This window comes from Pinus tabuliformis, chromosome 9 (genome assembly GCF_031772625.1).
Source record: "Pinus tabuliformis cultivar Carrire ecotype Pingquan chromosome 9, CPIR1, whole genome shotgun sequence".
Classification (NCBI taxonomy): Eukaryota; Viridiplantae; Streptophyta; class Pinopsida; order Pinales; family Pinaceae; genus Pinus; species Pinus tabuliformis.
The window spans coordinates 1,993,152,276-1,993,296,454 of NC_142307.1; the positions used below are offsets into that span (position 1 = coordinate 1,993,152,276).

Sequence of the window (144,179 nt, forward strand, 5' to 3'; positions counted from 1 at the left end):
TGGAAGTATGTTTCCTTCATGATTAGGAACAAAAGTGAAGGCCTTGGTGTTAATCATGATGTCCTATATGGTCATAGCTATAAGGATTTTTGTGTGTTCATCAATCTCACAGTTAGTCTAGTACTTTATAACACTTTTATTGGAGATAAAAAAACTATTTCTTATGTCATTGGTCTAATTTTCCTTATGGAAAACCGCGGTAGGGAAAGCTCTAGATGTTAGTTGTTGTAGCATCGGATGTGTTCTAGCCATAAAATTTGGTGGAGAGACTAGAATGCATGAGATCTCCAAAATTCAGAAATAGCTTCTGGAAATTCCACTTAGAGATTACTTAATTACATTATTAACCTATTTTTTAATGTTTCCTAAGTCTAAACTTAGAAAAATGGTTAATTAATCAAAATTAATTAAGTGAGGGTGAGAATAATCTAAAAAATCACATAGATCAATCCAGAGATGATCTGGGCCATTGATTAAGACTTAATCTTGGTTATTGGAGTCTCAACAAGAATATATAAGAAGGTATCAATGTGGTGATGGAAAATACATCAGAAGTTCGATTTCCTTGCCAAGATTGATTTCCAGAGAACAACAGCAATTGCCAAAGAGCTAGAGATTGAAGCAGAGACAATGATATGGAGGAAGTTTTCCAGATCCAAAAATGCAACAGTCGGTAGGCCAGTTTTTTCCATGGAGGCAGCCAGAGGACTATGCAGTTGCTTCAAAAAAACAATTTGATTTAGCTAGAGGAAAAATCGATTCAACGTCCAAACACCGAGAAAGTATTCCAAAGGCAAAGCATCAGTTTCCTCAACAGAGACAAGTAGAACATATTCATTAGAGGTAGTTTCGAGCTTAGACGTCCAAGGGTCTGCGCAAGCACTATGCAGAGGCTGATGCAGAGGGTTCAAGAGGATGAGTTTTCTAAAGGAAGGTTGTGTCAGGGTCACTTGTGGAAGAAGGGTAATTCCCTTATATAATTCTAGCCAGATTTTATTTTTGTTTGGATAGCCAGTTGGGAATCCATAAATTGTACTCAGCTTTCATTGTTGCATAATAATAAAGTCCTCATATGTTCTACTGGTTTTCTCAAGTTGGGTTTTTCTAGAAAAAAGTTGTCCAAAAATAATGGTATCATTTTTATTGTGTGTATCCTAGTATTTTCTCAGTTTCCAACATTGTTTTCTTCCGTAGTTTATTTGTGAAGGTTGTAGTGTAAATTATTTGGTATTTTCCATAGCATATAAATTGTTAAATTTAATTGGCAATTAGAAAAATAATTTCCAGTTGCTGCAATAGGATTTCAGATTTGAAATTTTCACATGGTATCCGAGTGTGAGTGATCAGTCGAGAAGCTCAAAAGTGAAAGAGAGAATTTTGTTGTTCAGTAGGAGCAGCAGGCTTAAATTCCTAGAGGAAACACAGTCCATTTATAGGCAGGCTGAGTTGCTTGGGGAAGCTCTATTTTTTAGTGCAGAGTCACAAAAAAAATTGACCTTCCAAGGGAGGTATTCCAACAGGCAGAGGGAGCAACAACAACCTAGTTTTTCGCTGAGTAGATTCCTTGGTTGGACATAGAGGGTTTTGTAGCAATAGAACCAGCATCAAGTGGAAGAGAAAATCAAACACAACAGAGGGAAAATTTCTCTCAGGGAACTTTTAGTTTTAGAAGTTCGATTTTCCATTGCAGATTGGCAATAGAAGCTAGCAGATTTGCGCATTCTAGAAGGGAGTGCAAGTAGCAAAGCATCAACCAAGCAAAGGGAAAGAGGGAGATTTTTGAGGTTTATTTCTCCAGTTTTGAGTTTCCAGCTTTTGCATCTCTACAGGGATGGTCATACGAGATTGCCAGAGGAGGTCGTGTGAGTTAGCCAGAATGCAGATCTGGGCAACAGATTGACTTCCAGTTATCAAAGACAGGTGCCAATGGAACTACAATTTGTCTAGTGGGAGCTGCAGAATGAAGAAGGATCTCAGCCAGGGACTAGGCCCAAAAGGAGATAGTGATGCACAAAATCAAAGAGGAGGAGGAGTATGAAACTCCAGTGTGTCGAATGGGTAGGGTCCAACGCATTTACAACAAGGAGATCAGTCAAATCAGTTCTGGATTGTTGCAATGGGACCAGGGAAAATTTTAAGAACCCCCCCTAAATTTATAAATATAATAAATGGGCGAATCTCCATGGTATATAAGAAAAATTGAAGGCGATTTTATCAATAATATAATATGTATATATAATTTTTTGGCGAATCTCTCACCAGGCATGGCGAATATTTTACTCAATTATAAAATCTTGTAAGATCTTGGCGAGCCTTTCACTAAATAATAAAACTTTGTAAAGTCCTAGTGAATCTTAGCATAGGCTACATGCTGGTTTAATTCCCCCATTTAAATAGGCTACATTCCAAGTGAATACCATGGGTCAATACCATGTGCCATTTTGGTGAATACCATGGGTCAATACCATGTGCCATTTTTATTTTTATTAATTCTAATATTAGGGTTAATAATGGTTTTTTGCATGGTATTAACCCATTTTTTGAGTGTTCGTAAATATAAGGTGACGTATGGAGTAAATATAAAAAAAATGTTTGATTTGTTTACCATACCTCTCGTTTATTTATATTTTTATTAATTTACCATACCTCTTTTACAAATATGGTATTTGGCCCATAGGATTCACTTAAATAAAACCTCTTTCTTGAGCCTTCATAAATAGAACGAGGGTTATGGACTAAATATAAAAAGAGGTTTTATTTATTTACAATACGTCTAGTTTATTTATATTTTTATTTATTTACCATACCTTTTGAGTAAGTATAAAAAGACGTTTTATTTATTTACCATACCTCCACTTTACTTATATTTATATTTGTTTACACCCTTACATGTATATAAGGTGACTTATGGAGTAAATATAAAAAATGTTTTATTTATTTACCATACCTCTCATTTATTTATATTTTTATTAATTTACCATACCTCTTTTATAAATATGGTATTTGGCCCACAGGATTCACTTAAATAAAACCTATTCTTAAAAATGGGCGAATGGATTCACTTAAATAAAACCTATTCTTGAAAATGGGCGAATGGAAGGTTGTAAGTCCTAATTTCAAGGGCTAAATTTACCTTTTTTACTCTCTCCCTTAAAATAAGGTGGGCTATTTGAGGTGATTTGTAAAAATATACTATGATACAAAATATTCGCCCACCAAAAATTTAAAACCCCTTAATTTCGCCAAAGGGCGAACATTCGCCCCTAAAATTATCCTTGAATGGGACCATCACCTTTGCTACAGGAGCCCACAGTATCATAGTAACAGGTTTAGTGTGAGCAGACGCAATTTTTCATTAGACAATAGCAAATTTAGTTGGGGTCAGTACCCGAGAGACAGTTGAAGAACTAGTTGCAGTGGCACAAGAAGTGTGAATTTCACAGTTGCAGTATGCAGGTACAGTTTTAGCCAGAAGGTTCCCAACGCAAAGCTTTGTAGTGCAAGAGGACAATGCGAGTTTCCAAGAGGGAGTAGAGATATTTCCCATAGGGAGATCGAGACTCAAAGGGAGTCTACTTTCAGAGGGAGCATCCCTATGAAACTAGTGCTTCAAGATCTGAGAGATCAGACTCATTATTGGAGTAGTTGCAACAACAGTGCAGAGGCAAAAGCAGCAGTATGAGTACATCAGAGTCCCAGAGTTGCAGAGGTTTGGGTAGGATCCTTGAGGTATCCTCCTCATTGATCATTACCTGGATACGAGGGGGCCACATTATTCGGTAGCAGGATGGATCAGTGGCAGATGATGCAGTCAATCCTAGAGTGACAGTTGTTGACTAGTAGCAGTCATATGTTGAGGAACGCAGTGCAGTGTTGACAGTGGAGCAAGTGGCTCAATGTAGAGTTGGCATCGGCACAGATTCTTTAGTGACAGTGCAGATGAATAGTAGCAGTTAGATACTCGGGGGACAGAGGCATCATACTAAACACAGATGATTCATTGTTTTGGATGTTTCTCAATTGCAGTTGTTACAATTGCTGCAACAATAGATGAGATGGAAATGCATTGTTGGCAGCAGTCTGGCAGTGTCAACAACAACACAAATGAAACATAGATTCAACTACAGAGTTGTGACAGATGAATCAGTGTTTCACTGTGGTTGGTGGGTAGCAGTGGCCAAACATCAGCAGCGTGACAGGAGGTGATACAGAGACAGGGTGTTGTGGCAGGATGTGCAACACCAAAGAGAACATAATCCTCACTAAGAGGGAGTGTTAGTTTTTGCAACATAGGATGTGTTCTATCCACGAAATTTGGTGGAGAGGTTAGAATGCATGAGATCTCCAAAACCCAGAAATCGTTTATGGAAATTCCACCTAGAGATTAATTAATTAGATTATTAACCTATTTTTTAATGTTTCATAAGTCTAAACTTAGGAAAACCAGTTAATTAATCATAATTAATTAAGTCAAGGTGAGAATAGTCTAGAATATCACACGGATCAATCAAGAGATAGTTTGAGCCATCGATTAAGATTTATTCTTGGTCGATGGAGTCCCAACATGGAGATATAAGAAGGGATTGACGTGGTGATGGAGAATACACCAGAAGTTTGATTTCCTTGGTAAATCGATTTCCAGAGAGCAACAACGGTTGTCAGAGAGCTAGAGATAGAAGCAGAGACAGTGAGGGGCAGAGCCAGTGATCCGGAGGAATTTTCCCATATCTGGAGAGGTATTATCAAGGAGATCAAGTTATTCCCAGTGAGGCAATGTAGAGAATTGTGTAGTTGCTTTAGAAGAGCAATTCAATTTAGTTGGAGAAAAAATCGATTCAACTTCCAGGGGTCGGGAAAGTCTTCCATAGGGATAGAGAATCAGCTTCCTTAGCAGAGACAAGCATAATGACTCCATCAGAGGAAGTTCCAGGCTTAGACATCCAAGGGTCTATGCAAGCACTATGCGGAGATTGACGCAAAGGATTCAGGAGGTCGAGTTTTCTTAAGGAAATTTGTGTCGAGGTTGCTTGTGGAAGAAGGGTAATTCTCTTACATAATTTTGGCTAGGTTTTCTTGTTGTTTGGATTTCCAGTTGGGCATCCATAGGTTGTACTTGGATTTCACTGCTACATAATATTAAAACCATCATTTGTTGCACCGATATTCCCAAGTTGGGATTTTCGGGGAAAATTGTCCAAAAATAACGGTATCATTTTTATTGTGCATTATTATTTTCTCAATTTCTAGCATTATTTTCTTCCGCGGTTTATTTGTGAAAGATTCAATGTGAATTATTTGGTATTTGTCATAGTAGATAAATTGCTAAATTAAATTAATAATTAGAAAAATTATTTCCAATTGTTGCAATAGGATTCCATATTTAAAATTTTCACAATAAATGTACATACTCTTTTGATTAATCAAAGGCTCAATAGCTTACTCCATATATATATATATATATAGATAAAGACTATTCTATTAAAAAAGATAAATATATTTACAGAGAGGATTAAACCTCTGAGGGGGCCGTAGCCTGCCCATCACCAAAGAGACTTATGCATATAGCAAACTTCAGTCCTTTTACATAATTGAGAGTTTTTGAAGCAAGAATTGAAGTAAGCTTGAGAGAAAAAAAACTAGATTGTCCTATAGTTGATCTATGTTTCAGAGGTAGCTGATCACTTACAGAAATACTATCTTTTAAAGCTGCTATTACAAAAAGATCCAAAACCAGGCTTCTGCACTGAAGACTGTAACAATTCATGCTGATATCAAAAAGAAGCCTGAGACATGCACAGATAGGACAAAAAAGAACCATGGAAGCATAACTTGAGTACCAAATATCAAAAGAGGGACTGTTGTCATGGCATTTTAAGCCAAAAGTCTTTAATCCTGCGGAGGAGAGCCTGTCGCGTCCACGTTTGCCTGGTTGGGGGAGCCAATCCAGGTCACCATTTCATTATCTTCAGATCCCATAATACTGCCATCTGGGGGAATAACTAGATTCAGAACGCTTCCAGAAAAGCGCACTGGTTCACAAGCAAGAATTTGCTCTTATGGAGAAGCTGGCTGGGGTTGAGGGGCTTCCTGAAGTCCATCCTCATTCTGCTTGAAATTGTCATTGAGGACTACTCCAGCCATCTCACCCTGAAATTCACTCGTATTCTGAGACTGAGACTGAGCCTTGGAGATTTCATCCGAGCTCGTAAGCTCATCTTCCTCCTCCGAGAAAATTACAGTGATAGTGGCAGAGATTAAAGGCTTGTTGAGCCTACTTCTGAACCTGAACCGGGTAGTTTGAAAGGAACTATTCAGAGAGGGTCGAGAATGATCAGAAGGCGGAGAGGATGGAGAGGCAGAGGCTAAAGGAGTGATGCTCTGAGGGGCAGAGCCACCACGACGCCGAGAAGTAAGTTCCATACACTCTGAACCCTCTAACTTAGATTATAATATTGACTGATATACTATTCTACTCTTGGTTGTAAACTACTCACAATTCAAATATTATTATTGGCATAATGGTTATATTTTTATTTGTGTACACTGTATTTTTAAAAATAATTAATTTAACTGTTTTATATAGTTATTCAAATTCAATGTATATGATAAAATAACTATTAAACACATAAGATAATTGTATTATAGCTTCTTTTCTCAAAAACCAATAAAAAAAACTATAATACAATTATCTCATGTGTTTAATAGTTATTTTATCATATACATTGAATTTGAATGGATCATAAATTTACTTTCAACAAAAAAAATTACCACGTTAAAATTCCAAATCAAGTAAAATTTCAAACATCTTTACTCTTTACTAAAGTCAATACCATTTCATAAAATAAAGTAAAAAGGTTAATTCAACACAAATAATCCAAAATTTTGCTCCAAAATATTTTAATGTCTTTTAATTAATATTTGTAAAATGAATATTTAAAAGGAAAATAGTATCCTATGGATATATTAAAATCTGTAAAGACATAAATATTTCCACATCAAAGTTATAATATTTGCAAATTTTGTTATCATGTTATGTAAAAAATATCATTAAATCCAATATTAATATTAATATATTATAAATTTAATAACTTATGATTAATATAATATTAAATTTAATACAATATTAAACTTGTCATATTATAATATATATATTAATATATCATGATATATTAATTCTAGATATATATGGGAGGGAAGAACAAAGATAGAGTGATAGAGGTGGAGAGATAGAGAGAGTGAGAGGAAGAAAGAGAAAGGGAGAGAGAGGAAGGACTTGAGAGACAAGAGGAGAGAGGGAAGGATAGAGAAATGGAGTTAGAAGGAAAGAGAGGGAGGGAAGAAGAATCGCATAGAGAGAGAATAGTGGAGAGAAAGAGAGACAAGGATGAGATGGGGAGAGAGAGTGCATATGTTTAAGGTGAGATAGAGAGATAAAGAAGGATAGACAAAGAGAAGAGGAGGAGAGAAGGAGACACACTGACAAAGTTGGAGGGCGCAGAGAGAGACAGAGGCAAAGACAAAGAGATGAGGGGGAGAGATGGAGGCGGGAGAGAGAAGAAGGGAGTTAATATTTCAGGGAGAGAAGGAGAGAGGAAAGGAGAGAAAGAGGGAGGTAAGAAGAAAGACAAATAGAGAGAGGGAGTGATAAGTGAGATAGAGAGAGAGGGAGAGAGGAGACCAGGAGGGAAGAGAGATAGAAGAGGGGAGAGAGGGAGAGAAGGGGAAGAGAGACAGAGAGGGAGAGGAAGAGGGAGGGAGGGATAAATAAATATGGAGAAAGAGTGTGTATGTTTTTGGGGCGATATAGAGAGACAAAAGAGAGACAGATATATAGACAGAAAGTGAAGAGAGGAAAGAAGAGAGAGGTAAATAAAGGGAGAGATAGATAGATATGGAGGGAGAAAGCATGCGTGTTTGGGGAGGTGGGGTGAGATAGAGAGACAAAGAAGGAGAGATGGAAGATATATAGATATAGATGGAGGGGGGAGAGAGAGAAGAAGAATTCTTGCACTAAATAAATTGATTTCAGTGTAAATGGTGATTTCTAATCCTATTTGGTTGCTTGCATTGAAGGAGATAATCTGAATGAGAGGGCAGAGGAGGAATGAAGAGAGAGAGAAGGATAGGAGTGAGAGAGGGAGAGAAGGGTAAGAGAGAGAGACACACACACACACAAGATGGAGGGGGGAGAAAGGGGGAGAGATAGAAGGGGAGAGGGAGAGAGACAATGACAGGGTTAGAGGGCAGAGAGAGAGAGAGAGAGAGAGAAATGGGGGGAAAGAGAGGGAGTTGGGAGTGTTAGGTCCCTATAATACAAGTGATCCCCCCATTACTATTGTAATTGTATCCCTTATTGTTATTATTGTGCTCCAATTGTACCCTTATTGTTATTATTGTGCTCCAATTGTCCCCATATTGTTATTATTGTGCCCCATAGAAGCCTGTTATTGTTATTGTTGTGCCTTTATATTATTATTGTTATGTCAGGTTTTGATTATATTGTGACCCATTAGACTTCTATATATAGAAAGGAAGTTTGTCATTTGTATCATCAAATAATTGTTCATTTGTGTAATTTCAGGGAGATTTCCCCCTCGAAGAGGCTACTTTTGAAGTGATTGATCTATATTTTCTTCTATTGTGTGAGTTGGTTACATAACATTTGCTATCAGAGCCTTTGGATTTTAGGGTTTCGCTACTCCAAAGAGGTCATCGTGGAATTTTCACTATAATTTTTTTTCTACGACATTTCAAAAGCTGAAATTAGAATCCATTTGAACCGAAATACCGATAAAGCTCAGGTTTGAATTTTAGATCTTTTCTCGTTATATTTTCAGAAATAGGATCCAAGGAAATTAGGGTTTTTGGAGGCACCTAAATTATATCGCAAACGTGTGACCTAGGGAAAATCGTCATAACTTTCTCTCTAAGCATCAGATTGAAAATTCTTAACAAGTTATAGAAAGAGGACGGCCTGGAATTCTCCGTGTATTGGTTTCAGGTCCTAAGGTCAAAACAGTGACACGTGGCACTTCATACAAATTCGCTCTATTGAACTAGTCTATAATCAGGTCATCGTGGGAGATTTGGCATAACACTTCCTTGGATAATCGAATCTTGATCAGACTTGCGAGGTTGGAAAGAGGAATCAGAGGGCTATTGCAAGATACAATTTCAGAGCTTGGAGATCCGAAATTACAAAGATACAACAAATTCAATATCGAGCTCCTACAAAGTGAAAAAATGTGTGTAGTTTTTTTTTTTTAATTTTACATAAGTTTCGCTTGAAAAATCAGTTTGAAGGAATTCAAAGGGCATAGTGAAGCATAATTATTATTAATTGATACCCCGAAGAAATAAAATGGAAACACCTAGTAAGCAACCTGAAATCTCTAGCATGACTCCTGAAGAAGAGGAAGAAATGTAACATGATATATCAAAATTACGAGACCAAGTGCAACAAAATTCACTCTCACAAGAAGTAACAGAAGCTAAAATGGATGGTTTAAATAAAGGCGTGGAAGCTAAGATGGATGGCGTGGAAGATAAGATGAATGACGTGGAAACTAAGATGGATGGTATAGAAGAAAAACTTAAAGGCAACATGAAATATTTGAAGACAGATTTGACAAAGTTGCCACAAGAAATGCTTACTAATGGCGAAAGGGTAGTAAAGGAAACTCATGATGAGAACAAAAGAAATGTTAATCATGATTTCATAGACTCTAATGTTGGATTGAAGACCCACCACGTTCCAAAGATCGATATGAGGAAGTTTGATGGCAATGATTCTATAACATGGATACTGCAGATGGAGCAATATTTCGATCTCCATAATGTGCAAATCACACAAAAGGTATGCATTGCAACTTTATATTTGGAACCAAATCAGTTTGTATGGTATCGATGGCTTTGCTCTTGTAAACAAAGTGTCACTTGGACAATTTTTATAGAATAAATGATAGCACATTATGAGGATACAAAAAGCAACACCTTTTTTAGTCAATTGATAAATCTCAAACAAAAGGGTTTAATGATGAAGCACGTTGACGACTTCCAAAAATTGAATATAAGGGTAAAATATATTCCATAGGAGCATAGAATTGATGTGTTCATAGTGACTTTAAATAATAACATCCAACATGAGCTTCGCCTTTGAGAACTTGATTCATTGGAGAAAGCATTCAAATTGGCAAGAAAAATGGAAAGCAAAATTATGGCAAGAAGGAAGCCTACCACTCACAACTATAAAGATGGAAGTGTTGTTGAACCTAGCCTTCCACAACTTGTAAGGTTGACACCACAAAAATTGGAAGAAAAAAGAGCAAAAGGGATTTGTTACAGTTGTGATAGAAAATACACTAAAGGTCATATGGGTGCTGAGAAGAAATTAGTTTACATAGATTGTGAAGAGGAAGAAGAAAATGAACAAGAAACGTAAAAAAAAATGATATACACCAGGAACAAACCATTGAGAAAGAAGAAATGAATCCGACCATATCTTGTAATGCATTGGCTGAAATTACCACCCCTCAAACTATCAAAAGAGAAGGACATATCAAGAAGAAAAAGGTAATAGTGTTGATTGATTAGGGCAGTACCCATAATTTTATTCATTGTAAGATAGCCAAGGAGATGAATTGCTTCATATATCAAGCACCAGAGTGTCAAGTGATGGTTCCAAGTGGAGGAACCATAAATTTCTCTGGAAAGTGCCATAATATCAAGTTATCCATGGGAGAATATGTATTGAATAGCCCAATGCTTTCCATTCCAATGGGTGGCGCTAATGTTGTACGGAGTCCAATGGCTATAATCCTTGGGTACAATAGCTTTTAATTTTCAAGAACTTTTCATGAAATTTTTTCCGGAAGGAAAGAAAGTTATATTAAGGGGTATCACAGGGAAACCGAGAAAGATAATCAGTGGTAACAGAATGAAAAAGCTTCGAAAGAAAGAAAAATGAGGCATAATTGCACAATTATGCTCGCTAGAGGTTCCCACATCGAAATCATCTATTTCTCCAGATCTCCAAAAATTCTTGAACAATAATTCCAATGTATTTGAGACTCCCAAAGGTATACCACCTATTCATGATCATGATCATGATATTCATTTGATTCCACGAAATGTTGCTCCAAACATCAGACCTTACACATATTCTTATGCCCAAAAGAGTGAAATTGAACGTATGCTTGCAGAAATGCTAAAGGCTGGTATATTTCAACCTAGTCAAAGTTCTTTCTCCACTCCAGTAGTATTGGTGCACAAGAAAGATGGATCATGGCGCATGTGTCCAAATTATAGGGAGCTCAACAAGCTCACTATAAAAGATAAATTTCTTATTCCTGTCATTGATGAATTATTGGATGAATTGCGTGGATCAATTTACTTCACCAAGTTGGATCATCATTCAAGGTATCATCAAATCATAATGAAGACCGAAGACATTCTGAACACAACATTTAGAACTCATGAGGGTCATTATGAATTTTTGGTCATGCCTTTTGGCCTTACCAATGCACTTTCTACATTTCAAGGTTTGATGAATTCCATTTTCAAACCCACCCTTAGAAAATTTGTGTAAGTATTTTTCGATGATATACTAACGTACAGCAAGCCTTGGAAGGATCATGTTCAACATGTTGACAGGGTGCTTAGGGTGCTCAAACTATTGGAGGAGAAACAATTATATGCAAAAAGCTCCAAATGTTTCTTTGGAGTATAGGAGGTGGAATATCTGGGTCATATTGTATCTCATGAAGGTGTTAAAGTAGACCCTAGCAAAATTAAAGCCATTAAGGAATGGAAAATCTCCACATCCATAAAGCATCTGCGAGGATTTTTCGGGTTGATAGGGGGTATTATCGCAAGTTTGTTAAGAATTATGGGAGAATAATAGCACCTCTAACAACATTATTGAAGAAAGATGCATTTTCATGGACTCCAGAAGCAACAAAGGCCTTTGAACATCTTAAAGAGACAATGTGTCAAGCATTGGTCTTAGTTATGCCAAACTTCACAAAAACCTTTATTGTGGAATGTGATGCCTCAGGAAATGGAATTGATGTCATTTTAACGCAAGAAGAAAGACCATTGCTTTCGAAAGTTGTCCAATCAAAAGAAAGTATTTATACAAACCTATTTATGATAAAGAAATGTTGGCAATACTACATGCACTTAAGAAATGGCAACCCTACCTAATGGGAAGACACTTCAAGGTAAAAACAGATCATGATAGTCTTCAATACTTTTTAGAACAAAGATTATTTTCAAAAGAGCAACAAAAATGGGTCACAAAGATGTTGGGTTATGACTTTGAAATCATCTACAAAAAGGAGAAGAAAAATGTTGCGGCAGATGCAGTCTCAAGAAAGGATGAGGATATGGAAGCATTGCTTTGTGCCATTTCTATTATCCAACCAGATTGGATAAACGAAGCAGTGGATGAATGGAAGAATGACAAAGAAGTGTGGGCATTCATTCAAAAGTTGCAACAAGATCCCAGTACATTTGATACATTTAGCTGGAAAAATGATTCGTTATGGTACAAAAATCTCTTATACATATGTAAGAATTCCCAACTCAAACAAAATATTCTTATGGAATTGCACCTCTCCCTTAGGAAGGCACTCCGGATTTTTAAAAACTTACCATAGGGTTAAGAAGGAATTTTTTGGGGATGGCCGTAAATCTGATATTCAAAAGTTTGTGGCAGAATGTTTGGTTTACCAACAAAATAAAGTTGAAATAATTAAAACCACAGGTCTATTACAATATTTATCCATTCCAAGCCAACATTGGAAGAAGGTTTCAATAGATTTTATCACAGGTTTACCCAAGTCCGAAGGAAAGAGTGTCATCATGGTGGTAATTGACAGACTTACCAAGTATGCACATTTTTGTGCATTATCTCATCCATTTAAAGCTAGTATAATTGCTACTGCATTTATGGAAACAATCAAAAGCTACATGGAAACCCAAAGATTATTGTAAGCGACAAAAATCTCATTTTCACTGGAAATTTTTGGACATAATTATTTTCTTGTCTTGGTACTCAATTAGCTCATAGATCATCTTATCATCCTCAATCTGATGGGAAAACTGAGATAGTAAACAAATGTTTGGAAGGATATCTTCGTTTCTTTGAGTCTGATAAACAAAACAATGGGTCAAATGTTGTCTCTGGCTGAATGGTGGTATAACACTTTCTTCCATACTGCAGCAAAAATGACCCCATTTATGGCACTTTATGGATATGATCCACCGTCCATCACATCATATTTAAGAGAAGATTATAAGGTTCAAGCAGTGGAAGATCACATCAAGCATCAACAACAAGTTCTCCAACTTTTAAAAGATAACCTCACTTCGGCGCAGAATAGAATGAAACAATAGGCAGATCAACATTGTAGCAAAAAAAGTTTTGATGTAAGTGACTGGGTATTCCTACGACTACAATCATATAAACAAATGTCCCTCAAGCAAGCTAAGAAGGATAATAAATTATCACCAAAGTATTATGGTTTGTACAAGGTGTTATAAAAGATTGGTACAAAATTGGAACTTCCTACAACTTCCCGAGTGCACCCAGTTTTCCATGTTTCATGCTTAAAGAAGGTTATAGGGGAGAAGCTCCCAGATCAAACAATATTGCCAAAACTTGACAAGGAAAGAAAAATCATATTGGAACCTAAAGCAGTGATAGAAACAAGAACTCGTCAGCTAAGATACTGATCAATTTCGGAGTATCTCATCAAGTGGAAAAACTTACCTGCTGAAGATTCCACATAGGAGAATGAGAATTTTATACAAAAGCATCCATAACTACTCAAGCATTGAAGACAACACTTTTTTTTTGGAGAGGGGCAGTTAAGTCCCTATAATACTAGTGATCCTCCATTACTATTGTCATTGTAGCCCTTATTATTATTATTGTGCCTCTATTGTCCCCATATTGTTATTATTGTGCCCCATAGAAACCCACTATTGTTATTGTTGTGCCCTTATATTATTATTATTATGTCGGCTTTGATTATATTGTGACCCTTTAAACTCATATATATAGAAAAGAGGTTTTGTCATTTGTATCATCAAAGAATTGTTCATTTGTGTAATGTAAAGGAGGTTTCCTCCTCAAAGAGGTTGATTTTGAAGTTGTTGATCTATCTCTTCTTTTATGTTGTGAGCTAGTTACATAACTTTTGGTATTAGAGCCTTTGGACTCTAGGGTTTCGCTGCTCCAAACAAGTCATCGTAACATTTTCGCTATAAAAATTTTTCTATGACGTTTCAGAAGCTGAAATTAAAACCCATTTTGTTAAGATTTGGTATGTTCTACGCTAGAGCAATTATTTCAATTTTCTTAGTTAGCTTTTCCAGATTAGCAATCACATCAACATTAAAGTAAACTGCAAATAGAACATAAACATAAAGTGCAGAAGACAAGCTAGGACAAGAGGACACAAGATGTGGCGTTAGCCAGGGATAAACCCCACAATGTGGGGAAACCCTTGATCAATTCTTCTTATATGTTCTTCAAAGTTTAGCAGAGAAAGTGAGAGAGAGTACATTTACAATAGAAGTCAACACTTTGACTTTTGATATCTGCAGAGATCAGTTGAAGACATTGCTTCAACTGATTCTCTAAAGTGACTCCTTCACCTATCTTAGTGTTGCATCTCGTCCATTCGCTGCACCTTACCATGTAGCACCATCATGTTGCGTCATGTATCATCATGATGTTCATGATCTCATACATCATGCTGCCCATACATCATACATCATGCTATTATCACAGTTGCATCATTGTTGCACCTTTACTTGTACCTTTGTTACTGTTGCATCTTCCAATGATGAGATCCATTGAGATCTTCATTGTGCTCTTTTCTTCTTTTATATAATGACAGTTTCATCATATAAACACTAGGATCAGCTAGTAGTAATACAAATCAACACACACATATATACACTGATATATATGTTAATACACATACCTTTTTCATTCATCTGAGATCATACCTTCATTCATAGCATCCGAGATCTGCTCCTTTGATCAAAATCTCAAACAAGGGTTTACTGTCAATAAAACTGCAGCTTATTGTCCATTTGAAGTCTTGTCTATCTGTGATTGAGCAAGAGAATGTCCGAGGCAGGTTTCCTTTGACTACATATAAAGGCTTGTCTCCATGACTGCGTAGAAGGTGACTTCCTGACAGCGTAGGAAGGTATCTCCATTACAGCGTGTAAATATTGTTGTGTATATATTGCCAATGTTGCATTGTATCTCCATTGCCTGTATATATATACTGCCATTGCTTGAGAGTATATATATCTTGTTGCGCCATTAATCTAGGATTGAGTGCATGTAACCGGTGGCACCTTTTGACTGCATATAACAGGTCTCCTTGCTGTGTTGAATGGCTCCATTTGACTACGTATAATTATCTCTATACCCTGTGTATAAGAGTTTGTAAGAACAGCGAAAGGTGTCACGATGAACAGCGTATGAAAAACGTATAAGTGAATCTCCATTGACTACATATGAGTGTCTCTTGTTTGCTGGGAAGATCATCCTCATAAGCCTACGGCGTACTGCGGCTAGGGCATCACTAGGCCAGTGTATATTCTTCGTGTGTCTCTCCTTTTCCAGTAACCCAAAGACATGGAGAGGAGATCACATATGAAGAGGATGTGTCAAATGACTTCAAGTCCTCTCCTATTATACTAAAACGTGGAGCATAAGAGGGGTAGTTGGGTCAGTAGCCGACCTTGACGAATTGTCCCATAATACAAATAAATTCATATCTCCATGAATACTTATCGGAATAGGATCATCTTTAGATCAATCCTACACCTCTCGATGAGAGGGATTCAAGAAAAATATCAGCTGCCATAAATAAGATGACCCACATGGAGTTTGGCCCTAGTTGCCAATTTAATACATTTGAGCAAAAATCTCGATGAAGCTCGGGTCTGAATTTTGAAACTTTTCTCACTATATTTTCGAAGATAGGGTCCAAGGAAATTAGGGTTTTTGTAGGTGAACTGATTACATAACAAGGAAAGAAAGGGAGAGAGACAACTTGAAAGAGAGCAGAAAGGGAGGGAAGAAAAAAGACATACAGAGAGAAAATTGGAGCAAGAGAGGGGGGAGTGAAAAGGAAGAGATGGAGAGAAAGTGTGTACGTTTGGGGGTGAGATAGAGAGACAAAGAAGGAGAGATGGAAGGGGGAGAGAGGGACAAAGATTTCTTACACTAAATGCATTGAATTCATGGTAGATGGTGATTCATAATCCTATTTGATTGTTTGCACTAGATGCATAAATTTCAGTGTAGATGTTGATTTCCAATGACATTTGGTTATTTGCACTAGATGCATTAATTTTAGTGTAGATGTTGATTTCTAGTCCTATTTAATTGCTTGCACTAAATACATTGATTTCAATGTAGATGTTGATTTCTAATTCTATTTGATTGCTTGCATTATATGCATTGATTTCAGTGTAGATGGTGATTTCTAATTCTATTTGATTGTTTGCACTAGATGCATTGGTTTCAATGTAGATGTTGATTTCTAGTCGTAGTTGATTGCTTGCACTAGATGCATTGATTTCAGTGTAGATGTTGATTTCTAATCGTATTTGATCATTTGCACTAAATGCATTGATTTTAGTGTAGATGTTGATTTCTAATCTTATTTGATTGCTTGCAATAAACACATTGATTTTAGTATAGATGTTGATTTCTAATCTTATTTTATTTCGTGTTAGATTCATTGATTTCAGCGTAGATGTTTTCTAATATTATTTGATTGTGTGCATTATATGCATTGATTTCAGTGTAGATGATGATTTCTGATTTGATGTAACACAATGTATGATGGTACATTAACTTAAAGTGATTGGATTAACAATGTGGATTGATTTTAGTGTAAGCACAAAAAATGATTGACAATATGCATTAGTTTTTGTGTTATTGTAATTCAACCTATTAATATTGGAGAGCAAGCGAGACAAGGTATGATGTTGACTACAATAGTTCGAGTTAAATAATTGAATGGTTTATGATCTCAACTATCATTTTCATATAATCGATATGAAAATATGGAAAAACTAACAAATAATGTAAATATTTCGTAAATCTGACCGCTTGTTAAAAAAATCAAAATTACATTATTACTTGACTTTTGCAAAACAAACTACAGATAAAAAAATCATCAAAATGTTTTGAAGGAAATAAATTATTTCAAAAATTAGCAATGAAACAAATGATTTCAAGAGTAATCTTAATGCCATAAATTATTAAAACTACTCTTCAAGATATATTTAGTAATACCAAGAGGAACATTATTAAGAGTTATTAATTGTCAAAAGTTAGTGATACCTAAAATTAAATGAAGTAAATGTGGAGTATCAATCCTCTTACAAATTATCGACAAGATCATCTCCCTTCTTCATCACCAACTAATTACTAACAGACAATTACATACACAGAGAAATATAAAACAACAATTATAACATTCACAAACATTACCATCCAAATCCAAAAACATAAACACAAAAACCACTAAGAATGATATAGTCATGTCAAACAAAGAAAACATAATGTAAATTTCATAATATGAAGTTTATCTCAAACATATAATAATAATAATCTAAAAATGTGTCATTGTTGCCCTCAACTAGAACCATCATAAATCCATCTTAACTCCAGATCTATCATGCACCGAGACGAGACGAATCAAATCCCTCGAGGTGCAAACCTTTCCTCAAATTCTACACTCCAAAAAGAAAGTTTGCACCTCGAGGGATTTGATCCCTCTCGGTACATGATAGATCCGGAGTTGGATGAATCTAGGCTGGTATAAAATATTTTAAATGATCAAAATGCAATAATGTGTACTCTTTTGTACATTTTCAAATGCTTGTCGAGAAAAAGAGATTAGGAGGCATATTAACTACTCTCCTCAATGACACTCACTAATTAATAGCGCAGTATTGTTTGTCCATTCAAAACATCTTACCATGAACCATGATTAAGCCATTGCTTTTCGTATGTAGTATCTAATAACATTGATGGATATTAGTCATATAAGCAATTCAAAATGCTATGATATATAGTTAAATAATAATAATAATAATAACAACAACAATAATAGCATACACCAAATTAGTGTCTCAAGACTGAAACCCCTTTCTGTGGGACAAAGGACCCCTCTCCACGCAACAACTTGACTACTAAAACCTATAGAGTTGTACCTAATTTACTCCTTCGAGTGAACTGATAGCATCATATATCTAAAAATTGTCATAACAATCTATAGCAATCCATAACCTACGATTGTCTAGGCTAGTCACTAAACTATCCGCGTTTCTCAGTTGCACTCGTTACAACTCCTTCCACCTCTAATATGCTTTAAAGTTCCGACATAACAAATAGTGGGGCTCATGCCAGGATTTTAGATTGTTAAATAGAGGTGGGATAAACCCGCCATCTTTCCAATACAAAACAAAGTGAGCCGTCAAACAATGTACATAACGCTGTTACACAAAATACATAAATATGATATTTCAGCTCACTTGTAACTGAGCAGATCTACTCTACCTTTACATGCGAAAACATGAAAATTTATTTACAATATTGGAATATTCTTGAGATTCCTTTCCCTAAAGTCTAAATTGGTGTTAATTCAAGTCCTTTATCTGAATTCACTATAATATGTTAGTGTCCGCTACTGAAGATTGAGAAGGCCTAGAGTTGCCTTCATTAAGGTACCTTTCAGCTAAGGCAGCATGCATCGCAGCACCAAGTGGGAGAACATTTTCATCAATGGTGAATAGAGAAGTGTGTGGTGCATGTATTGATCCACTTGTCTCGTCTTTCATTCCAAAGATAAAAAAGCCTGCAGGTATAACCTCGGTATAAAAAGCAAAGTCTTCTCCAGCCATGAGAGGAGTTATAATTTTTAGATTATGTGCACCAAATAGATCAGCTGCAACTTTGCAAACATGATCATGCATAATCTGGTCATTCACAGTTGGAGGAATAAATGGATACTCCTTTTCTAAGAATTCCACAGTTGCAGTGCACCTCTGAACAAGAGATTGACCTACAATAATCTGTAATAGTTTGACATGTCAGATCACATTTATGATTTCTCTCTAGTTAATAGAATGAAAAAAGACTTAGTAAAACAATCTTCAAAGAATGAACTTTAAAAATGAGAAAAATAGGAGCTTCTCCAGCCATTGAGAGTCAGCCCCATGTACATTTAAAGAAAATATTCCGGAAAGAAAACTGATTTAAAAATTAACAAATATTTGGTATGGAAATTTTGTTTGTACCTCCTCTATTCTTTGCTTAAGGTTATAAAAGCTCTCATTTGAGAAAGCACGAAAAGTGCCACTTATAGTAACCGAGTCTGGGATCACATTGAATGCATCACCTCCACGACTTGTAGTCACTGTTACCACCTATAAAATGGAAAAATAGGAAACAATTTACTAAAAGCCTCGAAACAATGTTACATTTGTATTAATAAGTATACCACATTCAAATTTCCAGTTTGTTGTTTATTCAAATCACCACATATAATCTAGAATTTACTGCATATATTAGGAACAACAAACAACTGCATATAAAATCTAAATTTTACTGCATATATTACGAACTACAGACAAGTTAGAGCACAATTTTTGACAAATTATGACAGATTTTGACATGTCGAGACACATCTACATGCATTTTTTTGGCGCATTGAGTGTTGGGACACACACATGTGGGAGAGTGTCCAACACGTGGAACATGCATTTGACACAAAACATATGTACCACACGTGTTGAATACATAAGACCAGTGTGTCCACAAATCAATGTCTGACACACATGCCCTATCCAACGCTTCATGTTGCTTAGGTTGCAAAAAAGTACTTAAAAGAAAGTTGCTCCCTTGAAAAACAGAGGGCACACAAATGCAGTAACCCTGATATATCTATATACACACACAATACTGTCATGGACCCTGATGTTCAATATTTCAGGGTTCGTAAAAATTTTCCTATGTACTGTAACTAAATTCAGAAGTCACAACCTTATCACTCGCATAAGTCACATGGAGCAACACTAACTTCAGATCCATGTCTTCATAGGCAATACAAGACACTTTGACAGCGATCATTGTTGCAGATTATAGAGTAGACACATAGAACACAAAGAACACTCAAGTCCTTTTGATGATCCATTAAAAGTTAAAACGAATCTCAAAGATTTAGCAATTCGCATATGGTTACCTTAGAACTACAGTTTTAGGTGCTTGAATTATAACTTAGCAGTGAGAATTTGCATCCAACTCCATCCCGTTTCATTTTTATCATGCTAAAATGTGGGCATAGTTAGTGAACTTATATCATTCTAAAGATATCAGAAAGCTGCTATAGCCTTAATACTAACAATCAGTTCCTATTGCTTAGAGTTTGTTTTGCATTGTTTTAACTTCTAACATAGTGAGAATTCGCATCCAACTCCATCCCGTTTTATTTTTATCATGCTAAAATGTGGCATAGTTAGCCAACTTATATCATTCTAAATATATCAGCAAGCTGCTATAGCCTCAATACTAACAATCAGTTCCTATTGCTTAGAGTTTGTTTTGCACTAACATTGTTTTAACTTTTAACTTCTAACATTGTTGTTATCGTCCTCTTTTATGTTTACAACATACTCATGCAATATGTCACTAGTATCTGTAATGTCCCAAATACAAATTTAGCATAAGATTGTTTATGCCGTTATTTCAATAAACAAATTTCTCAAAATGGACCATCAAATCAACAGAAAACTGTAAATATATAAACTGCAATCTCATAATAGGCAATAAACACATGTAGGAAATCTCAGTTTTATTTATATAAATATAAAACTGATTTTACCAAAATAGGAGAATAGCTGAGATGGGATCCTCCAAACTGGATCTAGCCAAACTGGATCCAACCTCTGAATATATCTGCTACAACACTGGATCTGGCCATTGAACTGCAACTGATAAATACCCCTGTGAACTCTAAATGAATTCACCAAGGGAAGAGATGGGTTCTCACCCACTCTCACTAAACACCCGAGGGTTTTCGTCTTGGAGCTACAACTAAAGTTGGGAACTCCCGGTTCTCCAAACCTCTCCATAAGAAAAGAAATGCTCACCTCAAGCATATCTCAAATGATCTTCTCCTCCTTTTAAAGACTCCATAGATAGATCTTCAAGCCTCTAGAAGCATCTTATTTTATTATTTTATTATTATTCTAAAAGCTCCTCTCTTGACTTTATCTTAAGTGACCTTTTAATTTTATTTTATTTCACTTAAGTCATTTTTGACCTTTTCTCCTTCAATTAATTTTTTTTCCCCTTTTAATTAAATGACTAATTAAAGTCATTTTTAATCTCGGAAAATGGTAAATCACCCACCATGCTATCTCCAACCACTAGAAGTCACTTCTCAACATCTCATCACGTAGATCTTCTCGTTCTGGTTCCAATGAGCTATTACAATGAGGTATTCCATCAAATATTCCTTCTGGAATGCCACCTCAATCGTAAATTAATTAAGTTAGGCCCGGTAATAACCCCGTTTTATGAAAGTTGTCGGAACCCGACAACACATGAGACAAGTTGTGCGGATGATGGCATATGCCAAGCGAAAGCCATCGGATCCCATAAAAATTCCTCAAAACTCCTCTGAAACCCCAGATGATATAATCCTGCTCCTACAACCTAGCCATCACGTACACTAGAAACCCATCCTAGCAGAGTATTATAGAGGAAAATAAAGATGGGGACATGAAAAATCCTTCTGCCCCAAGATTGCTTTGCCCTCAAGCAATCTGTACCTATCCATTGTAGAGGCACCTACAAACTAATACTAGGATCCCATATGGACCACTGAACCACATCATGCCTCCATGCAATCCAAACATAAATGGATTCCCCAATACATGGATCCCAATCCCACCATGGCCAATCATCATCCATGTCCCATGGCTCTAACTATGTCCTCACTCTGGCCATAGATGTTGCTCCACCAGTAGAATACCAACTCATCACCCCTCTCCAATCCAACCTCTAGCATAGGTCGAGGTCAACCCTAATCTGTTGATGTTGGGCCAGTGCTAATGGTATATCAATGAACTATTGATCCACATCTCACTGCCCACTGAAACATGCAATAACCCTCTCACCTAAGGGCCCCTACTGCACACTGCCCCTGAATAAAAATATCGCTCCATCAATAGGATACCAACTCATGATCTCCCGCCAATCCAATGCATGGACACGTGTATGGAACAAGCTTACTATGTTGATGCTAGTCCATGCTCAACCCATGCTGCTCTACCTGATCAATCAATAATATTTGTCTAAGAAATCCTACCCCTCTCTATAATGGGAAAAAGTGGGCAAGATGTATTGCAAACCCTATCTATGTACTCCTGGAGATGAATGTTGCCTTAGAGTACTGCAACTCTATTAGCTACATATGCATCCTTCTGCTCCTCACCAATGGTTGGTCCAAAAGATGGTTGTTCATCCTCCTCTATCATGGGCTCAACATGAACCTCCAATTGGCTCTCCACAAACGGCTCATCATGCATATTGTGCATATCATCCTCCTCAACTGACTCATGCTCCTCTATGTGCTCTCCATGTTGAATCACCAATCCCTCATCTCGCCAGTCTGCTCCCTAATCCTCTTCCCCTATGAAAACAATCTGTTGCTTATCAATCTCCTCTACCAAACATGGTTGCAACCCTGAGCTATTGTCAACAAACTCCCCATGACTGCTCATTCTCCTTAGAGGTATCCTCGTAAGAACCCATGGACTCAAGTTTAAAAGAAGAATCCTCATCCTAAAAGTCAGAAGGAACCTCCTAACCTACCTTTGCCATCCCCTTTGTGTCACTTATGCATGAGTGGTCGGGTCCCCAAGATTTCCTGCAGATGAAGCAAAGACCCTCCTCCTTAGATCATTCTTGTTGCATGCTCCACCAATCCTAAGCAAATCCTCCTTAGTCAATTTTCTTCTAAACAGTCTAATGTTTTGCTCAACCAACATTTCCGCTAGTTCATAAGTAGCAGGTGAGACCAATTGTTCCCTCCAAATGGCCAACAATCTAGACTACAACTCCCTGCAAATGGCATCATGACCTCCTGTTGACTACTCTGTGTCAACTACCCTATAGCAATACACATTTTTCAAAGCATTACATCATGTTCAAGCAGTTAAACATCCAGAGATCATCATCATCTTTCAGCATTTTTGTCAAAAATTGTAATCCAAATTCTGCAGCCCTGTATGGCCATTGTAAAAATTATTTTAGTATGACTATAAAGCCATGTAAAAACATCTAGGTAAGCCTTTGATTCTTCGCAAAGAGTTTCACTCTAGGGATTTTTTTACCCTCCACCAATTATTTGCGTTTTCTAACTTAAATAATTCGCAGATTTTTTCTCCCACACATACCCCAAAGCTAAAGTGGGGCTCGATGGTAAGGTCTTAGGCGTAGTCCTAGCGTTATCGAGACTATGTAAATTCTCATACTAGATCATCTGTCATGTGTCACAGAGTTTGGTTTTGTCTAAAGGTCATCCTTTAGTTATTAAAATTCCCCTTTTGTATGGGATGTCTTTAGTTATTTGATGTTAAAAAAGTGTTGTCTATAATTATTTTTGGTGGATGATTAATCCTAGACATCATTGCCTAAATATTTTTTAGACCCACTCTGAGGGTGAAAATGTGTTTAATCCCCTCTAGAGTCATTTAATTTATTTGCTGGCAAAAAATTACCTACAAAATGGTCAAAAAATTAAAATGAGAGAAAATAAAAATTCTCTCCAAATGGAAAAACGAATTTTCAGAGGAAATTGACTTTCTCAAGGAAGATTAAATTTGAAGGACTCATTTCCAAGGCAGAAAAATCCCACAAAGAATTTCTTGCACCAGAAGAAATAATTTCTCAAGGAAAATCGATTTTCTGGGTCCAAGTGGTTAAAAAAATGAGGGGATTTCGAGGAAAGCAATTAGAAAATATTTTTGAGGCTCTCTATCAAAGGAAAAGAATGGTTTTTTAAGAAAAATCAAACTTTTACACCATGGTGATTAATTGAAAGGAGATTTTTCAAGCTGAAAAAATTTGAAAAATTTGTTTTTTTGACCGGGATCAAAGCCTTCATCAAGGAATTCGAATTTTTCTTCAAGATCAAGGGACGAGATTAAATTTTGACATGGATCAAACATCAACTAGTTGTTATTCTCCAGGATCAAGTCAAATTTGTGCACTTCCTTGGACCTAACTGTTTTCCTCTTGGAGGGAGATCTACATCTCTCTTTTTTCTATAAATTGAGTCTAAGGCTCCTCATTGTGGACATCTTTCGATGGTGTAATTGGCTCTAGAAGCTCTGTAATTTTTTTTCTGGAATAATAAAGGAAATTTTTTTGGAGTTCATTGATGGTGGTGTTTCTCTCCTATATCTTATGGTATTTTTTTTTTGGATGCTATTCTTAATGCTCTACTGAATAATTTTTCAAGAGTTGTTATTTCTTTAGCCAATTGTGGAATAACTTATTGCACAAGTATCTTGCATTGGTTATTAGCATTAGAGAAACAAATTTAATTTGATTGATCTAGCATCTCTAGATCTTGAAAATTATTTTGCTATCTAATCTCTAGTGATCTAACATACTGATTTTAAGTGTGTAGAGATCTTTTTCATATCCAGATCTTCGGTGTGAGAGGAAGTCTTCAGTTGGACCAGCCAACTCCCAAGACATAAGATCTGAAAAACCTACTTTGATTGAATTTCCAAGACTTATCTAACGATTTGTTTTGCAGAGATCCAAGCTATGGCCCATCTCTAAAAAATTATTTCACCCATCTATTTCTATTTATTTGTGCATTAAATGAATAGATCTGCTAATTAGAGCTATAAATTATTGTAAAATTTTGTAGATAAATTATAAATAATTCTTCTCGCCCTTGTATATATTTTTCTTCTTTGTATATATAGCCATTTGGGGTTTCGAGTTTTGTTTTCCTCATGTGTCTGAATATAAATTATTGTAAAATTTTGTAGATAAATTATAAATAATTCTTCTTGCCCTTGTATATATTTTTCTTCTTTGTATATATAGCCATATGGGTTTCGAGTTATGTTTTCCTCATGTGTTTGAATATAAGCAGCGTAGGGTTTATAGTTTTATTTTGTTTGCAAGTCACTTCATCAAGGACTAAAGGGAGTTGAGTAGGAAGAGGGCTTCTAGCCCTCACCTAGCCTAGACAACTGGGGTCTTGTGCCCAACATCACATATTTTTGGAGGGTCATTGCGCCTTTGATATTTCTTCTTCAAGGCCGCAAGCCATAGAGGGCCTTCTAGCATCTCAAAAGAGGAGAATTTTAATATAAAATTTGGGTTTAGGCTTGTTAAAATTTTGTTGCATATCTTTAACCTAGTCACAAGCCTAATAGGCCTCGTTTCTCATTAATCTAACCCTCATTTGTTTTGCAGAGGCTGATCATTTGTTTGCAGGGTTTTCTCAAGGGTCTGGTGCCAAATTTGTGGCTCAAGAATTTTATTTCTTACTCTCCTAAGGAGTTGCAAGCCTATTACCCTTATATTTGCTAGGTCGCAAGGGTTTGGGGGACTTGTTCTCACATAGAATTCAATTTTTTTATGTAGGTGTTTTTGTTTAAGAAATTTGCAAATATTTTTTGTAATTTTTTCTGACTTGGGTTGGCTTTTGCAAGCATATAGAATATTTTTTTGGCTCAAGATCTGATTTGGTTGGCCGCTAGGATCTTTGGCCATTTTAGGCCTTGTCGCAGACATATTGAGGCTTATTTTCCCTAGCCGCAAGCCTAATAGGGCTTGGAACTTATTGCTTCTGATTTTACAACTAACCCTTGACATCTTGCAAGCCTATATTCACATCTTCAAGGGATTTTACCACTAATCTTTGGCTTGTGACTAGCCTTTTTGAAACTGACTGTTCGAAATCACCTTTGGAAGCTACCCACAGGGTTATTGAGGCCTCTCTTGGCCTAGCCACTGTTGAAAATGTAATTAGTGTCAGTGTTCATAATTATATTTAAAATGTGTATGTCAAAAGAAAAAAAAAAAAGAAATTTTATTATTAAATAAATTGACTTATTAAAGCATGGGTTTCATGCTTGGGTCAATTGTGTTTAGGTCAAAGTCTCTATTGAAGACTTCTAGGGTTTATGTCAAGTGTCCTTGTCCATGTCATAATGTAAAGAACTCTTCTTGGGATTTATGTCAAGAAAGAAAATTTATTTTATTGTGAAATAGGTCAATTAGGCCTCCTCCACCAAGTCAGCCTCAAGAAAGGACAAGTCGGCCTCAACAAGGGAATTCGACCTCACAAACTCACTATATATTGGAGCAACTCGACTCATTTGGAAGCACATCTCACACAAGTTCGAATTGTAGTAGCTGGGAGCAGAAAAAGTGTGAAGTTCAAGAAGGAAGCTACAATCGAAGCTTTTGGGTTTCTCTCTCTCTCCCATATGCAACGAAATTCTTAAGCTGCATCAACGCTGGAAACTGCATCGACTCTATGAAGCTACATTTAGGTTGAAGCTATGAAGCTGCATCGAAGTTGTGAAGCTGCTAGCCTGAAGCTACTAAAGTTGTTAAGATCAAAACTGCAGTCCTAAAGTTGGGCCGAAGTTCTAAAGTTGGGGGTCGAAATTTTGGGTTGAAGTTGCATTTGAGAAGCTGGCGCTTGGTAATTTTGGAAGAGATTATATATCAGAAGGAAGAGATGACTTGGTGGAGGAGGAAGGTCTTTTGTCTAGGATTTTGGTCTATATCGATTTGAATCTACTGAAAGAAGAGTTCTAACTGGGTTTTCCCCTATAAAGGGGTTTTAGCCCTGGCTGAGTTCCTACATCTAGTGTCCATGATCGTCATGTTTTTGCTTTGATGATTGTTTGTTGAAAAGAAGATAAAGGAAGAACATAAAGAAGCTAATAAGAACATAATAATATCACAAGTAATTATCAACATAAGAAAATATTTATGCCTTTCTAATTTTCTAACATGGTATCAGAGTTGAGGTAAAGAAGGAAAAACGCAGGGTGAAGATCTATTAAAGAAAAAGAGATCAAAGAAGGGCCATTAAAGAAAAATATCATATAAAGAGACAAGCCTATTATCTCCAGGAACTATGACAAACTCAATGAAGGGAGAAAACAAACTAGAAGGAGCCTCCAACAATAGGGCCTGGAAAAAGAGGATAGACCTCATTCTTGAAAAGAACAAAGTTTTGAATCTCGTTCAAGGAAAATCCAAGAAGCCTACAGATGAATCAAGTGATGCAAAGAAAGCAAAGTTTGAAGAAATCGAAATTATGGCTATGAACCTAATAGTGGATGGAGTTAAGGATAACCTAATTCCATACATATCCAACATAAATTCCGCTCAATAAATGTATCAATATATTCACAATCAAGAACAATGGTCAAATAGCAAGCCTCTAGAATAAACTAAGAATAGTTAAGATGACAAATGATGATATTGTTTCATCATATTTTATAAGGATATCAAGAATCAGAGATGAACTCCAAGCAATAGATAAAGTTGTCCCAAAAAGGAGCTCGTAATTACTGCCCTTCTAGGACTACCAAAATCTTGGAGTGCCTTTGCATCGATACTTAACAGTTGGAAGGATACTCCACATTTGAACAAATGTGGAATGCATGTAATCAAGAAGAAGCCAGAATATCGTTAGTAAACAAGAAGGAGGAAGAAGAAAACACCTCGAATGCCTATTCTGCTCATCACAAGAAGAAGGGAACCTTCAAGAAGTTCAAAGGACCAAAGAAGAAAGTGGACCTATCTAAGATTGATACAAAAGCCATTGTCCAGAGAATCCAAGAAATAAGAAGAAAGAGAGGGAACATGCGAATGTTGTTGATGAAGATCCACCTAAGAACATTAAGAGTGAAGAATTAGAAGTCAAGGACTTATACTACTAAGTCCTCTCTCTCTCACATAGCTCTCTTACTCTTTTATTTTTGTTTTCAATTGTTTTCCTTTATGTTTTGATTTCTAAAGTTTATAGGTCTAACATGTCTTGTTAGAAGATTTTTTATTTTTATAAAGTTATAGGTATCCCTCAAAAGGATTGGGTTAAGAGGGAACCTCCACCATTTTACCAAAAGATAAGTATTTTGTTATTGGTTCCATCTTTTCATGTTTGGTTTCCTCCTTACATCAAGACTTGTTTGTATTGTATACTAATAACCTTTCTCTTCATATTTTCCTTGGCTAGGAGAGTTTGTTGATTGCTCAAGGGTTATGGAGGAAACTTCAAAGGATAGATTTGAACCATGAAAGAAGTTCTATTCAAGCTCGTTAAGATTTGATGTCCTACAAGGATTGTTAAAGAACAACTCAAAGGTATGCCTTAGACTATAAACGTTGTTATAAGGTTCCCTTCATAAAAAGTTATGTTCATTCTATTTAAATTTGCTTTACATTACTGACATGGTTATGTCTAGGGTTTTGAATCACAAGGATCCTTGTTAGGGTGATTAATCATTAGATTGAATCTACCCTCATTATATTATCATTCTTGTGGAACCCAAAAAAGGTTCATTGTAAAACCCTAACCTAAGGGTATGTCAATGCTAATATTGAAACCCTAGTCTACTTAGCATTGCAGATGAAATCTAGAATTCCTATTCTTTTGCTATTTTGGAATTGTTATAGAAACCCTAGATCTTTAGGGTTTCATAATTTAGGGTTTATGAACTAAACATGTGTAATATCTATAGTAAGGTCCTATGAATGAATCCCTAGGTACTTGTTGTATGATCGAAACCCTAGCTTGATCAAAATTGTTATATGGCTAACTCTTAGGTATTGATGTTTGTAGATATCGGTGTGAATTGCTAGTGCATGAAATCCTAGATATGTATTTGCAAGTATGCTGACCTAATTATTGATGCTCATAAATTGTGAATTCTAGGGTTTGTAACGAAGCCCTAGTAATTGATATTCTAGGATATAATAATATTGTTTTCCGATATGATTTAGTTTTGGTGATAAAATCAGGGTTTGCAAACAAACCTTAGTAGTGTCTAACATTGTTGAAACCTTAGATGCATGATAGGATTGTTATTAATATCCAAGGCTTTGCATCTCAAAGTTGGAATCTAGGGTTTGCAGTAAATCATAATAGAGTCTGTCATATCTCTGAAAGTAATATTGAGGTCCTAGATAGAATAAGACTAATTTATTGATTGAGTTGCTTTATATTATAGTCAAAGGGTTTTTGACAATAACCCTAGCAAGAAGTATGTGTTTATTGTTAATCATGAACCTAACTAGGTGTTTTATGTCTAAAGTCTAATTGCTTCCATTATATTGACATGATTCTGATATAGTTAACTTCATGCTTTTTTATTTGGTTGTACTTGTTGTTTAAGTTGTACAGGTACATAATCTTCAAGATGTTGGAGATGTTCGTAAAATTGACTTGATAATATTGGTGAGCATGATAAAGGAATCTATGATGATAATTGCAATATTGTAAGAAGGAATGAAGCCATGATAAGTTCTTCGATGTTATATAAAAAGTAAGCATGGTTAGAAGAAAAGAGTACATCTCCCCAATTAAGAGGTAGGGCATATTATGATGGTCATGATGGATGCCTTCAAGAAAAACATCAGAAAATAAATGAAAGTACTACAATGTATTGAGGATGTCTCAATGTTGCTGAAGAAATGAAAGAAGAAAAGCTTTCGACTAGTTGCATATGAATAACTTGACATAAGTGGCATCAGGATGATTGAGGGCCCCAAAGGTTTGTGTTTACTTGTATATGTATATTTGAAAGTTTATTGTTGATTAGGTTAGTGTTTTAACAGGTAAATCTCTCCATGAAGAAGGATGAATACTTAGGAAGCATGCTTGGAAAAATGGATATATCTAGTTTATTAGGGAGAGATGAAGCATCTAATGGTGGACGCTTGGGAGGACATTTGGTCGGCCTATTTGTGTTTGATGTCTAGATCTCGAAGAGGGGGGGGTGGCGTTGGTCTTGGAGCTTTGACCTTGGATACGCACCTAGATCCTTGGGTTGATGGTTAGTTAGTAAGCCTAATGGTACCTAGACTGGATGAAAGCTTTAGTCCACTTAGTCCTACCCGAATAGATTACCCTGGTCAAGAATCTAGTTCGCAACACTGAGTGTCTAGAACTCTTCGTAGTTCATTTTGGACATCTTCCATGTACCTTTATAAATATAGGAAATTATAAATAACTCCCTAGTTAAAAGAGAGTGTTGAAGAATGTAACTAGTGTCGGTTTTCATAATTATATTTAAAATGTATTTGTCAAAAGAAATAAAAAGAAATTTTATTTTAAATAGATTGACTTATTAAAGCATGGGTTTCATGCTTGGGTCAATTGATTTTAGGTCAAAGTCTCCATTGAAGACTTCAAGGGTTTATGTCAAGTGTCCTTGTCCATGTCATAATGTAAAGAACCCTTCTTAGGATTTATTTGTTAAAAAAAAAATTATTTTATTGTGAAATATGTCTATTAGGCCTCCTCCACCAAGTTGGCTTCAACAAAGGACAAGTCGGCCTCAACAAGGGAATTCAACCTCACAAACTCACTATATATTGGACCAACTCGACTCATTTGGAAGCACATCTCACACAAGTTCAAATCGCAAGTAGCTGGGAGCAAAAAAAGTGTGGAGTTCAAGAAGGAAGTTGGAATCGATGTTTTGGGTCTCTCTCTCTCTGCCATATGCAACAAAATTTAGAAGTTGCATTGAAGCTGGGAAACAGCATCGAAGTTGTGAAGTTGCATCGAAGATGTGAAGCTGCATCAAAGTCAAAGTTGTGAAGCTGCATCGAAGTTGTGAAGTTGCATCAAGGCCGAAGTCGTGAAGTTGCTAGGTTGAAGCTACTGAAGTTGTTAAGATCGAAACTGCAATCCTAAAGTTGGGCCAAAGTTTTGAAGCTTAGGGTCGAAATTCTGGGTTGAAGCTACATTTGAGAAGAGCTAGCACTTGGTAAATTTAGAAGTCTAACATAAGGAAGAGATGACTTGGTTGAGGAGGAAGGTCTTTTGGTCTAGGCTTTTAGTCTATCTCAATTTGAATCCACTGAAGGAAGAGTTTTGACTGGGTTTTCCCCTATAAAGGGGTTTTAGCCCTGGCTGAGTGCCTACATCTGGTATCCATGATCTTCATGTTTTTGCTTTGATGATTGCTTGATGAAAAGAAGATAAAGGAAGAACATAATAATATCACAAGTAATTATCAAGACAAGAAAATATTTTTGCCTTTCTGATTTTCTAACAGCCGCAAGGCCTTTAGGGTTTGTTCCTTGCCTGTATGATTTAAGGACTAACACATTGTTGTTTGTGGGCTATTTCTCCATCGTTTGAAGGATTTCAAATTAGTTTTGTGGCTAGGGCTTTGGCCTTTGAGTTTTCTTTTTTGACATACCATCTTCTGAAGGGAAGCCACAGGCCTCGGAGGCCTATTTCCTCCTTGTTGTGAGCCTTAAGGAGGGTTGAAAACCTTTCAGGTCAGAAGGATATCCTTTTGAGGGTAATCACAATAAAGTTTAACAATCAGAGGCTTGAAAATAATTAAAATTCATCACACAAATTATCACAAAATTTGATCAAATTTTCTATCCTTTCTCCTTGCTTGGCCATGGGCTCTTTATGACCGATCTCTCTTGGCCGTGGGATTTTCTTGAGGTTTGTTGTAAGTATTTATCTCTGAAGTATATCATTCATTGCCTTTTTCTTTCTGCATTGACACTTGGTAGCTTGAGGAGCAGCCATTGGTAATTCAATTGCTTGTCTTCTTTGTGATCTCCTCAAGGTATTGGGAGGAGCCTCTTCTTCTTCTTCTTCTAGTCTAGACACTAACTCTTTGTTGCTCTCTAGTTAGATTAGAATCTCATTGCTTTAATTAGATCTACCCTTTGAGTTTCATCTTTCATTAATCATTGTTAGTGATCTCATCTATCATTAGTTATTTGTGCTTGTATTCATTCAATTATCACTTGTTCTAATTGCTATATCATATAAGTGAAGATCATCTTAACTAACACTATAAGTAAGGCATTTGATATTATTGTTATCGTTTCATTGAGTAATCCTAAATTGCTTCATTGGTTTATTATTGGAATCTTGTAACCTTGTGTTTTAAAGTGATATTTCATAACCATGGTTAGAAGTGGTATATATTTCTTAGTATCTTACATTGAAGCATATTGCCACTATTGTATCTCTTTGAAACTATCTAATCTCATCATCATTTGCATTAGCATTCTAGTTTAGTTTTGCATTCCTAAAAACTACCTCCAAGCATAAGCTTGGTTGAATAGAGAGATAGGACCACCTTCTTCATCCAATTTGCAAAGCTTGACCCCTGCTCAACGTTAAAATAAGTGACCTTGCAGTTCTCAAGTGGGCAATCCCTTGTAGGAAAGGAGGCACTTGAGTCATTAGAACTCTTGGGGAGGTATTGTTAATGAGGCCTTCGCCTCCTTCCCCAGCAGTTCTCTCTACAACCTTGTGTAAGACTTGCTTCAAAACAAATGAGGAGAAGGATCTCATCTAAACTAGGCATTTAGTTAAAAGAAACCAAGATCTTGCACTTCACATAGATAGGTCTTCCATTCTCTCATCATCATTGATCATTGGTAAACTATAATTGCAAGTTTTACATTATTGTTCTTGTCTCTTCAAGCTTATTGTATTTTCCTTGCAATTGTCCTTTAAAGTTTATAGCTCATATTTTCAATTATCTTGATTTGGTACTAACTCTTCTTGCAGCATTGCTTATCTAGTAGCTTGAAACATCATTTACTATTGTGCAGGTATTTTAGATCTATTCGAGCATTGTTATTAAGGCATTAATCTCTCATTATTTCTTCTCAAGTGTCATATTGATCTAATTGAATCTATCTATCTCACATTGCTCAATTTAATAATTTGACTTCATTTAATCTTAATTCAAGTTACCAAGAGAAGTGATTTCCTTGCCCTTAGATCTCCTAGAACTTGTTGCTCCAATAAGTTTCCCCTTTTCCATCCATCTTTAAGGACTAGCCCCTTTAGCCTGCCTAGGAGAGAGCTTAAACGGAGTGAGTAGGGAGCAGAGTGACAGAACCTACTTTGAGTGTTGCACCTCTAAAATTTACACTTGGTGAGATTGGGATTTTGCCCACATTGAGGTGTACATTTTAGGCGACAACACCTCCCATACATGAAGACAACATGGACTAAATATATGTTTTGGTTGTGTCAAGAATCAGGACGATGTTTCCTAATGCTAAATTGTTATTTTTAGGCAACAATGGTATGTTCTATGCTTTAGAGCAATTTTACTTCATTTTCTTTATTAGCCCAGTATCAAATCAACATGATAGTAAAACGCAGATAGAACATAAACATAAAAAAGTAGAAGACAAGCCAAGACAAGAGGACACAAGATGTGGCACCAGCCAAGGACAAACCCCTAAGTGGGGAAACCCTTGATCAAATGTTCTTTTATTCTTCAATAGTTCAGCAAAGAGAGATAGTACAATTTACAAATCTGATCATTTATAACAGCAGCAAAAGAGCTCTAACCAAAAAAGTCAACGTTGGTCAACAAGGCAAATTTGACGCTCAACGAATCAGTCAACTTCAGCCTCCAAAAAGCAAGATAAAACAGCCCTCAAAACAGTCAAATTCAGCCTAGTCAGAGTCTGGTCAAACAGCGCACCTGCGATCAGCCCTAGTTGCAATCAACGCTGGTCAACAATCAACGTTTAGCCTCGATTTATGTGCCCAAAAATGTGGCCTGCCCAAACAAAGATAGCCCTCACAAAAACACAGTCAAAGGAGGTAAATAAATACGGGTCAATGCTTGGTCAAACTATCCAGAAATTCGGTCTCCTAAAATTTCGCTCTCCTGAAATTTCGGCCTCCTGAAATTTTGCTCTCCTGAAATTTCGCTCTCCTGAAATTTCGGACGTGTGGAGAGAGAGAGAGGCCCAGAAATCCATACCCAATCAATGAGGAGAGAGAGAGAGAGAAGTGTGTAGATGAGTGTGTCCAAATGAGGCTAAGTCACCTTCGATTTATATGCAACATTGAGGATGAATAGAAGTCACTATTGGGCTTCTCAACCTACATAAGTTTGTTGGCCGACCTTGACAATTTGACCATAATCAAAATAAATTCATAACTTCATTTGTACATGTCAGAATTGGATGATCTTTAGATCAATCCTACACCTCTCGAAGAGAGGAATCTAAGAAAAAATATCAGCTGTCATAAATAAGATGACCCATGTGGAGTTTGGCCCTAGTTGCCAATTTTAACATTCCCTCTCAACTAGGGAGAACTCTATCTGCTAATCCATCTGCCAATCTGTACTATCTCTACCATTAATGCACTACTCTGCATTGTTTTGCTTCATTGAACTATGAAGAAGAAGAAGTGATCGAAACTGTATCATTACCATACCATTCTCTACTGACCCGAAGTCAGTCCCAATCAAAGGAGAGTGTGTCATACCACTCTTACTGACCCGAAGTCAGTTCCAATCAAAAGAGAGTGTCTCATACCACTCTTACTGACCCGAAGTTAGTTCCAATTGATCCCAGATCAATATCGGTCATCCTAGCATAGGGAGTACGATAGTACACGATGCGTCCATCAGTAGTACTATGGTCCCTATCCTCATTTCCCTACTCATTGGCCAAATGAGAGGTACTTCCCATGAGTCCCACATGGGTAGGATATCTCAGCAAGAGAAGGATGAACCACTCATCCTGCCTACATGTCGCCAAGGGGTATTGCAGGGGAAGGCTGAACCACTCATCCTGTACACAGCAAACCACTAGGGGAAGGTTGAACCACTCACCCTTTGGTTGCTCATCGCTCCAAGAAGTACCCCAAGCCCCCCGGAGCTCCCAGAGCTTAATGTCCATCTCATATAGGACCCTCATAAGAGGGTCTCACCACGACTCCAAGTCGTTCTCGAAAGGCCAAGGACTTAACCTTCCCCAGGGGCTTTGTCAAAATATCGGCGACCTGCTCATCAGTCTCAATATGATGGAGCCTTATTGCTCCTCGTTGTACCATATCCTGGATAAAGCGGTGCTTGATATCTATATGCTTGGAGCGATCATGAAACATGGGATTCTCTGATAATTGAATCCCACTCTGTTTGTTGCAGAGGATCACGGTGGTATCCAGCACAGCACATGTCCAAACAGATCACAGAGAGCTTCTTCAACGAGACAGCTTCACAGGAGGCCATACTAGCAGCTATGTATTCGGCCTCGACGATGCTCAAGGCAACCGATTTTTGCTTCCTGCTCATCCAGGATATCGAAGCAGAACCCAAAGAAAAACAACATCCAGAAGTGCTCTTGCGATCCACCACACTGTCAGCCCAATCAACATCAGAATAACCATGCAGTCTCACATCTCTAGCAGTGTATCTCAGTCCATGAGTGATTGTGCGTCGAAGATATCTCAGAAGATTCTTGACACCAATCCAATGTATTGTGAAAATTCCAGAATCTAACACATCAGAAACCCCAACTGCAATTACTGATTTAACATCTCCTACTTGTTCTTTGCATTAACAAGTTATTTAATTACATAAACATCCATGTAAACACTATTACAGCCTACACATACATACACATCACGAACTGAAATAAACTGAGACAATAACACAAGGGGCACCGTTATTTTTGGACAATTGTCCCTGGAAAAACCCAATTCGGGAAAACCAGTGCAGCATATAGAGGGTTTGTATTATTAAGCAGATTCTTGAATACAACTAGGGTGCCAGATATGGCTCACCCAACAAAGAAAAATACTAGCAGAAGTACCTTTATTCGGAGACAGATATTCCGACAAATTCAATAACTGGATGATCAAACCCCACAGTGACCCAGTTGTTCCCAGTGCGAAACAGTGATGGCTCCTCCAAGCTCTACGCTAGAACTGCGTCACTCCTCTAGGAGTTGTGTCACCCCAACAGTGAGCCTCCCTTGCTCAGAAAGTCGATTTTGTTGATCTGCTCCTTCTCTACCCCACAGAATCTTCCCAACGCTGCCTCTAAGGGCCTGCGACAACCTCTATGACTTCTGCGTCACCTGCGTCAACCTTCTGCGTTAGCCTTCTGCGGCCTCTGCGTCACCCTCTCAGGGACTGCACTGCTTCTCCCAGTGTTGTTCTGCCTCTCTGCGATGTATTCTTCATCCTCGGACTAAAGTTCCCTTGTCGAACTGCCCCTCACTGCAACTCAGATCACTAGCTCGATTTTCTTAGCAAACCTCGCCCCATAAAAATCGAACTCTTTGATCTCTTCAGTGTCTCTCCAACTAACCCTCAAGCCTCCTCTTATACTTTTCCTATTGATGAATCAACAATAGTGATCTAATTTCTAATCAACGACTAAGATTAAAACAGGCTTGATCCTCGTCACTTAGAACCTTCTCACCCATGTTCTTATTAATACACATTAATATTTTTATTTTCCTAAGTTTAGACTTAGGAACCCATTAAAAATATTAATTATTTTAATAACTCCTCATCCGGGTGGAATTTTTCCAAGCGATTTATGGGTTCTGGAGATCTCGTGTTCTAGGAGGCCTTTGAGCGCCTCAAGAGGGTCATGAGTAGTTGCCCTGTTTTAGCTTTGTCGGATTTCACGCCACCGTTTGTGCTGGAGTGTGATGCTTCTGGTGAGGGAGTTGGGGTTGTGTTGACACAAGGAGGCCATCCTATTGCATTTGAGAGCAGAAAATCGTTGCCCCACAAGCGATTGTACTTTGTTTATGACAAAAAGACATTGGTCGTGATGCATGCGCTAGCCAGGTTCAAAGAGTATCTGGTGGGCAACCGGTTCAAGGTGAAGACTGACCACAACAATCTTCAATTTTTCTTAGAGCAACAGTCATTGCAGGAGAGGCAGCAGAAATGGGTGAGCAAAATCCAGACCTATGACTTTGAGATTGAGTACGTCAAGGGAAAGCAGAACGTAGTGACAGATGCACTCTCTCAGAGGGCCGCGACATTATCTTTGATGGATATCACTCATGATTGGAAGGCTCAACTTTTGGTTGAGTATTCCAAGGATAGACATGGTTGTGAGATACTAGATGGCACACATGGGGACGACAAGTTCAGGGTGATGGATGATGTGATATATTATAAGGACCGAATGTACTTGGTGCCTGAATCCCAGCTCAAGGAGAAGATTATGCAAGCAGCTCATGATTCCCCTCTAGCAAAACACCCTGGGTTCCTTAAGACATATCGTGCCACCAGGGAGTGGTTCTCGTGGCGGGGACTTAAAGGGGATGCATTGAGACATGTACATGAGTGTGTCGTCTGTCAAAAGAATAAGGTGGAGTTATCACGTCCCACAGGATTACTTCAGTCGCTCCCCATTCCGGAGAGGAAGTGGGAGAGTGTGTCCATGGACTTCATCACGGGGCTCGTGGTTGTGCAAGGCGGGATTGTATCTATGTTGTGGTCAATCGATTGACCAAGTTCACTCATTTCTTTGCCATCCCATCAAGATCTCCAGCTTCTCAGGTGGCCGAGTTGTTCTTTAGGGACGTATTCCAGCTACATGGTCTCCCCAAGACCATCATTAGTGACAGGGACAGCCATTTCATGGGGGCTTTCTGGCAAGAGTTGTTCCGGTTGGTGGGGATCGAGCTTACACCCAGCACTAGCTATCACCCACAAACAGATGGACAGACCGAGATTGTGAACAAGTGGCTAGAAGGGTACCTACACAACTATGTGATGGGACAGAAAAGAGCCTGGGTGAGGTGGCTTCATCTGGGAGAGTTCTGCTACAACACCACTTATCACATGTTGATTGGTATGTCCCCTTTTTTAGCACTCAATGGATATGATGCACTTTGTTTTTCTAACATGATATTTGGAGATAGCAGGGCCCCAGGGGCAAGGGATTGTGTTCAAGAGAGCCAGGAGATTCTCCGAGCTCTCGAAGACAACTTACAAGTAGCCCAGAATCAGCAAAAGATGTATGCTGACAGACACAAGGTCGAGAGGCAGTTTGAGGTGGGGGACGTGGTCTACCTACGCTTGCAGCGTTACCGACAGTCTTCACTGAAGCAGAAAGGGGCAAAGAAGCTCAAGCCAAGCTTTTATGGGTCGTACAGGGTGGCCAGGGGAGTCGAGGAGGTAGCTCACAAGTTGGAGCTACCCACAGAGAATCAGATTCATAACATATTTCATGTCTCATGCTTGAAAAAGGCATTGGGACAGCAGGTTACAGCAACCACTGAGTTGCCTCCACTGGATGATGAGGAAAACTTAGTATTGACACCATAGACCATATTGGAGACACAAGAGAGGAGGTTGAGGAACCAGATCATCTGGGAGCACTTAGTCAAGTGGAAGGATTTGCCAGATGAGGATGCCACTTGGGAGAGTCAGCAGATTTTACAACATCTAGCATTATAGTTGCTTGGGGACAAGCAACATTTAGGAGGGGAGGACTATAATGTCCCTTCCTAAATATTTTTCTAAGGAAAATTACAATTTTGCCATTTCTTTCAATTTTGGGGGAAGAACTTAGGACAAGGGGGTCGAAATTAATTCCTTAGTGGAATGTGGGGGCCACTTTCCCATGAAATATGCACCCCTTGATGGAGAAATTCGAATGGCTGAGAGAGCTCGAATTGCATAGTGAAGGGGCCCACATGAAGGAAGGGAGCAACAAGTATAAATAAGAGGAAGACGACATCATTTAGGGCTTTTGATCATTTGACATCTAATTGTTACACTAGTTGTTTCGCTGAGTTACATAGTGTTGTTGAGTGTTGAGTTTTGGTAGCATAGGATGTGCTCTAACCTTAAAATTTGGAAGAGAGGCTAAGGCACATGAGATCTCCAAGACCCAGAAATCGTTTTGAGAAATTCCATCAGGGTGAGGAGTTATTAAAATAATTAATCTTTTTAATGGGTTCCTAAGTCTAAACTGTTGGCATTATGATACAGGTGTTGTCCTTGATGGCAACTCACTCAATGACAGATCATAGTGCAGCAGGTCAATAGCAAAGAATTAATGATCAGATTGCAAAGAATGAACAAAGAGAGGTATACGCAGGTTCACCTTGACAAAGGAGCGCATACATGCAGCTTAACAGACCAAAAGGAGCATATAACGTACACACGCACTTTCAAAGAAGGAAAAGCGTGTATATCTTGGAAAACTAAGTTTTGGTCCAAGCTATTTGGTCCATGGTATTTTGATCCATGGTATTGGTCTAAGGTATCTAGTCCAAGGTATTGACCCTAGGTATTTGATCCAAGGTATTGGTCCTAAGTGGTTTTGGTCCATGGTATTGAGAAAGGCTTAAAACTATATAAGGAGGAGAAAATCATTAGGCCAAGGGTGTGCAAGTATTGAATATCTAATGAAGTGTGAGATCCAGTATTCAGGTTATGGGTTTGAGATGCTTTGCTTGATTTGAACCAAGGATGCACCTATGTGGATGATGATGGATGATGGATCGAGATCTTAAGGCTTGGAATGTATTATTATTATGTGTTTTGATCATGGATAGACTAGATCTGAACACTGACGCATGTTTTATTCTGCAAATGTTATTATCTGGGTATGACTGAATTCTGAAATAGTTGTGAAGAGTTTAAGTTAGTATTTGCAGATAAGTATTCGGGTTCGCTTTGGTAAAAGCGCGTATACACGTTGGTTCGGCTCATCAGAGTAGCGTATACATTATGAAATATGATATCTGAATTTGCAGTTGGTTCTAGTGGTTGTTGCAAAGTTCTAGGTTTTGCTCTGTGTTCTGGTCATTGTGTTTTGATGACTGGCTTTAGTGATTCAGTTGTTGGGTGATTCAGGGATTGATGATTGAGTATTCAATGATTGGTTAATGCAATGGTTGTATTGCAATGGTGATTGATTTTGAGCTTCAATGTTGTTGATGGGTCCAGTATGAAAATTGGATCAAACGTGGCATTCAAATTATGGTGTCTTCCAGGAGTATCCAGTCTGAAAATTTATGAAACGTGGTCCCTGGAGGAAGAGAGAAGGTCGTAGCCTTCTATAGGTCGACGCCTACGTACTGCTAAACATATCGGCCAGTACAAGACCCAGGGGGTTGGAACTCCCTTCCAGTTGTAGCTGGAAAACGAGTGAAGGTTGCAGCCTTCAGTAGGCCGGCGCCTATGTACTAGTAAACAGATCGGCTAGTACAAGAGCTAGGGGGTTGTAGCTCCCTTCCATTATAAGCCGGAGAACGAGAGAAGGTTGTAGCCTTATGCAGGTGGGTGCATGTGTACTAGTATGAGTCTACACTAGTACAAGATTGTAAACAGGTTTTTCTTATATTAAAAATAAGACAGCAGCAGGTGGTTTTTGTCCCGCATTGGGTTTCCACCTTAAATCTTGGTGTTCATGTGTGTTTCTTATGTGTGATGATCTGTTCTGTTTTTGCTGCAGCTGGTTACTGTTTATATAGATAATGAAGTACCGATGCACTGATTAAAGATCAACATATGATGAATTAACTGAATCATAAGTTTGTTGGATATACGCTAGTTGCCTTAAATACAGTTGCGTGTACACGCAAGTTCCCTTCACTGAAGTAGCGTTTATGAATATGATTATTGAAACGAAAAAGTTATAGATTTGCTAATACTAATTCACCCCCCCTCTTAGTATTATTTCCAACATAAACTTAGGAAAACAAAAATATTAATGGGTATTAATAAAGATAAGGATGAGAAGCTTCTAAGAGACGAAGATCAAGTCTATTTTAATCTTAGTTGTTGATTAGGGACTTGATCGCTACTTCTAAGTCTCCATCTCGATATGCTGCTGGGACTAGTGCTTAAGGTGGATCAACTGGTCCAACTTCTTAATATACATATGAATCTACTGCTGGGTCAGAAACGACTACCTTCCCTGTTACAGGTGGTTCTCTAGCTACCTTAGCTTCTGGTTCAATAGATGCTTCTGGTTCATTGACTGGATGTTGTAGCTTGCCCCCAAAAGCATCTGAGATTACGCAACTGGAAACAAACGGCGATGGACGGATACGCAGTGATAGCTATAACCCATGACGATAATCAAAAACAGAAATGAAGAAAGTTCTCGGTCGTTGATTCATCAACAGGAAAAGTACAAGAGAAGACTTGAGAGTCATTTGGAGATACACCGGCAGATACTCAGTATCTCAAGGAAATTTGATTCTCAAGGAAGAGGAGATTGATTTCAGAGGGAGTTGCAAGGTGGAGGAAGATGAGGGCTTCAGCATCAGGCAGAGATCGAGGAGGAGGTGAAGCAGGGGCAGTGGAAGACAACGTAGAAAGAGAGATGCAGTCTAGAGAAGAGACATAGGGCCTACGGACGCTGATGCAGAGGGACGCAGAACCACTCGGAGCCACACTGGGTCAATCAAAGTGACATAGGGGTGACGCAGAAGTGGGAGCAGGGTCTCCAAAGTGTCAGATAGTCTTAGAGGTAAAGTCTCAGGTGTTTTCTTTCAGTTCTCTGAAAAAATCATTCCTTGTAAAAGCAATTGTTGCTGAAAATTAATAAAGCCCTCATCTGTTGCACCAATTTTCCCGCATTGGGTTTTTCCGGGGACAATTATCCAAAAATAATTGTGTCGATGTGATTGATTCTTGTGCATGTATTTTTCTCTTGGTAATTGTGTGATAACTGCAGTAGAATTTATTTTAATATTTGCTGAAGGAATTTCGTAAATAACTTATTGAAAATAATAAGTAGGTGAAATAAATCAGTTACTGCGATGATAGAATTTCAATTTAGAAATTTTCACATGATATCAGAGCAGAGATCCAACAACAGAAAAGGAAAATTGATTATGGGTCAAGAGCATGATGCAGAGGCATCCACTCAAAGGGACTCACGCAGATTTTCAGAAGGATGCACAAGGGACGAATATTCGATGTTAGCTTCCAGATTTGAAGAAGAAGCCACTTGCCTTGCAAGCTCTGCCTCCTCGGAGGCTTGGTACATAGACAGTGGAGCTTCCTAGCATATGACAGGAATCCAAGAATGTTTTTCAGATTATCAGGAAGAAAGAATGAATTTTCAGATCACCATGGGGAATAAGGCGAAGTGTACTCTAGTAGGAAGAGGTATCATAGTTTTTCAAACCGAAGCAGGAGAGCGACTTCGGGCAACCAATGCGCTACATGTGCCGGGATTGGGGATGAACTTATGTTAATTTTAGGTATGTTCTATGCTAGAGCAATTTATTTCAATTTTCACAGTCAGCTCAATATCATTTCCATATTAGCAATCACATCAGCATTAAAGTAAACTTCAGATAGAACATATATATAAATCGCAGAAGACAAGCCAAGACAAGAGGACACAAGATGTGGCGCTAGCCAGGGACAAACCCCAATGTGGGAAAACCCTTGATCAATTCTTCTTATATGTTCTTCAATAGTTCAGCAGAGATAGAGAGAGAGAGAGAGAGAGATAGTACATTTACAAATGAAGTCAACACTTTGACTTATCTAGATGAGAGCATAGATCATCTCTAAGAAGATGATACATGAGATCAGTTGAAGAAATGCTGCTTCAACTGATTCTCCAAGGTGACTCCTTCACCTATCATCGTGTTTCATCTCGTCATCATGTTGCACCTCACCGTGCTGCACCATGCTGCAACCATCATCACAATGGTGGACCTCGTGACTGTTGCACCTAATGTTGTATTGTTGTCCCATGTGTCATGGTTGAACCAAGTTGTCCATATTTGTTGTCCCATTGCTTGCTTGTTGTCCCTCGCATGCATGTTGTACCATTACATGCTTGGTGTACTTGCTGCTAAGTACCATACAGTTGTCCCAATGTTAGTTTGTTGTCCCTTGCATGCTGCTCTACCATTGCATGCTTGGTGTACTTGTTGCTAAGTACCATACAATTGCCCCAATGTTAGTTTGTTGTCCATTGCATGTTGTTGTACCAATGTGCTATACTTGCAACACCATGAACTTGCTATATCATACCACTGCACCTCACCATTGTGCTGCCCCTCATTATGCTATGATACACTTCATGACTATACCCATCATGCTGCAACATTCATCAACATGCTAGTGCAATATATCATCATCATTGTTGCTTCAATGTGTCATCATCATTGTTTTAGAGCTTCTCTGTTTGTTGCATTGCATGACTGGTTGGGGCATTCTAACAGCAATCCTAACAACCTTCAAAATGTGGCCAGAATAGCCCTCCACAACTGTTGTTGCCTTTCTAAGAGGGGAGGAAAGCCTTGGCTGCAATGCTCGGTTGTTCCAACCACTATTCCACCCTTCGGCCTCCTCTTAACTACTGCGGCTTGCTACAGCAAGCTGTCCCTTAGTTGTGGCAGCCCTTCTAAGGGATAATCCTTCACCTAACCACCCCAAAGCATTCCCCCTACGTCTCAACCTCAAGATATGGGTTGCGGCCCTGTTCAACAGCTCCTCAACCTCCTGGAATAGCTTCCTAACTCCTCATTCTCTTCTAGGCTGCTACGGCTAGGGTATATCCATACCATCCTTAGGACAACGTATGGGCTTTCTCCATAGGGCAGTGTAGGGCCTCTCCATAGGGCTGCGTTAGGGTCTGCTGTTAGGCCTCCTTCACCATGCTAGATCTCCTTTTCCTCCTGCGTCTAGGGCTTCTTCATTAGGGCAACGTAGAGCCTAGGCACTCCCTCTAGATTAGGGTATCTCTCCATCTGCTAAAACCCAAAGACAAGTAGAGAGGAAGAGATCCCAAGTGTGTGTTGAAATGATTTGAAGGCCACCTCTATTTATACTAAAACGTTGAGCACAAGTGAGGTTTATTTGGTTGTTGACCGACCTTGACGAATTGTCCCATAACACTAATAAATTCATATCTCCATGAATACTTATCGGAATTGGATGATCTTTAGATCAATCCTACACCTCTCGATGAGAGGGATCCAAGAAAAATATCAACCATATGTCCGACTGTACTATCTCTGCCATCAATGCCTTGCACTGCTCTGTTGAGCTTTGCTCTACTGAGCTCTGCTCTGCTCTTCTCTGCCGAGCTCTGCTCTGCTCTTCTCTGCCGAGCTCTGCTCTGCTCTTCTCTGTTGAGCTCTGCTCTACTAAGCTCTGCTCTGCTACGCTCTTCTCTACTCTGCTGAGCTCTGCTCTGCTAAGCTCTTCTCTGCTCTGCTGAACCATGAAGAAGAAGAATTGATCGAGAATGTCTCATACCATTCTCTATTGACCCGAAGTCAGTTTCATATGAGGAGAGTGTGTCATACCACTTTTACTAACCCGAAGTTAGTTTCATATGAGGAGAGTGTGTCATACCACTTTTACTAACCCGAAGTCAGTTTCATTGATCCCAGATCAATATCACAAGAGAGTGTCTCAAACCATTCATACTGATCCTAGATCAGTTTCATTGATCCCAGATCAATATCACAAGAGAGTCTCAAACCACTCATATTGATCCCATATCAGTTCATAGATCAATATCACAAGAGAGTGTCTCAAACCACTCATAATGATCTTAGATCAGTTTCATTAATCCCAGATCAATGGAGGTCATCCTAGCATAAGGAGTACGGTAGATACAACGATGGGTCCATCGATAGTACTACTAATGGTCCCTAACCCCATTTCCCTACTCATTGATCAGATGAGAGGTACTTCCCATGAGTCCCAAACTACATGGGTAGGATGCCTCGACAGGAGATCTAATCATCCTGTCCCAAAGTCGCCACGGGGTATCACAGGGGAAGGTTGAGCCATTCACCCTGTACATGACGCACCATTAGGGGAGGGTAAGTCGCCCTAAGGTTGTGTGTTGCTCCAGTAAGTACCCCAAGCCCTCCAAAGCTCCCAGAGCTCAATGCATGCAACATGCAGGACCCTTATAAGAAGGTCTTTTAACGACTCCAAATCGTTCGGGAAAGTCGAAGATTTGACCTTTCCCCAGGGCTTTGACAAAATGTCTGCGACTTGTATATCAATCTCAATGCGATGGAGCCGCCTCGCTCATCAATTTACCGTATCCCAGATAAGGTAGTATTTGATGTCTATCTGCTGGAGCAATCATCGAATACAAGGTTCCTCAACAATCAAATCCCTTCCTGGTTGTCACAGAGGATCACGGTGGTATTCATCATGTGTACAAACAACTCACTGAAGAGCTTCCACAACCAGGCAGCTTCATACAAGGTCATACTCATGGCCATGTATTCGGTCTCAGCGATGCTTATAGCAACCGACTTCTGCTTCCTACTCATCCATGATATCGAAGCAGAACCCAAAAAGAACCAGCACTGAGTAGTGCTCTAGTGATCCTCCACACTACCTACCCAATCAGCATTCGAATAATCATGCAACTTAATATTTCCGACAGTGCATCTCAATCCATGAGAGATTGTGCCCCAAAGATATCTCAAAAAATTCTTGGCACCAATCCAGTGAGGCTCAACCAAATATTAGCTCACCATGCTAACTGCAAAACATATATCCGAACGGAAGTTCACCAAGAACATCAATGCAAATGAGTTTATGAAACTCAGAGGCATTTCCCAAAAATGGTTCGGCATCACCACCGTATAACTTCTGAAAGTTAAGATCCTCGAGGTAGTCACAGGCTTGCAGTTTATCATTCCATATCTGGAATCCAACTCCCTCTTACTTCTGCAAGTGAGAGGATCTGCACTTGTCAGAAATAGGTCATTCTCAGAAGGTGCCGTATGAGAGGTCTATCATCCACAACCTTCAAACAATGGTTTGGATCAGCTTCACTCTTAGTGAATCTCAGCTTCATTTGACAGCTATCAATCCTCTCATATCAAACCCGGGGTGATTTGCTTCAAGTCATAGAGGGCTTTCTTCCACCTGCACACATGAGATTCCCAATCATGAACCTCAAACCTCCTCGGGTTGTTCCAAACCTGTGGACCTGCTAGATGAGGGGAATGGTCCCCTTGTGAGATTTTCCTTTGGTACATCTCAGACATGTACCTTCATGCTCCTTTTGAATTCAAGCATCACTGTCATCATTTGACTCACAGACCTCTGGTGCTATGTGTCAACTGACGTGCTCCCCAATGGACTTTCTGCAATTTGATACAAATTGCCAACCCTGAACCCACGAGTAAAAGCATCTTTGAAAATTCTATTTCCAAACACGTACCTTTCCATCAATGATTGCCACCCTGAAACCTTTGAATTCCATTGCCGAAATGGACACCAAGTTCTTCTTGTGATCGGGTACATAAAAGAGATTTTGTAAATGAATCGAGTTACCCTCATTCAATTGAGGGGTAACACCCTTTCTGGGATAGGTGGCATCGGCTCCAAGTATAATCCCGCGAATATTTCCATCTTCACCAAATTAGAGAGAGAGCACCCTTCTATCCAATGGAATGCCTTGAAGCACTACAATCAATAATTGGGAATCTTAAGGAGTGGGCCAATACAAGATAACACTTCTTTATCTTATCAGAAACAACATTTCATTCTTCATACCTGGGGTTCCTTGCTTTCTCTAAAGAGTCGGCCGTGTCCTTGATGACCTGCATTACCTTTCATTCCTCTGATCATTGAAGATGTCCCTGGAATGATTGTTATCATCATCAAGTGATGTGTCCCTGATCCAGGTGGGATGTTGGTGGCCGCCCACCTATCCCACTTGGACCCCCACAACTGTCACTTTCAGTTTTTCAATTTCCTTATTTGTAGCACAATTTAGTATTTTTAGTAGCTTTTCAAGTCCTGAACTTCCGGAGCCATTTTGAAGCCCTAAACGACGTTTTTTGGGAAATCTGGGAGCAACATGGGTCCATGGACCGATGTTGCTCTTCCCAAAGTTTTAGTTCTCAGATAGATCTTTCTAACGAGATAATGTACACATCAAACGGAGATCGTATGCCAAAGTTACGACCCCGGGAAGTTGATGTACCAATTTATCCAAACGGGGCCCACAATTTGGTGTTTCATCTTCTAGGGTTAGGCTTTTCAATGTTTAGGGCTTTCCATTGTTTCTCAACAATAAATAGGCCTTCGAGCCTCATTGCAACACAGTTCAGAGGCATGTAGCCGCCACATCTCTTCTCAGAGATAAGCTACCATCGCCCTAGCTGGTTTATTTCCATTTCTGTTTGAAAGCATATTTCAGCGTTTTACATTAATGAAATGAAGCATTATTTCTGCTGCATCTCTGTATTCATGGTTATTTCTATATTGTATTGTGTTCCTGCTTAAATCTAGATCAGTCCCTGCCAGTCAGACACTCCTTCGCATAATGGCCAAACTTATTTCAACCAAGGCATCTGCCTTTCCTTCCACCCTTAGATCTGGACTTCCCATAGAAGTGAGCTTCAGGTAGGCCATCAGAAACTTCCACTGCGCCATTCTGATAATATTCTCTATTTCGACTTCACCCTTGGTGAATTAGAAGAGGGATGAGGAATCCATTGATCCTTTTGTCCTTTCCCAACTGTCTTCGGTGATTGCTCCTTCACTCTTGCTTGGGCTTTGTCTTCACCTCACCTCTGATACCATGATAATTTTAGGTATGTTCTATGCTAGAGCAATTTATTTCAATTTTCACAGTTAGCTCAATATCTTTTCTAGATTAGCAATCACATTAGCATTAAAGTAAACTGCAGATAGAACATAAATATAAATCGCAAAAGACAAGCCAGGACAAGAGGACACAAGATGTGGCGCTAGCCAGGGACAAACCCCAATGTGGGGAAACCCTTGATCAATTCTTCTTAATGTCCTTCAATAGTTTAGCAGAGAGAGAGAGATAGTACATTTACAACTTAAGTCAACACTTTGACTTATCTAGATGAGAGCATAAATCATCTCTAAGAAGATGATACATGAGATCAATTGAAGACATGCTGCTTCAACTGATTATCCAAGGTGACTCCTTCACCTATCATCGTGCTGCATCTCGTCATCATGTTGCACCTCGTTGTGTTGCACCATGCTGCACCCATCATCACAATGCTGGACCTCATGACCACTGCACCTAATGCTATACTGATGTCCCATGTGTCATGGTTGAACCAAGTTGTTCATGTTTATTGTCCCATTGCTTGCTTGTTGTCCCTTGCATGCTTGATGTACCATTGCATGCTTGGTGTACTTGTTGCTAAGTACCATAAAGTTGTCCCAATGTTAGTTTGTTGTCCCTTGCATGTTGTTGTACCATTGCATGCTTCATGTACTTGCTGCGAAGTACCATACAGCTGTCCCAATGTTAGTTTGTTGTCCCTTGCATGTTGCTATACCAATGTGCTATACTTGCAGCACCATGAACTTGCAATATCATATTGTTGCACCTCACCATTGTGTTGCCCCTCATTATGCTATGATACGCTTCATCACTATACCCATCATGTTGCAACATTCATCAACATGTTGCTGCAATATATCATCATCATTGTTGCTTCAATGTGTCATCATCATTGTTTTGGAGCTTCTCTGTTTTCTGCATTGCATGTCTAGTTAGGGCATTCTAACAGCTGTCCTAACAGCCTTCAAAAAGTGGCCAGAATATCCCTCCACAACTGCGACTGCCTTTCTAAGAGGGGAGGAAAGCCTTGGCTGCAATGCTCAGTTGTTCCAACCCCTATTCCACCCTTCGGCCTCCTCTTATCTACTACGGCTTGCTACAACAAGTTGTCCCTTAGCTGCGGCAACCCTTCTAAGGGATATTCCTTTACCTAACCACCCCAAGGCATTCCCCTTGCCTCTCAAACTCAAGATATTGGTTGCAGCCCTCTTCAACAGCTCGTCGACCTCCTGGAATAGCCTCCTAACTCCTCGTTGTTCTCTTCTAGGCTGTTATGGCTAGGGTATATCCATACCATCTTTCGGACAGCGTATAGGCTTTCTCCATAGGGCAGCGTAGGGCCTCTCCATAGGGTTGCGATAGGGTCTGTTGTTAAGCCTCCTTCACCATGCTAGATCTCCCTTTCCTCCTGTGTCTAGGGCTTCTTCATTAGGGCAGCGTAGAGCCTAGGGCACTCCCTCTAGATTAGGGCAGCGTTATCCCTTAGGATCTCTCCTCCTACTAAAACCCAAAGACAAGTAGAGAGGAGGAGATCCCAAGTGTGTGTTGAAATGACTTGAAAGCCACCTCCATTTATACTAAAATGTTGAGCACAAGTGGGGTTTATTTGGTCGTTGGCCGACCTTGACGAATTGTCCCATAACACTAATAAATTCATATCTCGATGAATACTTATCGAAATCGAAAGATCTTTAGATCAATCTTACACCTCTAAATGAGAGGGATCCAAGAAAAATATCAACTACCATTAATAAGATGACCCACATGGAGTTTGGCCCTAGTTTCCAATTTAAACACTCCCTCTCAACTAGGGAGAACTCCATCCGTTGATCCATATGTCCGACTGTACTATCTCTGCCATCAATGCCTTGCACTGCTCTACTCTGCTATGCTCTGCTGAGCTCTGCTCTGCTAAGCTCTTCTCTGCTCTGCTGAGCTCTGCTCTGCTCAACCATGAAGAAGAAGAATTGATCGAGAATGTCTCATACCATTCTCTACTGACCCGAAGTCAGTTTCATATGAGGAGTGTGTGTCATACCACTCTTACTAACCCGAAGTCAGTTTCATTGATCCCAGATCAATATCACAAGAGAGTGTCTCAAACCATTCATACTGATCCCAGATTAGTTTCATTGATCCCAGATCAATGTCACAAGAGAGTGTCTCATACCACTCATATTGATCCCAGATCAGTTTAATAGATCAAATCACAAGAGAGTGTCTCAAACCACTCATACTGATCCCAGATCAATGGAGGTCATCCTAGCATAGGGAGTACGGTAGAGACAACGATGCGTCCATCGGTAGTATACTACTAATGGTCCCTAACCCCATTTCCCTACTCATTGATCAGATGAGAGGTACTTCCCATGAGTCCCAGACTGCATGGGTAGGATGCCTCAATAGGAGAACTAATCACCCTATCCCAAAGTCACCACGAGGTATCACAAGGGAAGGCTGAGCCATTCACCCTGTACACAGTGCACCATTAGGGGAGGGAGAGTCGCCCTAAGGTCATGTGTTGCTCCAGTAAGTACCCCAAGCCCCGTAGAGCTCCTAGAGCTCAATGCATGCAACATGAAGGACCCTTATAAGAAGGTCTCTCAACGACTCCAAGTCGTTTGGGAAAGTCGCAGATTTGACCTTTCCCCAGGGCTTTGACAAAATGTCTGCGACCTATACATCAGTCTCAATGCGATGGAGCCTCCTCGCTCATCGACTTACCAAATCCCAGATAAGATAGTATCTGATGTCTATCTGCTGGAGCAATCATCGAATACGGAATTCCTCAACAATCGAATTCCCCCCCTGGTTGTCACAGAGGATCACGGTGGTATTCATCATGTGTACAAACAGCTCACTGAAGAGCTTCCACAGCCAGGCAGCGTCATAGGAGGTCATACTCGTGGCTATGTATTCGATCTCGACGGTGCTTATAGCAACCGACTTCTGCGCCCTGCTCATGCATAATATCAAAGTAGAACCCAAAAAGAACCAGCACTGAGTAGTGCACTAGTGATCCTCCACACTGCCTACCGAGTGAGCATTCGAATAATCATGCAGTTTCATATTTCCAGCAATGTATCTCAATCCATGAGAGATTGTGCCTCGAAGATATCTTAGAAGATTTTTGGCAGTGATCCAGTGAGGCTCGACCAAATATGAGCTCACCATGCTAACTGCAAAACATATATCCAAATGGAAGTTCACCAAGAACATCAATGCAAATGAGTTTATGAAACTCAGAGGCATTTCCCAAATCTGGTTCGGCATCACCACCATATAACTTCTGAAAGTTAAGATCCTTGAGGTAGTCACGGGCTTGCAATTTATCATTCCATATCCAAAATCCAACTCCCTCTTACTTCTGCAATTGAGAGGGTCTGCACTTGTCAGAAACAGGTCGTTCTCAGAAGGTGTCGGTATGAGAGGTCTATCATCCACAACCTTCAAACAATGGTTTGGATCAACTTCACTCTTAGTGAATCTCAGCTTCATCTCACAGCTATCAATCCTCTCATATCAAACCCGGGGTGATTTGCTTCAAGCCATAGAGGGCTTTCTTCCACCTACACACATGAGATTCCCAATCATGAATCTCAAACCTCCTCGAGTTGTTCCAAACCTGTAGACCTGCTACATGAGGGGAATGGTCCCCTTGTGACATTTTCCTTCGGTACATCTCAGACATGTACCTTCATGCTCGTTTTGAATTCAGGCATCCCTGTCATCATCTGACTCACAGACCTTCGGTGATATGTGTCAACTGACATGGTCCCCAATGGACTTTCTGCAATTTGATACAAATTGCCAAACCCTAAACCCACGAGTAAAATCATCTTTGAAAATTCTATTTCCAAACACGTACCTTTCCATCAATGATTGCCACCCTGAAACCTTTGATTTCCATTGTCGAAATGGACACCAGGTTCTTCTTGCGATCGGGTACATAAAAGAGATTCTGTAAATGAATCGAGTTACCCTCATTCAATTGAGGAGTAACACCCTTTTCGAGATAGGTGGCATCGGCTGCGAAAGTATAATTCCACGAATGTTTCCATCTCTACCAAATTAGAGAGAGAGCACCCTTCTATCTGATGGAGTGCCTTGAAGCACTACAATCAATAACCCAGATTCCCAAAGAATCTGAAGGAGAGGGCCAATACAAGATAACACTTCTTTATCTTATCAGAAACAACATTTGATTCTTCATACCTGGGGTTCCTTGCTTTCTCTGAAGAGTCGGTCGTGTCCTTGATGACCTGCATTAACTGTCATTCCTCTGATCATTGAAGATGTCCCTGGAATGATTGTTATCATCATCAAGTGATGTGTCCCTGCCAGTCGGACACTCCTTCGCATAATGGCCGAACTTATTTCAACCAAGGCATCTGCCTTTCCTTCCACCCTTAGATCTGGACTTCCCATAGAAGTGATCTTTAGGTAGGCCATCAGAAACTTCCGCTGCGCCATTCTGATAATATTCTCTACTTCGACTTCACCCTTGGTGAATTAGAAGAGGGATGAGGAATCCATTGATCCTTTTGTCCTTTCCCAACTGTCTTCGGTGATTGCTCTTTCACTCTTGCTTGGGCTTTGTCTTCACCTCACCTCTAATACCATGTTAATTTTAGGTATGTTCTATGCTAGAGCAATTTATTTCAATTTTCACAGTTAGCTCAATATCTTTTCCAGATTAGCAATCATCAGAAACATCCGCTGCGCCATTCTGATAATATTCTCTACTTCGACTTCACCCTTGGTGAATTAGAAGAGGGATGAGGAATCCATTGATCCTTTTGTCCTTTCCCAACTGTCTTCGGTGATTGCTCTTTCACTCTTGCTTGGGCTTTGTCTTCACCTCACCTCTAATACCATGTTAATTTTAGGTATGTTCTATGCTAGAGCTATTTATTTCAATTTTCACAGTTAGCTCAATATCTTTTCCAGATTAGCAATCACATCATCATTAAAGTAAACTGCAGATAGAACATAAATATAAATTGCAGAAGACAAGCCAAGACAAGAGGACACAAGATGTGGCGCTAGCCAAGGACAAACCCCAATGTGGGGAAACCCTTGATCAATTCTTCTTATATGTTCTTCAATAGTTCAGCACAGAGAGAGAGAGAGATTGTACATTCACAACTGAAGTCAACACTTTGACTTATCTAGATGAGAGCATAGATCATCTCTAAGAAGATGATACATGAGATTAGTTGAAGACATGTTGCTTCAACTGATTCTCCAAGGTGACTCCTTCACCTATCATCGTGCTGCATCTCGTCATCACGATGTACCTCACCGTGCTGCACCCATCATCACAATGTTGGACCTCATGACTTTTGCACCTAATGTTGTACCGTTGTCCCATGCGTCATGGTTGAACCAAGTTGTCCATGTTTGTTGTCCCATTACTTGCATGTTGTCCCTTGCATGCTTGTTGTACCATTGCATGCTTGGTGTACTTGCTGCTAAGTACCATACAGCTGTCCCAATGTTAGTTTGTTGTCCCTTGCATGCTGTCGTACCATTGCATGCTTGGTGTACTTGTTGCTCAGTACCATACAACTGTCCCAGTGTTAGTTTGTTATCCCTTGCATGTTGTTGTACCAATGGCTATACTTGCAGCACCATGAACTTGCCATATCATACTGTTGCACCTCACCATTGTGTTGCCCCTCATTATGCTATGATACGCTTCATCACTATACCCATCATGCTGCAGCATTCATCAACATGCTACTGCAATATATCATCATCATTGTTGCTTCCATCATCATGCTCCTTCAATGTGTCATCATCACTGTTTTGGAGCTTCTCTGTTTGTTGCATTGCATGACTAGTTAGGGCATTCTAACAGCAGTCCTAACAACCTTCAAAATGTGGCTAGAATAGCCCTCCACAACTGTTTTTGCCTTTCTAAGAGGGGAGGAAAGCCTTGGTTGCAATGCTCGGCTATTCCAACCTTCGGCCTCCTCTTATCCACTGCGGCTTGCTATAACAAGTTGTCCCTTAGCTGCGGCAGCCCTTCTAAGGGATATTCCTTCACCTAACCACCCCAAAGCATTTCCCCCTGCCTCTCAACCTCAAGATATGGGTTGCGGCCCTCTTCAACAGCTCCTCGACCTCTTGGAATAGTCTCCTCACTGTTCTCTTCTAAGCTGCTACAGCTAGGGTATATCCGTACCATCCTTAGGACAGCGTATAGGCTTTCTCCATAGGGCAGCATAGGGCCTCTCCATAGGGTTGCGTTAGGGTTGTTGTTAGGCCTCCTTCACCGTGCTAGATCTCCCTTTCCTCCTGCGTCTAGGGCTTCTTTATTAGGGCAGCGTTATCCCTTAAGATCTCTCCTCCTACTAAAACCCAAAGACAAGTAGGGAGGAAGAAATCCCAAGTGTGTGTTGAAATGACTTGAAGGCCACCTCTATTTATACTAAAATGTTGAGCACAAGTGGGGTTTATTTGGTCGCTGGCCGACCTTGACGAATTGTCCCATAACAGTAATAAATTCATATCTCCATGAATACTTATCGGAATCGGATGATCTTTAAATCAATCCTACACCTCTCGATGAGAGGGATCCAAGAAAAATATTAGCTACCACTAATAAGATGACCCACATGGAGTTTGGCCCTAGTTGCCAATTTTAACCACTTACTTTTTGTATCTCAACTTCAAAACAAGGGCTATGACGTTTTCTTCATTAAGGAGAAAGTGTATGTCAAACACCCAAGTTGGAAAAAGAAGGCTCAGATTGGAATCAGAAGTAACAGGTTGTACAAGTTACAGCTAGAATCACCAATGGCACTGATAGGCTAATGGAGACAAAGACTTGATTGAGCTATGGCACAGAAGGATGGGACACTTCCACCATGGGGCTCTGAGAATTCTCAAGAAAACAGTATCAGGAGTTCCAGAACTAAGGACTGTATGAGATGATGTATGTAGAGGGTGCGCTCTGAACAAGTATGCCAAAGCTATGTTTTCCAGAAGTAACAATAGGGTGAAGAGTGTGCTAGGATTGATACACTCAGACATCTACAGACCGATGTCCACAAAATCTCTTAGTAGTGCCAAGTACTTCATCACCTTCATCGATGACCATTCCAGGAAGACTTGGATCTACTTTTTGAAAACCAAGGATGAGGTTTTCGATCGATTCAAAGAGTTTAAAGCTCTAGTGGAGAATCTGACAAGAAAGAGGATAAAAGTGTTGCACTCGGACAATGGTGGGGAGTATGTTGACAAGAACTTCACCGATTTTTGCGCTAAGGAAGGCATTAGAAGTGACTGGACAGCTCCCTACAATCCAGAGCAGAAAGGAAAAACGGGACTATTGTGGAAGCAGCTAGGGCAATGTTGTATGATCAGGATATGCCTAAATTCCTGTTGGGCAGAAGATTGCAGCACGACAGCTTATGTCCAGAGCAGGACTCCTTACAAGCATTGGGCAAAATCACTCAGGAGAAGGTCTTCACTGGGAAGACACCTGAAGTCAGTCATTTTAGGATATTTGGGAATTTAGCATATATCGTATACCCGAAGAGTAGAGAAAGAAATTAAACCAAACTGCTGAGAGAGGATATCTTGTGGGATATAGCAAGAATGCTAAGGCATACAGAGTCTATCTTCCAAGGAGTAGGAAGGTAGTAGTTCAGCGGGATGTAAAGTTCATGGAGGATAGAGCTTTCAGAAAATCTCGAGAAATGCCTTCCGAGGAGCAGTCGAAAGACGAGCCGTTGGTCAGACCACTTCAACCAGCAAAAACTGGTACCAGAAATCCTCCTAAAGACAAGGCTTCAGAACAGGAGGAATCTCAGGAAGAAGAGGAATTGATAGATGTACCTACTACCAGTGGAAGAATGAGCCGGGAACTCCCACAGATTCTACAGGATGCAAAAGACATCATTGGTGCACCCAGGAATAGTAAAAGGGAGCGAAGACAACCAGATAGATACTAAGCCTTAGTAGCTCAGGTTGGGGAACCTTTTAGTTTTCAGAAGTCCGTTCAGCATCAAGTATGGGTAGATGCTATGGTGGAAGAATACAGCGCTATAATGGTCAATGGTGTCTAGGAAGTGGTACCTAGGCCTCAGGACAAATCAATGGTGGGTTCGAGATGAATCTATAAGGTCAAATATGTTGCAGACGGCAGTGTGGAGAAATACAAAGCCAGGTTCGTGGCAAAGGGGTATGCTCAGAAGGAAGGGATAGACTACGAAGAAACCTTCACCCCAGTGGCCAAGTATACTTCTATTAGGACCATGATATCTCTTGCAGCATAGATGGGGTGGGAGATCCATCAAATGGATGTCAAGACGACATTCTTAAACAGGGTAATATAAGAGGAAGTATACATCGAACAACCAGAAGGTTTTGAGACACATGAGAAGAAATCTCATGTATGCAAATTAAAGAAAGCCTTGTATGGGCTGAAATAGGCACCTAGGGCATGGTACGGTCAAATTGATGACTACTTGCAGAAGATGGGGTTCGTCAAGAGTGACGCCGACCCAATGTTGTTAAAAGCGCGATCGGGATTTAATCAGCGCCGGGAAAAAAGCGGAAAAAATCGGCAAAAGCGGGAAAAAAGCGTTTGGCACAAAAATATTCATTTTTTTTCATTTTTTTCATTTTTTTTAATATCTAAACCATCTACAACATAAAATAAATACATTGACACATAAATATGATAAAAAAAACTAATAAATAAGATGTTTAATATCGTTTCTAGCGCTAAAATCACACATAACATTGAATCATGTCCTGAATAGTAAGTCCTGAGTCCCAACTCAGCCTCAAAATATCAACAAAAAATATGATAATGTATCTCATCATGTCATAATGTCATATACAATAAAATGGAAGTCTAAGACTCTAATCCTATTGATTTCCTCTGCCCCTCTTGCGAGAAAATGTCACTGCTTTCCCTTTCCCCCTAGATGAAGATGCTGGTGCCTGTGCTGGTGGAAATGGCAGTGGAGTCTGACGTGCTCTAGAAGCTGAAGAAGTAGAAGTAGCAGCTACTGTAGGTAGACGGAGACCACGTCCTCTACTGGTGGCAGTGGTAGCCCGGGTAGGCGGTGTCACCTCCTCCTCCTGCTCCTCCAACTCCTCCTCCTCCTGCTCCTGCTCCTGCTCTTGCTCCTCCTCCTCCTCCTCCTCCCCCTCCTCCTCCCCCTCATCCTGCACTAACCAATCATCAGTGGGATCCATGAGAGGCCTCTCGGTCTCAACCCTCCATTCAACAGTGGTGTCAATCCCATCCAATGAGATGGCATCCATATCAGGTGTCTTCTCTAGTTGCCTCACCCACAATCGAAGATTGTAGTAGACATAGACCATGTCATTAAGTCTATGGGACTCCAACCTGTACAAAGTTCATGAAATAATAATTAATAATTAATATTATAAAAAAAATATTGTTTAATGAATTCAAAAATTTATTTGGAAATTTGCAATATTTTAAATGTTTAAGTGTTAAGTTGTTAACCTATTGCGCTTCTTGTTGTGTATTTTTTCAAATACACTCCAATTGCGCTCACATCCCGAGGAGCTGCATGTTTGGCTGAGGATGCGTACGGCAAGCTTTTGCAAAAGGGGTACTCTGCCACCATACATCTTCCACCATGCGTCTACAACAAAATTACAAATAAAATTTTAAATAAACATAAGAAAAAAATGGAATTTGAAGAGACAATGAAATTTGAAACAAAGTTACAAAGTACAAACTAAAAAATACCTGGCATTTTAATCATCCTATCAGTGACAGCCATCTCAAAGCCAAATGTGCCACCTGACATCTTATATGTCTCAATTTGTTTAGAGATCTCTATACGTTGTTCTGGAGATCTCACCATCTTCTGGACACAGGTTAATAATCCATCCACGATCTCAGCATCAAAATCAAACCCACATGCATAAGAAAATGCAGGGTTCAGGAAAAGCCCAGCAGCATGAATGGGACGATGGAGTGTGTTGTTCCATCGCTCATCAATGACTTCCCATAGAAGGAGTTGTCTCTGAAACCCATCATCTCCCTTATCATCATAGTAGGACCGAATGGCTTCTTTGGCCCTGTCCATGGCTTCATACAAATAGCCCATTGCAGGCTTCTCACCATCAACCAACCGAAGAACCTTTACCAAAGGTTCAGTAACAGCGCACACCTCCTGCACTCCCGCCCAGAAGTCTTCCTGGTATGAAACTAGTCTGCACACGGCCTCTCCTTCTGGTTTGTGGCTCATTGACGAAGCACGCCACTCCTCTGAAAGAAACATTCTCTTCAAATCCCACATAGAATTCAAGAGGGATTGAAGAGATATGAAACTCGTCGCAAACCGTGTAATGGCGGGGCACACCAACTCTTTGTTGTTGGTGCATTTTCTCATCAAGCTAAGCACAGATGTGTGATTGTAAATAAATTTTGTGATGCTTTTTGATGAATCAACAATCTCTTTGACAAAGGGAATTTTCCCTATGTCCTCTAACATCAAATCAATACAATGGGCAGCACAAGGTGTCCAAAATAAAGTAGGATGCCTGTCCATAAGCATTCTACCAGCAACAACATAATTTGCAGCATTGTCCGTTATGACTTGGACAACATTTTCTGCACCCACCTCCAAAATAAACACATCCAGCAAATCACATAAAGTTCTTGCATCTTTGATTTGATGAGTTGCATCAGTAGATTTGATAAACATAGTCCCCTTGGGACAACTAACCAAGAAGTTTATAAGGGTTCTCCCCTTTTGGTCAGTCCAACCATCTGACATAACAGTGCATCCTGTTTGTGCCCATGATGCCCTAAAATCCTCCAATCTTTGGGTGCAGTCACGCTTTTCCTCTTGAAGAATCCGGCCTCTGAAATCATGAAGAGAAGGGATTTTGTACCCCGGGCCAACACTGGCAATAGCATCAACGGCAGGTTGGAAAAATGGATTATTCCTTACAATGCTGAAAGGAATATCACTCCAGAGGAGAAATTTTGCCATCAACCTATCAGCTTGTTCTTTTTCAGTTCTTTTTAGCATTGAACCGATAGTTGGTTGTGAACCAGGTGTGGTTCGAGGAACAAAAAATGATGATGCAGCTACCGGATTGACTGACGCTGCAGTAGAACCAGTGCCACTTGGCCCACTTCCTTCAGCTGACCTTTTTAGTTGCCTTTTGAGTTCTTCTTTGGCCTCTCTAGTGTGCTCTAATTCTCCCAATGCTCTCATGGCTCTTTGGATAATTTCAGGATTTGTATTTGTACAGGGCCCCACATCACGTCCAGGGATTTGTGCAAGGTGGAACTTCAACCTGTACACCCCCCCGAATATCTCCTTTCCACACAACTTGCAATTCAAGTTTTGTCTATCATTCGGAGCTTTAGGTTCACCATATTCCCAGAAAGGATCCAATTTCCTTGGCATGTTTGTTTTTGAATTTTGAATTTGCAAACCTATGGAAAAATAAGGATTAGGAAATAGGAATTTAGGATTACAAATTACAATTTAGCATTTACAAAATTACAAGTTAATTATTTCCAAAATCCCAATTTCCAAACCCAAGTTACCCAACCAAATGCCAAAAAACAATGAAAATTCAAAAAACATAAACAATGTTTAAAAAAAAATGAGAAAATAAAAATAAAAAATTGGTTCTCATAGTCATAACAAATTACCCATCCCAAATCAATGAAAAATTACAAAAAAATCTTTAAAAACAATGAAAAACAAAGTTTTTAAAGAAGCAAAACAAAAAAAAATTAATCTACATACCGTTTTTATGGACAAATTGGTGATCTTGTCTTGGATTTCTCCTAAAAACACTTGGATTCGCTCCCAAACTCGACGGAAACCCTTCAGCTCCTCTCCCTCAGCTCTTCTCCTCCTCCTCCGCGCGGCGACAGCATAATGACATAAAAAAAATTCGTTTTTGCCTATTAAAAGCCCGCTGCCCGCGCATCTGACGATTTTTTCGGAAAAAATCGCTATAAAAAAAATGCCGCGATTTTTTGGGATAAAAATCGCGATTTAAGCGGATTGGTGATAAAATCGCAATTTTTTCAAAAAATCGCGATTTTAACAACACTGCGCCGACCCTAATCTCTACTATCTAGTTGTAGAGAATGAGCCTCTAATCCTAGTGTTATATGTGGATGATCTCTTCCTAACAGGATCATCCAGGCTCATCAAAGACTGCAAGAAGAACCTAGCCACAGAATTCGACATGAAGGATTTCGGACAAATGCATTATTTTCTGGGGTTGGAACTCTAGCAGCAGAAGGATGAGATCTTCTTGGGACAAGAGAGATATGCTACAGAAATCTTGAAGAGATTCAGGATGTAAGATTGTAGACTGTTAATCTAGGTTGTCATTGATGTCAATATGGCAGTGTTTGTGATGGCAAATTCTTTAATACACGTGGTTGCCCATTGATGCCCATTTATCATAATATTGCTCATGGAGGATCCAAGGATTGAATACAGACATAATAGAAATAGTAGAACCGAGGAGGAAAGATATCAAAAGCCATCAGAAGAGAGAGAAAGAGTAAAGAGGAGAAGCCATCGTGAAGCCAAAAAGTGAGAGGAAGAGTTCATCGGAAGCCATCAAAGAAGCAGGTTACAGAGCAACAGAAGAAGGTTATCACATATACCCAAAGGTAAGTGCTATCAGAAGAACAAAGAGAAACAGCGATATCAGAGGAGTAAAGAAGAAAACATTGGAGGAGCCATATTGGAAGCATCGCATGTAATATATGCCCAAGAAGAACCGATAAGAAGAAAATAGCGGAGGAGCATAAACAGAGCTATCGGAGCAATGTATCGAAAGTCATAGGAGTGAAGAGAAACCATATGAGCGACAAGCCATGACATGTGGGGACCTCTATTAATGACGATTTCATAAAGTTACAATTGCGGGAGTCTTATGAAATTACGATTGCGATAAAGTGGTGGACCCAATGGGTTTATCCAAACAATTTAATATAATATCGCATCCAATAGGGGCAATCGGCCATCGGCTATGTTATGGGCACGACTTGTAAAAGACCTCCAGAAGTTGTGATTGCTATTAAAGGAATGACGTGGCACGTGAGACCTCCAATATGCGTATAACCTCTCTTATGATGCGATTTCCGTGAATAATTAATTATGTTGATGAAAGACTCTCCAATATATATTTTTAATATACAAGTCGGCCTCCCTCCAATAGACGTGTCCTTTGGTCATTGGTGAAACTCGTGAACTTGAAGAGACAGTGAAAGCCGAAGGAACAGTAGAAAGAAAGCCGAAGGTCGAGTGAGCGCAGAGGAAGCCGAAGATCAAGCGAGCGAAGAAGGAAGCCGAAAGGTCCAGCGAAAGAAGAAAGGAAGCCAAAGCGCGCGCGAAGAAGGAAGGCAAAAGGTCCAGCGAAAGAAGAATGAAGCCAAACGTCAAATATTCTGTTGACTGGGTTATTTATTAAAAAAATCGGACCTGTGTTTAGTAGTGATTTCAGATAACAGTTCAAAAGGATGTTTTGCGGATCTAGGAAGATTATCTGAGTATGAACAGGGCAGGGTTGTTTTTTAATTGAACGCACAATATGAAACTGCACCAGTCACTCCTCTGAAGAAGTCATTCTTGAAGCAGTTACTCCTGAAGCCTCACTCCCAAAGCAGTTACTGTGACAGTAAGAACAGAGGGTCGAAACGGAGTTGTTTTGAAAAGACATTGAGGCCTAGGGAAAATATCTTGTTGATAAGTATCAGCAGATCTTGAAGATCATGACGCATTGTTGAAATCATCATGAGGTAAACTTTGCAGACTCTACTGGGCAATGTGAAGAATTGTGAAGACTCCTTCATATGAAGACGGGTTGTCATTGATGTAGTAGTGAAGTTGTAGATTGACAAAACATAGTAAAGAAGATTTTGAGAGCAGTGTAATACAATCAAAACATCTCTTGACAAAGAAAAACTATAGGGTTGGAGCCCTTGGGGTTGGTGCCTCAGAATTGGAAGGATTGGTGTCCTTAGAGTTGGTGCTCCTAAATCCAAGGTTGGTGCTTTGACAAGACATGGTTGGTGCCCTGGAGGTTGGAGCCTCACAAAAAGTCCAAGTCGGTGCTTAGCAACAGGTTGGAACCTTATATATATTGTACCTGATTTATTGTAAAGATTATATTAATAAAAGCATTTATTACTATTGTTCATTTTTTGTTCTAAATATAAATGATTTAACTAGTAAAAATAACAATTGAAAAGAAAAACTGATTCACCCCCCCCCCCTCAGTATTTCCAACAATTGGTATCGGAGCCAGTACCTTCACTCAAAGCCTAACAGCTTGAAGGTTGATCATTAGAACACAAATGGCAGAGCCAAGGAAGAAAGTCTCCAATCCTCCTAAAGTTGTCTCCCTCAACCACCGAAATTGAAGTCAATCAATTTGTGATAGCTCCATTGTTCAATGGGAACTTTGATATATGGGAGTCAAGAATGAGCAATTTCTTAAAGACTCAAGGCATTGAAGTATGGGAATCAATAATTACTGATAGCATGATGAATGGAGAATCCAAGGAGTACAATGCAAAAGCGACGAAGGCAATCTTGAATGGGCTACCAGATTCTATAAAGAACAATTTAGGAAAATGTTCATCAGCGAAGGGTATATGGGACAAACTTCATGATCTTCACTCAAAAGGAGCGTTGACAATGATCTCTAGTCAAGAAAATGATGGAAAACAAGAAGAAAATCTAGACCCCATCAAGGAAGCTGAAGATAAGATTGATCACATCAAGGCTAAAGAAGACCTAGAAAATGAAGAGAATGAAAAAGACTATGAAGAAGATCTCCTCACTAAACTTATGGTTGCCATGGAAGAGATTATCAATTTGAAAAAGGAAAACGAGGAACTTAATAAGAAAGCACTAGCTGGTGACCAAGACCAAACAAGGAAGAAAGTTGACCTTGTCAAGCTTCAAGTACAAGAAAGGGATGAAGAGCTTGCCAAGCTTAAGAAGGAATTTCATCAAAGCAAAAGAAAGCATCATGAAGAAGTCATATCCATGACAAATCAATTAGATAAAGCAAAGAAACGGGAAGATACATTGTCAAGTCAACTTGAACAAACTTGAAGAAGAGATTGGTCAGTACAAGGTAGAGGTCTCCTCTCTCAAATCTCAACTACAAGAAGCAAGAAAGTTAGTAGAAGGAGTTGAGAAGACAATGGAAGCATTGGCAATCATAGAAGGACAAGTTGATGAGGCAGAAAAGGAGAGAAACACCATGATATGTCAACTAAAAGCAAAGGATGGAGAAATATTCAAACTAAAATCCGACCTCAACCTTCTCAAGGCCGAAACATGTAAAGCTACAAGAATCAAGGAAGAAATGGAGAGCAGTCTAGCAAAAGAAAATGAAGAAATATTCAAAATGAAGTCAGATATCATCTCCCTTAAAATAGAAGCAAATGAAGCTACTCGTATCAAGGAAGAAACTGAGAAACAACTTGCTAAGAAGAATAATGATTGTGAAAGATTGGAAGAAGAGATTGTCTCCCTCAGGAAAAAGGTTGAAGGGATGGACAAAATCTTGAAGAGCTCTCAAGCCTTGGATGACATGCTTAGCCATCAAAGATTCCCATTTGATAAATCAGGTCTTGGCTATGAAGGAGAATCCTCAAGCAAGAATGATAATGCTTCAAACAAAAAGGATGTGAGGAAGCCAGAAAGAAATGTTGATGCTCCTAGTTCCAACAAAGGCAAGGAGTAAGAGTCAAGGCAACAATGGAAGAAATCCCGCTCCAAGAAGACTTGCAGATGATGTCAAGAATACAAAAGGCGATGAATATTCTCAAGGAATCCCAAGGCAGAAAGGCTTCAGAAGTACATCAAAGAAACCTCCATCTCCCAGGTACCAAAGTTTATTTCTTGGCTATTGTTATTCTTGTACAAACTTTGGACACGTGGCAAAATATTGTAGGGCTTATCACAAAGATAGACATTATGGTCCCCGACAATCTCCGAGAAGCAATTCTGCAGGAAGAAATCATGAATTCTTATTCATGAACAATATAGAATGCTTCAAGTGTCATAACATTGGTCATATGGCACGTGAGTGTAACTTGACTTGGGCTCCTACACAAGCTAGAACCATGCAAAAGAAGAAAGTTACACAAGTATGGAGAAGGAAGCAAATACAATCTGAAAATCTCCTGAACTCTCTAGCCAACAACACATGTTGTTGACTTGATGAAGATATCCTTGATATTCCGAGTATTTGATGATGGGATTCTGCCAAAAGGAGACCATGCATACAGTTAGGGGGAGCTTGTTATTCTTGATCATTATTGCAGAAGCTATCCGTGGAAGGGTCCTTATGAAATCCTTGATGAGCTATATTAACAATCATTCTTTGATAAAGATCATTTCTCAGGAGCACTCCATTGAAGAACATGATCTCTTAACTATTCTTTGGACTGTTGTTGAAGATGTTTTCCACTTGATCACTAAGTAGAAATTGGAGCAGCAGAGAAGGTCATCTAATACTAGAGAAATAGGGAAAATAACTATGTTGTTGGTATTACAGATGTTAAATGTCTCGACTCAGGGATTTGATGTGAGAACAGGTAAATTATGGACACAAATAGAGGCAACCTCCAAACAAACAAATACATCTGGGAATGGAGCTTCAAGCAAGAGCAGTTGGCAGCATCTAACAAAACTGAAGCATTGCAAAAAGATGCCAATCAGTAAAAAGAATTTAAAAGACAATCACAGATTGGATATCAAAATTTGCTAGTGGAGATAACTTGCAGAGACTTTTACAAGAACACAAGGAAAATATGGCTCATCAAAAGGACTATAGAAAGGAGAATGTTGTGCAGTCAAATATAGCTCAGTAACTTAAGGAGAAGCACAGAGATACAAAGGAACTTGGATATGAAGAAAGATAGCAATTTCAGTGGCATCTTCTCCTGATTCAGAGTATAAAGACTCCTTAATTTTGACTGTGAAGACAACAAAATTCGGATTGCAGAAGCATAAAAACTTGGACTTGAACATTTGGTGTATGGCTATTTGGAGTCTATTTGGAAGCATTGAAATGGAGCATCTTTAAGCATTGTTGAAAGCATTATAAAGAAATTTTGAGACATGAAGAGGAGATAATGTGCTAGTTGATGATGAGGCAGCAATCCTTCTATCTTGAGTAAAAAGAAGAGCACCACGATAGGGGAGTAACATACCCATAAAAATATACTATTCATAAAGAACAGAAGCAGTTCGACAAGGGGAGTCCTTGTGCACTCCTTTGCCATTGATGTCAAAAGGGGGAGAGAAGAAGAATATTGCCATCAATGACAAAGGGGGAGATTGTTAATCTAGGTTGTCATTGATGTCAATATGGCAGTGTTTGTGATGGCAAATTCTTTAATACATGGGGTTGCCCATTGATGCCGATTTATCATAATACTACTCATGGAGGATCCAAGGATTGAATACAAACATAATAGAAACAATGGAACCAAGGAGGAAAGATATTAGAAGCCATCAGAAAAGAAAGAGAAAGAGTAAAGAGAAGAAGCCATCGTAAAGCCAAAAAGTGAGAGGAAGAGTTCATCGGAAGCCACCAAAGAAGCAGGTTACGGAGCAAAAGCAGGTTATCGCATACACCCAAAGGTAAGTGCTATCGGAAAAACAAAGAGCAACAGCGATATCAGAGGAGTAAAGAAGAAAACATTGGAGGAGCCATATTGGAAGTATCACTTGTAATATATGCCCAAGAAGAACCAATAGGAAGAAAACAGTGGAGGAGCATAAACAGAGCTATCAGAGCAGTGTATCGGAAGTCATAGGAGTGAAGAGAAACCATAGGAGCGACAAGCCATGGCGTGTGGGGACCTCTATTAATGAGGATTTTCATAAAGTTGCAATTGCGCGAATCTTATGAAATTACGATTGCGATAAAGTGGTGGACCCAACGGGTTTATCAAAACAGTTTAATATAATATTGCATCCAGTAGGGGCAATCGGCCATCAGCTATGTTATGGGCACGACTTGTAAAAGACCTCTGGAAGTTGCGATTGCGATTAAAGGAATGACGTGGCACTTGGGACCTCCAATATGGGTATAACCTCTCTTATGATGCGATTTCTGTGAATAATTAAGTCTGTGGATGAAAGACTCTCCGATATATATTTTTAATATATAAGTTGGCCTCCCTCGAATAGACGTGTCCTTTTGGTCATTGGTGAAACTCGTGAACTTGAAGAGACAGAGGAAGCCGAAGGAACAGTAGAAAGAAAGTCGAAGGTCGAGTGAGCGCAGAGGAAGTCGAAGACCAAGTGAGCGAAGAAGGAAGCCGAAAGGTCCAGCGGAAGAAGAAAGGAAGCCAAAGCGCGAACGAAGAAGGAAGCTGAAAGGTCCAGCAGAAGAAGAAGTAAGTCGAACGTCAAACATTCTGTTAACTGGGTTATTTATTGAAAAACTTAGACCTGTGTTTAATAGTGATTTCAGATAACAGTTCAAAAGGACGCTCTGCGGATCTAAGAAGATTATCTGAGTATGAACAGGGCAGGGTTGTTTTTTAATTGAATGCACAATATGAAACTGCGACAATCACTCCTCTGAAGAAGTCATTCTTGAAGCAGTTACTCCTGAAGCATCACTCCTGAAGCAGTTACTGTGACAATAAGAACAGAGGGTCGAAACAGAGTTGTTTTGAAAAGACATTGAAGCCTAGGGAAAATATCTTGTTGATGCATTGTTTAAATCATCATGAGGTAAACTTTGCAGACTCTGTTGGGCAATATGAAGAATTGTGAAGACTCCTTCATATGAAGACGGGTTGTCATTGATGTAGCAGTGAAGCTGTAGATTGACAAAACACAGTGAAGAAGATTTTGAGAGCATTGTAATACAATCAAAACATCTCTTAACAAAGAAAAACTATAGGGTCGGAGCCCTTGGGGTTGGTGCCTCAAAATTGGAAGGATTGGTGTCCTTGGAGTTGGTGCTCCTAAATCCAAGGTTGGTGCCTTGACAAGACAGGGTTGGTGCCCTAGAGGTTGGAGCCTCACAAAAAGTCCAAGTTGGTGCTTGGCAACAGGCTGGAACCTTATATATATCGTACCTGATTTATTGTAAAGATTATATTAATAAAAGCATTTATTCCTATTGTTCATTTTTTGCTCTAAATATAAATGATTTAACTGGTAAAAATAACAATTGAAAAGAAATATTGATTCACCCCCCCCAGTATTTCCAACATTATGGCTACTCCAATGATCACCAACTTGAAGAAGATTGATGCATCAGCAGATAAAGATGTTGATCCCACCTTGTACAGGCAACTCATAGGGTCCCTGATGTATCTAGTCAATACCAGGCCAGACATTTGTTACGTTGTCAACACCCTCAGTCAGTTCATGGTAGAACCTAAGAGGGTGCATTGGGCAGCAACGAAACATGTTCTCAGGTATATACAAGGAACAGTCGAGCATGGACTATTGTACACCAAAGGCAATGATATCAAGCTGAGTGGGTTCACTGACGCAGATTGTGTTGGAAGTTCAGTAGATCAGAAAAGTACAACTGGGTACTATTTCAACATTGGATCAGGAATGACATCCTAGTGCAGTAGGAAACAGAAATCCATGGCTTTGAGCTCAGCTGAAGCAAAATATATGGCAGCTAGCATAGCATTGTGCAAAGCCATATGGCTTAAGAGATTGCTTCTGAATCTATTCAGGAGAAGGATGGAAGCGATTAGGATCATGTGTGATAATTAGAGTTGCATCAAGCTCTCTGAGAATCCAGTATTTCATGACCGGTCGAAGCACATTGATATCAGGGGTCACTTTGTGAGAGACTGTGTCCAACGAGGGGCAGTACAGTTGAGGTACACTCCTACAGGAGAACAGGTGGAAGACATCCTCACCAGGGATCTAGGAAGAACAAAGTTTGTTCATTTTAGGGAGAAAATGGGGATGGTAAAGAATCCATTTCAATAATGGATAAGTATCAAAAGTTGTAGTACAGCAGTTAGCAATGGCAATGCTATGGGCAGCGTGATGTAGCAAATTGAGAGGGAACTACAGTACAGATGTAGCAGTGGTAGTGGCAGTGTCATGGGCAGTACTATAGGAAGCAGCAATGCAGATGATGTAAGGCAGCAGGCCAAGAATCAACATAGGTACCAGTGCAAAGGATCAGTGTGATGTTTCAGTGATAGAGCATTACTAGAGCACATTCCTCGCTAAGAGGGAGTGTTGATTTGTGGTGGCATCAGATGTGCCCTAACCTTTAAATTAGGAGGAGAGGCTAAGGCACATGAGATCTCCAAGACCCAGAAATCGTTTTGAGAAATTCCATCCATATGAGGAGTTATTAAAATAATTAATATTTTTAATGGGTTCCTAAGTCTAAACTTACGAAAATAAAAATATTAATGGGTATTAATAAAGATAAGGATGAGAAGCTTCTAAGAGACGAGGAACAAGTATGTTTTAATCTTAGCCGTTGATTAGGGACTTAATCTCGGTCATTGTTTCATCAACAGGAAAAGTATAAGAGAAGACTTTAGGGTCATTTGGAGATACACTAGCAGATACTTAGTATCTCAAGGAAATTTGATTCTCAAGGAAGAGGAGATCGATTTCAAAGGGAGTTGCAAGGTGGAGGAAGAGGAGGGCTTCAGCAGCAAGCGGAGTTCGAGGAGGAGGTGATGCAGCAATGGAAAACAGTGCAGAAAGAGAGACACAGTCCAAAGAAAAGACACAGGGCCTGGGCAGGCTGACGCAGAGGGCACAAAGCCACGATGGGTCAATCAGAGTGACGCACGTTGGGTCAATCAGAGTGACGCAGGGGTGACGCAAAAGTGGGAGCAGGGTCTCCAAAGTGTAAGATAGTCTCAGAGGGAAAGTCTCAGGTGTTTTCTTTCAGTTCTTTGTAAAAATCATTCCTTGTAAAAGCAATTGCTGCTGAAAATTAATAAAGCCCTCATCTGTTGCACTAGTTTTCCCGCATTGGGTTTTTTCCGGGGACAATTGTCCAAAAATAATTGTGTCAATGTGATTGATTCTTGTGCATGTATTTTTCTCTGGGTAATTGTGTGATAACTGCAGTAGAATTTATTTTAATATTTGTTGAAGGAATTTCGTAAATAACTTATTGAGAATAATAAGTAGGTGAAATAAATTAGTCGCTGCAGTGATAGAATTTTAGTTTAGAAATTTTCATATTGAGCACAAGAGTTTCCCGAGGAGGAATCTCAACCTCTCTTCAGTGGACTTCGAATGCTACCCTAGGAAGGCAACTTCATCCATCTTTGGAGTATGGGGAGAGATACCACGCAGATAGCACGAATTTTTGGCTCAATTGGGACACAGGGACGGAGCCATGCAGTTCATGGTGAAGTGTGGTATCGCAATAAGAAGCCATACTATTGCGGGGTAATTTCTTGACCAAATTTCAGGTAAGGGGAGAGGATTTTCAGGTGCAAAGGGTGTCTTTCACAATGGTAGATATTTTTGTGGTTGGGCCTACATCATCTCGCCCCAAGACTACATAGTCGTGTGGAGCTAATTGTGGGGAGGCTTGAGAGAAGGATTGAGGAGCTAGGTTTGTTTGGAATCTAATTGGAGGGAATATATGGAGAGTTCCTGGCCCTTTTGAGGAGCAGCAAACACAATATTTGTTACAAGTGACATTTTCTGGCAATGGAGAAGGGCCAAGCATTTGGGGGTCAATTTTGGAGCGTCAAAACTATAGGGCAAACCCTTTCTGGGTTTTTCTGGGTTTGGGGTTGTTAACACTTAGAAAGTTTCTCTTGGTTGTAGGAGAGAAATTCACAAGGTAACCTTTTCACTCTAACTTGTAGATTGAACGCTAGCCCCTTCAATCCACAGAGGGCTCTCTCTGACTTTTGCACTGTGGCTAGATCTTTAAATAGGTTGTGTTGATGTAGGGTTTGGCCGGGCCTGAAATCAATAGCTCATTGGGTGATGGAGTCAAATAGCTAGGGTTGAGATAGGTTTACCGAGATAACTAGTTGTTTAATCAAGATTGATAAAGGCAAGGTGGATAACAGATCCTAGACCTTTGTCATTTGTTGTAGATGGATGAAGAATAAGAAGAACAATCCACCAGTGTAGGGCATGCACCATGAATCCTATGGTGGCTTTAGAAGATTAGGATGGGAACCTTTGAAAACTTAACTTAGAGCATCAAAATAGAATGAATTCTGAATTAATTTACCTTTTCCAAACATTCAGAAGGAATGCATTTATTAGATTATTAAAGGAGAAAATGAAAAAATAGAGAGATACATACTAAAACCAACTATCGCATGGATCTTTATATCATCGTTTAGAATCCACTGACCTTGGCAAATGAAATGATTAAAGTATTCGACGCAAAGTGACAGTGACTATGTTTTTCAAAAAATGCAACCCTTTCTTCATATTCTTCACGCAATATATAGAAATTACAATAGAGTTCAACTCCTTGAAATATGGTTGCAATAATTACAAAATATTTACATAATCTTTGTGAGTTTAATTGACAAAAATTACAAAAACCTGATGCTCTGAGTTATTCGGATCACTAATCTAGTACATAATTCCTAGCCAAAACAGAGTACAATGCTGTTATACGCTCCTACTGCTAGTATCCTGGAAGAATAACAAGCTATCTGCTATAAGATAGGATATGGAATAATTTGTTGCTTTACAAGCTTGATCTCTGAAGCTAAACTCGTATTCCCTCCTTGTAGCCAACTGATGCATGAACTTGGAAATGATGCCAAAACTATGTAGTTTTTTGCCCTCTTTACTACTTGCTTTCCTCATGTTGACTCACACTCCTCAAGCCAAAAAATATCTGATATCTTACCAAAGTATAGTCAAAATAATTACTACTTGATAATTTAACCATGGTAAACCAAAATGTTAAATATATATTAGGGTTTGGTGCAACAAAATTAGGGTTTACTATAACAAAAATTAGGTTTATACTATACTCTACCCCTGGAGTCAATTAATCACTTCCCTATGTCCTCTGCAACTTGAGCAAGGATGTCCAACTTATCTTGACTCCTTGTCACCCTCCTGGTTAGCTTTTGTGAGCTTTTATCAGTTTTTAGGGTTTTGCCTTTGTTCTTCTCAACATACTCTGTTTTTCTATCTTTTCTTACTTTTTAAACCTGCTCTGTTTTTTCTTCTTCATGAAGGATGATGACTGCTTCTTTATCTTTAAGATTCATTCTGACTTTGAAGTTCAACCTCAGCTTGTTAGTAGGCCAAGTGTGAGGCCTCTTGCCCAAAACCCTAACTGTCTCGGCTTCCTCATCTTTTACTTTAATTTTTTGTTTACCCTTTTTGCTCTTTGAGATTTCCTGTTTTATTTCCTCCTTCCCTACTAAATTTCTCTGTTGGCTTCTTTGGCTTCTAGTCCTTCCTTCATAAACCTCAACCTCAACTTCTAGCATTTTCACACGGACCTCTTCATGTCTTTCAACCTGGGGCTGGATAGATTCTCTTTGGTCTCATGAGCTACAGCTTGACGAAAAGCTCTGCTTTAGCCTCTTTTTGATCTTCTAGGTACAGGTGGGTTTGGGTTCCTTTGTCTAATTTGCCTTAATTGTTCCACTTGCTTATTCAACTCATGGGTATATAAAATCTTAATAAGACTGTGATGACAAATATCATGAGCTTGTAATTCAGGTCTCTTCCTTGCCTTAGTGCACATTTTCAACAAATTTTGATGTAGGAAGTATGGCAAATTCATTTTCCTAAAACTTGCTAAGTGACAAAGAAACCTCATGTGGTATAGGTAAGCTTTGGAATACCTACCCTCACAAGTGAAGAAAAGTTGGACAGTTCTAAGTGCAGTAGCCCATTGAGGTTTCAGCTTGCTTTGGAGGACCCCTGCATCCCAATCTTGATTTTGGCAATCTTCTTTCAGGAAGAAATTCAAATCCACATTCAACAACCTCTACTTCTTGAACCACCTTTCACCTTATGTTGGCAAACTCATTGCTTCAACAATCGACTCCTTTGTGACAGGGAACTATAATGTCCCGATTCTAACTGTATTACCATCAAAAGAGAAGACAAAGTCATGGCACCTGTGAAACTGGATTCGCTGGAAATGGGCTACATGTCTGAATACCACGAATTGGACACGATTCAGTGGTGATTCGAATCCTAGAACGTGACACATCGTGTCCTAACATGACACGATCGAATCCCGCATGTGTCACGTTAGGACACAACATGTCACAATTTTGGGATTTGAATCCCAAAAAAGGGAAACCCGCGGGCATAAAAACGCGATGTTCTATCAGTCATTTATCATTTCTCTCTTTCAGTTTTGCATACATTGAATTGTGGGCAAGGAGCTAAGGGTTTGGAGCAAGGAGCTAAGGGTGTGGAGCATTCGGCAAGGAGATTCAAGCACCAAGTAAGTGCATTTCATCTCTATTTTTTTGCATTTCTATTACAGCAGTTTGTATATGAATTTTTTTTACAAATTTGTGCATGTTTTGTTTATTTTTTTTACAGTATTCATGGCTCAATCAAGGGCCGCAATTAGAGGGCAAAGGAAGGGGAAGAATGTCCCCATTGGAGATGCCCCTCCTCCCCCAATATCATCAGAGTCTACTGCAAGTAATGTTGAGGGAAGAGGAGGACCTAAAGACAGCATTGAGAAATATCCCTTGTGGAAATATGTCACAAGAGAGGATGGGACAAGCACCAAGGGAAAGGGAGGAGGCAATGTGCAAAGGAGATGCAACTTTTGCCACATTTCTTTCAAAAGCACATATTACCGTGTGAAAGGCCATTTGTTGGCTTTACCAGGTTGTGGAATTGGAGCTTGTAAAGTTGTTCCTTTACAAAAGAGTAAAGAAATGGAAAAGGAGTTCACTGTTGGTATGGAAAATGTGGCTGCAAAATCAAGAAAAACCAAGAACGAAGACCCCCTTCCATTTTTGAGGAAAGGCACCACCAAATTTCCATTTGAGAGTTTTATTGGGGGACAAGCAGCAAAAAGAAGAGCAATTTCACTTGGTACAATGGACAAGATTTTTCAAAAAGAGAAACGGGAAGAGCTTGATCTCACCATTGCCTTTTTTTTCTATCAAAACTTCATATCATTTAATGTTGCACACTCACCTCTATTTATTGAGATGTGTCGAGCACTAACTCACGGGTCTCCATCATTGTATGTGCCTCCTAGTTCAAAGAAGCTTAGAACCACATTGTTGACGAAGGCAAAAAAAGAGGTGCAAAAAATGCTTGAGCCTATTAAAGCATCATGGCCAACATCTAAGGTTAGCATTGTTTCTGATGGATGGACAGATCCAGCAGAACACCCAATCATCAACTTCATGGTGTCTTCCTTGAATGGTCCAGTTTTCTTGAAAGCAGTGGATAAACTTGGAGAATACAAGGATGCACAATTTATGGGCGAGTTATTTATTAAAGTTATTGAAGATGTAGGTGTTGATTCTTGTGTGCAAATCATTACAAATAATGCACCTGTTTGCAAGGTTGCTTACATGATTGTGGAAGCTAAATATCCACAAGTGTTTGGACACCTTGCATTTTCCATTCGTTGAACCTAGCACTAAAATCCATTGCTTCTAATGTGCTTTGGATTGGTAACATTATTGAGGATGCACGACATATCCGTAACTTTGTGCAAAATCATACAAATGCCCTCACTATCTACAAGGAGTACAACAAATCTATCATTGTTGAAGATCGCTGATACATTGTTTGCCTCTTCATTCATGATGTTGAAGATGTTGAGGGAGGTCAAGACCGCTCTTGGGGCCATGGTTATTTCTGAGTTTTGGTATTTTCGGAGAAAGACAAAGCAAGTAGCCTCTAAAAGAGTGAAGGACACAATGCTAGATGATGCTTGGTGGGAGAGGGTAGATCTAATTATTCAGATCATGGACCCTACCATTTCTTTGCTTCGGATTGCAGATACAGACAAACCCATCCAAGGAGAGGTTTATGAGGGATGGGATTCCATGATTGAGTCTGTGAGGAGCATTATTCTACAGAGTGAGTGCCTCGAGTATGAGACATCACCAAAGGCCTTTTGTGGTACTATACAAGATATTCTTGTCAGCATATGGAACAAGAATTGCACACCTTTACATTGTTTGGCTCACTCATTGAACCCAAAATACTACAGCCATGAGTGGCTGAATGGTGAACCTTCTCGCAGATTCCCTCCTCACATGGATGGTGAAATCTCACAGGGGAGGAAAGATGCATTCAGGCAGGTTTTTAAGGATAGAGCATTGCTTGATGAGGTGGAGGAGGTCTTTGCAAAGTTTTCCACTGGCACTGGGCGATTTACAGGATATGATGTGATTAGAGACAGGGGGCTAAGAAGCCCTATTCTTGGTGGGCAAATCATGGGCAACCAGCCCTCCTCTTCAGTAGTTAACCATGAGGCTCCTCTCTCAGGTGACTTCATCCTCTTGTTGCGAGAGGAATTGGAGCACATATGGGAATTTGTATAGTATGAAGAAGAGCAGGCTTGAGCAGTCCAGGGCAAAGACAATGGTGTATGTGCACACCAACCTTCGTCTTATTTACAGACAAAGGGCAGAGTGGTTGAGGGGAAAGACAAAGATGTGGGATGTATTTCCTAATGATATGGGTCTGGATAGAAGTGTTGAGTTGGCATTGGCCAACATGGACCTCAATGATCCGGTGCTAGAGCCTACTAGATTTGATGACGGTGATATTTTAGAGGGGTCACCCTCCACACCAGCAGATGCAAAGGCGACTATGAATAGAGGGGAGGAGGAGGATGCAGAGGAGAGCAGTAGTGAGTCTGGTGACCATGATGCTGAGGACATTGATGTTGATTCTGATGATGACTATGAGGATTGTTGACTCATAAGTCATGGGCTACCTATTGCCTTGAGGCTTGCATACTTGTAGTTGTTTTATATTTTCTATTTCTATTTGCCATTGGCATTGCACTACCTATGTAACACATTTTGATTTGATGACTTAATGAGAAAACTACAGTTTTCAATGTCTTTATCTTGCTATCTTGTAAGTTGTCTTTCATTTATGAATCATGATTTATGTGACAACTGACATGTATTTGAATTTTGTATGTACTATGTGTCAAGCCAGGCAGTAACTCCATAGGGCAGAAATAAATTGACTGTCTTATTCCATCAGGTAGGTCCTCATTATATACATGAGGGAGAGACTGTTCAGTTCGTCTCCCAATGACTGTTCATATTTCCTATTTATCTATTTACAATAATTCACCCAATCACAAGGATTAGGTGTCAACATTCCCCCCTTAATCTGAAGGGATGTTGGTGAGTCCAAGCATCATTCTGAATCGTTCAAGCTTTTCCCTTCCAAGCGCTTTGGTGAAGATGTCTGCAATTTGCTCATTTGTGGAACAATGACGGAGATGGATTGTTTTGGCCTCAACATGATGTCGAATCAGATGATATTTAGTATTGATGTGCTTCGTTCGATCATGAAACTTTGGGTTCTTGGCCAGCTTTATTGCAAGATATTATCAATCATGAGTGGAGTTGATTGTACTTGTTTTACCTGCAAATCTTCAAGAATTTTCCTGAGCCACACAATTTCTTTTGTTGCTTCAGCTGCTGCCACGTATTCTGCTTCTCTTGTGGAATCTGGTGGAACTGATTGTTTGCGTGATCTCTAGGAGACAGCTCCTGATCCAAGACTCATAGCATATCCTGAAGTAGATACCCCAGTTTCTTTCTCCATCGAAGTCTGAATCAGAGTATCCAATCAAGGTGAAGTCGTCCACCTGTGTATACTTGATTCCAAAGTCTCGAGTTCCCTTCAAGTACCTTAGAACTTTTTTTGCAGCAGACCAATGTCCCTCACAAGGCTTTTGCATAAACCTGGAGAGGATTCCAACAGCAAACAAAATGTCTGGTCTGGTAGTGGTTAGGTAGTTGAGACTTCCTACAAGCTGTCTATACTTTGTTGCATCCTCAAATTCTTTTCCTTCAATAGATGTGAGCTTTAAGTTTTGTTCCATTGGAGTAGTAAGGGGATTGCACTCTGTCATGCCAAACCTGTTCAACAGATCTCCAATGTATTTCTTTTGAGAAAGAAATATGGACTTTGGATGTTGGGTTACTTCAATGCCAAGATAGTAATGAACATAGCCCAAATCAGTCATTTCAAAACTTTTCCCCAATTCCTTCTTTATGGATGCAATGTAGCTTTCATTGTTCCCTGTCATCAAAAGATCATCTACATATACCACAAGATATACAACTATTTTGCCAACTTTCTTGACAAATAAAGTTGCATCATCAAGATCAAAATGTTTGAAATTGAGTTTCAGAAGATGCTCAGTTAGTTTTTCATACCAGGCTCGCGGTGCTTGTTTGAGGCCATACAAGGACTTCACAAGTTTGCATACTTTATGTTCATGTCCTTTCACAGCAAATCCTTGAGGCTGGGACATAAAAACATTCTCCTTTAGATCTCCATTCAAGAAAGCAGTTTTTACATCCATTTGATGGACTTTCCAACCGTTCTGAGCTGCTAGTGCAAAGAGTGTCCGGATGGTAGCCCATTTTGTTGTGGGGCCAAAAGTCTTCTCATAATCGACCCCTTCCTTCTGTGCAAAACCTTTTGCCACAAGCCTAGCTTTGTGCTTTTCAAGTGAGCCATCAGCTTTATACTTGTTCTTGTAGACCCACTTGCAACCAATTGGTTTGGTTCCTAATGGAGGATCAACCAGCTTCCAAGTGTCGTTCTTTATGAGAGCATCATACTCCTTTTGCATCGCTTCTTCCCATTCATCATGAGACGCAGCTTCTTTGAAGGAAGTTGGTTCAAAATCTATAGACAAGTTCAATTCACAATCATAAGAAACATCCATATCAACAGGTGAATTAGAGTCATCTACATCACCTCCATTTTGCCGGTTTGAATTTCTGGTTCTGTCTTTCCAACTTCATCAGGATGAACACTTTCAAGTGTCTTTGTCACCCACTTTGGGGGACCTTTTTTAGATGGACCAAGTTGCTCCGTTGATTGAGTTGGGGCCGAATCAAGATTGAGTCTCCCAATTCTATCAATCACATCACTTAAAGCATCATCCGTTGTTGGAGTTTCATGCGGGGGAGTGTTCTTAAGAAGAAGATGCCACATGTTGATCTAGTATAGGAATCCCCCCTTTAAGATGTGGAATCTGATTATCAAATTCTTGAAATGATTTTGTTTTTGCGAATCTATCCAAGCGATCAAGTTGCCGCTCAACAACATTGTCAGTTTTGGATGATTCAAGGAAAATTACATCTCTAGATACAACAAACTTCTTATTTACTTCATCATAGAGGCGGTATGCTTTGGAGGTGTTTGAATACCCCAGGAAGATACACTTACGACTTCTAGCACCAAGTTTGTTTCTATGTACCTTTGGTATCAAGGCATAGCAGGTGGAACCAAAAACCCTAAGATGTTTTACCGAAGGAACATGTCCATACCACATTTCATAAGGAGTCTTGTTTCTTATAGCATTAGATGGACATCTATTCTTTATATATGCAGCACATAGAACAGCATCAGCCCAAAACATTATCTTTACATTTTTGAAGAAAAGCATGGATCGTACCATATTTAAGATTGCCCTATTCATTCTTTCAGCTACACCATTCTGTTGGGGATTATAAGGCACAGTTGTTTGATGTTTGATCCCATGTTGGCGGAGATAGTTTTCAAATTCATTTGATGTGTATTCTTTTCCATTATCAGTGCGAATAGACCCAATATGAGATTGTGCATCATTTTCAATCCATTTATGAAAATTCTTGAATGTTTGAAAAGCATCAGATTTGTTCTTCAATAAATAAACCCAACACATTCTGGTGTAGTCATCAATAAATGTCATAATATATTTATTTCCATTTGCAGAAGGAACATGCATTGGACCACATAAATCTAAATGAATGAGTTCAAGCTTCCTATGTGCTCTTGAATGTGAATCATGAAAAAATTGTTTGCTATGCTTTCCTAGAATGCAAGCATCACATTGCTTAAGTTTCCTACGAATTGTAGGGAAACCAGCAACACCATTTTTCTTCAATAAGTGGAGACTGTCATAGTTCAAATGTCCAAATCTAGCATGCCATAATAAACTTGATGGAAGTGTACCTTCTTCATGATGAGAATTGTATGAGAAATGTTGTGCATAAGCAAAGGTTCCTTGCAATTTGAGAAGCCTTTCTTCTTCTATTCCCCTCATGACAAGTGAGTGGTCAGATGCTTTTCTTACCTCAAGCTTGCCATCAAACATATGAATGGAGTGACCTTGCTGGCGGATGTGGACCAAGGACAACAAGTTTCTTTTGAGTTGTGGGAGATATAGAAGATGATCCAGAAGAAAGTCTGGAAGACCAGGCAGTTTAAGCCTGATTGTGCCAAGCCTTGATGGCTTGATTTTTTATTGATCTGCAAAGTATACTGCTCCATCAACATTGTCAGTGAAATCTTCAAAAAAATCTTTTCTATGAGTCATGTGGCAGGTTGCTCCTGAATCAAGCAACCAATCATTTTTCCAAGAAGCAAGTGAAGCATTAAATAAATCTTCATTTACTCCAATATTACATTGTGCCACAACATAGTGAGCGGATTCAGGTGCTTTACCTTTGTCTGTATCATCAGTTTTACCTTTCTGTTGGTTTCTTTTCTGCTCAATTTTGTCCCATGGTAGCTTGCATGTAGAGGCATCATGTGATCCATTTCTTTTGCAACGAATGCAGTGCAAATCTGCCTTTTCTCCTTGAGAATGTCTGCCCCCCCTGCCTCTGAAATATCTTTCTCTTCCTCTTCGTCCACCTCTTCCTCTTGTAGAATCTTGAGCAGGATGCTTTTCTTTATGAGCAAGGCACACAGTGTCTTAAGAAGATTTGGGGGCTGTCTTCTTTCCAAAAGCTTTCTCTCTTTCAGCAAACTTTTTCACAAGAGAGTCAAAGGTTATATCTTTGAGATTTCCATTTGCTTGCAATGACTCAAGATAATTGGAGTAAGTAGGATAAAGTGCCTTGAGAAAAGCGATAAGAGGAATATCCAATTCAACCTTAGTGGATTTGATATCATGCATTATAGATTTTACTTCAAATGCAAGAGCAAGACGATCATTATTTTGCAGTTCAAGAGTGAAGAGTTTAATCATGAGTTGGACAACTTCAAGTGCAGAATGTGAGTCATAGAGTTCTTTCAGCTTTTGTAAGGCTTCAAAGGCAGTTGAATATGACGAAATATGGCGACTCACCTCTTCATTTACAGATGTTGCGATTAATGCATAAGCTTTGTTGTTCTTGTTTTCCCAAATGACGAGCTCTTTGTCTGAGGTAGGTTGTACTGGGTCATTGTCTCCTTCTCCGACACACACTCCTTTCCACAACTCATTGAAAATGAGGGTGTGTTTTATCATCTGGGACCATTCAGGATAGTTCTCCTTGCTAGTGAGAACTATTCCCACCATGGATATGATCGAATGCATTCTGTAAAAAAAAAAACTTCTGCTGATAGAAAAATACTTCTGCCAATATACAGTAAAATTGTACTCAAAAGGGCATTCTCAAAAGATTTCAAATCTCTTCCTCATATACCAATATGTACGTCAATACCTCACGCTACAACTTTATGCAACATATTTTCTCCAAACGTATTTTCTTCAAATGCCTCCAATGTTTGATATAAAAGCATCCAGCATTACATTCAAATATTACATATTACATATCACTTCAACATTTTAAATGCTCCAATGGTAATGTAATATACGCCCATTACATTCAAATATTAAATATTACATATCACTTCAACGTTTTAAATGCTCCAATGGTAATGTAATATACGCCCATTACATTAAAATATTACATATTAGATATCACTTCAATGTTTTAAATGGTAATGTAATATATGCCCATTACATTCAAATATTACATATTACATATCACTTCAACGTTTTTAATGCTCCAATGGTAATGTAATATACGCGAAGCACACGTTACCATACAATGAAGCACGCAGGCGTGATGATTTCCCATGGGAGAGGAGCAGCGGTGCGTGGTCTCTTAAGATCGTGCAGTGGCAGGGCTTCTTCCGTCGGGAGCTCGGCCTCTTTGGATGCGCCTTGTCTCGTTTAGCCACACAAAAGTCAATGAACAGCAATGGCATTCCTTCAAACGATCCCAGGTGCTGTCATGAGCTTCTGGCTCTTTCAAGACAGGAAAGCTACGCTTTGCAGTGATGGCGGTGGGCGTTTTGTGACATAGAAACCAATGCAATGCATATTCAATGCAACATCAACAACTGTCGGCGGTATACTCCACATTCACAGCTTCAAAACAGCGTATATATGTGACAGCGTTTCCGGAGCCAACGTATACGCTTTCAAAACAGCATGACAGCGTTTCAAAACAGCCATAGTACAAAGCAGCCAGAAACTCCTCCCATTCTCGCTGAAATCAAAACCTAAGACTGAGATCCCAAATTCCCCCCGCGAAGTAAAACCTCAAGGAATCCAACGGACAACAGGGCAGCCTGGCAAGGCACACGGAAGTGAAGGAAAGTGCTAACACTATGAAATGTTTATGGATTCTATGTCAGGACAGCCAGAGAACGTTTGCATCGTTCAGGTGAATGTCAGGCGCAGGTCTATATAAACGGAATATGGCAGACAGAGAGCAGTCATACAGGCACTCAATCACTGAATTATATGGAGAGCATTGGAGCAGACCAGGAGTTACAAAGACATAAAGGCTAAAAAAAGGAGCTGGCTCTGATACCATGTCAGGCCAAGCAGTAACTCCATAGGGCAGAAATAAATTGACTGTCTTATTCCATCAGGTAGGTCCTCATTATATACATGAGGGAGAGACTGTTCAGTTCATCTCCTAATGACTGTTCATATTTCCTATTTATCTATTTACAATAATTCACCCAATCACAAGGATTAGGTGTCAAAACTATGCATGCTATAATGTTACTAACTTACTTTGTAAATAGTAAAACTAACATCTAGATGAAGATCTATGTTTGAAATCAATGAATTTGTATCATTAATGAGAATTTGTATAAGAAAGATCTAATTTTTAATACATACATACCTACATACATACATATATATATATATAACGAATCCTACGTGTCCTTTTCCGGGGGGTCAACGTGTCTGAATCCGACTCTCGAATCCCTGTATCCTATGAATCCCAAATCCTTGTGTCAAGTGACTTAGATGGCGGCTGATATTTTTCTTGGATCCCTCTCATTGAGAGGTATAGGATTGATCTAAAGATCATCCGATTACGATAAGTATTCATGGAGTTATGAATTTATTTGTGTTATAAGACAATTCGTCAAGGTCAGCCAGCAACCAAATAAACCCCACATGTGCTCAACGTTTTAGTATAAAAGGAGATGACTTGAGAGTCATTTCACACACACACTTCTATCTTGATTTCTCTCTCCACTTGTCTTGGGTTTTAGTGGAAGAGAAATCTAGGAGTGGAAGCCCTAGACGTTGGAGGAAAAGAGGTTGCCCTAGACGCAGATGGAAGGCAGCCCTAGACGCAGACTAAAGGGTGCCCTAACGCAGACCTAAAGGCTGCCCTAAATGTTGATCTAATTCAGCCCTAATGCAATCAAGTTTATGGGCCGCAGTGAGGATTTGTTGTAGGTGACAGCGTGGTAAGTAAGGATCATTCCAAGTGCATAATGCTGGGCAGATTAGGCCAAGGAACAGCTATGTGGGCAGCAGAGTCATAGCCACAATATAAGGGGTCAAAGGAACAGCATGGAGGCTGCCCTAGACAATGTAAAGGGGCTGAAGGGACAGCGTAACCTTAGCCGCAATATGAAGGAGCTGACGGGACAACATGGCCTTAACCGCAGTCAAACAAGGCCTAAAGAAATAGCGTAGGTATGGAGGGTTATCCCCTTGGAAAACCGCAGTCTTTAGAAGGCTGCCTTGTTGATTTGTATGGAAGATACGGGTTGTAGGGTGATGCCCTATCCAATGATGCAGTGTAGTAAGACAGCGTGGTGAAACAACACATGGCAACAAGTTTACATGGTGCTGCAAACTAGTGCAGCAAAGTAAATATACAATTGGGCTACATGGTGCTAGCAAGATGCATGGACAACAGCCACATAGTGCTACAAGGTCACATAGGACAGCAGGCTACATAGTGTTGCAAGGTCACATAGGAGAGCAGCAAGGGATAGCAACTATGTTGGGACAACAGTACTAATAGGACAGTAAAGGACATAGCGCTGCTAACATGCATGGGACAGCAAGGACATAGTGTTGCTATCATGCATGGTACAGCAAGGTGACATAGTGTTGCTAACATGCATGGGACAGCAACGACATAGTGTTGCTAACATGCATGGGACAGCAAGGACATAGTCCTGCTAACATGCATGGGACAGCAAGGTGACATGGTGTTGCTAAGACACATGGACAACAGCCAGGTATGCTAAGACATATGGGACAGCTGCAAGGTATGGCAAGGCAAAGTGGAACAGTAGCTGTGACATGGCAGAAGGAGCATGGTACAGCAGCAAGCATGGACTGCATGGCTATCATGGACAGCATGGATAGCAGTGGCAAGCACAAGCGACATGCAGTATGACAACATGGTTCAACCATGGCACATGGGACAGCAGTGCACCATAAGGTGCAACATTCATGAGGTCCAGCATTGTGATGATGGGTGCAGCATGGTGCAACACAGTGAGGTGCAGCGTGATGATGAGATGCAGCACAATAAGAGGTGAAGGAGTCACCTTGGAGAATCAGTTGAAGCAACATGTCTTCAAGTGATCTCATGTATCATCTTCCTAGAGATGATCTCTGCTCTTATCTAGATAAGTCAAAGTGTTGACTTCTGTTGTAAATGTACTATCTCTCTCTCTCTGTTGAACTATTGAAGAACATAAAAGAAGAATTGATCAAGGGTTTCCCCACACTGGGGTTTGTCCCTGGCTAGCGCCACATCTTGTGTCCTCTTGTCTTAGCTTGTCTTTTGCGATTTACGTTTATGTTCTATCTGCAGTTTACTTTAATACTGATGTGATTGCTAATCTGGAAAAGATATTGAGCTAACTACGAAAATTGAAATAAATTGCTCTAAGAATAGAATATAGCTAAAATTAACACTTTTTCCCTCCTTCGTGGGTCCCTCACTAAGCCTCGATTTTCCCTCATGCATTTCAAACCATTGGATTAGGGAGTGCGTATTTCCTTGTGTTGGTGGCCCCACATGCTACTAACAAAATCCCAAGATAACTTACTTCTAACTCCTAATTCTTCTAATAAAAATGAAATAGGCCCCGTCACCTCGAAAATTGGCCCCAAAATGTAGAAATTAATCGTGTTCGAAAATAATTTAGGAAGGGACATTACACTTGCTTTGGAGGATCCCTGCATCCCAGTCTTGATTTTGGCAGTCTTCTTTCAAGAAGAAATTCAAATCCACATTCAGCAACCTCTACTTCTTGAACCACCTTTCACCTTTTGTTGGCAAACTCATTGCTTTAGCAATCGACTCCTTTGTGACAGGGAATTGTAATGTCCTGATTATAGTTGTATTACCATCGAAAGAGAAGACAAAGTCATGGAACAAGCTGAGGTTGTACCCATTAAAACGTTGAAAGATCAATTCCCAACCTACACTTCTGAAAAGATCAAGCATTTCAGGGTACACTTTGAAGTACATTCCATTAGGTTCGAACCTCTTCACATGACCAGACCGACCCATTTTTCCAAGTTCCAAGACTTGCAACACCTTCACTAACCTTGAAATACCCTAACAGAAGGTTGCAAGACAATCAACAACCTTCCTGCACATGAAATCTACAAATTTGTGTTTGTTGAAAAAGTTCATTTTAAGGAAAATAGGGCAAATTAGGGTTTGATCTTACACAACTCAAATGGGCGCAAAAGTGTTGGAAAATGTCATATCATGTAGGAGGAGGACCAATATTTCATAAGTCACCACTTGAGCGCTCAAAAAAGATGGATTAACAGGTCGGAAAGTGAGTTTTAATTTTTTCGAAAAGCGAGCGCCACTCCATTTTTTACTATAGGTCATATGACTGAGCCAAATTTTGCATAGACTTAGGGTTAGGTAAAAGAGCTTTAATGACACATTTCCCTAGGCTTAACAAAACCTATAATGAATACAACACCCCCCTTTACATGATTGATGACTTGCAAAAAGATAGCCGGACATCCTTGATTTGACATGAAGGTGTAAACCTGATGCTAACAGGGGTGAGGAGTCCAGGATTAATTTGGTGGACTTTTCTGGGCAGTTTTGGAGGCATAAATAGGGGTTCCATTCAGCCAGCAGTGCACTTCTTCAAGGGCCAGCACAGACTTTTGGTGGGAGACCTTCTACATCACTTGGGCAGCTAATATTCACTCCCCTGGGGCCTGTAGCTTACTTTAAGCAAGCCCAGGTGCACTCCTTCCAATCTATTTTGTACTCCCACAATTATTTATAAATAAAATCGACCCATTTGGCATATTTTGGAGCAAATATGCTTATCTAATTTTTGGTGTGAAATTTTTGTGTTGAATATGTTGCATTTGCTTGATTGTCACTGTTAATTTTCCATTAGGAATATTACATTTCTACTTATATCAAATATTGTAAGAAAAAAGACTTCCTCTATTTTAAAATTGGCAACTAGGGCCAAACTCCATGTGGGTCATCTTATTTATGGCAGCTGATATTTTTCTTGGATCCCTCTCATCGAGAGGTGTAAGATTGATCTAAATACCATCCGATTCTGATAAGTATTCATGGATTTATGAATTTATTTGCGTTATAAGACAATTCGTCAAGGTCGGCTAGCAACCAAGTAAACCCCACATGTGCAGTAACCCCACATGTGCTCAACGTTTTAGTATAAATAGAGGTGGCCTTCAAGTCATTTCAACACACTTGTGATCTCTTCCTCTCTCTACTTGTCTTCGGGTTTTAGTAGGAGGAGAGATCCTAAGGAATAACGTTGCCATAATCGAGAGCGCAGAAATCCGGAACTGCCAGAAAAGCCGAAATGCCCAGAAAAGCCAGAACTGTCGAAAAAGTCAGAACTGTCGGGACTGCCAGAACTGCCGGGAACAACCAGAACTGCCGGGAACAGCTGAAATTGCCAGAACTACTGAAACAGCTAGAGCATCTGTCTCCGAAGGAGAGCAGCATATAAGGGACAACTAACTAACATTGGGACAGTTGTATGGTACTTAGCAACAAATACACCAAGCATGCAATGTTACAGTTAGCATGCAAGGGACATCTAGCATGCAATAACAAGCATGCTAAAGACAACAAGCATGCTAAGGACAAAAAGCAAGCAAGGGACAACAAGCATGCAAAGTGCAGCCAACACATAGGTCAGGATGGCAACATGGTGCAGCAATGGCACATAATGCAGTACAATGATAGGTACAGTCATGATTAATGAAGCGTGATGAGATGCAGCATAGTGATGATGGGTGCAGCATGGTGCAGCGCAGTGAGGTGCAACATGATGACGAAATGCAGCACAACGATAGGTGAAGGAGTCACCTTCGAGAATTAGTTGAAGCAGCATGTCTTCAACTGATCTCATGTATCATCTTCTTAGAGATGAGCTATGCTCTTATCTAGATAAGTCAAAGTGTTGACTTCTATTGTAAACGTACTATCTCTCTCTCTCTGCTGAACTATTGAAGAACATATAAGAAGAATTGATCAAGGGTTTCCCCACATTGGGGTTTGTCCCTGGCCAGCGCCACATCTTGTGTCCTCTTGTCTTGGCTTGTCTTCTGCGATTTATGTTTATCTTCTATCTGCAGTTTACTTTAATGCTGATGTGATTGCGAATCTGGAAAAGATATGGAGCTGTTAGGATATTCCGACACATAGGGAATAGTTAAGTTCAACTTGGTCTAGTATAGAGTTAGGTATAGAGTTAGGTAAAGTGTGTTTCTTTACCGTTGTACATTTTATAACTTACAATCCGACGGTCACGATATGTAGTGATCCGACGGTTCATTCTCTCCTCGGTATTACCGACACTTGATCCGTGGCTTGACACCCGATTGGTCCATGAATTCTATTTAAAGCGCATGGAGGGTCATTTGTAGGGTAATCCGTGCATGAGAGAAGCTTATGTAAACTTTCATTCTTTGATTAATAAATTGCCTGTAGTAGCCACGTTGGCGCAGGCCGTGGACTGTTTCCCTCTTTGAGGGTTTTAACCACGTCAAAAATACTGGTGTATTGATCTATGATTTGGTTGTGAGCGGTGTCCTTTTGGTGTTCTTTCTGAGGAACTTACCCTGTAAATTCCTACATGGTATCAGAGCTATTTGAGGGCCGCGTCCGTTGGTGATCCAAATCTGAAGCCGGTAGAACTGCATCCGACTGCCGTTTCCTAGATCTGTTGTTTCTGACTGCTTTCGGGCCGAGAGGACTGCTCTGTTGTGTTCGGAGCATCTGTTCCAGTCAGTGTTGTTAAAATCGCGAAAAAATCGCGATTTTATCACCAATCCGCTTAAATCGCGATTTTTATCCCAAAAAATCGTGGCATTTTTTTATAGCGATTTTTTCGAAAAAATCGTCAGATGCGCGGGCAGTGGGCTTTTAATAGGCAAAAACGAATTTTTTTTATGTCATTATGCTGTCGCCGCGCGGAGGAGGAGGAGAAGAGCTGAGGGAGAGGAGCTGAAGGGTTTCCGTCGAGTTTGGGAGCGAATCCAAGTGTTTTTAGGAGAAATCCAAGACAAGATCACCAATTTGTCCATAAAAACGGTATGTAGATTAATTTTTTTTGTTTTGCTTCTTTAAAAACTTTGTTTTTCATTGTTTTTAAAGAATTTTTTGTAATTTTTCATTGATTTGGGATGGGTAATTTGTTATGACTATGAGAACCAATTTTTTATTTTTATTTTCTCATTTTTTTTAAACATTGTTTATGTTTTTTGAATTTTCATTGTTTTTTGGCATTTGCCATTGGCATTTGGTTGGGTAACTTGGGTTTGGAAATTGGGATTTTGGAAATAATTAACTTGTAATTTTGTAAATGCTAAATTGTAATTTGTAATCCTGAATTCCTATTTCCTAATCCTTATTTTTCCATAGGTTTGCAAATTCAAAATTCAAAAACAAACATGCCAAGGAAATTGGATCCTTTCTGGGAATATGGTGAACCTAAAGCTCCGAATGATAGACAAAACTTGAATTGCAAGTTGTGTGGAAAGGAGATATTCGGGGGGGTGTACAGGTTGAAGTTCCACCTTGCACAAATCCCTGGACGTGATGTGGGGCCCTGTACAAATACAAATCCTGAAATTATCCAAAGAGCCATGAGAGCATTGGGAGAATTAGAGCACACTAGAGAGGCCAAAGAAGAACTCAAAAGGCAACTAAAAAGGTCAGCTGAAGGAAGTGGGCCAAGTGGCACTAGTTCTACTGCAGCGTCAGTCAATCCGGTAGCTGCATCATCATTTTTTGTTCCTCGAACCACACCTGGTTCACAACCAACTATCGGTTCAATGCTAAAAAGAACTGAAAAAGAACAAGCTGATAGGTTGATGGCAAAATTTCTCCTCTGGAGTGATATTCCTTTCAGCATTGTAAGGAATAATCCATTTTTCCAACCTGCTGTTGATGCTATTGCCAGTGTTGGCCCGGGGTACAAAATCCCATCTCTTCATGATTTCAGAGGCTGGATTCTTCAAGAGGAAAAGCGTGACTGCACCCAAAGATTGGAGGATTTTAGGGCATCATGGGCACAAACAGGATGCACTGTTATGTCAGATGGTTGGACTGACCAAAAGGGGAGAACCCTTATAAACTTCTTGGTTAGTTGTCCCAAGGGGACTATGTTTATCAAATCAATTGATGCAACTCATCAAATCAAAGATGCAAGAACTTTATGTGATTTGCTGGAAGTGTTTATTTTGGAGGTGGGTGCAGAAAATGTTGTCCAAGTCATAACGGACAATGCTGCAAATTATGTTGTTGCTGATAGAATGCTTATGGACAGGCATCCTACTTTATTTTGGACACCTTGTGCTGTCCATTGTATTGATTTGATGTTAGAGGACATAGGGAAAATTCCCTTTGTCAAAGAGATTGTTGACTCATCAAAAAGCATCACAAAATTTATTTACAATCACACATCTGTGCTTAGCTTGATGAGAAAATGCACCAACAACAAAGAGTTGGTGCGCCCCGCCATTACACGGTTTGCGACGAGTTTCATATCTCTTCAATCCCTCTTGAATTCTATGTGGGATTTGAAGAGAATGTTTCTTTCAGAGGAGTGGCGTGCTTCGTCAATGAGCCGCAAACCAGAAGGAGAGGCCGTGTGCAGACTAGTTTCATACCAGGAAGACTTCTGGGCGGGAGTGCAGGAGGTGTGCGCTGTTACTGAACCTTTGGTAAAGGTTCTTCGGTTGGTTGATGGTGAGAAGCCCGCAATGGGCTATTTGTATGAAGCCATGGACAGGGCCAAAGAAGCCATTCGGTCCTACTATGATGATAAGGGAGATGATGGGTTTCAGAGACAACTCCTTCTATGGGAAGTCATTGATGAGCGATGGAACAACACACTCCATCGTCCCATTCATGCTGCTGGGCTTTTCCTGAACCCTGCATTTTCTTATGCATGTGGGTTTGATTTTGATGCTGAGATCGTGGATGGATTATTAACCTGTGTCCAGAAGATGGTGAGATCTCCAGAACAACGTATAGAGATCTCTAAACAAATTGAGACATATAAGATGTCAGGTGGCACATTTGGCTTTGAGATGGCTGTCACTGATAGGATGATTAAAATGCCAGGTATTTTTTAGTTTGTACTTTGTAACTTTGTTTCAAATTTCATTGTCTCTTCAAATTCCATTTTTTTCTTATGTTTATTTAAAATTTTATTTGTAATTTTGTTGTAGACGCATGGTGGAAGATGTATGGTGGCAGAGTACCCCTTTTGCAAAAGCTTGCCGTACGCATCCTCAGCCAAACATGCAGCTCCTCGGGATGTGAGCGCAATTGGAGTGTATTTGAAAAAATACACAACAAGAAGCGCAATAGGTTAACAACTTAACACTTAAACATTTAAAATATTGCAAATTTCCAAATAAATTTTTGAATTCATTAAACAATATTTTTTTATAATATTAATTATTAATTATTATTTCATGAACTTTGTACAGGTTGGAGTCCCATAGACTTAATGACATGGTCTATGTCTACTACAATCTTCGATTGTGGGTGAGGCAACTAGAGAAGACACCTGATATGGATGCCATCTCATTGGATGGGATTGACACCACTGCTGAATGGAGGGTTGAGACCGAGAGGCCTCTCATGGATCCCACTGATGATTGGTTAGTGCAGGATGAGGGGGAGGAGGAGGAGGAGGAGGAGCAGGAGCAGGAGCGGGAGGAGGAGGAGTTGGAGGAGCAGGAGGAGGAGGTGACACCGCCTACCCGGGCTACCACTGCCACCAGTAGAGGACGTGGTCTCCGTCTACCTACAGTAGCTGCTACTTCTACTTCTTCAGCTTCTAGAGCACGTCAGACTCCACTGCCATTTCCACCAGCACAGGCACGAACATCTTCATCTAGGGGGAAAGGGAAAGCAGTGACATTTTCTCGCAAGAGGGGCAGAGGAAATCAATAGGATTAGAGTCTTAGACTTTCATTTTATTGTATATGACATTATGACATGATGAGATACATTATCATATTTTTTGTTGATATTTTGAGGCTGAGTTGGGACTCAGGACTTACTATTCAAGACATGATTCAATGTTATGTGTGATTTTAGCACTAGAAATGATATTAAACATCTTATATATTAGTTTTTTTATCATATTTATGTGTCAATGTATTTATTTTATGTTGTAGATGGTTTAGATATTAAAAAAATTGAAAAAAAATGAATATTTTTGTGCCAAACGCTTTTTTCCCGCTTTTTTCCCGCTTTTGCCGATTTTTTCCGCTTTTTTCCCGGCGCCAATTAAATCTTTTTTCCCGGCGCCGATTAAATCCCAATCGCGCTTTTAACAACATTGGTTCCAGTGAGGAACCCCTTTCGTTTCACGCGAAAAGGTTTCCAGTAGCCCTAGCTGCGCCATTTTTAAGATCTGGAGGTATACAGTCTTTATTTGCAGTTTACTGTTATTTTCTCTCTGCTTATTTCGGTTTCGGTTTATTTAGCTTTTTTTTAACCGGATCTATACCTTTCATTTCTGCGTATGCTCTTTGCCCTGCGACTCTATGCGATCTGGGCAAATCAGAAACAGAAAGGAAGGATTTTTCTCATGCGTATGCTCTTTTCCCTGCACCTTAGTGTGACCTCGGAAAATCAGAAACATTGAGAAAAATATTTAGTTTCCAGCCAAAGCTAACTTTGAGCCGCAAGGTTCATTTTTGAAAATATCTAGTTTTTTGGCTAAAGCTAACTTCGAGCCATAAGGTTCGTTTTCTTTGCATGTCCGTGTTGGATTTTGTGTTTTGTGTTTTGTAGGGAAAAAGAGCTTTCTAAAGGCAAGCACGCAAACCAAGGGCCTCCCCCCTCTCTCTCTCTCTCTCTCTCTCTCTCAAATTTTTTGTATAGATCAATTGGTTCAAAGCTATTTTAAGAGAGTAGAGGTCTTGGGTTCAAGTCGCCATTTTGTGGGGGCGGATTTTTTCATTCCCGCACATTCGCACACTTTGCCGGCAACTTCAACAAATTTTTTTCAAAAAGCCATAACTTCTTCATCCGGAAGCCTTTTTCAGAACCAATTTTTTTAAAACAACCTAATTTTTCGAGATCTATCCATTGGAACACTTACTTTCAGCATCTTCAGCTTCAGTTTTTTTTTTAAAAATGGAAAGTCCATGCCAAGTCATTCTTGACAGCACTAACTACTTCCAATGGATATCCTACATGGAAGATTTACTTAAAAGTAAAGGTCTCTACAGAATAGCCACAGGTCAAGAGAAGAAACCAAAAGATGAAGACAAGGCTGCAAAATGGGAAAATAGACAAGATCAAGCACGTGGTTTGATAGGGATGTCTATTTCTCCTGATCTTAGATTCCATATTGCAGAACTTGATACTCCTCATGAAGCATTGGAACAAATCACTAAAGTTTTTGGGATTAAAAATGAAATTAGAGCCCATCAACTTGAAAATGAGTTGCTTACATTGGATCCTAATAATTTTTCTTGCATTGAAGATTTCTTGTCCAAATTCAAGACCCTTAGATATCTCTTGGAAGGTGTTAAGGTTAAGAAAGAAGATAGTAACCTTATTTATTCCATCCTTACTAAGTTGGGACCAGCCTACTCTGTATTTGTTTCCACCTTCCATTTTACAAGGGAAGCTTTCATTTGTCAAAGAAAAGACTACAAGGCCCCTTCCTTTGACTCTTTTTGTGATTCTTTAATAAGAGAACAAGAAAAACTCTTACACCTTGGTCTTCTTAATCTTGGAAACTCTTCCAAGAAAGCGTTAGCCGCCCAGCAGCAACCAAATTCAAAGAATCCTAAGAAGTCATATCCTAAAAAGAATGGTCCTAAACCAAACAAGGGTCCTAAGCAAACTCAGCCTCAAAATGAAAGATCATTTCAGCAAAATGATAAGACCAATAAAAACAAATGGAAGAAGACTGATAGACATTGTAACTTTTGTAATCGAGATGGCCACTTAGAATCTAAATGCTTTAAGAAGATGGAAGCCTTGGAAGCCGCAATGAAGAAACATAACATCCATGTGGAGCATTCTTCAATTTCATCTTCAGGAATGGCACTTTCTGCATGTCGTTGTCAATCATCTCAGTCTGGTTATGCATTAAATGTATCTTCTTCTTCTCATTCTCATGAGTGGCTCATTGATTCTGGAGCCTCTTATCACATGGCCAAAAACCAAGCCATGTTTTCTTTTTTAAATGATTGTAACACCAAAAATATATATGTTGGTGATGATAGATCTCTTAATGTTGTAGGGACTGGAACTGTTCATCTAGACAATGGTCAGTTTAATGATGTATTATGTGTTCCAACCTTATCCTGCAACCTTCTATCTGTATATCAGATAACTCATTCAGGTGAAGGTAAAATTGTTGAATTTTCACCTCATGATGTTGTAATCAAGGATCTGAGAGATCCTAAACAGATTCTAGCTACTGGTATTGCTGATGATTCCACAAGGTTGTATAAGTTTCACAACTTTGGGTCATCAAATCTTCCCTCAGTATTTGTTGCTCATAATGATGAAGTGAGCAAACTTTGGCATGAGCGATTTGGTCACTTAAACTATTGCTCCCTTCAGCATCTATGTAAAGAAAATATGGTGACAGGTCTTCCTATGGTATCTTGCAGAGATGGTGTTTGTTCCGGATGTGTACTCGGAAAACATCATCGGGACAGTTTTGAAAAACGTGCCTCTTGGCACGCCTCAACCCCTTTACAGCTTGTGCACAGTGATTTATGTGGTCCACTTCCTATTGCTTCATTCTCTGGCTGCAAGTATTTCTTAACTTTCATTGATGATTTCTCCAGACGCACTTGGGTATACTTCTTAAAACTCAAGAGCGAAGTATTTAACACATTTTTGGCCTTCAAAGCCTTTGTTGAAAAACAATCTGGACATCAAATTCTTAAGCTAAGAACTGATAATGGTGGAGAATATGTTAAAAACACATTCATCAACTTTTGCACCGAAAATGGAATTCAAATGCAACATACTGTTCCATACACTCCACAACAAAATGGTGTAGCTGAAAGGAAAAATCGCACCTTAAAGGAAATGGCTAATTGTATGCTGCAATCTAAAGGACTCAGTCTTAGTTTTTGGGCCGAAGCAATTAATTGTGCAAATTATATAATCAATCGCACTCCTACTAAGGTTCTAAAGAATATCACTCCAGAAGAAGCTTGGAGTTCCATTAAACCAGATGTAAGTCACTTTCGTGTTTTTGGAAGTGAAGCATGGGTCCATATTCCAGATGAAAAGCATAAAGCTTTAGAACCTAAGAGTGAGAAATGTACTTTTGTTGGATATTCTGAAGATGTAAAAGGTTATAGACTTATTCCATTTAAGTCCAAAAATGTTATCATTAGAAGAGATGTAAAATTTGATGAAAATAAATCGGCCTGCGAGCCTAGTCCGGCGGATGTGCCTCCTCTTCCTATCTCTTCTACTTTTGAAAACATTTCTTCTTCAGATGATGAAAGTGAGGATGACAATCCTCCCCCACCTTCTCAGGATCCTCAACTTCCAAGATGGGTCCGTGCTAGTCGGGATGCAGCAGGTGATCTTGCCGGTGATCCTACAGATCAGCGACGTACACGTTCTCAGTTTGAAAGAGCCTCTTCTTTACTGGCTCAAGCTCCAGTAAATCATGATCCTGACACTTTTGCAGAAGCTTCAGGCCATCCACATTGGGAGGCAGCTATGAATGAAGAATATCATTCATTGTTAGCAAATGATACATGGGATCTTGTTCCTCTACCAAAGGGACGCAAACTTGTTAGATGTAAATGGGTTTACAGAACCAAGTATGGACCAGATGGGAAAGTTGATAAACATAAAGCTCGTCTTGTTGCTAAGGGCTTTTCACAGGTTGAAGGCATTGACTACACTGAAACCTTCTCCCCTGTTGCCAAAATGAACTCTATCCGCCTTGTTCTTTCCCTTGCTGCCTCTTTAAAATGGGAAGTCCATCAGATGGATGTTAAATCTGCCTTCTTGCATGGGGACTTGCATGAAGAAATCTATATGGAACAACCCATTGGCTTCATCCAAACAGACTCCAGCCTTGTATGTCGACTTAAGAAATCTCTTTATGGTCTCAAGCAAGCTCCTCGGGCTTGGTATGCCAAAATGGATAGCTTTCTTTTAGAATCTGGCTTTTCTAGGTGTTATTTTGACAATACTGTCTACACCAAGAAAGTGGGCAACTCTCTCATCATCCTTGTTCTTTATGTTGATGATCTTATTCTTACTGGTAGTGATCCCAACCTTATAAACCATGTGAAGTCCAGCCTTAAAAAGAAATTTGAAATGACAGACTTAGGACACTTACACTATTTTCTCGGTCTTCAAGTTTTGCAATCCAAGGAGGGTATTTCCCTTTCCCAGTCCAAGTATGCTTGTGATATTCTTCGTCATTTTCACATGGAAGACTGTAAGCCAGCCCCTTCTCCCTTTCAGTCTGGAGTCAAACTTTCAGTCTCTTGTACTTCTCCTGAAGTTGATGCTACCTTATACCGTCAACTTGTAGGAAAACTCTTGTATTTAACCCATACTCGTCCTGACCTTTCCTTTGTTGTTGGCCTTGTTGCTCGTTTTATGCAAAACCCCCGTGAAAGTCATTGGAAAGCAGCTAAAAGAATACTTCGTTATGTTCGAGGTACAGTACAGTTTGGGATTCATTACAGTGCCAAAGCAGCTCCTCTATTAGTTGGTTTCACTAATTCTGATTGGGCTGGTGACCCTGATGATCGGAAGTCTACTGCCGGTTATGTCTTCACTCTTGGTTCAGGACCTATTACATGGGCTTGTAAGAAACAGGCTGCCATTTCTCTTTCGTCAGCAGAAGCAGAGTATCGTGGTGCCGTGGAAGCTAGTAAGGAAGCCTTGTGGCTTCGTCAGATCCTATCAGAGTTTGGCTTTCAGCAGCAGCATCCAACCACACTTTGGTGTGATAATCAAAGTGCCATTCAGCTATGCAAAGATCCAGTCCATCATCAGCGCAGCAAACACATTGAACTACACATGCACTTCATCAGAAAGCTCATTCATGACCATGTTCTTGAAGTGCAATATTGTTCAACAGATGATCAGGTTGCAGACATCTTCACAAAGGCTCTCACAGAGGCGAAGTTCACTAAACTTCGATATATGCTTGGAGTTCAGGAAGTTGTCACTAAGGGGGGATAGGCTCTAGTGCCTCCTTCCTTCTCCTATTGTGTCATATTTGTAAATCCTTCAATCCTATCCCAAGTTGTTCTTAAGGGGGGATGTTAGGATATTCCGACACATAAGAAATAGTTAAGTTCAACTTGGTCTAGTATAGAGTTAGGTAAAGTGTGTTTCTTTACCGTTGTACATTTTATAACTTACAATCCGACGGTCACGATATGTAGTGATCCGAAGGTTCATTCTCTCCTCGGTATTACCGACACTTGATCCGTGGCTTGACACCCGATTGGTCCATGAATTCTATTTAAAGCGCATGGAGGGTCATTTGTAGGGTAATCCGTGCATGAGAGAAGCTTATGTAAATTTTCATTCTTTGATTAATAAATTGCCTGTAGTAGCGACGTTGGCGCAAGCCGTGGACTGTTTCCCTCTTTGAGGGTTTTAACCACGTCAAAAATACTGGTGTATTGATCTGTGATCTGGTTGTGAGCGGTGTCCTTTTGGTGTTCTTTCTGAGGAACTTACCCTGTAAATTCCTACAGGAGCTAACTATGAAAATTGAAATAAATTGCTCTAAGCATAGAACATACCTAAAATTAACACTCTACAAGGATGTCCTGATGTCTGAATTCATGATAAGTTTGGAAGGATCTACATCGATTTGGTACAGGAACCTTGGCAAAAGTATATTTGCATCCTTTGCAAAAAAATTGGAAGCCTTTTGTGCAAGATGGGATCATAATTCAAAAAGTTGTCTTCCCTCTATCCAAGAAATAGAAAAGGTATATTTGGCACAAAAAATTCTAGAAGAATGGCTCGAATCCCAAAAGGAAAATGGTATTAAAGAGTCCCATTTTATTAAGAAGGACCAAGTAGTGAAAGTGAAAGAGGATGCTTCTACTTGTATAGATAAAGAGGATGAAGTTGTTGAGGTAGAAGGAAATAAAGAGGAATCTCCTTGTCTTTCAAATCAAAAACCAAGAAATAATCAAATAAAAAGAATATAAGGAGAGTTGTGATGTTAGGATCATTCAAAAACCCACCCACCCTCCTCCATATGAAAACACAAGTTCAACACGTTACCTTCTTTTCGAAGAAATTGATCTTCATGACACATTTCCTAGTGATTTGGAAGAGGATGATTTAGTAAACAACCCTACCATTGAAAAGGATGGGGGGTACAAAGATCCTAAGTCTATCAATGCATTCATTGAGTTTGACGGATGTAAATGGGACTCAAGTTATTCTTCCTTTATAGGTGATCCTATCTATGACACAGACACCGAGGGGCATCAAATTGCAGAGTTTTGGCCACATCAACCAAGTCATTCCATAGAGCAGCCATATCAATTGATACAAGAATAGACATATATATAGGTGCAAAAAGGGGACTTTCACACTTAGGATATAGCAAAAACTTCTCAGTGGTGTATGTCTTTGATATATGGTTTACAAATGCATAAATATCCATTTAATAGGGAAGATCTTAGCCTTGTAATATTAGGTGGGTCACATCACACTCAATTCCAAACCTACTTCATGAGCTCTTAGCCTCCCTGGCCGAAATAGTCAACTGTAAGGTATGGGTTCCAATATATTTTCAAATTTTGTGAATTTTTTCATCATGTGTGTATGTGGTTAGGGGTAGCCAAAGAGGACAACAATATTTGCGTAGGTTCCAATTAGAGTTGCCACCAAAACCTCTCTTTCTTCCCAATTTGACAAACAGCAATGATGAGTGGTCATATGCCTACAATGGAAAAGAAAATTATATTAGCCCCATTGATCTATGGATCGAAGAAACCTGTGGTAATACAAGTGAACCTTGGCACTTCTCCAATTTTCTTCTACATAATGATCATCCCAGTACAAAAGTTATTAAGCTACGAACGAGGTTTCAACATATTCCTTCCGCACATTTGATGTTTCACTGCTTTGGTTAGCAACCACAAAGATAAAATCCATGATAAAAATGAATTAAGATATTAGTTGTATCGGTTGTATGATTTTACCAAATATATTTCATCTCTCTTACATTAGATTAGGGTAGATTTGAGTAAGCGCTTTTGTTAAAATTTGACAACTCAAGGATGAATTTCTCCTAGAAGAAATCATGTCTTTCAGTTTTGTTTGAACCACCTATAACAAAATTTCATTTGTAATAATTCTAATATGATTTTCCAAAAATAATAAGTCACATCTCAATTTAGAAGTGACTTTCCAAAAATAGAAAGTCATGTCTAAATGATCAAGGATGATCTCCACATATGGAATCCACTTTAAATTCAAATCAATCATGATTATACAAGTCAAGAATTAATATTTTTATCCTTACTAGTATTATTATTATGATACTATTATTTATAAAATAGTCTAAAGTCATTCACCTTTAATGGATTAATAAAAACAAATTCTCTCATGAAGTAAGTAAATTAAATTGAGAATCTCTTACTTGGAAAATCGAACCTCTCTCTTGCAATAAAATAGTAACTCCACACTTAAGAGAATGTAACTTTCTCTCTCTAATTCAATGTATAGCACAAGTGTAACTCATTAAATGCACTTGTAACTCTCTCATTTAATTCGATTTGTAGCTCTTATCAAATATTCTTTCATGTTTAAGTGTAACTCTCTCTCTCCCTAATTCGAATTGTAACTCCTCAAAACAAGTGTACCTCTCTCTCTATTCTTGAAATGAGTTACACTTCTCCTCAAGTAACTTCTCTCTCATGGAATTCAATTCTCTTATTATTGGCTCAAGGCATGAATTCATTTTGTAACTCCTCTCCTTTCTCATCCATTTAAGCAAGAGCAAGTGAGAGTTGAGAATAGCATGTTCATTGTGAAGAAGGAGACCTAGTGTTGAGTGTGTGCAAGAGAAGTGTGAGAGCAGATGAAGACTAAGAGCAAGGGAAGAGCTAGAGCAAGTGTGAAGGACAAGATCTGATCAAGAGAAGGAAATATTCAAGCAAAGAGCAAGGGCACTTCAGTGACAAGTTGATCAGGCATTGGTGACTTTATTCATTCTCATTCTCCCTCTTTCTGTGTACTTTATTGAACAATTGAAGAAATCTAATAGAAAAAGAATCATTTGTATTTCCCCTTGTGGGTTTTGCCCTAGTCATTGGAACTAACTCTCTGTGTCTTATATTTGTGTTTGGTTGTCTTCATATGATCCTTAAGTTTATGTTCTATCTACAATTGTTGATCTGAAAAATTTTGATGAAGAAATATGCATTCTAAGTAATTGCAACAACATAGAAAATTCAATTTTTTGCAAAGTAAATTCGGTTTTCTGCAAAGTATATTCAGTTTTCTACATAGAATTTTCAAGTTTTTACAAAGAAATTTTAAATTTCTGCATAGAACTTCTAGATTTTAACAGCTTTAGCATGAGCATTAGATTCGCTTAAATATTTTTTTACTTTATGATAATTTCCTTAGTTTCCATTTTGCTAATGTGATCTAATTCCATAATGTAGTTATGAATTTTTTCCCTCTGTTATTTCCATTAGTTATACTTTTTTTCCTTAGTTTAGTTGCTATTTCATTTTGGATTTTTTCTTAGGAAGGGATAGGACTTCGATTTGATTCCCTCCCTGAACTTGATGTCTATTTTGTGAGTCTATTTCAGGTGATAGGTAGAAGATTCTTGGGTTATCACATCCTCCCAAGTGGAGCACGCATCCCACATTTGGAGCCAGTTGTTACCCCTTATACTAGGGAAAGAACCTATATATTCATCACAACATTTTTGCATCATTGGAAGCCCAAAGGCCACAAGTTAAAGCCATGTAACAACCATGTGAGGCCATTTTTTCAACTGAAGAAATCACGCCTAGAGCAACTCTCAAGCATACATAGTCTTGCCCAAGATTGGACCACAAGACCTGTGGGGACCAAACCTCCTCACCTAACCGTTAGACCACAGTCGCGAAACTAACCATGTGAGGCACAATATGAGGTATCCTAGACCTTGTGTCTTATTGTTTGTGTCTTGTTGTTTTGGTCCAACCATGTCCCGTCCCTTTGACTACGTCTCTGATTCTTTTTGTCCTAGATAGGATTGGAGGCCTTCGATGGGTTTACTTTAGGATTCATGGTTATATGGGAGCCTACTTTTATAGGGGCAATCACCGATGTATGGGCCAATGCAGCCCACGTCAAGGTGCACTTATGTCTTACCAAATGGTTACGAGTCTATAAAGTCTATAGGTGGCCTTGGATTTGGTGTAGTATCCCTCAAATGTTTCTCATATATGGTAGTCTCACAGTTAGCAACATTTCACACTTCCTAAGGAAATCCACATTTCTCAATGCAAAGTTGTCTCGAAAGTCAAAAAGTCAACATGGTCTCAGCTTGTTTATTTTAGTAACAAGATGACATGCCACGTGAAATTTCTTCAATCAATGAAGGCATGCTCAAGTTATGATAGGTCAAAGTCGGTCAATAGGTGTTACATGTTTTCCAAGGGTAGAACAAGGGGAGCCTTGGGCAAATTTTCACATGCATTATGTCAAAAGCGATCTAGTCAACAAGAGGAACAAAACCCATGTTTTAGATTTTCCAAATCCTCAAGGACGTGATGACGTGGTAAGACAAGTTTCCAAGTAGCATAGCAAGAGCAAATCTTGGCAAAATTTGACATGCAATATGTCAAAGTTAGTCTAGAAAAGAGGAGAAACAAAACCCACGACTTAGTTTCTCGAAATTCCCAATAGCATTAGAGATCCAACACGAGGCATGATGACATGGTAGACGATGATGATGTGGGAACGCAGGGCATAATTTGGTCAAATGGAGCAAGACCCAAATGAAATCAAGTCGAGATATAGGAAATTCAAGTGGAAAAACTAGCTAATTCATCAAGGCATTGGAGATCAAGCAAGGTGGCAAGGCCAAGTTTACTAGCCATTATATGTTGAAAATGTAGTGAGCAAGGTCTTTTGGCTTATGCCTTAGCCAGTGAAGACCTCAAATCGTCCTCATAAGTTAAAATTCAATGATGGGGAGTTTATTTTCAGTTGACGGGAATAATCATCAAGAGTTCATGCATAGTGTTGGAGGTCTAGTTAAGTGGAAGTCTTCATCAGTTTGACTACAGGATTGATAGGTAGTTCACAGTTCAGTTAGAGCGAGTTAGTCTTCAGTCTTGATTGAAGGAAGAGCGAGTTAGATCTTCAGTGTTGATTGGAGAGAGCACGAGTTAACAACTCTAGTGATGATTGGAAGGAGAGAGAGTAACACTCTCAGTTAACTCGCTATCACAACTCGAGTTCTAAATTTGAACTAGCCTAATTTAGCATGGATCAAATCTATAAAGGAAGGACAAAGGCACAAGTAAATTCAATTGTTTTGTGCACGAGGTTGTGAGACAAAGCAAGCTCACTAGATTGTGAGAGAGAGAGCCTTGATTGTGGAGCACAAGAATTGTGTGCTAAAAGATAGGAGCACAAGTGCACTAGAATTTAGGGGCACTGATTGTGGACAAGTGTGTGGAGCTAGGGTCCTAAATAATAGGAGTTGAAGTGCACATAGAAATAGGGGCCAAGTGCACTACAAAATAGGATATTGTGTGCATAAGGAAATAAGCCCAAGTACGCTAAGAAATAGGGCTATAAGTGTGCTAGAGACTAGGAGATTAGCGCAAGAAATAAGGGGCTCAAGTGCACAAGGAAGGAGAAGGAGAATTGAAGCAAAACAGCGAGATTTGCAGAGCAAGTCAAGGAGGTAGCAGAGGATCAATTATGTGCGGGAACCGAGATCAAGTAGTGTTCAAGGCAAGCCAAGATCAATTGTATCAGCTGAGATTTATGTGAGAAGCATAACACTCTCAAGAGAGACAAGTTGCTTTGTAATAGATTCAATTGCTCCAAGACAATAAATAAAATAGCCACATCAAGCAAGCAGGTTTTCCCTGTTGGGTTTCCCAAGAAAAACAAGTGTGTCAATTTGTGCATGTGTTTTTATCTTTGTGTTTTTATTCCACTGCATATGAATTGTTAAGAAACTTTGTATCTTGGTGAAAGTAAACTAGTTTCAGTTTTCAATTATTCATCTAAGTAGTTGCAGAGTTTCATGGAAATTTAACATGGTATCAAAGCAGAGATCAATATAAAGACCAGCACCAAGTCGATCAATTAGTGAAGAATGTAAATCAATCAGGAAGGCTAGCGCTAGAGTTTAAAGAGCAAAGCAGAGCAGTTCTTTGGATACCAGTAGGCGTTCCTAGGACTAAGGTCAAATCACAGTTTAAAGGTAGCCTCGAATTTATGTGCATGGAAGGAGAGGATATATGTGGTGTTGGAACTTGGAAGATAATGGGGTGCTAGAATTTGTGAAGAATCAAATAGTGCCACCTCAAGATCCCCAATAGTTGGCCCAGCATAAAAAGAATGACACCAAGGCAAGGAGGATCATTCTTGAGGGGATCAGAGACCATATTATTCCTCATCTCTATGAGAAGAAGACAACATATGAGATGTTTAAAGCCATCTTAGATTTGTATCAGGGTTCCAGTGATGCTAGGAAGCTTGCTCTCAAAGAGAAGCTGAGAAGGATCTAGATGAGCAAAGATAAGCCCATGATCACATATCTTTCAAAGTTCATTCAAGTTCAAGGTGAGCTAGGTGGTGTGGGTGTGACAGTAGCAGAACAAGACCTTGTGAGTCTTGCGCTTTTGGGATTCCATAAGTCTTGGTAGAGTTTCCAAGATGCAGTGAGTGGCAGAGAGGATATTTTGAGTTGGGAAAGGTTATGGAGTGATTGTGTTCAAGAAGAAATCCGAAAAGGAACCAGCAAAGGACAACGAGAACTTTGCCCTAGTAGGTAAAGGTAGTAGAGCCAAGGGCAAGAAGGGCCAAGGGGAGGCTGAGTCCAGTCAGAAGGGTGAGAAGAAGGAGAAGGATATGAGCAAGATCAAGTGCTTCCATTTCCATGAGTTCAGGCACTGTGCCACTAAGTGTCATAATTGGAAGGAGGAGTCCAATAAGGATCATGTGGTTGCATCAGCAAAGGTAGATGCGCTTTCTGCCCAGTTCGAGAAATATTTCTCATTTATAGCTTGCACGGCAAGCTCAGCAGATAGCAACATATGTTATACTGATTCAAGAGCATCCTTCCACATGACCGAGAACAAGAAGTATTTCAACCGCCTGAAGGAGAAGGACATGCAGTTTCAGATTGAGCTAGGAGATGATGGCATGTATGCGACTAGAGGAGTTAGTACTGTCAGTTTTTAGAGGAAGCCAGGTAATCCCCTCCATCTCAGAGTTACCCTCTATGTTCCAGGCCTGAAGAAGAATTTCAGTAGCTACCCTTGAGGACAAGGATTATGATGTCATCTTCAGTAGAGGTAAGGCTTACCTCAAGCACTTAGCTTCTGGATGTGTGAAGAAGAAAGGCGTGAGGATAGAGAATCTCTACAAGTTCTAGGTAGAGACAGGCACAGCCTTGAGCAACAAGGCAGGAAGTGCGCAGAGTAGAGAAGTGATGGTTGAGGAGAGCAAAGCTCTAAGGGAGTCCTTAGAGCAAGAGCAAGTTAGAGTACCTGAGAAGAAGCTACTCAAGATGGAGCCTCAGCCAGTATCTCAGTTTGAGCCTCGACTAGTTGGCAGTTGGGCCGACCAACAAGATGATGAGGAGTAGAGCCTAGGGTGAGTGGAGGTAGCCACTCAATCAGTGACTCCCAATACAGGGAGAGTTTGAGCCAAGTGGGAAGAAGAGTTGTTTGGGGGGGGGGACCAGAAGAGAGTTGGACCTCCCAATACCATCTTCAGCCAGAGTAAGCAGCCACAAAGGTACACGGGGTACATGGCACTTATCACTGAGGTGATAGACTCGTAGAGCATGGTTGGAAAGAATAGGTCTTTAGATTAGATTCCACAGTAGGAAGAAAAGAAGTCTTCTAGTTTAAAGGGAGCAGCTCCATCAGCGAAGAATGTGGTAGTGTTGAAAACAGATCCAAGATGACAAGGTTCTTCCAGAAGTACCTTCCTCACTAAGGAGGAGTGTTGAAAATGTAGCGAGCAAGGTCTTTTGGCTTGTGCCTTAGCAAGTGAGGACCTCGAATTGTCCTCATGAGTTAGACTTCAGTGATGGTGATCTTACTTCCAGTTTAAGGGAATAATCATCAAGAGTTCATGCATAGTGTTGGAGGTCCAGTTAAGTGGAAGTCTTCATCAATTTGACTACAAAATTGGGTGGCAGTTAGCAGTTCAATTAGAGCAAGTTAGTCATCAGTGTTGATTGAAGGAAGAGCAATTTAGATCTCCAATGTTGATTGGAGAGAGCATGAGTTAACAACTCCAGTGATGATTGGAAGGAGAGTGAGTAAGACTCTCAGTTAACTCGGTATCACGACTCGAGTTCTAAATTTGAACTATTCTAATTTAGCATGGATCGAATTTGTAAAGGAAGGACAAAGGTAGAAGTAAATTCAATTGTTTTATGCACGAGGTTGTGAGGCAAAGCAAGCTCACAAGATTGTGAGAGAGAGCCTTGATTGTGGAGCGTAAAAATTTTGTCCTAAAGAATAGAAGCATAAGTGTGCTAGAATTTAGGGGCATTGATTGTGCGCAGTTGTGTGGAGTTGGGGTCCTAAATAACAGGAGTTGAAGTTGCATAGAAATAGGGGCCAAGTGTGCTACAAAATAGGCGATTTTGTACACAAGGAGATAGGCTCAAATGCGCCAAGAAATAGGGCCAAAAGTGCAATAGAGAATAAGAGATTAGCACAAGGAATAAGGGGCTCAAGTGCGCAAGGAAGGAGGACTAGAATTGAAGCAAAACAGCAGGGTTTGCAGAGCAAGTCAAGGAGGTAGAAGAGGATCAGTTGTGTCTAGGAATTGAGATCAAGTAGTGATCAAGGGAGGCCAATATCAATTGTATCAGCTGAGATTTGTGTGAGAAGTAAAACTCTTTCTCAAGATTGACAAATAGCTTTGAAATATATTTAATTACTCCAAGACAATCTGTTGGACACCTAATCCTCTAAGGGTTGGTGTGGAAGTTGAAGTTGAACAGCCAAAAGGAGTCCAAGAGACCACTTGGAATATGAATTCAAAAGTCACACCATGTACTATAAATGTATATCATTTGTTAATAATAAATGCACTCTCCTGTTTATCTTTCCTATGTTGTTGCTGCCATGTGTGTGTTTAACATGGTATCAGAGCAGGCGATCTCTTGCCCTGCTCAAGTGTGAGCCACCTATTTCTGTGGCCTTTGTAAACCAATGCTCTCCTCCTAATTATACCTTTCTAAGCATTTGTTAGAATAGAGGTTGTTACCTCTATCAGCTCTACCATTCCTTTGTTGTGAGCAGTCCTGGCCCTCTGCAACTTAGATTCTCTATTCTAAAATCCTATCAGCGATATTTTAGCTGCATTCTCTGCGCACACTTCCCCAAATAGAAAATCCTGGCAGCTCTGACGCTAACACTTCACTGGTCTGACATACCTGCTCCTGTCGTTGTTGGATACCTGCTCCTGTCGCTGCTCCATACAGCATACAAAAACGCTTAGTCTATCGCTCTCCCATACAATCGATCCACTGTGGTACACTTTGCCCTTTCCATACGTTATACTTGCACCACACTGCGTTTTACATTAGCCACACTCTGCAAACGCATTGACTCTCGTTTGCCAAACCCACAACTGTCGGTTCCTCTCCCTTGAGCCTCTCACATCGGTTTACATTGTTTTTGGTCATACGTTGTGTGCATCAAGCCTCTTTTGACTAGATTCCAAATTTGGAAGGTGCCTGAATGCTGAAATCTTGCCATGATTGCTGTCTGTAAATTTTCATGAGCCATTGTTGCGTTGAAGACCATGAAGTTGCGGTGGTGTTGATTTTTGAAGAGATTTCAAAATAATTGATATTGTTTGTATCATATTCTACGTTGAAAAATGAACTCGGAGAGGAGGTGTAGTTAGTTCTCCAGCTCTTTGCCATATGCGATGTGACGGCCTGGCCGGAGCTGGCCTTCAGTTTATGAATGTCCCCGCTGGATATAGTCTGAACGTTATAAGAGAGGTATTGGGCCTGTGGCAGAACAGGACATCGACATAATCCATGTCGGGCCTCTTCAGCGAAGCCTTGGTGCCTTCAACAATGTGCTTGCGGAAAAGCCCCTTGTGCCTTCAACAATGGACTTAAACCCATTGCAGCAGAATTGGATGTGCCTCTAGCACAACTTGCTATTGCGTGGTGTGCATCAAATCCAAATGTTAGCACAGTCATTACTGATGCACCAAAAGAAGCCAGATTCATGAGAACATGAAAGCATTGGACGTTATTCCAAAGTTGACACCAGATATCTTGGAGAGGTATTGAGCCTGAGAACATAGAAGAGTTGTACAAGTCAGTGCATGCTACAATTCAAGCAAACCCAAAGGAGGCCACTGGAGAGGACTACAGTGTTTTCGGAGCTCTGAAGGGTGCTTTGGATGGAGGATTAGATATTCCTCACAGCGACAAGCATTTTGCTGGTTATAACAAGGAAAGCAAGAGCTTGGATGCTGAGGTCCATTGAAAGTATATTTTTGCCGATAGCTATTGTTCTATTCCATTTCCTGCACCACTCTTCCGTATTGGTATTATAAGAACTATATTGTTCAGTTCTTTTTAACACAGTCGACTCCCATATGCTCTATATGGTTACAATATCACCCCCAGCTACTTGCTGACCATCGCGTGATCTCTCATCAAACGGAGCTGACTTTCTCGTATCAAACGAAGCAAACTTTCTCTCATCAAAAGTATTGTGTGTTGAATGGTCCACAATCCACCGCGCTCGGCTCCATACCATTGTTGGCTCCACAGTCAACTCCTCCCACACACAGTTAGCCTCACTCGCTCACAATCGGCCTCACCACTGCGCAGCGAAATTGTTCCCTCGAATTCCTCTTTCAGAACGTTGATTTCCCGGAATAATCCATTCATTGGTGCGTAGCTCCTACAAGTGTGTCATTGTTGTGTTCCTCATTCTTATTGGAATACTGGAGGTATCGTTGACTCTTTATTGCATTCTGGCATATGCGTTGTTAGCTCTCCATAAATTATGTGTGTTATATGAGTATTGAGGGCAGATTGTTTTCTTTGAAGAAAGTGGCAAGATCAGAGAATATTGGTCCATACCCTAGTCAAAGCATTTATATATATGGGCATTCAAGTCCTGCCCATGACATGGTGCTATAGTTGTTGAAGTTTTGATAGCCATCATTTCTGCTTTGAAAGTGAATATGTTGGAGGATTAATTGGAACAACAAATTTCAATGTTCATAAGCATTGGGGGCTGTTTATATTCTTTAAAGTTGCGATTATTTGGTATTGCGTGAGATATCCGTGCAATATTGTCATTAAATGGAGCAAATTGATGATGCATTACAGTTATTGAATAGTCTAATCTTTTCCACTGTTGATGGCATGGTTAAAGTCAGTAAGGGAACTCTTTTTAACATTCAAACCTGCTTGTAAAATGTACAAGACAAAATTGATTTTTTGCAGCTTGAATCACAGCTACAACAAGAAGAGCTACATCAAAATAGACATCATTCTGAACCTGTTCAAAACATTGAGACAACCACCCATCAGCAGCAAGTCAATATTGTTACAATTCATTCAGATCCAGTGCCCAATAAAGTAGCAAAATTTCATGCACAAGCAGAAATTCAATCTGCACTTCCCAAGTCGGTCATCAGACCTTGGGAAGAGCTTGTCCACAACAAGCACAGCACTGGTCTTGGATATGACAAGGACGTGTCCTTTCATATTCTAGACTACTCAAAGCCCATCCAATTTCAAAGTGCTGGATTTCTTCAGGACGATTCATCTTCACCTGCTCCTCATGACAGTTCACCTTCAGTTGTTCCAAATTCTCTTCCTCTTCCACAGCAACAACAACAAATTGTGAAATGCCAACACTGTGACCGAGTTGGCCATATGAAAGATCATTGTTTTGATCTTCATCCATGTCAGCACTGTCATAAAACCAATCATTCTTCAAACAAATGCTTCAGAAACAAACCTCCTACAAGAACAAAGATTCATCTTGGATGGATTGCTTCTTGGCAATGGGCATCAACAGCCAAGAAGATATTTCAGTCATATGTCCGAACTTGTTCTAGAGTATTGAACAGTCTTGCAGTTGAGTTTTCTCCATCATCTCACCTTGTATCTGATAGGGGGGGAAATGATTGTCATCTACAAGCTTCAAAGCCACATGAAGCGAGCTTGAGCCACAACCTACCATAGCAGATTTAGAGTTGTAGCTAGAGACAAAGATGCCCCTGAGAATGTTTTCAGTCGGTGATACCTCTTCAAAGAATTGGGGACACTTCCTCTAATAGAATACTTCAGCTTCTTTCTAGTTTTGGAAGAGTTCCAGGAATTGCATTAAGCATTCCAGAGTTGTTGGTCATCCTTAAAGCATCACAGGTTGAGACCTCCCTTTTCAGGTTGAGGTTCTCCCTTTTATGTGGGGTGAGACCTCTCTTTCATGGTTGAAGATTTCCCTCTTCAAAGCATCAGAAGCACTTCCTCTAGCAGAAGACTTGAGCTTCATGCCAGACTTGGAAGAGTTCTGGGAACTGCACTAAGCGTTCCAGTGTTGGTGGTCATCCTTAAATCACCGCCCTTATACCAAAATTTCAAAGCGCACATTCAGCCTAGTGCTGCCATGCATTTTTTGCACATTTTGTATTACAGCTCTCTTCTTGGACTCATACATAACCCTTCGGATTAAGGGGGGGAATATTGGACACCTAATCCTCTAAGGGTTGGTGTGGAAGCTGAACAGACGAAAGGAGTCCAAGAGACCACTTGGAATATGAATCCAAAGGTCACACCATGTACTATAAATGTATATCATACTCCTGTTTATCTTTCCTATGTTGTTGCTGCCATGTGTGTGTTTAACACAATCAACAAAATAGCCACATCAAGCAACAAGGTTTTCCCTGTTGGGTTTCCTAAGAAAAACGTGTGTCAATTTGTGCATGTGTTTTTTATCTTTGCGTTTTTACTTCTCTACATATGAATTGTTAAGAAACTTTGTATCTTGGTGAAAGTAAACTAGTTTCAGTTTTTAGTTATTCATCTAAGTAGTTGCAGAGTTTCATGGAAATTGAACATTATAAGTCAATTCAACTAGTTATTGGTGCCTTCAACTAGCCGTTTTGGAAAGTCAAGTGGAATATCAAATCATCTTTGACCATTCTTCAACTCCCAAGCCATAAGCAAAGGGGTTGTTGGACCTCCAAAGGAATCATTGAGTCAATTCAACCCCTTAGTGGGAAAATTCATAAATTGGTTTTAATTTGAAGTTATTGAGTCTTCAACATGTGGATGACTAGTAAAAGAAAAATTATAGAGGAAGAGTCCAACTAGCCATTAGCTAGTCGTTATCTAGCCATTAAGAAAAGTTTTACAAAAGGCTAGTCTCTCCTCTAGTAAGTGTTGTTAAGTAGGAGATCATTTTGACGCGATAATACAAAGAAACTATTTGTGAAGATACTCTCTTATGCATTGAGTTGATCTTCTATGCTTTTTCTTCTTGGTTTTTTCCTACAATCTTGTGCTTTTAAGGACTAAGTTGCAGGTATACTTAAGCTATCACAATAGTATCACAACAGTCTGTAGAGGGTCATGTGGAAGGGGAGATCAAGGCCCAGGTCTTCACCTCACACTTTGATAGTTGCCAAAAATAGACTTTTCCAAGTGTTGGACAAGCTCTCTTGGGGGGAATCTCCATTCACATTTGTGAGCTATTGACACTAGTGTTGCTATTATAGTTGGGGGATCTCAAAGGAGTAGATCCTCCTAGTGTGGTTGAATTTTCTTGCAGGTTGTCCAAGGCTAAAAGAGGGGGATAATCTCACCCCCAACTCCCCACTCATCTCTAGTCTCAAAGGGAAAATCAACAAAAAAAAAGGTTGTGATCGCAACTCTGCAAATCGGTAAGCTTAAAAAGAAAAGGTAAAACCTCACCCTTCAACCATCTCATTATTTAAAAGTTCTTTAAAAAAATTCCTTTTAAATTTTTATTACTAGCTCCCTGCAATTTACCTATCATATATAGCGCTAGTAAACCTTGAAGAAAAAGAGCTTAAGTATTTATCACAGCCAAGGAATTGATATATCTATTTTTAAGATTATTTTGCCACATTTACACGAGTATATCTAGTTTATGTGTGCAGATGTGCAGGAAGATATAGCTGTAGCAAACTTTCATTTGCATATTTTCGCTCAACAAAGCTCCCTTTTACAAGCAAATATATTTTATTTGCCTTGTTTTAGCTCAGATTTATTTATTAAGTTTATATCTTGAAAATATAGCATGGATTTAGTTATTTCAGCCCTTTTTAAATGTATTTATTTGTTGAAACAAATTTCTAAGTTGCGTACCCAAGGGGTTTTGACCCCAAGACCTCATAATATGAATTTCCAGCTTTCTAGAAAATCATTTTATTGCAGGCCTAAAGGATTAAAAGTGATTTAAATAGGTCAAACTTATACCTTCTAACCTCCTCCCAGGCACTTTTGGGTGAATCTCAAGGGGTTGGCTTGCTGATTTCTACATTTTCTACAGAAGTTACAGTCATGTAAAAACAGGGCAGCAAGTTGTTTATACAGCAACCCCCTAACAGACGATCTGTTGACTAAACTAATTATATATTTGGTTAGAATATTTTTTCTGCGCCCAATTTGACTATTTACATGTTATATTTAATCAAGTTTGAGTGTCTCTTGCTCGTTGTTAGTATTACTTGCAGAACTTGCAAACCTATCAAAAAGGGCAACAAGCAATTTTATACAATAACCTATCCAACCAAGTGACATATCATAGAAATAATCATATATCTACTATCTAGTAAGTATATTTTGTATACATCAATTTTGATTATTTATTTGCTATATTATGTTGGTATTTGATGTACTTCTTGCTGATTTATAGCATTTTATGCAGATTTTTATAGTAGAACAGCAGGAGCAGTGAACTCCTCCACTTCAGCCAGTTGACACCATTATAAGGCACTAGCTTTGTAGTGGTTGGCTAGAGTCATCGACAGGAAGCCTCCCATAGCCATTTTTGGTAGGAGTTGGGCTCAAAGAGTGTAAACTTAGGTCAATATGACAATGGGCCTTTGTTCTGTGTGCCAGACATAGCAGGTTGTATAGAATATTCAACAACCTACTAAATGGAAAGATAACAAGACCCTAGGTGGTTCTCTTCGGCCAAATAGAATGAAGAGAATCACTTCCTTCTTCCTTGTCATCACATTTATTGGTGGCACCAAATGACAAATTAAAGCCCAATCACCTGAGACACTAGATCAGATAGGCCTCTAACTTTATTTTGACCCCCCTTCTCACCCAAATAGATCAACCAACCTCAACAAGACTTTTGAGGAGCTCAAATTTTAGATCACACCAAACAAACCAATGCTAGGAGGTCCCAAGGTCAGATTCACTTTGCACAAAGTATTGCTCTCCAAGTCCACTCAAGAAGCATCTCTTTTAGTCAAAGATACTCTTCCCTAACCTTAGATGTTAGGAGTGATGGACCTCATTGAACTAGGGCTCCCCACATAATTTCACAAGTAGCCCCCCCTCATCCATGAATATTCTCTAACAACATCATCAGGGAGTGCATTGGTCACTTCACAATGATTGATGACTCAGATCGAGAGCCATCCTCTCTCTCTCTCTCTCTCACATTTGCTTCTCACCCTAGCATGCCTTTACAACTGCATTATGTTTGCCATGGTTTTGGTTTTAGTTTCGTAGAGTAGCAATAGGAGTTGCTTTTTGCACTCTCATTGTGTATTCACATTCATTGTACTTTTGAGTTCCATTGACTAACTTTGTTGTCACTTTGTTGACATTAATATAATTATTTTATCTTATTTAACCATCATATGAATACGGGACCAGTAAGGCCACCTTCTATTCTAACCATCACATTAATCATAGACCATTAGGGCCTTACATCAATGACACTTAATGTCTTCTAAGTCAAGATCATCCAACATACCTCCAACACACCAAAGCCACATCCCAACCCCAATGCAACAAGGGGTATACATCCCTTTCCATGCTTGAGAGTCAATGTTTACATTTGCATTTCCAAGACATTCCAACAAAGATGCATCTCTTTGAACCCATCATAAAATCTACCATTCTTTATGAAGCTAAATTTTGGGGCGTAGTCTGATTTTCGTGGATTGGGCACATTTGGAGAGTCCAATCTATAATGCTCCAGCATATGATCCATTCACATTGTAAAAAGACTATCCCACTATTCATTAGCCAGCCCAGGTTTGGCACCCGTCCTTTACACCTTGAGAACATTCTCAAGCTTGTCTTTTTCCATCACAAGCATCACAACCTAGTGGACTCAGCCACTAGATGAGAGAGATGCCACTATTTGGTTCTTTGCTTATTAGAGGGGATTAGCTCCCTAGGCCTGTCCCAGCATAGATGGTGTTGGGTCATAGAGGCTTCTTTGCTACTTCAGTCCATTGGCATTACTATAGAATGGCTCTCTCCCTTCAGGTACAATTTGGATGCCCTTGGTCACCTCCTCTACTCAAAGGGTAGATCAACAAGGTCATCACAGACGACACACACTAAGAGTATATTCAGCTCACTTGGGTACCAGGCACCCATCACTAGAATCTTTTCTTCCACATCAGATGTTAGGAAAGTTTTGACAGACCACTTCTAGGCTCCATTCAAGGTCACCCAACCAGGGCCTGTCAACCCCAGGCACTCGCTAGAGAAAATAACAAGGTTTGCACCAGTGCATTCATAGTGATAGATGATGACAAGGACATTTATACTCCCTCCTATATTTCTACTTTATTTCTATCTCTGATGTTGAATAATGTTTCCTCTCTTTCTATGGTTTACCCTTCTAGTTCACCCTTTCTCATGCAATTTTATTTTCTTGTATTTTCACTTGTATATTTTCATCCATAAGCAATTTGGTATAATCTTGGCACTCCCATAGTCTGATGTTGAGTGGCTGTATTTTCTAGTCCGATTGAACTACTATTTGGTCATTTCTGGATGTTAATAAAACTATCTCATCATTTATTTATATGCCTTTCTCTTAACTCTGTTCCATCATTATTAGTTATTATTCCAATAACTACAAAAATGAGTGAAATATGTATTAAACATTTTGCTGTCATGGCCGGATATAGAGTTTGATAAGGAAAGATCCCAATCACATTGGTGGCACCAACCAGGCTGAGAGAGCACTTGAATACGTGAAGGTATGTAAGGATACTTATCTGATCAATTGGGACTTTTAGAACCTAAGGAGGTGAATCACGTTGAAAGACAAGATGTCCAATTATCTCTGTCAACAACGTGTGCACGTTGATTTCAAGTTGATTTAAGACATCAAACATGATTAGATACATTATAACACAACAATCATTCGAGTGTACACTAATAATGTGTTGGTTTTTCATTTTGATTTGATGATGGCCTCTCTGAACATGATGCTGTGAGTCAGATGACGAGAAGTCTCTAAGTATACAAGAAGTCTATAAGTCTGCTGTTCCAGCATTCTGAAAAGACTACTGCAAGTTCAGAAACAGTTGCAAACCTTGCTACCGAGGAAGAGGCTGTCGTGGAAAATGCATTGGCAAATCTGAATGATGAGGAGTTGTTGAGCCTGGCAGCAGACCCAATCTCTAGATAGGACCTCAATGCACAAACAAAAGAGAGCGAGCAAAAGGAGGAGATTTCCTCTCTGACTAAGCAGACTAGCACAGGTGTAGCAGAGGCTGAGAGGGAGGTAGCTAGATTTGGCTTGGGTCCTTATCTTGGAACTGGTGGGTAAGAGGCTGGACTGCCAATAAATCTGGAGGGATTCAACGAGACAAGTAGATAGAATATAGTTTCCAAATAATCACATTCATCAATGTTATTGTGCAGTTCATAGGCATGGAGATAGAGATTTAAATTAAACCAAAGAGGACTTTGATGACAATTTCTCTTCTACAATTAAAGTTGCACTCAGTTTTTTTCGTTTTGACTTCCCACTTATCTAGCTGCAGGTTTCATGTGAGATACCTTTGAGTCCAAAGGGTTAGTTTCCCGGGAAATAAGATGTTGTAGGCTGACAATACAAGCAGAAGCTGCAACAATAGGATCAATTGCAAGTTCTGGAAGCGCTGCATGTCCCCCCTTCCCTGTTATTACTGCCTTGAAGAATCCACATCCGGCTGTCAAAGGACCAGGCTTGGACAAAACTGTACCAGTTGGATAGTCATAAGCCAAATGCATTCCGAATATTGCTTCTACATTCTCTAGTGCCCCATCTTTTATCATTCTTTTTGCCCCAGCACCTGCTTCCTCTGCTGGTTGGAAGATTAGGACAACAGTTCCCTGCAGTACAACCAGCAAAATTAGGAAGAAAGAACACAGAATAATGTACAGACAAAAAAATAGCTACCACAAGCACTCTTGTTATTGTGGGAAATCACTCAAAAACATAAATAATAAAGATCAATTTCCTGCCTCAGCTCTTCTAGTTCTAACATTAGTTAAAGAAGCCAACTCGCAAAAAATGACAGAAATTTGTGGGATCTAGAATCTAAAGAGTAAAAACAGGTTCTAACATGAAAAGCTAAAACCATGTGTATTTGAATTCGAAATCAATTATTAGTCTACAGAACTCAAAGTGCAGAATTAGGTTAGCGAGTTCCTTGGTTATTCTTACTAAAACATGATCGAGCTTTGAGTTAATCTTTACTTTGCAATGCCCTGGACACAAGCAGAGAGTGCAGAACAAAAACCTTTCCGAAAACAATACTAAAAGCCGTAGTATAAGTACGATATATTTACTAATATAAATAATATCTATCAGCTTTAGTTACCTCTAAATTTTCACAATGTTTTCTCAAAGTAGTCAAATAAACTACCATTTTAAAACTTAAAATCAAGAATGTTATCAATTTTAGTTACTTTTCCGGTAAAGTCATGATTTTAGATCTATCATACCAAGCATTTTATTTACTTTTCTGGTAAAGTCAAGATTTTAGATCTATCACACCAAGAATGACGTGTTGTTATCTTGCAAAAAGGAAGCTGCTTAATCAATGCAAGAGCGTAAAAAATTCACCAAATTGCTTACAACTATGTTCTTCACAATGAAAATCAAAACATAACTAGTGTTTCTACAACTTGCTTACATCTATCTTCTTCCTAATGGAAATCAGAACATAATCATAGTGTTTCCACAACAAAGCATCAAATAAATCACATCTTCAACTCAAGCCAAGTTAGAAGAAGGCATTATTTAAACAATCAATTCGTAATTACCGCAAGCAAATAAAGAGGTATCCATATATACCTGCAACATGAACCGGCGTTCTTGCAATATCTTTGCAGCACCGAGAAGCATGGTGACATGCCCATCATGTCCACAAGCATGCATTTTCCCAACGTTCTTACTCTTGTGTTCCCAGTCAACCTCCTCCTGCAAATTTTTCAAATACCAAAAACCTGATGAATAGAATAAAAGGGTTACACAGAACCAAAACTAAAATAATTTCTAATGCATATTCATTTTCATTTTCATTTTGGATTTGTTATACACTAAAGATGTATATATACCTTCGTCAAATGAACATAATAGATACTAAAATGAAGATACATATTTATACATAAGTATGCAACTTTACCTCACCATCCACACATAGATGCACACCAAATAAAGTGAACATATCCGTTTCTGAAATACCTACCCTAAACCCGACACTCTTCATGGGATGAACACTTGCATTTATTAGACACACACAGATTTCCAAATGCCCACACTATTGATCTCAATATGTTTTCACAACCATGAATACCATGTAAAAACCTACTCTAAAATAGTCACTAGTCCGTTCTGATATTAATTCCAACTTTAAGAGGTGTTAAATCCCTAAAACGATTCCCAAAACTTTTGCAGTCAATCCCAATATTTTAGCACCTACAGTTAGGAAATTCCAATACTCATATCCACACGTAATTATTTTTTGGCTGGAACAGTGTGCTGTCTGTGAACTGTTACCGTTCCACATTTTTTATTGAAAACCCATATCCACAGCAAGTATGTTTGACTACTTGAAATCTCAATCCAAATACTTCTGCAATCACAACCCTTTATTTAAAAGCTACTCTTATTAAAAATGTGTCGCCAACCCTGACCAGTTATATGCCTACAAAAGTCAACTTCCTCGATTTATCAATCTCAATGTTGTCAAACCCACAAACACTTACCTGAATGGGCAGAGCATCCATATCAGCTCTGAGGGCAACAAATGGAGGGCCTCCTGTGCCAATGGAGGCCACAACGCCCGTTTCCGCCAGGGGCCACCGATACTTTATTCCCATTTCATCGAGCTCGCGTCTGATAAGGGCACTTGTCTCGAACTCTTGATATGCAAGTTCAGGTCGCTCGTGGATTTTTCTGCGGATGTTTTTCAGCCATTCCACGGTCTCCGGCAGTTTTGCCAGCCTAAGAATCTCCTGCGAGACGCCATGGAAAGAGGCAGATGGGGAAGGGGTGGCCTCCTCAGCAATACCAATGGCGAAGCGGTCGATAGCAGATGCATATACGTCGTCCAAACCGTTGTCAGAGTCTTCGAGACAAGTGCGGAGGTCCGAGTTGGCACACTCTGCGAGAGTAGCGCAGCCCAATAAAATGAGAATGAGATTCAGAGCACAGGCGATCCTAGTAAAGCCACTGGTGGCCATTCGAATGTCGGCAGGCAGTCAATTGTGTGAAACAGGGATGCTGCAGCTTGACAGGCGTCACATAAAGGGGAATCGGAAATAAAATCCTGTGAAGTTTTTGCAGTAAAGGTACTCAGTGATCTCGAGTGTTTGGATAAATTCAGATCTGCTAAAAAGTTTGGGCCAAAGTTCCATCAGGGTAGGAACTTGTCTGATAGTGGAACTACGCTGTGGGTCAAATTGGGACAGAAATTTTTCCAAAAAAGGGTTTTTTTTAACTGTTTGTAAAAATCTTTTGAAGGCCATTACCGTCAGCATGCATGCTGTATACACGACAGAGAATTTGGAAGCAGGTCAAATTTGTAACATATTTTTAAAAATCTTTTAATGCTCGTTTTCGTTTTTGTTATATATTTTATTTTATTGTTTAAATTAATTTTTTTTGTACTTCAGTGTTTAAATTTTATTTTTTTTATTTTTAAAGAATTCATTATAATTTAGATGTAAAAGTAAGAATTAGTAGGATTGTTATTTATAAATACATGTTAATTTATTAATGTTATTGAAAGAAAATCATACTATTTGAAATTATTTGTTAATGGGCCATAAAGGTGTAAGCTTTTTTGATCATGTGTTTTTTTATTTACATCTAAGGAAAATAAACTCTTAGTCATGAAAGTTATATATATTATTTATAAATGTAAAATAGTTAGTTTATTTAGAATTTAGTTTTTTTTACTATATTTTAGTTTCATATTTAATGAATAGAAGTTGAAAGATGAAAATTATTTTGCATGGACAAAAACTATTTAAGAAATATTTAAAGTTACAAAATAATAAAAATATATTTAAATTTCAAAAATATTAATAACAAAATAATTCAACACTCTTACTTAATATATCTTTTAAATAATATAATTTTATAATAACATCAGTGATAGTTATGTAAATGAAGTATAATGTGTGAGTTCCTAATTTAAATTCCCAATTTAATGTAGACATAAGTATGTTACCTAGAAGTAATAGTGACAATGACTCAAGTCTAATTCTCTGAAACACATAAAAAATAAAAAATAAAAGTTCATTTTAAATAATATAATTTTAATTTATATATATATATATATATATATATATATATTATCAATAATTATTATTTATTTTCAATATGAAATAAGGAGATGTATAATTTCTTCACTCTTTAAAAAATTTCAAAATAAATTTTAAATAAAATATTTGAAATATAAAGATATATAATTTTTTCACTCTTTAAAAGTATCTCAAAATAAATTTGAAATAAAATGTTTGAATATCAACATTCACTTTAAATAAAATATTTATATATTTATATTCACTATGTATATTGAAATTTAAAAAATTCTTACTTTGTTATTAATGTTAATCATTCATATGAGATGTATAATTTCTTCACTCTTTAAAATATTTCAAAATAAATTTTAAATAAAATATTTGAAATAAAGATATGTTTAATTTTTTCACTCTTTAAAATTATCTTAAAATAAATTTGAATATAAACAGTAAATTTAAATAAAATATTTATATATTTATATTCACTAATATATTTTAATATTAATTTTATATATCTTTTAATATCAAATATAAATAAAATATTTAATGCTTGTTTTATCTATATATAAAAAGTATATTGAAATTTTTAAAAAAAATCTTACTTCGTTGATAGGTATAAATTTAAATAAAATATTTATAAATTTATATTCACTAATATATTTTAATATTAATTTCATATATTTTTTAATATCAAATATAAATAAAATATTTAATGTTTGTTTTATCTATATAAAAAAAGTATATTGAAATTTTAAAATAATAAAAAAAATCTTACTTTGTTGATAGGTATAAATTTAAATAAAATATTTATATATTAATGTTTACTAATATATTTTAATATTAATTTCATATATCTTTTAATATCAAATATAAATAAAATATTTAAAGTTTGTTTTATCTATATAAAGAAAGTATATTGAAATTAATTAAAAAATAAAAAATCTCTGTTGATAAGTATTCTTATGAGAGAAATGAGTAGATAATCTCATTTTTTATATAAAATGGATACCAAACATTTAAAAAATATTAATAAAAAATTTATTTTAGTGTAAATCATAAATAAAATATTTCAATATTAACTAGTATTGTAGTGATTGGAAACTTTATTGTTCTCTCTACCTCATCTAATTGGACTATATATATAGAATAAAATATTTCAATATTAACTATTGACTCTTCAATAATATAAAGAGTTGTATTGTAATGATTGGAAACTTTATTGTTCTCTCTACCTCATCTAATTGGACTATATATATATATATATATATAGAGAGAGAGAGAGAGAGAGAGAGAGATGCATGTGTGTGAAAGCTTAAAGCAAAAATGTGTGTAATGATTGCTAATGGTAGACAAAAAACAACTCATGCTTAAGAGGCATAACAAACCACATGATTACAAAGACTAAGCCACAATGTTGTGATGTGCCTAGATCTACATACATGTTTAACAGTGTAAAGAAGCAACACGTATATAACTTATTAAGGAAGATACATAACTCATTACATATTATGGTCGAGCCTTGAGAGCTTTAGCACGTAAATAACTTATTAATGAAGATACATAACTCATCACACATTATGGTCGAGCCTTGAGAACTTGGATTAAAACTTGAAAAACAGTGAGTTCTAAGACCTTTTTATTAATATGAAGATTACATGGAAGACCCTCTCTATAATGGGGTATGTATTTGCTTGTATGTCATTTGTTTTCCAAGTTAAAATGTGTTGTGTTGCATGGAAACCAATGCATTTATGTCAAGGGAAGTTTTCCCATGGGACTAGTTGAGTCGCTAACTTTTCCTAAATGACCTTCATCCTGGAATTCTCAGTAAGTTGGATACCCATTGTTGGCATATTAGGGAGGTTTCCGAGGCACCAGAATGCTTTGTGTAGTGCCATGGAGTTGCTTGCAGACTCGACATAGGGTCTGGTACCATCGACATGTGGCAGGAGAGGTAGGAACCTCTCAGGAGTTCACACGAAGCCCTTGGTAGGTAAGCGATATAGGAACACGTATACCGCCTTGGGTAGCTTCCCTCTCAGTGGGAAGGGAAGATTCACAAGCCAGGAACCCATTAGAGAATCTATCAAATATATCACCCAAGCTCAAGAGGGATAATGTCGTAGACTACCCTAAGCAACCAAGGGCATCATCAAGCAACCATGAAGCATGTCTGGGAGTATTAGTGCTCAATCCTGGCCCCTGAGCTCTAAAACTATGCAATCTTTCCCTCTTGTCAGGCCTAAACTGCACATTACTCAATCTCAATCCTCAAGCCCAACCCTTGAGCTCCTGAACTATGTAATTGCGCAATCACCTGGCATCCCTATCCTTCTAGCACTACGAAATGGGAAACTTCAATCATCAAGCCCTCAACCTAGCTCCTTGAGCTCCCCAACTGCGCAATCTTCACGCCAAGTCCAGCTTGAACTGCACATTGTGATGTTTAGAAGCTCAAACCTAACCCTTGATTGCATAAGCTGCGCAATTGTGCACTCATTGATCCTCTCCCTCAACATGCCACTTGGTTCCAGCTCAATCAGCAGATCATCATGCAACATCTTAAACTATGGGTTATTAGATTGATGTCGTCTTGTCATGAGTGAATTGCAAATGCAAGTACTCTATCACGCTATGACAAGATGATGATGAAGGAGATGGAAAAGGATATCATGCTAGAAGACACCTTTGTAGCTGAGGATACAAGTTGATCAATCAAGAGAAAGCAAAGGGGCATCAGTTTGCAACCATAACTCAAGACCCGATAACACTGAAGACTCCTCATCTCTAAAGCCATATATAGATCATTCTCAAGAAGACAAAAAGCAAGCATTAGCAAAGAATGACTTGACATTACTATTTCATTAGTGTCATGTCATGAGTCATCATATGCCACATCATTTTTGGATTATGTAAATTCTTATTTGAAAATATATTGTAAAGTGCAAATCCAAAGGACATATACAGAATATGAAGAGTCATGTAAAAGTCGAAAAGTCATGAGGGTAGTCAAAGAGTCATAAGGGAGGTGAAGGATCACCCCATTGGTTATATATACACCCTCATTGTACAAGAAAAGGACTTTTCACCTTGGCTCCTCCCATAAGGCATCAAAGAGACAAGCTAGTTCTTTTGGGGAGCAAGTAGTGGCTCCAACACTCCACTATTGGAGCTAGTGGTGTTCGTTGTATACATGTGTCTTGGGAATTTTACTTAATATATGAAGCCGGTGTTCGTTGTATACATGTGTCTTGGGAATTTTACTTAATATATGAAGCCTGATGGCTAACACGTTCTTCATGCATGGATTATGAATATTTGTAAGACTGTTATGTGAATGTTTATGATTCATGTTTGTTTTCACATGTACTAAAGTAGTTGAACTATTTCGGTTATTTTAGTGCTTATCATATTGAGAATGTGATGTAATGGTTGCAATGGTCGTCACATTTTTGTGAACTATTTTGTTGGATGTTAGGCGAATCCTTAATGTTTGTGTGTATCTCTATTATGGTGGTACTCATACCTCTCTCTTAGAGGCTTACTTTCTTTTCCCCTTTGCAGTAGAAAAAACTCGACACACCTACAACCGAACACTCACCAAGCACACTCACTTACTTTTCGAAGGCACATATGAGTTCTTCTCTCTTACTGATGGTTAGAGCCAAGGAAAACCTTAAATAAAATGATAACCAGGTCGTATTCTAGATGGGGCTCCTATCCCAAGGCAAACCTTTAATAAAATGATAACCAGGTCGTATTCTAGATGGGGCTCCTATCCCAATGCTATGAGGTCTAATTGGGACCACATATCGGGGAGACCCCTTTGAATGTTCGCAGGTCCAACATTCTCAACCAGTTTATTATTCTCTTGGGTTTATAATATCAATCATGGTCAACCATGGTCAATCATGGCCAACCATGGTCCAACGTCGCATTGTGACAAAGATTGTCTGAATATGAAAACCAACCATGGTCAACCATGGTGCAAGCTGACATGTGATAAAGATCGTCTCAATATGAAAATCACTCGTCCTGGTCAATCATGTTTATTTTATGGTTTATAATATGTATCATAGTGTTTATATACCTTGGGTTTATAATATTTATCCATTGGGTTTAATATTATTGTCTAGGTTTTAATATTAATCCCTTGGGTTTATTAATATAATGGTTCATATTCCTAGGGTTTATTCACATTAATTGGGGAGTTTATAATATCAATCCCTTGGGTTTATTAATCTAAGGGTTCATATTCTTATGGTGTAATATTATTCCCCTAAGTTTAATATTATTTGAATTTTATCATATATCTCTAATTTGAATTTTTAGTATTAATCCCAAGGGCCTATAATAATGATCCCTTGGGTTTAGTACTAGGGATTGCACCACATGTTGCAATGGGAAAGAGAGAAGATGGAATTCAAAATTCTATGCAATTTTATTTATTTATCAATTTTTGTGTGAGAAAAACTACCAAATTTAAATTTTGCATAATATAGTTATATCATGGATTATAATTGCAAGATGGATTCATTACTAAAATCACCATTTGTAGAATTAATAGACTATTTTATTAAATGTTTCATCATTTCAATAAAAAGTAGGATGATGACCATGCAAGTGAGAGTTAGGTCAACACAACTTGCATTTTTCAAACAATCCTCTAACTTGTCAATATATATGAAAAAAATGTATACTAAGCACATAACAACCTTACTTAACTACTATATTAATATTAATTTCTTTTAAATAACCCTCCATATTCTTAAACTTAAATTAACTTTATAATACAAACTTAATGTAGTAACTCTCAACTAAGAAAGAACTATTAACTCTTTTAGCCTAATTCAAAGGTTAATACATCATATTTCAAAATATTTAGTAATATTATCTCTTTTAACCTAATTCAAAAGTTAAACATCATATTTCAAAATATTTAGTAATAATATTAATTTTATTACGATTCATGTCCTTTAACAATTATTATTATAATATATAATGTGGAATTTAATATTAGTAATTATTATCTTTATTGAGATATTAAAATATATTAGATTTTTTTCATTTCAAAAATATATAACATTTTCATAAAATATATATATCAAATAATAAAATACAATTTACTTAAATATAATTTTTTATTTTAATCTTTATATTGTGTCTATTTATTTGGCAATAAATTAGTACAACCATATCAATTAAATGGATAGTAAATCATCTCTTTTGAGTTTGAAATTCACCTCTTTAAATTCTGTCAATCCCTAAAAAGATGTTCACATGCAACCTTCACAATGCTTCCTAAAACACTTTGAACTCTTTCAATTTATTATGATCTATCTCAGAATATATTTTTGAACTAGTAACCTATTGTTTTAACAATTATTTGATTTACCTACCTATTGATACCTACCTACTGTATAATAAATAGCATATCTTTCCGAATCAATAAAATTTTACCTAAGCTCCTCACATATAGCTTAAATATAATCTTTTTAAGATATATCAATAACCATAAATAAAAGCAGAATGCAGATATTTGTAGTGTCTTATCCCGATTATCCACAGTTTCTAGTTCATTCCTATAGGGGAAATTTGATGGATTTATAGAGCACATTGCCTCTAAATTCTTCTTTCTCCCGCCATTTCCCATTGTGATGGACTGATTATTTGCTCAGCTCAGCTCAGCGAAATAATGGCGAGGGTCTGCTTTTTCATTGCATTTACCATTCTGCTTCTAATTACCGTGAACGCTGTCACTAATGAAGTTAAAACAGATTTAGAGTTTTTAGCTGAAACCGGAGAAAAGCGAAGTGTAATTCTGTAAGCGTTGATTCTTGCAGAAACTTAATACATTAATCTCTGAATATACTGACGGATTAATATTATTTTACAAACAGTATGCTTTCACCTCTTTGCACTGGTTTCACGCAGAGAAGGCCACGAAGAGCTATAAACCCATTCAACGTGGGGATAATGCGAGGAAGAAGAATCTTATAAAGAGTGTACACATAAAAAACAAAGGAATCGCGTGCAGGAAGTTATTCCTCGACCAAGTTGTGTTTTGTTGCTGGACCCAGTCTTATTGCATTCACATAGTTGAGCGGATTGTGTGCAGAGATGCCCGGCAAGAAAAGTCCCATGAATAACAATGCCAACCAACCTTCACTGCAATCTTTTCATTTCGTGTATCGCATGATCAGACTGTGCACAACCTCCCACATTGCATACTCAGTACTTCCTCCACTGTCTGCAATGCAATTGAGCCACAGAAAAAGTAAAACAATACTTCTTTTCAAAGGAAAGAAGAAAAAATAAGATGTTATGAAATTAATACAGTTTCTCTTAAACTGTCAAAACTTTCTTGACTTCTTCATTCATGGTTTCTTTGCATGGTCTACATTTCTTAACATTCTATCGTATTAAGAATTAGCATTAGCAGCATTAGACAAGAACTCTGAAATCTACGGGCCTGGAAGTCAAGCCGTCAATTAGTGAACCAGAGAGATGAATCCCCTATCCGTACTGTGTGATTACACAATCAGAGGGGACCTGGAGAGCATCATCCCCTATCCGTACTGCGAGATTACACAATCAGAGGGGACCTGGAGAGCATGGGAGAGGACATCCACTTCGGGGAAGATTACAAATTCCCCTCCAACATCGAGACAGCGTACAGATCCAAACAGGGTAGTCTCCACACTCTGAATGCCTTGTTTTCTTTCTGAAAAAATGCCCATCTCAGGCACACTGAGTACATGCAACAAGAAGCTCTAGACTGTCATTTACACGAACAAGAAGCCATTGCTGGACTACCTAGAAGGAAAAATCAGCACCACCGATGCCATTGAACTCGTTGCCCCAGCTGTCCCTTATGCCCCCCCGGAAAAGCCCATTAAACGACAATGGGATGAGGCGGCGGACCATGTTGAAGAGTACAGGCCTGAGGACCCAATTATGGGATTGTATGATAATAACAATAATAGTAACAGTAACAAAAGGATTAGGATTGATACAGAAGATGGGGACATGGTGGGTTCAGAGATTGATCCAAAAATTACAGAGATGGTACCTCAAATAGACCTAATGAGGGCCAAAGAGAGGCCTCTCAAGGACATGGAAACCCTATTGGAATGTCCAAATAAGAATTTTCAAAGTGTTTTGTCCATGGCTAATAAAAGAGATAATGACAGGAGAAAATCAGAGGATCGGCAGAGGAAAGAGCATGATCGGTCCAAATTAAATACCCCTAGCAAAAACCATTATGGAAATACAGAGGAAAGGAGGTTTTGGAAAAACAATCTGGGTGTCGACACTTCTGATCTTGGAACTTATACCACGCCATCGTATACTGGTCAGAAGGATTTCATGAAAACAAACACTGCATTGGGATCCCAGAGAGCTCAGGTCCGAAGAACTCCTCGTGCTTCATTTGGTGGTAAAGTGAAACCAGAGGGAACACCCACTTTTTTGGTTCCGAGTGCCTTCCAGACCTTATTGAATATATACAATGCAAGGGACTCTCTGGAGGATGGGATCTATGTTGCACCTGATGTCAAGGCCAAGCAGATGCCCAAGAAGCCTGAATGTGTTACGATTCAGAGGAAGATCGGACGCGAGAAGGCACCGGTGGCATATGAAATCAGGGATAAGCCCTCTGCTTTGGCTCTCGGTGATTGGAAGTGAGTTGCGGCTCTTTTTGTGCTGGGTAAAGAGTGGCAGTTTAAGGACTGGCCTTTCAAGGACCATGTGGAGATTTTCAGCAAAAGTAAGTTTATTCTTGATGAATTCTTAGTTGTATGATCAAGTGAATGCATATTTTTATCCAATTTTGGAGATAAAGTTCACTTGAAAGAAAATTCCTATCTAACATCTTTTCCACTGTGGGCTCATATCACTAAGATCCTCATAGCTTGGTTGCAACTATCATCAGCTTCAAAACTCAATATATGAATCATTGAAGAGGGCATAGTGTTGTACATGCTACTCGTCTGACTGTCAAGGTTAGAAGAAGGGAAAGGATAAACAATAGAGATTACTTGCTTTTTAACGGAAAGACACTCGTGCTATCGTTTGCAGTACATCATTCTCAAATACCTGGTCACAGGTGTATTCTGATTCTTATTCATGAAATCTTTGAATTCTCTATCTCCAATTCTGGGTTGTCCAAATGTATAAACTGCTAACAACTTCCCGATTCATTAACTAGGGCCTCATCGCATTCATCCCATTCTGTGTCTCCACGCAGATTCAGCTCTGGAAGAGAAGCCAACATTATTGCCTACTCATGATTCATGTCACATAATCGAATCAAATTCGGCACTGGAAGTGAAACCAACATTATTGCCAACTCATGATTCATGTCACAGAATCAAATCTTGAAAATGAACAGAAACCCAGAGAAAGTTAGCAAGATGCTAGCGATCGTTTTGCTCATATGTGTTTGAGGGGAGGTAGTAAATAGTCAAGTATTATTAACTATTAACTGATTTTTAACATGCAATCGTCTTGCTCATATGCGTTTGAGGGGAGGTAGTTAATAGTTAAGTATTATTAATTATTAATTGATTTTTAAGATGAAATTATTATTAACTAATAATTTGGTGGTTGATTATGGTTCAATAATCTAACATTAAATTTGAAGGTGGAGAATGGTGCAAAATGGCATTTAGGAGAGTTGATTTCAAAGAGGAACACTTTACGGCGTAATTATTCCCTTGGATTTATAATATTGCTCCCAAATGTTTATAGTATAAATCCTTTGGGTTTAATATTAATTAATATATTGATATTTATTAATACAATATTTTCTAAATACATAATTAATATTTAATATTAGAGTTATAATTAGTATTTATAATATTGACTTTGATATTATGATTTATAATATAATGCCTACCCATATCAATTACATTTATTAATATGATTATGCTAATTTTATCCTTTTAAATTTACAAATATGCTTTTCCACCTTTCAAACGGGAATGAGAAAATAAAAACATTTAAAAACACACTGTGATAAATACCATCTATTTTTTAAAAAATCCTTTAATAAATTTTATAAATAATTATACAATTTAAACATAATCTTTAACAAACTTCCTATAACTAACCTCTTTGCAATTGGATTATCATTTTAGACTTAGGTGTTTGTTATTTTCTGTGCTTTTTGCATAAACTACGCCGTTTGAAACACACCTTTATAATAGCATCTCATTTAAAAACATCTTTTAATAAAATGTGGTAAGTAATCATACAATTTGAACATAATCTTTAACAAATTTCATATAATTCCCCTTCGCAATTGGATTATCATTTTAGAATGAGATTTTTTTCGTTCATGAATAACCTTTATACCTTTTTAATATAATATGGGTCAAAGTTACATTTAAATTTCTTTAATATTATGGTGTTTTAATAATTTATAACATTATTTTACATGATAATTTAATATTTTAACCATTTCAATAATCTCAAATAAATTTCAATGGTCACTTATCTATTGTGTTTCACATTTGAATCATAATGTTGTTATATATCCATTAGTTTTTCATGGTATTGCTGTTTTGTTTTGTAGGTTTGATGAGATTACATTTTCATCATGTCCAATATATCACCTCGATCAAGGTGGAGAATTGAACCGATGACTTCACATCAAAGAGTGTCTTAACAGAACATCGATCACCATCTATTCAAGACCCGGTGGACCTTGCTATTTTTATTTTTATCTTCTTTTACTATTCAATTTTTTTCTCGTTAGCGTGATCTCTTCTCATACACATAGTCATATTGTCATTTGTATATTATGTTTAACATAATATACAAACGACAATAAGACCATGTGTATGAGAAGAGTTCATGCACATGGCTTGTGTACTGTCAGTTTATTATGTTGTACTGATTAATGGGTCCCCATCCAATTTTTTCCTGGTTGGAAAAATGCTTCGAGAGGGTTACTTTTTATCCCCATTACTTTTCATTCTGGTCATGGATGGCTTTAGTAGAAGAATTGCGGAGGCTCGCAAAGGTGGTTTATTTCAAGGCTTTCAAGTAAATTGTCGAGTCTCTGTCTCACATCTTTTTTTCGTTGATGATGTGCTCACTTTTGGTCAGGTCTCTTGGTCTCAATGGAATGCTTTACATTCCATCCTCACTAGATATGGTGTTGCATCCGATTTATGCCCAAATGGTAAAAAATATATATTGTTATTTTCATCTGGAGACAATGAGGAGATTGCCAATATCGTTAGGCTTTTTGGTGTCACTGTCTCGCATATTGAAGAAGGATTTTCTTACTTGGGGTTTAGGCTTAAACCTAACAAATATAGGTTAGGGGATTCACATTGGCTACTTGATAAATTTCAAAAGTTCTTATCTTCATGGTCCTATCGATTGTTATCTCTGGGCTGCAAATACACTATCATACAGGTTGTCCTTCTACAGATGTTAGTATATTGGATACTCACTTCTTATGGTAAGGAACCAGAGGTAAGTATAAATTCTATCTTGTTCGATTGGACTCAATTTCCATTGATAAGCAATTTGGGGGATGGGGTTTATTGGATCTGAAAAGTTTTGGACGGGTGTTTCTTACAAAAAAAATTGGAGGGATTTTTTTGGATCTGGGATTTGGCAAGACATTATTTGTGATAAGTACCTAGGTAACATTTCCCTTGTCGAATGGTACAGACGGGGTGGGAGGGGTATCAAAATGGGCTCACAGATTTGGAACAGTCTCATAAAGGTCAGCAAGTGGTTATTGACAAACCTTCACTAGTCCTTTGGTAAATGGGACAAACTCTTGATTGGGCTCGATCATGTTTAGGGGATGCTTTTCTACCATTTTCCTCCTCAACGGATCATTGATGCCTTGCATGCAAAGGGTATTTTCTTCCTTGATGAAGTTTGTGCACTCAATTCTGTTTCTTTTCCTTACCCCGCTCGGAGGATGCATAAGAGATTGGTTTGTATGGTATTAATGTGAGCCTCTAGAATCGATTCATTATGGATCTTCAGATGGTTGGTCTGGTTCTCAAAGGTGGCGGGGATATTTTAACTTGGAAGGGTTCCCAACTCTCTAGTAATGTTAGTGTCTCTGATATTGACAAATATATTTCTATTGCGTCTAATCATTTGATAGACCATTGTTGGTGTAGGAAGGAATGGAAATGGAATATACCATTGAAAGTCATCCTTTTTTGTTGGTTAGCGTCGAGGAATCACATTCTTACCGAAGATAATATTTCAAAAAGGGGCATTTTGGGTTCGAGTTGGTGTTCGTTTTGTAAGGAAGCGCAAGACACTGTCTCTCACCTTTTTTTACAGTGCCCCTTTGTTATTTTTATGCGGATGAAGATTCTGGAATGGATCCATCTCCCTCTAGTATGGTCTTTCCATTCACTAGAAGCGTGTTTTTAATGGTGGTTTCAAAAGCAAGGGAAGACCAAGACTATTCCTTTATTCATTACTTGGGAGATTTGGAGGGCTCATAATTTGTTGATTTTTGAAGAGAAGCCTCTAAATATTTCTAAAATTTGTGTTAATATTTAGGTGTGGATGGAGTCAATATAGATGGAGGGAAAAAAGAATGAAGCACCCAAGAGAATGGAAAATATACTTCAGATGTAGTTTCTGGTTGGGTTTTTTGATGGTGTGTCTCAATCTGGTAAGAGTGGATGTGGGGATGTTTTAAAGATTAATTCTCAAAGGTAGTTTCATTATTTTTGGTTTGGGGGGGAGGGCACCAATTCTCATATAGAAACTTTGGCCCTCTTAGGGCTGTTATTTTTGGCCAAGAAGAATCATTTTGACCGCCTCTCTGTATATGGTGATTCCAAGTCCACTATAGACGGGGTATCTGGGATGTCAAACTTATCTCCTCCATCCTTGGTAAATTGGTTGTCTCGGATACAATTGTTATCCTTCTCGACTATCTCCTTCAAACATATTTATAAGGAGCACAATTATGTGGCCGATGTGTTGTCTAAGGAAGTCTTGCAAGTGACTCTAGGCTTTTTTCACTTTCATCTCAGATAAGATTTAATAGTTTTGGAGGAGGGAAATTTCCCTCTCTTTTGACTTTACATGCCCAAATATTTCATGTGGGGTCTATTTTTAGTTTTTTTGCTTTTCTATTGGTCATGTGACTTGGACATTATAAGACTCTCTTTTTTTAGCACATAATAGAAAGATGATGTTTTTTATTCCAACTGTGCCCCAATCAAGGGGCAACAATTGATTTTGATAGTTTTAATGTAATTATGATGCTCAATCTATATAGGTTTTATATATCAATAAAAGGTTATATGTACTGATTTTTCCTCCATTAATATAAATTTCTAACATTTTTTTTCTAAAATAAATAGATAAAATTAAAATTATGTCTAGCCTTTCATAATCTCTTTTCCTACCATCATTTATTTCATTATTTCTTCATGGTCTGGGTATTTTTATTTTTACCTTCCTTTACTCTTCACATTTTCCCTCGTTCATATGATCTTCACATTACTACTCTAAAGTCTTCATGGTTTATCTTCATGCTTCACATTTTATCTTTGTGTTTTACATGATCTTCATATCACTTCCCATGCACGCGGTATTCATGTTTTATCTTTGTGCTATTTGTTTTTTAATTGTTCTTATCCTTAGACGAATCTTATTGCTTTTCATATTGTTCCCCATTTAATTAAATGGTGAACCATTGCCAGTGCTTTAATGGTTGAAAATGTTAACTTATAAATTTTAAAATAAGAAATATGAAAGTAATTTGTAAATGTAATATAATTAAAAAATTTAATTTATTTAATATATGATAAAAAATTATTTATTTTATAATTGAATTATTTTTATTAGTATAATTATATAAATTAAATGATTAATAAATATTAATGATTATTTATTTATGAAAAAAATCAAAACATTTTATGATACATTTCATTGTTAGAATTAAAAAATCATAAAATTTAATTAAATTAATTTTATTTTAAATTATTATTAATTATAAGAATAATTTATATATGTTAAACATATATACAATTAATAAATAACAAGATTCTTAACCATTGAGATTCACTCCTACTTTACCATAGAGATTCTTAATTTGTCAATAGGCTTTGTTACAATACTATGGGCGGATACCACTACTTATCAATACCACATGTCTAAAAAACCATAAGTCATTTTATATGACACTTGTTCATATAACATTGTTTTAATTAATCAATTTAATTAAATGAGTAGAAAAAACATAACTATTTTGAAAATAAATCCTTTGAGTTGTGAATACTAATATAAATATTTTGAAAACTATATTTCAAAATAGACACATTTATAGACATAATTATAAATCATTAATATTTTGCCTTTAATAGCTAAAAATATTAACATATTTTATTTAGTGTTCCAAAAGGAATTTTAAAGTATTTTGTGAATATATCATAATCACAATCTCTAGTTTTTATGACTAAGGTATCCTTATTTATAAGTTTATAAATATTTATTTGTCATTAAATTTAGAGAATTATTTACTTATTTGTATTTAATACCAATCTAAATCCATCTTAACTATGGATCTACCAAGAGAGGTGAGAGGGATCAAATATCTTTTCACTCTAAAAAAGGTTTACATCTCAAGAGATTCGATCCTCTAGGCGCTTGGTAGATCCGGAGTTAAGATGGATCTAGACCCATTTACTTTCCGCCTTTTAAATTCTAACGAGGCGGAGGAGTTGCCCATAAAGTTATGGAAATTCGGGTTATATTTAGAGAAAATCGGGCAAGGATTTTTGTAAATCCAAGTTGTAGTTGTTAAACTTAAAAAATTTAGGCGTCCTAGACGTTTTTGATGCTCAAACCACTTTTGGTTGTCTCGGCTAGTCATTTTTATTTTATTTTTAAAAGGTTATTTTATTTTGTTATTTTTACTTCTTCTTTTTTTAATTTTATTTTGACCAAGTTAAAATGTTTATATTACATTACATTAATTTTTCATTTTATTTTATTTGTAATTTGATTTAGTCAAGATGTTAAACATTACATTACAACATTGCTACCACCCGGGACTGGAGAGCGCCTCTTAGCGCAACAATTGTAATTTTTTTAACTAAGAATTATGGAGATGCCCATTAATTTGGTAAGGTGATAATTAAAAGAATATGGATCTTATTGTATAAGAATTTTTCGAAAGAAATCACATTGAAGATTTTTGTCGACTTGTTTCGAACCAGCCAGTGTCATTCATCTTCAGGACAGGGTGAAGAACAGATCTAAGAAGAGGGTTAAATAGATAAACAAGTCAACATAACAGCAAGAAGATAACGGCTATATTTGACTCGGGGAGGAAAAGATGAGATTTTTTTTATTCATTTAAATGATAATAAAAAATTAAAAAAAAATTAGTGGCCATTATGTTATGTTCAATTAATATATTATATTTATATTATAACTATTTATATGTATAAGGTAAGGGTATCTAAATATGTAATATGGTTATAAAAAATATATTTATTTTTGTCTGCTTATATTAGACTTAATTTATATGATAATCAAAGAAAAATAATAACCAATTTATATATTATATTCAAAATATATATATATATATATATATGTATTATATAATATAATATAATAACTAATATCTATATATATAAATATGTGTAAAATGGTTATTTATGTAATAATAGATTAATAGATATAATTAAAATTAATTATTTATAACAATCAAAATATATAAAGAAACTAAAGATTAGGGTTTTAGATCTATTTAATCCATTTTAATTTGTTAAAACGAAATATATTAGACTACCAAAAGATTAGACTATTAATAAGGAATTAGATGTGAAAAAAAAAAACGGGCCTAGACAAAGACTAAGACGAGAGGGCGGGAATCCAACAACTACTAATTTTCCATCCGTTGTCCCTGTTATATTACTGGAGGACTTCTCAATTTCAATGGCTTCCCTAAACTTGCAATGGTGGAAATAAGGAATCTTAGCGATAACCCTAGCCTCTTCAATGCATATATGATGCTTGGTATTCTTCGCATGTTCGGCTAAAGCGAAAGATTTGGTCCTTCCGTGCTTGATATCAGCAGCGTGTTCCTTAATCCTCTAGTTAATAGAACGACCAGTTTCACCAATATATGAGGTTCCACAGGAACAAGGGATGATATAAACGCCTTTCATATCCATAGGGTTTACGCGGTCTTTAACAGAGTTAAGGGAACTTCTAATAGTGTTGAGGGGTCTAAAGGTTGAAGGAATGTTATGCTTCTTCAGGATCCTAGCAATCTTATCTGTCGTCCTTTGGACGAAGGGGAATATGGATCTCCCAAAACCATATACATAATATAACAATTAACTGTTAAAATAAATGACATTGGAAATTCCACAATTGTAATTAGTTTATATCATTAATTTATTTTTATGATTTTTTATTTTGATGTATATGTTTTTTTTTTAAACAAGAATAAGTATACTTTTTATATTAGATTTGTGCTTGGTCATAGCAAATAGTCCGGAAATTTGCTACATTTATTCATCTGATAGCTTCTTCCTTTGTGTGGTATTTTATGATACATTTTAGGGACTGTGCATAATGCTTCAAATTTTATTATATGCTTGTAGGAGTACATTCTACAATAACTATCTAATAAAACACAAAATTTGCAACAAGCATACATCATTGTATGCTATTATTTCCCTCTTTCGATGGTTAATTAAGGTCTGGGAGTCATCCCCTTCTTGCTTGCTCGCAGCATTGAGCTCCTTGAGGTTGAGATTCAAAGTATGGATTTGGTCTTGTAATGCTACAATCTATGTACACAGTGCCTGAATTTCATCCATTTCTCTGCCTAGTATTCCCTTCAAGCCTTGAACTTCCAGTATTTGTCATCTACTCTTATTGTTGTTTCATATTCATGACGAGTATATCCAATTGCATTGTGACCATTTTCTCCAAAAAATTGTAGGCCTCTCTCAGTGTTTTGTAGACCACATCTTGGTCTGCATGGGGAAGTGTAAACATGGATGGGCCTATGTTTTTGTAAGAACCCTCCCTTTCTCCGGGTACTGGATGTTTCGTTCACAGACTTAGTTTCCGACTTATCTCTTGTTCCAACTCCACTGGGTGTGATGGCTTCAAATGTCCATGTATATTTATCCCTTCAAGATTCTTCTTGTACTCACTTAAATTGAGCCTTTAGACTTGCATGCCTCCCAATTTTATGCAGAATTTATGGGTCAAACCTTCATGAACCTACTCAGAGATAGAATTGCTCAGAGGACCACAAAGCTCACACATGGCGGCAACCCTTTCGTTTGTTGAGTTTTTTTCATAATTTCCCTTCAAGGGCCAAATTAGATCACATTGAACAAAACCACATCTTATGACTGCAAATTCAATAGCTTCCTCACTCCCTCGCCCAATCTAGGGAACCCATTTATTAATGCAAAATTCAAACTAGAGATAAGCACTAACTTGCAATATTATTACGCTATTGACGAAAATTATCATGTTATCTCAAGTGAAGTCACTCCATGGGACTTGCCAAATTGGTTGGCATAGTCCTCTTCTTTTTTGGCCTAACTGAGGTCGCAAATTGGCAAGGCATACCAGGGTGTGAGACAATGGTTTCAGTGCTTCATATTGCATTCTCCTGATCCCACATGCATCCATCATATGACTAACATAACTCTTCATTAGTGCCATCAACCAAGATGTGATCGTTTCCATGTACAAGAGCTCTGCTACTAGATCACACGGTGTCCTTCACATTTTATGGCTTTGGTGGAGATGGTATGAGGTACTATTTGCATGTGTAAACCTTACATAGGGTGCCATGGCATCCGTAGGGTGGAGATGGTATGAGGTATTATTTGCATGTGTCAATCTTAGATAGGGTGCCATGGCATCCGTCGGGTCCTCACTTCCTTTATGGAAGACTCCACCATTTCTCATTTATTTCTAATTTCCCTTCATGAAGTTAATAGGCTTGGTTGGCACATTTGTCAGCGTCTTCATTTTGATTTTGATTTCTAAAGATGTGGAAGTACTTTTTGTGGTATGTCCTCAAAGATCCTTCTTATTCTTTTCAATAGGTTCTCCATATGCTTGTTCCTGGGCAAAATTCCTTTGCATAAGTATTGGATGATGATGAGCAAGTCCCTTCGGATTCTAATGTTTATTAACTGTGAATTTTTTGTTAATGCAACTCTTTATAATAATTCATACATCTATACTTAGTTATTTTTCTTTTAACTAGATTCCCATACATACTTCTTAACTAAGTTTCCTTCAAGATTGTAAAGAACCCCTTCCCCACCTACCACCCCTATACATTAATGTATATGTTACAAAATATTTATTTCTTAGTAAATTTAAAAACATATTTATTTATTTATATCCCATAAAAATTAAATTTAAATGAGAAATTAATAATTTACATCATATTTGGTGAAATAGAAATATAACTTAAAATACTAAGAAATGCCAAAATGCTCTCTACCATGAGTAAAGTGATATATAAATTATTATGTCAAAAATGCATCATCCAAGGAATGTGCTTTTAGACCCCATATTCTCTTTGCAATAATTTTTCATGAAACTTGAATTTTTCTTTAAGCTCCTAATTAGGTTAAACTAACATAACTCTCTTATACATTAATTACTCATAGTTTACTATGATCTAAGATGGGAGTTCTCGAATAACCTATTTCTGAAATAAGACGAGTTGCTCAAGCTTTAAGAGATCTACATAAATTGGGCTATGTTTTTTTCCCACATATATAATCACATCTAATTAATATTATTATTAATTGTTTTGTTGTTCGACTATGCAATTTCATTATATTAAGAAACTTGCAACTTTAGTTATGTGTATATTGGTTAGTTTTCATTTGGATAAGGTGTTATAATATGTTTTTTCTCATATTCTCTTTTATTTCTACTCTCAAAAGTCTCAAAAGAGTGTGGGTATGAGGTTGGGTTTTTGGTATTTTTTCCCATGGAAAAATCATAATTTTCATTGATATTTAAAAATTACATGCTGAAGATTTTGATAGCATATGTAGTAATAGTGGTCATAAGTCATAATCTGTATTATTCTGTCAAAAAATGAGTCAATACCAAGTATAGGAAACTACTTTGATAAATACATATGATAAGTTCAGAAATATATAGACATAAGATGTACTATAAACAAAATAATTACATCAAAAATATATCCAAAAAGTGACATGAAATTAGGCCCTGTGGACCCTGTTAAGATACCCATCCATGTATGTCCAGTGGTAGTAAATGTAGATTTCCTGGTCATGTTGTTCTCTGATCAACCAGACCCTTGTTGGCTAGAGCGTGGCTTCTTTGGATAACTAGTTAGAAATTTTGTTGCGCTCCATGTATATATGATGACAAGAAATATAGTGAAATTGTGATCTCGGCCTCAATGCATCATCCAAAATATGTCGGAGTGTTTGTGTGACATGCAAATTGTTGATTAAACCATTTTATGATAATAACAATGTAAACTTTCAAACGGGAACTATAAACTCAAAACAAGAACTCTGGCAAAAAAACCCAAAAAAAAAACATCAAAAACAGTGCTAAAAATGAAAAGTGTCTATATTGGAACGATAATTTTTTTTTAGGGTCAATTTTGAACTTGTTTGGAAAATGGCAGTGAAAACAGAATTTTCGTGCAAAAATTGTGCAAAAAACACCTTGAAAACGAAAAGTGTTGACACTGGAACGATGGTTTTTTTTTAGAGTCAATTTTCAACATTTTTAAAAAATGCCAGTAAAACCGAATTTTTATGTGCAAAAAAGCAGTTGTTTATGAGGAAAAAAAACACACTAATGTTTTTGGTAGAATAACATTTTTCTTTCCTAAGTATAAATCAACATGTTTTAGTAATTACCATAAAGATAAAATAATGGGATCTGAAATACATTAAAATTCTATTAGTTTTCATTCGTGTTGTTAAACATATAATAACATCACACTAAAGATATCTAAAATTCTAATTGTTTTCAACCATAACATTAAAGATAGAAAAAAATTTGGAAATTTTTCAACCATAAAAACTAAAAAACATGACATTATGAACAAATTACATAGCTAAATTAATCAAAATGTCATTATTTGTATATTGAATGAAACATACATTATATCTCTAATTTATTGTTGAATTGTAGATATTTTAAACAATAAAAATCAAACATACATTATATCTCTAATTTATTGTTGAATTGTAGATATTCTAAACAATAAAAATCATCATAATTAAGACATAATCCAACAACATAAAAATGACTCATAACTTCTGATTTAACACCATATGGAAATCAAAATTTTTATTTCAAGATACGATGCAAACATCAGTTATATAAACTGTCTTAGACAATTATTCAAAATCACTCATATTTCTTGCACACCATTAGAATTCACATCTTCAGATGAATGATTGGATGTAGACGAAGATGTTTCGTATTCTTCTCTTTCATCAACTAGTGCCCCATCTGAGTCCACATGCATGCCCATCATTTCAGGTTTCAAAATTCTTCTGGATCTACGACTGGTTTCAGCAGACACCCATCTCAACACTGTTCCTTTTGGTAACAACCTTTTCAGAATCTCTATCGTCTTGAAGCAAAGAGTTCCTCCCTTTGTTAAATTGAAGTCATAAAAAAGTATGTCAACGTACTCCTATTTAAGAGGTCTGTGCTGCGGCGATTTATATTTGTACCCTTTCTTTTTCTCTTTCCACCAATTTTTTTGTCAACTACCATCTCTGGCTTATACACACCATTGAATGGGTGTGTATTTGTGGCATGCCAATGTACTTCAACACTTGTAACATCCTCATTTTCTGTAAAGACCTTTATAACCTTAGCAACCCAGAATGGATAGCCATTGGGATCTCCATCTGCTAGCACTGCAATCATGCAACCCTCCTTAATATCATGTACTGAACCCCTATAAAGGTCTTCCATGGCTTCACATTGTGCATGAGATCTTCTAGAACCAATATACATCTCTCTTTCCTTTGCCTGTGAAGAATTAATAATACCTTGAGATTGTTGTTGTTCAACAATGTTTATTTCCTCATGTTCATTTGACACATTTTATGGCCAAATAAATGGATTTTTCAAAGGTATATCTTCATTTGTTGTTGTTGAAATGATATCACTTTGATTATTGAAAAATAACTCCCACCAAACTGAATCAGCAATGTCAAAGTACGCATATGTATATCTAATACATTTTTTAATTTATTCTAGGCAATCAGAATACTTTATATCTCTATTTTGTCTGCGTGCATTATGAACTTCACCAACTGATTGTAATAACAATATTTTTTATGCAAATATTGGATGATTTGGAATGAACTTAAAAAATTCCAAACCTGATGACGATGCCCATTCTGCAGTAGTTGAATATTTCTTGCCCCATATTAGTGTTTTCCCATCAATTTTTTTGATATGAAATTGATGTTGGAAGCTAATGTCATTCAGTTGTTCAATGCATTTCTCCTCACCATGCGATCCCAGAATAAACCTTCGCATGTCAACAGTTTATTCCAACACATCAAAAGTAGGCTCTGGCATGTATGATTTCTTAATACATTCAATTAATGATGGTAAGCTCCCAACTTCCTTCCTCCTCGATGTGATTGAAAAACGACTGAACATCTGATCAATATGGTCATGAGTGTGCCCAACAAGAAGGAAACCAACCTTTACCTTCTAAAAAAATTTCAATTCAACAAGCATGTTTAGATATCCAAAAACAACTTGATTTTTGTTTTCACGGCAAGTGTTGTCCAATTGTAGATAAAAAACTTCAGGAAGATTACTAGACTAATGAGAAAGCACATCATGAATTATGGTTATTGTCAAATTTGCATCATTATATTTGAAGCTGCGAAGTACACCCTTGGCAACATTTTCCCATTTAAGACCATACAATCGACCAAGTGATACTGAATAAAATTTTCCTCCTGTAAATTTTTGGGTGTGCGAACAAAATGTGGTAAAAGTGTTTTCTTCCGGTCCATACCATCAATTATCAAACCCAAATATTTATTCGGATTATCATAACACTTCTTCCGATGCTTGTACAACTTTTTCCTTTCACTTATTTGTCGTTCGCGATGCTCCTGAAGTTCTTTGACAATTGAATCTACACAACATAAAAGAAAGCCATTAAGAAATACGTTTTCATAGTTGATGACTATACAATTTCAAAAGTTCAAGTTATGAATGCTTACCTCTTTTTGACCCTTCACATTTGTCCCTTTTTTATTTAAGAGAAGCACATGTACTTCAAATACCCATCCTTGTCTTCTTAGGAATACAAACATTGTTGAATTCTTTCTTCCATACCTTCACAAAATATTGATATGTAATAAACCGACCATGTCCCTCATAACCTTCTGCATATTCTTTGTATAAGTTGTAGATTTCTCATCTTGAAAAATTATCTGGAATATGCATTGTCTCTCTATTTGGCATACACTCTCCATGCTTTGAAAAGAAATATTTCATCCATGACATTGCAGTATTTGATAATGGCCCAAACTGTCGTTTATGACGTACTTCTGAATAAAATGTGGGATCCTTTTCCAAATTTTCTTGGATTCTCAAGAAATGAAAATTACCCATCGAATGAAACATTTTGAAAGTCTTTCTATAGATAAATAAAGACCCAATATGATAATCATAACTTGACAATGTAGATTGCATGCACCCAACTAAATATGAATTTTGCATGCTTTTATTCATTGACAAATATCTCTTCGTTTTCTCTAATGCAAATTTGAAATCCATATGTTTCAAGCAATATTTTTGACAACATTCACTTGAAATGAGAGTGCTGCTAGAACTTCTTCTCGTCAGATATTCTACTCTACTCCTTGTATAACTATAACATCTTGGATTGATACGAAAAGGTCTGCTCCTACTCCTTGATACAATATTTATTGGCAACATCTCCATCATTGGATCATCATTTGTATAAGAATTTTCATCATCATTATGAGGAATGTTATCCACACTATGATCAGCTATGATTTTCAAATACTGACTTGGAGGATATTCTTCATCTTCCCCTTCTTCAGTGCTATTTTCATAGGCCTTAGAATTGGGACTAAATGGAAAATTTGATTCGATGTTTATTAGATATTTTTCCTCATGTGCATTGTCAGTGCTGCTCTCATAGTCCAAGAATTAGGACCACGTCGAAAATGTCACTATTTACTTACTGAAAATGCTACATACTGTCCTTTGTCACTACTACTCTCATATTCCTTAGGATTAGGACTAAGTGCTTCATCCTATCCTTCGTCACTATTGTTCTCATAGTCCATAGGATTAGGGCTAAGAGGACACCATGACACTCCATTCTTTTGAAATTTTTCATCATGCTCTTCAACACTGCTACTCTCATAGTCCATAGGATTAGGACTAAGTGGACACCGTGACACTCCATTCTTTTGAAATTCATCATCATGCTCTTCATCGCTGCTACTCTCATAGTCCATAGGATTAGGACTAAGAGGACACCGTGACACTCCATTCTTTTGAAATTTTTCATCATGCTCTTCATCGCTGCTGTTCTCATAGTCCATAGGATTAGGACTAAGTGGACACCGTAACACTTCATTCTTTGAAATTCTTCATCATGTTCTTCATCACTGCTGTTTTCATAGTCCATAGGATTAGGACTAAGTGGACACTGTGACACTCTATTCAGTTGAAATTATTCATCACTGTTGCTCTCATAGTCCATAGGATTAGGACTAAGAGGACACTGTGACACTCTATTTTTTTGAAAATTTTCATCATGCTCTTCATCATTGTTGCTCTCATAATCCATAGGATTAGGACTAAGTGGACACCGTGACACTCCATTCTTTTGAAATTCGTCATCATGCTCTTCATCACTGCTGCTCTCATAGTCCATAGGATTAGGACTAAGAGGACACCGTGACACTCCATTCTTTTGAAATTCGTCATCAGGCTCTTCATCGTTATTGCTTTCATAGTCCATAGGATTAGGACTAAGTGGACACCGTGACACTCCATTCTTTTGAAATTCGTCATCATGCTCTTCATCACTGTTTCTCTCATAGTCCATAGGATTAGGACTAAATGGACATCGTGACACTCCATTCTTTTGAAATTCTTCATCATGCTCTTCATCACTGTTGCTCTCATAATCCTTAGGATTAGGACTAAGTGGAAACCGTGGCTCTTTATTTATTTGAAATTTTTCATCCTGTATTTCATCAGTGTTTCTCTCATAGTCCTTAAGATTAGGACTAAGTGGAAGAATTGACTCTCTATTCATAGTGGAAGAATTTCCATTATATTCATCAATATGAATAGATTTGTTACGTGACGAAGATGTTGATGCTTCATAAAGCGAAACTTCACTATCAGAAGAATCCATCCATTTCAAATAGAATAGGTTGAATGATACAAATGTAGACTCTCCTAATGATATTATATAGCTTAAAGAATGAAATTTTCCCTCCAAAAATTTTCGCCAAAATTTTCGCCTCCAAAATTTCGTTTCATGTATTTCTCTCCATTATTTTCTTCTACAATTTTTATTTTTATTTTTTTATTAATAAATCTTTAAATTTAAAATTGTAAACTAAATCTTTTACCTAAATTAATTTAATAGTTAAACTATATAATATTTACTAGACAATTGGATTTTTTTAAATTTTTATAATACCTTCTAAAACAAATTAATCCCACATTCACCGTGCTATAAAACAATTCCATAATATTCGCTTTATCATAGTTTCCTATGTCGCCATAACAAAATTAACATGTTAAATTTTTTTTAAAACAAATTAATCCCACACTAACTGTACGGTAAAACATTTCCTTAATTTCACCTATATAATAAATTTTATTATCACTATTACTCACATCACATCAATGTTTTCCGAGGTTTGTTAAAAGACTTGGAGCGAATTTGTGGAGCAGCTACATTGCTATCAACAACATATTCAATGGAGGATTCTTACATTTGAAAGTTTAGTTAATTTTTCTGCTTTGCAAATTTTAAAATTAAATAAGTTTAATGAAGTTTATTTATTTATTAAATTAATTTTTTTGTGGGCCAAATTTACCCACTACGTCCGCAGTGGGCATGGTGGGCCCGGTAATGCTCACGGTGACCAAACGGGCCCATGGGTTAAGGGCGGTGGGGTTGGCTACCCGACACCCCGCCCCACCTCGGTGACCCAACGGCCCGCGAGAGTGGTGGGCCGATTCCGGAAATCAATTTCAACAAAGAATTAATGCTCTTCAATTTCTTCCAGAGGCAATGCAAGAAATTGGGTTGAAGAAAGGGGACTTTAGTGAATCACGTGTGGCAAAAAAGGCAAAGGAACCCAAACCACCATTACATAGAATGATTGGAAAGGCATACATTGGGAGATTCACAGACATCAGAGATCCATTAGAAGACGAAAATGAGCAAAATGAAGCAGAAAATATTGTGGGAAAAGACAATGATGAAACTCTAGAGGACGAAGAGTTTGGATTACGTGACATGGTTGATTAAATTTAAGTTATGCTTGAAAATCAAGCTCATTTTGTGTATTTATTAATTAGTTATACTTGTAATGTTTTGACTTTGACATTTTATAAGAAGAATAAACACTCAATTAATGTTTTTATGCGTTCAATATTTGTATTATGTGATTTTCGCACTATTTTTTATGTTAATCATTATTTTTTGAAAAAAAATTGTGATTATTATTATTATTATTTTGACATGAAATTCATAAAAACAACTATTATTTAACCATTTTTAGTTAAAATTTTCATACAAAAATTGTGATTTTGACATGTCATTTCTAGCAAAAAATTATCAAAATGTGTAATTTTTTAGTTATATTTATGTTGAAAATGATTATTTTTATGTCAATTGTTAAAAATTATTGTTTTTTAGAGAATTATTTCATGTGAATTGAAAAATTAATTAACAATGTATAAATATGTAAATATCGAAAATTCAAAATATCGACCTTCTTCTTTAAATATGCAAAACAATAAAAACCTCACTAAAAAAAAAAAAAAATGAAGAAGAAGACTACTTAAAAAATTATTAAATTTAGAAAATAATTTTACATTTCATACATTAGAAAATTTAAAGTCAAAAAATAGGTCTTTTAAAAAAAGGGCCTCATGCAGAATTCCCAATTTTTTAAATCAGTATGAAAATCACTACCATTCTAAAACGTAATGTATATAAAAAAAATTTAAGTGCCAAAAACTATGCTATAAAAAAACCATGTGTGTTTTGCATCGCCCCTTTTCAAAATCGGGTCACTTTTTTGCTATCTCTACGAAACAGGTAACAATATCAATTCCCGTTTCAAAGTTTACATTGTTTAATCTGTGAGTCACTAAAAATAACAAAACAACAACATCCTTTTACAAGTGCAAAGAATAATAAGTGACGAAGGGAAATGAGTTCTGCATAGTTGTTTGTCCCTCCTCCCAGCCCCATCTGGATCTTATAGTAATGGGTATTTGTGATATGCAGAAGGATTCCTCCACCGCAGCCATGATGTTGTGCTGAGCCATCAAAATATGCCCATGGAGTAGCATGGTCAATAATTTATGCAGTGATGATGTGGACATAAGGTTCACGGGCATCCTCTGGGATGCATTGAAATGTGGTAATGAGATGAGCAGTGGCTAGTGCCCAATGGGGAACAATGTCTGTAAATATAATTTTGTTCCTTTGAAGCCAAATACACTAGAAAATCAATACAAGAAGGTTACGTATTCTATGTGAGTGTGCACTAGTCCACCATCGATGCCAGGCCTCCCTGATATCCATCCCTTGCCAACTAGCCTGTATATGAAGCTGTGATGTAACTTCAATCCAGATAGAGATAGTAATAGGGCAATTAAGGAATAGATTATCAACAATTTCCATTTCTTGTTTGCATAAAACACACCAAGATGGGCCATGAAAGGTGTGCTTTTGTAAATTATCCCTAGTAGGGATCTTATTCCGAAGAATGCACCACATGAATAGTTTGGCCCAAGGTGGTGCCTTCAGTTTCCAGAGAGAAGTCCACCACCAGTCAGATGCAAATGGTTTGTGATCTGAGTATATATGTAGGTATCCAAATTTAGGGGAGTATTTCCCATTAGGTGAGAATGCCCAAATAAGCTCATCATCCCCATCAGTTACCCTTACGTGTGATTCCATCAGTGAATAAATGTATGTATGCCAATTGGCCTGCCAGATGGGAGGGATGCCCAATGTATCAATTGATTTCCAGGCTTGTCTGAAGATGTTAGTGTTTTCCAGATCTACAATATGTGCCAAGGTAGTGAAGCCTGCGGTCGAGAGGTGGTGAATTAGCTCCTGGGGAAGTTGATGTGCGTTCCCACAACCTATCCATGGGTCCAGCCCAATATGTACCTGATTTCCATTTCCTATCTTCCATGTCAGTCCATCCCTGATATATTCCAGTGTGTTTAGGACCGCCCTCCATACCATTGATATATTTTCTCTATCCCAGGTTGGGAGTCTGATCCAGTCAAGAAGATGGAGTGGGAAGATATACTTTTGAGAGACAACCTCAACCCAAAGATTTCTCGAGGTGAGTACATTCCATCCCAATTTTGCAGCCATGGCACTAGCAAATATTTCAAGTCTTTTCATACCCCATCCCCCCCATTTTTTGGGAAGTGCAATCTTATCCCAGCTAGCCCAAGCAAATATGTTCCCTTCATGTTTTCCCCTCTAGACGAATCTACAACACAACTATTTGATTTTGCTAATAATGCCTTTTGGTATCCAAGCAAGTGACATCCAGTATACTGAAGTAGCTTCCAAGACCGATTTGATGAGAATAAGTCGACCTGCCCTGGAGAGCCATCTATGGTGCCAAATATTTAGTCTCCTCTCAATTTTGGCCACCAGCCAAACCCAATCTACAATCTGGTAATTGGCAGGTTTTAACCAAAAACCCAAGTATTTTAGGCCATCATCAAAATGCAAAGAGGTGAATGGGAATTGTTGCAGTGCAGAGTGTATCTCGTAGGGTGAGCATCCAGTAACAGATATTGTGGACTTATGATGGTTGCACTCCATACCAATGGAAAAACAAAAGGATCGAAAAGCAACAACGAAAGCAGTGGTATCCCCCAATGATCCATTTAGAAAGATGAGAATATCATCAACAAATAGAAGGTGGGTGAGTATACAATTTTTTATAATCTTGATGCCGACTATCTGCCCTGTCTTTTGTCTGCAATAATGAGGCGACTCAGTCCTTCCATGATCAGTAAGAAGAGAAGAGGTGAGAGTGGGCATCCTTGTTTGAGGCCTCTCTCCGCATGAAAGAAAGATGATGTTGAGCCATTGATCAAGACATTGTATGAAACATTAGAAATACAACACATAATCCATTGAATGAAAGGTAGAGGGAAGCCAAGATGTGTCAATAGCATCTGAATATAGAGCCAGCTGGTGCAGTCAAAGGCTTTAGCCAAATCAATCTTGAGGACCATACCTTTAAGTTTCTTAGTTTTGATGGAGTGTAGGGCCTCCTGAGTTGTGCCCACAGCTTCATGTATATGTCAATGATCAAGAAATGCAAATTGCTCCGGGGATATGTGCTCAAATAATATGGGCTTGAGACGATTAGCAATAATCTTGGTAATGAT

At 38.2% G+C, this 144,179-nt stretch overlaps 2 protein-coding genes across 2 annotated transcripts; one reads left to right on the forward strand and one right to left on the reverse strand.

Annotated features, from left to right (window-relative positions):
• Positions 1 to 18,505: 18,505 nt before the first annotated feature.
• On the reverse strand, positions 18,506 to 115,645 carry LOC149157025 (IAA-amino acid hydrolase ILR1-like 1). Its single transcript, XM_089438994.1, has 5 exons — positions 114,927 to 115,645; positions 114,013 to 114,138; positions 112,731 to 113,045; positions 19,348 to 19,476; positions 18,506 to 19,122 (listed from the first exon to the last, which is right to left on the reverse strand). Exons 1-5 carry the CDS (start codon positions 115,401 to 115,403, stop codon positions 18,715 to 18,717), a joined length of 1,455 nt encoding a protein of 484 aa, XP_089295120.1. The 5' UTR covers positions 115,404 to 115,645; the 3' UTR covers positions 18,506 to 18,714.
• Positions 115,646 to 123,026: 7,381 nt separating this feature from the next.
• On the forward strand, positions 123,027 to 124,852 carry LOC149157026 (protein CDC73 homolog). Its single transcript, XM_089445516.1, has one exon. It carries the CDS (start codon positions 123,426 to 123,428, stop codon positions 124,152 to 124,154), a length of 729 nt encoding a protein of 242 aa, XP_089301642.1. The 5' UTR covers positions 123,027 to 123,425; the 3' UTR covers positions 124,155 to 124,852.
• The last annotated feature ends 19,327 nt before the right edge of the window (positions 124,853 to 144,179 follow it).

Excerpts from the sequence above, each read along its gene's own strand:
- LOC149157025 (XM_089438994.1), bottom strand. The coding sequence starts at position 115,403 with ATGGCCACCAGTGGCTTTACTAGGATCGCCTGTGCTCTGAATCTCATT. Across the intron at positions 114,139-114,926 it reads TGGATGCTCTGCCCATTCAG|GAGGAGGTTGACTGGGAACA; the intron begins GTAAGTGTTTGT and ends AAAAATTTGCAG. Across the intron at positions 113,046-114,012 it reads AACGCCGGTTCATGTTGCAG|GGAACTGTTGTCCTAATCTT; the intron begins GTATATATGGAT and ends GTTGTACTGCAG.
- LOC149157026 (XM_089445516.1), top strand. The coding sequence starts at position 123,426 with ATGGGATTGTATGATAATAACAATAATAGTAACAGTAACAAAAGGATT.